This window comes from Macaca nemestrina, chromosome 6 (genome assembly GCF_043159975.1).
Source record: "Macaca nemestrina isolate mMacNem1 chromosome 6, mMacNem.hap1, whole genome shotgun sequence".
Classification (NCBI taxonomy): Eukaryota; Metazoa; Chordata; class Mammalia; order Primates; family Cercopithecidae; genus Macaca; species Macaca nemestrina.
This window is the reverse complement of record NC_092130.1, coordinates 121,863,166-122,007,344: the sequence shown is the minus strand read 5'-3', so window position 1 is coordinate 122,007,344 and position 144,179 is coordinate 121,863,166. Positions and strand designations below refer to the sequence as shown.

The window sequence follows — 144,179 nt, the reverse complement described above, 5'->3', positions numbered from 1 at the left end:
AAACAGCTCAGAGAAGGGCTTTCCTAAAGCCTTGCAGTAGTCCTGACATGCTGTTTAAAATCAAATGTTATGAAGCTCCTGTACCCCAAAAATCCCAGTTCTCAATTATCACAATTTGTTTGTAACAGCTAGTGTTGTGTAGTCTTGACTTTAGGTTACAAGCATTTGGAGGATTCAAGCAATACTGACTTAGCTTCAGGCAACTATGCCTAAATACAGTGGAAGGCACAGTGACATACTTAATATGCTTAATAATTGCTAGGTTTCCTCTCAGTAAAAAAACAAGTTTTCAAATTTTATGATGAGGGTTAAAGTGTACTGTTTTATTCAAATGTGCAAGAATTACATATTTCTTTATTTTTAGTTATCTCATCTTGTTTTTTTGGCAGGGGACGGAGAGAGAGTTTTGTTTTTGTCCTCCAGGCTGGAGTGCAATGGTGAGATCTCGGCTCACGGCAACCTCCGCCTCCTGGGTTCAAGTGATTCTCCTGCTTCAGCCTCCCAAGTAGCTGGGATTACAGGTGCCCGCCAGCACACCTGGCTAATTTTTTTATTTTTAGTAGAGACGGAGTTTCACCATATTGGACAGGCTGGTCTCAAACTGCTGACCTCAGGTGATCCACCTGCCTCGGCCTCCCAAAGTGCTGGGATTACAGGTGTGTGCCATGGTGCCTGGCCCTCATCTTGTTCTTAAGTCTCCAACTTCCAGTGAAAATTGAAAAAAAAAACAAAAACAAAAACAAAAAAACATAATGTCTATTTGAAAATAACTGATTCCTCTAGCTGAAAGTTATCAATCCATAATTTTAACTCTCCATCAGGTATATTTCTCACTGCTGGAAGATCTCCTCTCCCACTCTCTCTTGCCAACATTGTTTCCGAGTAGAGAAGCTTCTGTGTATTTATGATGATGGGAAGGAGAAGGACCATTGGTCTATTTGCTGTTCTCTTGATCTGCACTGTCCAATACAGTAGACACCAGTGATATCCAGCTACTGAGCACATGAAGTGTGGTTTTTTTGTTCTTTGGGTTTTTAACATTAAGTGTGGCTATTCGACAATTTTAAATCACATGTGTAGTTTGCATTATATTTCCACTGGACAGTGTTGTTCCGGGTCTTCCTCTGTCTCCAACAGAGGGCAGCAAGTCTGTCTGTTTCCTCAGTAGTGGGCGTTGGCATCTGCCAGGAGTGTCTGGTCCTGCATGGTCACCTCTGCTGATGACTACCTCCTCACCATGGCCTCCAGTGTAAGTTTCCCAAAAACTCCAGCTTTCATTTCCCAACTCAAGCCATTTTGATCTGCCAGTCCTTATAGCACCTCTTCTTCCTACCACTAAGTACTATATAAAGGTCATAGGCTTCAGACAATATTCCAGGCCCATCTCTCTAGAATCCCCACTCTGCTTTTGCTGACCTACCATTCTAGAGCCATGGTGATAGGTCAGGAAAGCAGAGTACGAAGCTTGATTGCCTCAGATTCTTCCCAAGCTATCTAGGCTTCCTATCATCTTGCCACATGCTTCCTTTGCCTAAGACCCAGAATGATGGCTCACCAAATCTCTATTCAGGGATCCAGTTAATGCTTGTCTTCTCTCTGCTTGCATTCCTTACTAATTTGCCTCTTCTTCTCCTATTATGCAAAATGTCTCCTTCTTCTTTCTATCTGATGAGTAATTCCCACCCATCATGTTCTGCATGCTCTTTACACTTCCGGTTATAGTAAAACTCTATAATCTGAGTTCATAAGATTTGGCCCATGATATTCAAAGGAGTGCTTTTAGAATATAGAATGTAAAGCCACATAGCTCTACTGGAGAATACCGTATCATCACTAACATCAGTGACAAAATAAATGGGTGATTTCCAATTTTACCTGGACTGTTAGTGTTTCCTGAAATTCTGTAATTCAGTACACAGCAATTGCTTCTAGTCTTCACATAAGCTATTTCATTCCTTACTTCATTATGCATTAAAAATAGTTGTAGCTATATATTTTTGTAAAATTACATGGGTTCATATTAAAAATTAAAACAGTACAGAAAAAGTCAAATAAGAGAAAGCATCCAAAATATGAATATCAACACCTAAGGATAACTGCTGCTGATTTTGTGAATATCTTTCCAGATACTATTATTCCAGAGTACTATACTTAGCAATCAATTTTAAATAAATAGGGTCATTCTATACATGCTTTCTTTTCCACTGATAGAATCTTGTGGAAATATTTTTTCATGAATCAATACAGAATCATATATTAATTTTTAATGGTCACGGAGTATTCCACTACAGGATTGTACCATAATTGTCTTGTATAGCTCTACATTAATGAATTGAGATGGGAAGATGCTAAAATAAACAAAATCAGAATAAATATTTTAATATATATATATCATTTTGCATTTGCACAATTTTTCCTTTGCAATAAGTCCTAGAATTGAGATGATGGGTCGCAGCCTATAGACATTTTACATTTTGATAAACTGTGGCAAACTGTCTTCTAGGAAAATTTTAGTGATTTAAACATCCACAGTGAATGAGAGGGTCTATTTTCCTTCACCTTCTACAACAATGAGTTGTTTTAATCTTTTCAAACTTTATAGATGTAGAAACTGTATTTTATGGTTGGTTTTAGTTACATGTCTCTTATTAATAAAGTTGAATATATTTTTGCATTTATTTGCTAGCTGTGCCTCTTCACATAACATGCAAGTGCTAAAGCCTATCACTGATTTTTTTCTATTGAATTATTTTTACAGGCTTATTCGTTTGTACATTATGGTTATTACTTCTTCAACAAGTGTTGTGATTCACAATTTTTTATCATTCAGCTTGTTTTTGGTATTCATTACCATAAGGAAGTTCTAAGACTTAATACAATTTTCAGTTTCTATTATAATGTCCAAACAATGAAATATAAATATCTACACATATTTTCTTCAAGTTCTTTTACATTTAAATCATTCAAGTTTGTAAAGATCTAAACATAGGAATTTGACTTATCTTTTCTAAATGACTAGCCAAATGCTAAAATGTTATTTTATGAAAAACCCATCTTTTGTTCCACTATTTTGAATGCACCTTTACTGTATAATAAATACCCACATATACTTAGTCCAACATGACATCCTGGGGTTGTGGCCACATCACTGCAATCTCTGTCTTGTCTTCACGTTGCCTCCTCCTCTGTGTGTCTTCAAACGTCCTTTGACTCTCATAAAAATACACAAGATTGCATATATTATTAGGGCCTACCCAAATAATCCAGGATAAATCCCCATCTCAAGACATTTAATTTAATCACACCTTTTGCCATGTAAGGCATTATTCATTATTTTGCCATAGAAGGTAATATTCACAGGTTCTGGGGATTAGGATGTGAACATCTCTTTTTGAACATGGGCCCACCATTTAGCCCACCATACCTATTAAATTAGCAAAGCAAACAAATATTAATGTAGGCAAGACAGTAAAAAACAAAAATAAAACAAAACAAAACAGGCATGCACACTCACAACTGGTAAGGTTATAAATTGGCACAACTGTGTTCAAAGTAATATGATGCCATGAATCAAGACCATTAAAAATATTCATTCTCTTGTCTAGTAATTCCTCGTCTATAATAGGAATCTGTCTTAGACAAATACATTTCAGTAGGAACCAACAGAAGATTCCAATTTAAATATATATAAAAATTTACACACAGGAAAACAACTAGAAAAAATGCATCAAAATGCCTTTAGTGGTTATTTCTGCATTGTAACATTATGGATCACCCTTAAGAATACTTGTCTATGGTATTTAAATATTTTAGGGTAAACGTGCATAATTTTAATACCTATTTAAGTTTACTTTCAAGTTTTAATTATATAAAATGTGGATTGGCATTTGATTGACAATAAAGGAATAACTAGCCATAGAAGATTTGTGAATTGTTTTTCGAAACATTAAACATTCCATTTAGCTGTATTTCCAGAGCCAAAGCAAGACAAAATAAAAATTATTCTGAGAATTGTGACTAAGCCCCTCTGTCTTTAGAGGAGATTAAAAATAAAGTTGGTTGTGGTAGTGCACACCTGTAGTCCCAGCTACTCAGGAGGCTGAAGCAGAAGGATCTCTTGAAGCCAGTAGCTAAAGGTTGCAGTGAACTATGATTGAGTCTGTGAATAGCCATTGTACTACAGCCTGGGCAACATAGCAAGAAACCATTTCTAAAAATAAAAATTAAAAAAAATAAGAGAGAGATAAGTGAAGCTGGTATGACCTCCTAGGACCTCCCTTTTATGACAATAAATGTGACCTTAAGAAATCATCTTGCTCATTTTGTGTCCAGAGTTGGTTCCTTCTGGTGGGTTCATGGTCTCGCTGACTTCAAGAATGTAGCTGCAGACCTTCACGGTGAGTGTTACAGTTCTTAAAGGTGGCACAGACCCAAAGAGAGTGCAGCAGCAAGATTTATTGTGAAGAGCAAAAGAACAAAACTTCCACAGCATGGAAAAGGACCCCAGTAGGCTGCCCTGTTGCTGGCTGGGGTGGCCAGCTTTTATTCCCTTATTTGTTGCCGCCCATGTCTTGCTGATTGGTCCACTTTACAGAGTGCTGATTGGTCCATTTTACAGGGTACTGATTGGTCCATATTACAGGGTGCTGATTGGTCCATTTCACAAACCTCTAGCTAGTTACAGAGCACCGATTGGTACATTTTTACAGAGCACTGATTGGTGCATTTTACAAACCTCTAGCTAGCTACAGAGCGCTGATTGGTGCATTTTACAATCCTAGCTTTAGACTGCTGATTGGTGCATTTTACAATTCTCTTGTAAGACAGAAAGTTCTCCAAGTCCCCACTCTACAGAGGAAGTCCAGCTGGCTTCACCTCTCAATTTTGTTATGTAAAGGGAAGCTGCACTCTAAAGAAATTTAAGTCTCTTTTAAGAGAAGTATTCTAGAAAGAGAAATCCCATACCTCCATTTGGTTTCCACGTTGTTCAATGTATCAGTTATTATTTTTGAAAATTTTCTGCAGGTTAAGTAATTCAAGGATAAATGTGAGTCTATGAATTTTCTTTTGGAAACAATTTAAAAAACAAAGGGCAGACTGTTCCTTTGATTCTATTAAATCTAGCCACATACAGTGCAAAATTAATTTATGATTCTATTTATAACAGACTCCTGTATGAACTCTGGTTTAAAATGTAGATATTGATAACAAAATAATTGTTAAGGAAAAGACTATCTCTAGGTAAAATGTTGTGAACAAAATTAAAACTCCCTCTGGAGTAAGAAATATTTTAATGTGCCAAATCTAGCTAGGAGTAGAATGTTAACCCTTATCATCAACTTTAAAAAAAATCACTTAATTCAACAAGCAAATCCTTTTTCAGTATGAAATGTTATCGTGTATGACCAGATATAACCTGAGGGCACCAATCGACCTTAAAATGTAGTTACATCAAATTTATTTAGCATGTGCTTATTTAGTGATTATGAACTTCACCTATTCAATGCATTACTCAATAAAATCACTGAGAAGCAAATATCTTACAGATCCTGTCTCAGGAAGCCTTAGATGAAATGATGGCTTCCCCATTCATGACACACAAAACATCTTAAGGATTAAGACAATTATAGTCAAAGGACTCTCCTCTTCCATTATGTACAAAGATCCTCAAAGCTTGAACCTCCAGAGATTATGCAGAAAATGTGCATATAATTTCCCCAGAGGAAATTCAGTTTGGCTGACTAACTCCATGAGAAGATGAAGCATAAAGGGATGAGAATAACCAAAGAATACATGCTATAGTTGTGCAATTATACTGAAAATTCAGATCTAGTTAGGTGTATTCATCGTCAAGACAGTGGTTACAGTTCTGAAAGACATCTTTCAACGTAAGTGATTCTGCTATAAGCAGGGGACTTGTGTAAGCTACATTTGCAAATAATGTATTATTCGATGGAGTTCGTAAAGATATTTGGGTCTTCTTATCATAACCTATAGAGGAAATTATAGTAAATGGAGAATGAGATTTTAAAGAAAATACAACAAAAAAATACAGACATATTTCAAACACACATATGTATATATATGGATATATAAACTCATAAATATATACAAGGACTATCTGTTGTATTCTTCAGTTGAAAAATCATGAAATGACAGAAGTACTCATTTTTGGAGGAAACTTGAGAAGGCTTCAGTCTCAATGGATTGATGTAGGGATAAGAAATTAAGAAAGGCTGTAACAACAATGGTTATGTTAAGTAGTCTAGAACTGCATAAGGGAATACTAGACAACTATTGAAAGATGATGTAGACATATATTTGTTGTCTGCGACATATTTTTATTACAGAAAAGCAATTAATAGAACAGCATGTATATGGTATGTTTATATTTATGTAAAATTTTTACATGTGTGCATAGAAAGATGTCTGTTATATGGTAAGCACCCAATAAATAATTCATTGATAATCAGGGTTACTCTCATGGTGGTAAGACCTAAGGTGAATTTTAATCCCGTCTTTTTCTTTTTCTATATGGTTTTATTTATTTTTTCAAATATTGTACAAGTAGGAAAATATTTTACAAGTAGGAAAAAGATTTCAAAACAATAAAAAGCCCAAGAAGAAATAACATCATTACCTCCCTACATGTGGCTCAGTAACACAATAGTCTTGAAATACCATTCATCACTCAATTTGGATTTCATTTGCCTTTATCTTGTTTTGGGTTTTCTCTTTTTCAAAAGTTTAAGTTGCCTGTAGTCCCAGCTACTAACAAGGCTGAGGTGGGAGGATTGCTTAAGCTCAGGGGTTTGAGGTCAGCCTGGGCAAAATAGCAAGACTCTGTCTCTCTCTCTCTCTTTTTTTCTTTTCTAAGCCCAAATTTCAGAGACAAAATAGTTTATAATTTGAGTAAGTAGAACTCATCTAAGATAACAGTGCATATAGGAACTGCCATACAATTAGGAAGGAAAAAAAAAAAGATTTCACATTTCTGTGTTTTAATTCAGGGTTTCTCATGCTTTTCTACTTGGACAGCTTAACAGTTCAGAAGCATGAACTTGAGAAGGTATCAGGAAGGTCTCCACAACTTCAAAATTGTTTCGAACTGTCGTATGTTTGACCTAAAGAAATATGAGATTTTTGCACTGTAATTCATAGTATTATGTATTTTTAATGCAAAATGAGGTTTAAAATTAACTACTCTGGAGTAAAATTGAGTTCCAAGAAAAAGATGATCACATTTTTCTTGTGGTTTTGCGTGCCTGGTAGGCTGAGGGAGTGGGGGTGCTCATCCCAGCTAGAGAAGCAAGTCAGTCTTCAAAGTGCAGTTTGTAATATCAGCATCATTGACAGGCCAGTTGCTCTTGTGCAACAAAGTTTCAGCTCTGCCCAGGGCTTCTCAGCACCTGATGGAAATCACAGAACAGGGAATGGAAACACATGATGAGAATGTCATCCAAGGTGTTCGATTTTACTTTTTGTTACTTTAAAAAATATTGTTTATTTTACTTTTTTTAACTTCCTAAAAATTAAAATAGTATTTAATAAAGTAAAATACGGATTGGTAAGGTAAAAAAACATAGTCACTCAGGACTCATTAAGTGGTTTAATTTTGGTACACAAAAAGAAAATCAGGAATACAATTGAATTTTTTTTATTTCAAAAGACTACGTTTCTGTTGATCTTGCTGGTATTCTGTCAATATTATACCTTTACTACATATTTTTTGTAATTTTTTTACAGATGCTTACTAGCAAATGAACAAGCCCCTAGACGGTCATAAATCACCCACAATATTAACTTGAATTTTTAAATAAGGTATTTTTCTTCCTGTTCCAGGATGATAAAACATGATTTCTAATATGTATCTGTACCCAGATAATAATGTTATTCTTTAAAACATGCACTTTTTCTCTTAAGAAAACTGTTCTCACAATCGTCAAAATTAAAAAAGAAAAACTTATAATAAAGGTTTTAGATAGCTCAAAATCTACCAGTAACCTTTATCACCAGTTTTGTTTTGAAAGGAAAAAAATAATTATCCAGTATACCTCAAGATGAGACAGGAATGGAGTAATAAACATACCAATTGATGAACATTAAATTAAAACCATGTAGAAACTTGGCAATACTATAAGGACAACAAAATTAAAATTTGAAAATTAATCTTTTAAAATTTGTGGTAATTGAGCAATCAAGAAAATAAATTCCATGTTGCTGTAAACCTGTTCTGTTCAAAAACTGTAAAACAATAATTGCTTTTGCAGGAGAGTGAAACTGCAGCTGACAGTCTGGGGAATGTTTTCCGAGCTAAATAAACTTTAAAAGGCTTCTTATTCTTTTGCAATTATTCATTTCTTGGGTTCAGTGAAACGTGTTGAGTCACAAAGAATGATCTTGTTTTATTTTTCTCTTCCCCCCAAAACATAGTGCTATTATAAAATAAAAGTTATACAAAAAAAATTAAGTACTGCTAGCAAAGGGGGCATTTTAAAAAGAATTACAAGTGGTTTTTTTTACATTCAAAAGCGACTCAATGTAGTAAATTACTGTATCTGAATATCTTATTTTTGCACCACGTTTAAATTGTTGGCGCCTGAAAAAGTAAGTGCCAATGCTTGATTCAAAGAGATATTTATCACATTCTCTAAATTGATGGGAAGAATACACAGACACAATAGGGATTACAAGTCTCTTTGATGAAGTCTCCCTGATTTGAACCTGTTTTTTCCTCTTTCATGGAACAAGAGATAATCACCCTGAAATAAATATTTCCCCCTTTGAAAAATGATTCAAACAAAAGATAATTGGGCAAAATAAGGCACTGCATTCATAGTTAAGGTGGGAAATAATAAATAAATAAAAACAGATAAAACACTAAGATTATGTCTCTTCACTCTATTTTCAAAAGGAAAAAGGTAATGAGCAGACACCCACTTGTAATTTACAAGCTGAAGTCTTCCTTTGACAACCCACAGATCAATTAAATCCTCTTCAAATTAGTTTTGATGTGTTAATGTGAGTCCCCCCACCTCCCTAAGTTTCCATGGACCATTACTGGGTTTTTATGCTGGCTTTCTACTCAATTGTTTCTAGTGTTTTGTTGCATGTTAATACAAGGTCATTTAAAACTATGTAAATATGGAGAAAAGCAACTCTAAGCAGATTATACCCTGCTATGCTTTATTTTCTCACACTATATCCTGCCTTCTACTAGCTAATAAAACATATAAAATACTTGAATCTTGATTCATTTTTCTCCTTCCACAGATGTATCTATAATCTTTAGCTATACCTAGATTATCAAAATATAGCAAGTGACCATATTCCAATTTCTACAACCCATTCAAAAACACCTAGATTTTATAAACGGTTAACCTTAATCTGTCACAAATACTTAACTCTAATACAGAGTGACTAACAGGTAAAGAGAATATTTTAAATTTATGACTGGGTAATTCTTTTCACATATGATGGAATCCAAAACAATACCTCGGTTTTATCTGACAGGGAATTACTGTCACGTTTGCCTCCCCAATGCTTCCTGTTGGGGGTGAGTGGTCTATTCTTCAGCATGACAAAGTCTGATTTCTGAATGGCTGGTAGTGTCAAAGGGCCATTAGTATGCTAAGCCTTTTAGTGGCATGGGATAGCTCCATTCTCCTTTCCTCAATTGTTGCAATTGGGCCACGTGATTAACTGATGATTTCAAGGCAAGCTTTGGAGTCTTGATGTCTTCCAGAAATTAATACACCTCCTGGTAATATAATCTATTGACTATTACTGCTCAATGTTTAAGGCCTGAAAGGAGGTACAGTCTTAGTGAAACTCTCAAGGAATGAGAAAAGAGAAGACACAGCAAACAAAATGCTAGCTTCACTCATAATTAGGTTTTAAGACTTTAAAAAGACAAGTCTAATCTGGAGAAACTGTTGACAGCTCTTATCATGCTCTTTATTTTAAAAAATTCTAATAAAAATGATAACAGATTTAGCCATTTTTCAAAATTGATTTGAACTATTAACATTTTGTAGTACCTTTTTTGTATAGTCAATTCTTTATTTTCAGCACTATTTTTTATTTCGTAAAAATATTTTTTCATGCTTATTAACTCCAAGCATCTACAGTAAAATGGAATAAACAAAAAACAATGATTTGAAAATTAGATTTTCAGAAATCAGCTGATTTCTGATTCTATGCTGATTATTTTATCACATCTTATACTTACTTCATGTTTATCTGCAAGCCAATAAGTTTGTTGAAATACCACATTTAGCTCCAATGAAGATTTGAAAGGTGATACACTTTGGATTAGTTTGCAAACGGTTCCAAAGGAGGAGACTAGATGGCAAAACTGAGCAGTTTCCTGGCCTTGCAGGAATGAAATCTGTACAGTGCATGTTATTTGCTTAGAGAGACATTTCAAGAGTATCAGCCACATATATACTCAAATGCAAAGAGAAAATACCCCCTAAAGTTCAATGCACAATGTTTTTTAGATTACTGAAATTTAAATTATCCACAAATTTGCTTTTATTTCTAATGGGTTAATAATTACGAACTGAGCAAATCTTATTACTTCTGTGACCTAGGTTAGCAGAGACTGGCTGGCTTTCAGAAAGCCTGTTTCTTTCTTTTTTGTTTTTTCCCCCTGTGCACACAGCTAGACCACACATCCCTGCCTCTCTTGCAGTTAGGTGTAATTATGTGACTGAGTTTCAGCTAATAGGATGTATTTAGCTAATAGGATGTGGCTTCACTGCCAGGTCTGGTCCATAAAAGTCTCTTATCCTTTATGCCCCTTTTTCACCTTCCAGCCTCGCTCAAAACACGGTGAGTTTGAAAACTTAGGATGAAGAGGACTGAGCTACAAAATAGAAAGAGCCTTGAAACACATTCCAGAAACACTTAAGAGGAGAATCACCAATCAGGAATACTAGATTGGATTTCATGTGAAAGAAAAATATATATATATATATATTTATATATATATAAATGTATATATATCATTTTTGAACCATTACACATTTCATATTGAAAGTGAAGAACTGCTGAATATAAGACATTTTGTGACACTGGTTTTAGTGGCTGTGCATTAAACAATGAGGAAATGGATACGGCAGGCTGAAAAGATAGAGAATCATGATATCCAGAAGCAAAATGCATGGTAAAGCTGCCTCCAAGGAGAACTTGAAAGAACCACAGAACTTGTAGAATCAGTGGAAGTGACTGGAAAAAATAAGACTGACTGCTTTTAGCAAGCTATCACAAGAGACAAATGTGCTTAGGAAAGAATGGACTGGTTTGCAAACAGAAATAAAAGGGATAAAGAAAGGCTAGAAATGTGGTTCCCCAAAGGACTGGAAAAATTGACTGTTTTTAAACTTTAGGGAATAGAATATGACACTGGGGAAAAAAGACAGAGCAACAAAGGGCCATAGGGTGACTGTATGTCCCAGTTTGCCCAGGATAGTCATGGTTTATAACTGTTGCTTCTGCCTAAATATTAATGGTATTAATACAACATACTCTGAGCTAAATAAACAGATTACAAGTGTGGCCTTCCTACCTAAAGTCTAAGTGCCTTTAAGTTAGCTGGCCAGGTAAGAGAAGAGGAAAAGGCATATCATAATAAAGTTATCTACTGCCGTGTCACAAACCACCTGAAGCTTAGTAGTTTAAAACACAACCATTTATCTACTCATGATGTTTGTGCAATTAGGAAGAAGCTTGGTGAAGACGTCTTGTCTCTGCCCCGCAAGGAATCTCTTAGCTGTATTTACCTGGATCACTATTCACCATAAGGGTCAAGGAAGTAAAGAAATAAATGAGGCCTGGCCGGGCACGGTGGCTCACACCTATAATCCCAGCACTTTGGGAGGCCAAGGCAGGCGGATCACGATGTCAGGAGATCGAGATCATCCTGGCTAACATGGTGAAATCCCACCTCTACTAAAAATACAAAAAATTAGCCAAGTGTGGTGGCATGCAGCTGTAGTCCTAGCTACTTAGGAGGCTGAGGCAGGAGAATGGCCTGTACCTGGGAGGCAGAGCTTGCAGTGAGCCAAGATCACACCACCGTACTGAAGCCTGGGTGATAGAGTGAGACTCCGTCTAAAAAAAAAAAAAAAAAAAAATGAGGCCTGAAAGCTATGTCTAAGGACTTTCAGATGTGGTTACTGACACATGGAACTGACAGAAAAGCACATAAATTAGAAATCTACTATGATTCTGAAGGAATTGCATTGTCAATATAAGGGAGGAGACCATCCCCCGTATTGTCTTATGCCCAATTTCTGCCTCCAAAGAAAGAAGTAAAAACTAAAAGGCAGAAATGAAATCCACAGGCAGACAGCCCGGCGCCACACCCTGGGCCTGGTAGTTAAAGACTGACCCCTGACCTAACCGGTTATGTTATCTATAGATTCCAGACATTGTATGGAAAAGCATTGTAAAAATCCCTGTCCTGTTCTGTTCCGTTCTGATTACCGGTGCATGCAGCCCCCAGTCATGCACCCCCTGCTTGCTCAATCAATCACGACCCTCTCACGCAGACCCCCTTAGAGTTGTGAGCCCTTAAAAGGGACAGGAATTGATCACTCAGGGAGCTTGGCTCTTGAGACAGCAGTCTTGCTGATGCTCTTGGCCAAATAAACCCCTTCCTTCTTTAACTCAGTGTCTGAGGGGTTTTGTCTGTGGCTTTTCCTGCTACAAATATAATCACAAGCCCAAACTTGCACACTAGGAGCAAGCAGTAAACATGGGCCACAACCAAGAGGGACACACTTCGGTTGTATCTATGGAGGATATAAGACAAGCACATACTTCCTAGAGGCCAGGATCTAGGAATCATAGAGAACAATGGATAATGGACTTCCTACCAGAGAAGAGAATGAAGGTCTGGTTAAGGTTCAGAACCTTCATAATGCCTGCCCAGCAAAATTCCAAAATTGCAAAGATTGACTGGGCATGGTGGTTCACGCCTGTCACTCCAGGTGGGTGGATCACCGGAGGCCAGGAATTTAAGACCAGCCTGGCCAACATGGTAAAACCCCATCTCTACTAAAAATACAAAAAAAATTAGCTGGGTGTGGTGGCAGGCGCCTGTAGTCCCAGCTACTCGGGAGACTGAGGCAGGAGAATGGCGTGAACCCAGGAGGTGGAGATGGCAGTGAGCCGAGATCACATCACTGCACCCCAGCCTGGGTGACAGAGCGAGACTCCATCTCAAAAAAAAAAAAAAAAATTAAAATAAATAAATAAATATTGCAAAGATCAATGAGAGCTGGATATCTCTAATTCTTTTCGTTCCTAAATAGATACGTGTATTGCAATTCCACCATTGTAATTTGAGTAAATATGTGGATGGCAGTGGGGGTTCATAAAACTTATCCTTTTCTAGATCATGGTAGCCCACAATTTGGCACATCTACATGGACAATGTGTAGATGCAGTGTCTGCTTTAAACTTTGGTTTGCTTGTCTTTGGAAGAGGGTGAGTGTTTTCTGTATGTAAGGAGAAAAGAGTAAAAGGATGTTGGGTGATCAGAAGAGCAGGCTGTGGCAGAGGCTTTTATGTGTTAACTGAAGTCCATTTCCTTTTCCTTCAAGGCACCTAGATATGCTATTTTTCCCAGAATTACCTTGCAGTTATGTGTGACGGTATGGCTGAATTCTGACTAATGGACTATGAGTAGACGTGATATATGCTATGTCCAAGTCTCATCCATAAAAACTTTCCACACTACCTGCATGGCTTTCTCCTTGGCTTATTGAATGGAAAGATCTCCAAGGACCTGGAGAAGGATGGAGCCTAGTTTTCTGGCCTGATAGGGAATACCCTCAACTCTACTGACATGTAAGAAATAATTTTTTTTTTTTTTTTTTTTGAGACAGAGTCTCGCTCTGTCACCCAGGCTGGAGTGCAGTGGAACAATCTCGGCTCACTGCAAACTCTTCCTCTTGGGTTTAAGCGATTCTCAGGCCTCAGCCTCCTGAGTAGCTGGGGCTACAGGCAACTGCCACCACGTCTGGCTAGTTTTTGTATTTTTAGTAGAGAGGGGGTTTCGCCATGTTTGCCAGGCTGGCTGACTTGAACTCCTGGCCTCAAGTGATCCGACTATCTTTGCCTCCCAAAGTGCTGGGATTTCAGGTGAGAGCTATAGTACCTGGCCACCAGAGAAATAAATTTTTATTGTGATGAGTCACTGAGAATTTAGGGTTTATTTGTTAAAGCAATTGTTAACTAATACAAGGAAATCAAATGTACCAGAGACGAATGCTACCTGAGTCACAAATTACTATAGGTGTAACATCAGTCTTACTTATAATAAATTAACCCAATTATGTTCACTGTCAACAAACATTTTAAAGTTTTTTTTTTTCTTTTAGGGGTTCAAGAGCAACATAAAACCTCTTAGGCAAAGGTTGAGGTATTCACTTGGCACATACACTTTCCTTTAGCATTGGTCTCTTCTGAAGGGATGGGCTTCGGCAGCCATATCTAATCAGTGCTACCACCAGTCCTGCTGATTGACAGTGGTGGAAATTTGACCCAAGATGAACCAATTTGATTCTGGTTCCACAGGATTTTGGCATTGGGAAACTACTATGTAGGAATTGAGTCATTTTAATGGCAGGATCCTAGTGTGAATTCCGTACACTTCTGCTGATCAATGGGTAAAATATATGACCAAGATTTGTTTTGAAATACTCCAGGAAAAAAACAAGTTTGAAGAAGATATGCGTATATGTATGTGTGTGTTAATTTTAAAAAAAAGTATAATTAATACCTATATATTCATCAAAAGCTTCAATAATTATCAACATTTGCCACTCTTGTTTCTTATTTGTACACACACACACACACACACACACACACGCTCTTTGTTTTTAAAGAAGTGTATCTCTCATATGGTTAAAAATTCATATACTGGATTCTGATGGACTGGGTTTCATATCTTGTCTTTTTTGCTTTCTGGAAGTATCCAGCTTGGGTGAGTCATTTTATCTTTTGTGCAGTTCAATATTCTCATTTGCAACACAAAGAAAATATTTATACTTACATTTTAGAGATGATTAAAGATTAAATAAAATATGTAAAGCCCTTACTATGTGATTAAAAATTAAAATAGAATAAAATATGTAAATCCCTGAGTATATTATTAAAGATCAAATAAAATATGTAAAGCCCTTATTATGTCCAGGGCATAGTAGGTATATAATACTAGTTTTTTTAAAAAATAGTGCCAGCCGAGTGCAGTGGCTCATGCCTGTAATCCCAGCACTTTGGGGGGCCGAGGTGGGCAGATCACTTGAGGTCATGAATTTGAGACCAACCTCGCCAGCATGTGAAACCCTGTCTCTACCAAAAACACAAAAATTAGCTGGGCATGGTGGCACATGCCTGTAATCCCAGTTACTCGGGACGCTGAGGCAGGAGAATCGCTTGAACCTGGGAGGCAGAGATTTCAGTGAACCAAGATCATGCCACTACACTCACACCTGGTTGACAGAGCAAGACTCTGTCTCAAAAAAAAGAAAAAAGAAAGAAAAAAATATATATATATATAGTGCCATGGAAGAAATTTATATAATATGTAGTGATGGCAAAAAGAAAAGACTGATGGATACTTCTTGGAGGGTGGGAGTGGAGACATTAAATGAAAGAGCAACTGTTAACTTAAGTCTTCAAGATGGCATTGGAATTTTCTAAAAAAATAAGATTGAATAGAGGATATCCAAGAGAGAAAAGTGATGGCATTTTGGGTACATATAAGGATGCAGTGAACATTTGTAATTTTTTTGACTGCCCTGCATGTAAATCCTATTTGTATGTTTGGGAAAGTACCATCTTATGGATATTGACAAGAGGTGGAGACTGCCTCTTACCAAGAAACCTGAAAATGACCCATCCCCTTTCCCATCTCCTGTGCAGCTAAGATATAAGGATATGACTCAGATTCGGGCATTGAGATATATTTGCCTTGGATTTTGGAGAGGGAGCCACTGGGTGTCCAGGGCAGTGAAGGATCCACTTTGGAGATAGGTGGTAGTAGTGGTGGCAGCAGGCATAGTTTTCATGGACAGCAATGGTCTTGGTTCCAGATATGGGGTCTAGGAAGCTGTGCATCCTGTATTTAACACAATACTAGAGTCCTCACTGAACTACCTTTTGTGGCATAATTTGGCTTTGGTCCTGCTTTCTGCCTAGCTCACTTATTATTGCCCTTTTAAAATTTAGCTCAGTTCTTCAGACCTCTTGTGATTCGATTTCCCACTCAGTATGTTTTCAGTAACTCCCTTTACTGATGCTCCACTGACTGAGCTATTTGGGATCTTCGATAACTTTCTTTTTATAACCACAGTAGGTTTTTGTTGCTTACAACTATGAGTCCTGATAGATAAGAAAGTGGAGCAGAGTAAGGGGTTTGGTAGTAAGTGGTAGGTGTGAAGATTGGGAGCTTACCATTTTGGATAAGGTGGTTTGTTGGATTTCTGCCAGTTTGCTATCGGATTCCTTCCCTGCCTTTCCCTGTTCTGCTATTTATAAGATACAACTTCCCCTGAGTTCTCTTGACTTCTGGCTTCTACTTGCATTAGCTAATGGGAGGCACTGGCAGATTGGAGAGTACATTGGGGTTACTTATCCTTCCTCACCCTGCTTGGGGTGGGGTTATCCTTGGCAGTGGTTGCATTGTTTTCCCCATGATTTTAGTTCCTGTTAGACAGCATCTCCTTCCCTGATCCCAACTCCCGCTAAGCAGCCCTTGCTGTGGTTTCAAATCCCATTGGCTACCCCAGCTTTAGAGCTCTGGTAACACCCGTTTTCCCTGTGGTGTATCAGCTCTTAGGGGTGATAGCAGATGTTGCTGATTCTAATATTTGAGTTGCCTCATGATCTTCCTTGTTTAGTTCCTCAGAAATGCCATCACCTGTTTAAACAATTCCCCTAAATTAGATGTCCTCTGAAATATCTAAAGCAGTTTCTGTTTTCCTTACAAGACACTGACTGATATATACGTCAAGGAAAGCCTCACTGAAAAGGTGACATTTGATCAAAGACTTAAAGAATGGAGGGTGTTAGCCATGTTGATATGGGGGAAATGTATTCTAGGTAGAGGGAACAATCCATGCAAAGGCCCTAACCTGAAAACCTGCCTGGCATGTTTAAGAAAACAACAGAGAGAGGAAGAAAAAAGTAATAGCAGATGTAAGAGATCAACTCTGATGCTAGGACCCACTGGAGGGTATTGAGCAAGGGAGTGAAATGAATTGCCTTATATTTTTAAAAAGACTACTGTGGCAGCTGTATTGAGAATATGCTATAAGTGGGTAAGGATGAATGTAGGGAGACATATTAAAAGACTTGCAGCATTCCAGGCAAGAGATGATAGTAGCATGGACCTGTGTGCTAGCAATAGAGTGAGAAGTGGTCACATTCTAGTTTTACTTTGAAGGTAGAGTAAAATAAATAGTAAGTGTGTAGTGATGTCTCATCATGGTCTTAACTTATATTCATCTAATGGCTAATAATGTTGAAAACCTCTTCATGTGCCTACATGCCATCTGTATATTTCATTCAGTTAAATGTCTTGTATCTTTTGCCCAGTTTCTAAATGGCAATATTTGATTTTTTTTCCTGTTACATTTTGAGAGTTCTTTGTATATTCCAGATACAAGTTTTGTTAATACATAGTTCACAAATATTTTCTTCCATCTGTAGTTTCTCTTTTCATCCTCTTAACAGGATCTGTAGCAGAACAAATGTTTTTAATTTTGATGAAGTCTAGTTTTTATTTATTTATTTATTTAGAGACAGAGTTTCACTCTGTTGCTCAGGCCGGAGTGCAGTGGTGCGATTTTGGTTCTCTGCAACCTCTGTCTCCTGGGTTCAAGTTATTCTCCAGCCTCAGCCTCCCAAGTAGCTAGGATTACAGGTGTGTGCCACAACACCCAGCTAATTTTTGCATTTTTGGTAGAGACCGGGTTTTCACCATGTTGGCCAGACTGGTCTCGAACTCCCCACCTCAGGGGATCCACCCACCTCACCCTCCCAAAGTGTTGGGATTACAGGTGTGAGCCACTGCACCCAGCTATATCCATTTTTTTTTTAAATGCATAGATTTTGCTTTTGGTATGAGGTTGAAGAACTATTCACCAACCCTATGTCCTAAAGATTTTCTCCTACTTTCTTCTACAGGGCAGACTTACTGGAAAGATTTTATATAGGTGGTTCAGGATGGTATAATATCTAGTGCACAAGTGAAGGGACTAGCTTTAAATAGAGGGAGGGATAATTTATATACGATAATAGGAGGGAAGGTAGAATACGTGAGTGCAGCTGCTGGCAAGTGATAATGTAGTGAGTATCTGAAGAAGTCTTCTATTGATTGCTCCACTTTTCTCAGTGACGTAGGAAAGTCATTGCAAGAATTGAGAGCTGGAGGGATTCGAGGAGAGAGAACAAGGTGTGAAAGATCCACATAATAAAGTGAGAAAATTAATGGGATAAGAATGCAAAGAAGTTTAATATAATTGCCAAGTAGCAATATGGCCAACTTGAAGTTTATGGTCAAGTGAGACAAATCAGTATGGTTTGATACTTGCCTCCAGTCCTGTTCACTTGTATGGGTGCAGGTGCAGAATAGAAAGAGAGTTGGATTTAATTTAGGTGGCAGTTTTGCTAAGTCCAAAAAAAAAAAGAGAAACAGACAGGAGAGTCATGAGCAGAAGTATAATAGTTGGCCATAGAATTGAACCTGGGTAAAAGAAGAAGGTCCTCATCAAAGGAGTGGAGAACAGGAAAATGGTGGTAGGATCAAAGGATTGGCATTTCTTATGGAATCAGATGATGGTTAGAGATCCAGGCTTCTTCCACATCATTATTCTTTCATCATTAAGTATAGATATCATCCTCACGATCTGAGTTTTCACACTTACCTCCAGGCAGCAGGATAAAAGAATTAAAGGAGGGGAAAAGAAGTGTGACTCTTATCTGTATTTAAAGGAAGTTTCCCAGAAGTTGTCACATGATACTGCCCCCTTGTATTTCAATGGCCAGAACCTAGTCACCCGGCTACTCCAAGCTATAAAGAGGCTGAAAAATAAAGTCTTTATTCCAGAAACCAGTAAAAATAAAATAAAATAAAATAACAGGTTATATTACCAACAAAAGGGGGAGAAAATATATTGAGGCAGGCAATTACTATATTTCTTTGATTCTAAGATGTGCTTTTTCCCACAGTTTACCTCTCTGAAATCAAGATATATAATTAGTGCTATGTTATGGTTCAATTGCTGTGTTTTTTTCTTTCTTAATAGTACAGAAAATAATGGAGCCTTTTACAGTTGATGACAGGTATTAGAAGAAAGATGATAGTACGTATCTTGCCAAGGCAGAGATACTGAGGGGAAGAACAGATTTTCTTGGGGCAAGAGAAAGGGGAGAAATAGAATGAGTTTGGTTTTGTATATGTTAAGTTTGAGAATGACCTATATACAGTTGAAAATTTAAGGGTGAAACTCAAGCAGGTGATGAAGTATGTTCTGAAATTTATGTGGGAAAATTCCTTGAGTTCTTAAGAATTTGATTATTTGTACCTCTTGTTTTCCAAAAATAATTTCAAGTGACAGATCTTCACTATAGGTAGAAATTCTTTCATTTGTTGCCAAAACCTCAGCTGCACTGCTAGATGTCATGATAATTTTATAAGATGATAAGGTATTAAGTTTTTCAAATAAATTAGCAGTGAAAAATGAGATGTGATTAAAAAAATTAGTTTGTAGCCAATAAAGTGATGGTGGAATTTTGTCGTGTCTATAGTAATCGTATGTGAAACTTTTGATAGAAATGTCTGGTTTTAATTTATTTTTTTCTGAATGCTTTACTAAAGACCCATGTGCAAGCGGAAAAATTAAAAACAGACAACCTCGGATCCACTGTAACTTTCACATGCCATCAAAAAGTCTAAGATAAATGTTTCTTTTGGCCATCATGGATGAAGTGCAAGCAAAAAGTAAAGTCAATTTACATTTTAATACTCCTATTTGAAATAATAAAACAGTATTTGGACATAGGCATTTTACTAGCTTGCTGATAGAAGGTATAGTTTGGTTGAAGTTATGAAAAAAACGCACACAGCAAATTATTTCTGTTCCATTCTCAGGTCTGTATCCTTATTTGAAATGTAAGAAAAAAGGAAATGAAAGAGGTTATTACATTTTTTTAATGCAAGCTCAGTAAAAGGTAAATTTATGTTTTCGGGTATCTTGCCAGCAACATGGAGCTCCTATCCCCAATATCTCACCAAGTTCTTCAGGAAACAGAAACTGATCGAACATGAAATTTTAGAAACTAATAAGATCTGTAGACCCAAGAGATCAATCACATTAATTTGTACTAGCTTTTCCTAAGCAAAAATAGCAAATAGAGATAGCACTGGTTTTTTTTTTTTTTCCATTTTTTGACATTTTAAAAGTTCCAGTTAGTTTCATTCACTTATTCCATATATCCTTTGGAGCCTACTATATGTGAGGGACTAGGCTAGTCCCTCACAGGGAAATTCATGAATGAAATTCATTCATTCAGGTGCTACGAAGAAGGAAGATATGATGCTAGGAGACTCTACAGAAAGAGTTGACATAAAGGAAAGTCAGAGAAGTACTTTTCACATAAGAGCATCGGAAAAGATGTTTCTAGATGCAGAATATCTAACTAATGGAGGTTTAAACAATTAAGTCATTTACTATCTCATGTAACAGGAAGTTTGGAGGTATTTTCATCAGGTTTGGTTTAGAAGTCGGTTCAGGATTGGCTCAATGATGTCAACAAAGCCCTAGACTCTTTTCCTCTCTTTATTCTTCCACCTCTTCTTGCTAGCTAAGTTCTTATGCTTGTCCCCTCAAGTTCAGAAGATGCCACAATTCTAGGCATTATGTTCTCATACAACTGAATTCAGAGGCAGGAAAAGAGGTATTTCTTCTTGTATGTCTTTTTTTTTTTTTTTTTTCCGGAAGTCTTTTTTCTCAAAAGGGATTTCAGATCCCGTTGGCTTTGGACATGTTCATGTGCTACCTGTAGGAGCTCATGGGAAAGCCAACATAGAGCAACTTTAGTGTCTATCATTGGAGTCAGGCTCTGTCAGCAAGGATGGTGGAGGTGAAAAATGCCTGTAAAACGTAATTTCTACTACGGGGAGTGACTCTGAAGGATGTGACTCACAGCTGTGATTTGAAGGGCAAGGAAGATGACTACAGAAGAGGCAAAGAAGTGGACTCCAGTAGTTAATATCTTCTGGGGCAGCACATTGAAATAACAAAAATGGCACTTGGACCTAGACATTCTATTAAGGTTAATGGTACAGCCTGTGGTATAGGTGAGATAGTATAAACAAATAAATGCACATATCAAGTTATTTCTGTTCCATTCTAAGACCTATGTCCTGTATGTAAGGTCAGAAAGGACCTCAGGAATGGGCAGCTGAGGGAATCCAGCAGAAGGTGAAGGGAATCAAAGATTCCACTGGAGTGCTGGCAATGCTGATGTTGGATTATGGACTGCATGAAAGACAAAGAGACTAGAGACTGGGGGCTTTCCTGGGGAATTCAGATCCATGGAAGTTGGGGACTAGAATAGGTAGTAGGTGGAGAGGTTGAGCTTTGGTTGATAGGGCCAGTAACAGGGCTATAGTAAGTTGCTCTTATGAACACTGGGACACAACCCGTTACTTCTTCACATAGAAAATCTTTATTAAAATTCACCCAGACACCAAAGCCACCCTTGGGCTTAAAATTTCTCTCTGAAATAGAGAACCCAGAAATAGCCACACACAAGTATGGCCAACTGATATTTTGACAAAGGTGCAAAAGGTACTCTACGGAAGAAGGCTAAACTTTTCAATAAGTAATGCTAGAGTAATTGGATAGCCACCAGCAAAAACCTGAACCGAAACCTCACACCTATTAATGGAAAACTTAACTCACAAAAATGAACCCAAAATGAGCCATAGACTTAAATGTAAAAGGTAAAACTAAAACAACCTTTGAAAGAAAACAAGACAAAATCTTTAGGATGTAGGATTAGAGAATAGTTCTCGGACATGACACCAAAAGCACAATCCATAAATTTAAAAAATGAATAAACTGGACTTCATCAAGATTAAAAATATTTGTTCTGTGGCAGATCTTGTTAAGAAAATGAAAATACAAACTGCAGATTGAAGAAAATATTTGTGAATCATGCATCTGACAAAAGACACATCTAATATATGAAGAACTCTCAGAATGTTACAGGAAAAAAAACAAATAATACTAATTAGAAAAAGGGCAAAAGACATAAGATATTTAACTGAATGGAATATACAGATGGCAGATAAAAACATGAAAAGATATTCAAGATTATTAGCCACCAGGGGAACAAATGTAAAACTGTGATGAGGTATTACTATACATTTATTATTTACTTTAGCTCAGCTAAAATAAAAATAATAATAGAAAATGCTGGTGAGGATACGAAGAAACTGGATCTCTCATACATTGCTGGAGGGAATGTAAAATGTTACAGTCACTCTGGAAAATAGATTCTAATTTCTTTAAAAAATGAAACATACATGTATCACATGACCCGGCAATTGCACTTTTGGGCATGTATCTCAGAGAAATGAGGATTTCTGTCCACATAAAAACCCGTATTCAATTATTCACAGCAGTTTTATTTGTAATAGCCCCAAATGGGAAATAACCAAAAGGTTCTGCAATAGGTGAATGGTTAAACAAATTGTGGTACATCCATGCTGTGGAGGAATATTACTCAGCAATAAAAAAGGAATGAACTACTGATAAATGCAACAACTTGCATGGGTCTCAAGTGCATTATGCTAAGTGAAAGCAGCCAATCTCAGAAGGTCACATACTGCATAAGTCCATTTATATAACATCTCAAAATATCAAAATTATAAAATCAGAAACAGAGATCACTAGGGTTAGGAGGGCAGGTGTTACTACTAAAAAGGTTAGCACCAGGGAGATCTTTGTGAGGGTGGAATAGTTCTGTATCTTGATCATGGTGGTGGTTACACAAAATATGTAATAGAATGATATAGGACTATACAAATACTTTATATCAATGCCAGTTTCCTGGCTTTGATACTGTACTAGAGTTATATGAGATGTAATCACTGGGGGAAACAGGTACACAAGACATCTCTGTACTATCTTTGCAACTTCATGTGAATCTACAACTATTTCAAAATGAAAAGTTTAAAAGAAAATTTTCTCTGAGGCATCTCTCTCTTGCTTTCTTTCATCCTGTGCATTTCTCTTTACCCGAGTATGACTTTTTTTCTTTCTTTCCCCCTTTCCCTTATGTACTGGGTTTTCCTTTAACCCATAATGCCAAACTAAGTCATTCCCCATCCTCCTGTTGTTCCTATTTATTTAATGAAGGTTACGCTTTCATGTGCTTAATTTTAAAAGCAGGAAAATACTAACTCTTTAAACAAATTTCTTAAAAAACAAAATCCAAAACTAACCTGCTTTTTATTTTATATAATTCAGTTAATCATTGTTCTTTAAGGTCAGAAGTCCACAATACAAACATGTTTCCAACACTTGTATTGGAAGATAATTTTTGTCGTATACGCATGGAGCATTAATATCATTCTTCATGTCTATGGATTATGAACGCACATTTAGGATTTACTGGGGAAACAATGACATAAAATATTATGTTCTATTGATTCTTCATATAAATCTACATGTCAAAAATAATCCTTTGCCAGATCATGTATCTAGATTTTTCGTTTGGAAAATATGAACATTACAACTACAGAACATCAAACTGAATGCAGCCCTGTCCTGAGGGTTTGCAAAGTGAATCTGGCAATACTTTGGAAAAGTACTACTTTAGATTCTAAAGGACCCAAAGAGCTCTCCGGCTTTTCCAGTGGGCTCAGCCCCAACCATTCTAATTTCTTCAATAAATTACGACTTGCAGGTGTTTAAATATGCAAGTATCTTTTGATCTTTTCATTATCATTGTAAAACACCAGTCCTAACAAGCAGTAAAGATTACACTTTATGGCGGTAATATTTACATTTAATGCACTTCTGCATTTCTTCCCACACATTTTTCGTCTTAATTCTTTCAACTAAACGTTTACCCTCTTTTTTTAAGCCTCAGTATTAAAAAGAAAATAAAATCCCACAGAATTTCGCAACATTGCGATTGCACTAGCTTGAGAACGAAGGAAGTTAGTCCCTTGTGGTGATCCGTCCTTTCATCCTGGTGTTTGCCTGCAGCAAGATGGCGGCGGTCTCAATGTCAGTGGCGCTGAGGCAGGCGTTGTGGCGAAGGGTAGTGGCTGTAGCTGCCCTTTCCGTTAACAGGGTTCCGACCAGGTAACAGAATTGTCACACTTTTCTTCAAGCTTCTTGGGTCCCTCCACTTTTGCGGAGTCTCTGCTGGCTGAATTCCGGAGGAGGCCTCGGGGAAAGCGTCCTCTGCTGACCCTTTTCTCGGGAGAGGTCGGGCGGACTAGGGACTGTCTGCTATCAATGGGCGCTGGCCAAGCGAGTGAGGGCGTGAGTGAGAGGCCGGGGAGGAGGACCTGTGGTTTTCTGGAAGCTTTTGGCTTGTGGCTGAGGGAGAGGGTCCGTGGGGAGGATTTGCCGCCGGAGCTGCAAGCTGAACCTTAGCTTAGAAGGAGAGGTGTCTCACTGATTTCTGTCTTCACTTTCTGCATCCCTTCCATTTGTCACCTGTTTGCCCACGCAGCACTCCAGTCCTTACAGAAGGGTTAAATCACGTATTCCTTCCATGGTTTTAAGTGGTTTTAATTTGGTTTCTGCATAGGAAAGTTGTTTATTCATCAGTCTGCTTGGGAGGAAAACTTGTTTGGAATTCAGTGTTAGTAAAAATATCACGGTTAGTGATATTGGAAGGTAATTTTTAAAAGGCTGGTGGTAATGCCCGGAAGTTTTCTAGGGATTTTATTAAAACCTCACAATAATTGAGGGATTGAATTGAGTTGTTGAGAGCTCTTTGCGTCCTTGAGAACCTAAAGTAGTACTCTTCCAAAGTATTGTCAGATTCAGTTGTCAGTTGATTGTTACTGTGTTTCCTTGAAACATTTTTGTGATGATTTTTTTTCGGCCGTATTAACCTTCCATTTTCTGTTTTTCAGAATTTTCCAGAGCTTTATTATAGTACTACTATACATACATACACACACATATTAGAACAAAGATTAGAAAGGCTGGATGGAGAGATTTGAAGGGAGTAGGAGGGGGATGCAAGTGGTTAAAGGTTGAAAAGAAAGTCTAATGGAATGCTAATTGATTTAGTGTTAAATAAATATAAATGGAATGCAGAAAATTAGGATGAGTTAATTCGGAAGAATTTTTAAGGATGAGTTTTATTAAGGTTTAAATAATGGGTGTTGAGTGGGAAAGAAGAGAGTGTCCCAGTAGGGTCCGTGGCTTGTGAAAAGGCTTGAAAGCTTTAGTAAAACGATTACTAAATACATGGAATATAGTCACTCAAAAGTAAGGGTGCTAAGGTTAGGGAAAGGCAAATGATGTTTGTAGTTAAGTGTTCCATATATGGAAAGTATTTTTCTTTTTTCTTTTCTTTTTTTTCTTTTTTGAGATATAGTCTCACTCTGTCGCCCAGGCTGGAGTGCAGTGGCGCGATCTGGATTCACTGCAACCTCCGCCTCCCGAGTTCAAGCATTCTCCTGCCGCAGCCTCCTGAGTAGCTGGGATTACAGGCGCGCACCACCACGCCTGGCTAATTTTTGTATTTTTAGTGGAGACGGGGTCTCACCATGTTGGTCAGCCTGGGTTGAGTATTTTTCTAAGGTAAAATACTGGTTAAGGTAAAACACTGGTTAACTTAGAGTAATATAGCTGTGACCAAGATTAGCCCTTCTCTTCGTACACACTATAGGGATTAATTGTGCATTCCCAGATAATAATGTATTCATGGTAGCCCCAGAACTGAAAACAAGTTTGATGGGACCACTGGTTTATGGCTAATCAAAACATGGCTGTAATTTTAAGTCACAGCCATTTTGTCAGCAATTATAGTAATTGAAGTTAAGATGATATTAGAATTTTGAAACTCTGATGATAATTATTACTGCATATCCAAACTTAAGAGTTTTTGCTTGCAAATGTAAGAGATTTGAAAATAAATCATTTAATCTTGAAAAAAATCTTAGCATAACGCCAAAGAAGACATTTTCTAAATACAAATTAACACATTTATTTGTTTTTTGTGCCACATTTTTACCCCAAGAGCTTGTCATGTTCATCTTAATTTGAGGGAGATTTATAGACCCTCTCCCTTACATATTGTTTGTTCTTCGCCGTTAAGCATTCTTTTTCCATTATGATTTGATAGTAATGAGGATCCAAAAAAGGTGAGTAGAAAGAACCAATTAATGGGAAAATCTACATCTAAAATTCATTTTACTGTAATGCTTAGAAAAACATTTGCAAATCATGTAACATTTCAGATCATTTGAGTAGAATATGGGAAGTGGAATCAGTAAGTTAAGGAGTGGAGTAGGGAACTGAAGAAAAGGATGCTGTTAGCTGCTACTTTAACTTATGAATTCAATTATAGTATATCATCAGTAAAAAGCAAAACAAAGAATGCAACAACATATACACACAAGAGAAAAAATTAAGTAATGTGAGTGATTCACCTGATCTAATGTGGGTGATTCACCTAATCTAGTTACTCACTGAGCTTGTGCCGTAGTGTTGGTCTCGGTTTCCGTGTGCTTCTCATTTCCCTGTACTGAATGTGAGAAGGGAAAAAAACGGGTTAAATTGTCTACATTATTATTATTATTTTTTTGATATGTAGTTTCGCTCTGTCCCAGTTTAGAGTGCAATGGCGCAATCTCAGCTCACTGCAACCTCTGCCTCCCAGGTTCAAGCGATTCTCCCGCCCCAGCCTTCGGAGTAGCTGGGATTACAGGTGCCCGCCACCACGCCCAGCTAATTTTTGTATTTTTAGTAGAGACGGAGTTTCACCGTGTTAGCCAGGCTGGTCTCAAACTCCTAACCTCAGATGATCCACCCGCCCGGGCCTCCCAGAGGGCTGGGATGACGGGTAAGCCACCGCGCCCGTCCCTAAATTGTCTACATTTATCCTTACTTTCCCTGACTTTCCTAAGGGATTTTCCAGGGTAAATTTAACTATTCTGAATGCATTTATCAGGCAGATGAAATGGCACTGTATTTCAAAATAGCAATACTTAAGATATTTGATGCAGTGCTGTTATTATTTATTCACTTATTTAAGTATCTTCATGTATATTTATCTCACCTCAGTATTTACTAGGTCTTGTATTTTCCTCCAACAAGTCTTTAGGGTGTTAAGTCACCAGAGGATTTTAATTAATGACTGGTGGGGACTGAGTGTATGGGACCTGTTTGTGAGGCCTCTTTTATGCCCTGATAAAGCAGGCTTTATTCTGTTGCTGTATTTCGTTCTTCAGCATTATATAAGGTAGCATGAAATTGAGTCTTCAATTCGATGGGGAATTGAATTTGGACCCTCCAATTAGTAAGCAGTCCTTAAGATTGACAAGAATTCTGTGTATGTTAACAGCTTGCTGGGAAATAGGCTAAGCTCAGATTTAGGACAATTCAGACCAATAGGTTCACTTCTACCTCAGATAAACTAAATTCCTCTCCGAGGGGCAGCTATTTTTGCTATCTTTATAACACATTCAAGCCAGAGTTTGAGAGCTTGAAAGGTTTCTAGTATGTTTTCTGATAGGTTTATTTGTTTTGTTTCTTTTCCTCTTTCCAAATGCCCATACTTAGTCAGTTTTCATCAGTAGCAGACATCTTCGTTTAATTTTTGTTAGAAAAATTATTATTAGTTTTTGAGACACAGTCTCATTCTGTTGCTCAGGCTGGAGTGCAGTGGCACAATCTTGGCTAATGCAGTCTCCACCCTCTGGGCTCAGGTGATCCTCCTGCCTTAGCCTTCACAAGTAGCTGGGACTATAGGTGTGCTTGCCACCACGCCCGGCTAATTTTTGCATTTTCAGTACAGACGGAGTTTCACACTGGTCTTGAACACCTGACCACAAGTGATCCGCCCGCCTTGGCCTCCCAAAATGTTGGGATTACAGGCGTGAGCCACCGTACCCAACCGGAAAATTAAATATTTTGATATGTAATGTCTGGCATATAGTAAGCCTTCCCTAGATAAATGGTAATTTTATTATCGGTTTGAATAGTCTGAATATTTTTCATTTCTTTAATCTTGGTCATAAGTATTTTGATAGATTGTGTTATTGTTCAAAGTATTCACTACCATTATGTGTAACAGGATTACATATCCAAAAACCACTGGCCAAATGACTTGCTTTATCCAGTGAAATGTTAGTGGAAATAATATACCATGTCAAACAGGAGCTTTGAGAGCTGTCCTGTGTTTTGTCATATTCCTTTTCCCTCTGATGTGAGGTAGGCATACTCTAGGTGGGGTCTGCTGTTTTAGCCCACATCTTGGATTGTAGACTACATAGCACAAAGCAGAAACTGATTCTTGTTGCAAGATTTTATAGAATATAAATTGAGTGAAAAATAAACCTTTGCTGTAAGCCACAAAAGTGTTTGGTTGTTGGTTACCTCAGCATTGCAACCTATACTGACTCTATTTTATATACACGCATATTTGCAATTGCACAGGTTTTAGCACATGAACTGGTATATCAGCAGTGAGGTTTCAAGCTTTTTGAGGACATGACCACATTTTTATTTATTTTTGTGTACTTCATGGCATCTAGTGTAATGGCTTGCATGTAGCAGGTAAATGCTTATCTTACAGATGAATAAATACATATTTAGAGATGAGTGGTTGTGAGGAAAAGCAGGGAGCATTACACAGTGTTTCTTTTAATAGCCTCATCAGCGATAGCCAGGTAGGCACTAACCTACATAAATATGAATATAAACTATATACAACACGTATTCTTTCTAATTATTTGCAATTGTCTGAGTGTAGGATATTCACCTAGAACTCTCTTAACTTTTGGATTGAAGTTGTCTTAGGAATAGCTTTTGTACTCATACACTTTGACAATGTTCAGACACTTCTTTTGTATTCAAATTTAAAAATGCAAGAGGAAATGAATCTATTTGGGAAGGGGTACCCTTGGAACATGAGAACTTTTTTGGAGTAAGAGTAACTTTGTGAAGTTTTAGAAAGTTAGTAATACGGCCAGGTGCGGTGGCTCACGCCTGTAATCCTAGCACTTTGGGAGGCCGAGGCGGGTGGATCATGAGGTTAGGATTTGGAGACCAGCCTGGTCAACATGGTGAAATGCCGTCTCTACTAAAAAATACAAAAATTAGCTGGGTGCGTTGGCGGGTGCCTGTAATCCCAGCTACTCGGGAGGCTGAGGCAGGAGAATCGCTTGAACCTGGGAGGCAGAGGTTGCAGTGACACGAGATCGCGCCACTGCAGTCTAGCCTGGGTGACAGGGCAAGCCTCCAAAAAAAAAAAAGTTAATACATGGAACTTAATGGAGAAAGATGGAGCAACTTGGTTCCTGTATAATACTTGCTAGAAGAGATCTGTTTGGTATGAGGTATACATAGAATTTAGACAGAATGCATATTGTCTGTACTGAATACAAACAATTTCAAATGGAAGAGCTTCTAAAATAGATCCCTTGATAGAAGCTGAGAATGGTTTATTCTGAGTAAAATTAATTCCAAGTAACATTTACTTTTAATTTACTGTGTATCAGCTACTGAGCCAAGGATTTCACCTGTATTGTCTCATATGTTTCCCACACTAATCCTATCAACTCAGGTGTTGTAATCCTTATTTTTCAGATGAGGAAACAGGTACAGAAGTGAAATTACTTAAGTTTACATTGCCAGGAAATGATTGGTTCCGGGACTCCTCAAGGACACCAAAATCCGTGGATGCTCAAGTCCCTGATTTAAGATGGTGTAGTATTTGCGTATAAGTTCTGCACGTCCTCCTATATACTTTAAATCATCTCTAGATTACTTATGATACCTAATGCAATGTAAGTGCTTTTTAAATAATTGTTATCTTGTATTGTTTAGGAAATAATGACAAGAAAAAAGACTGTACATGATTAAGTACAATATCTGTAAAGATAAGTACAGATGCAGTTATTCCCCCCCGCCGAGTGTTTTATTTATTTATTTTATTATTTTTTTTTGAGATGGAGTCTTGCTTTGTCACCCAGGCTGGAGTGCAGTGGTGCGATCTCGGCTCACTGCGACCTCTGCCTCCCGGGTTCAAGCAATTCTCCTGCCTCAGCCTCCCGAGTAGCTGGTATTACAGGCACGCACCACCACGCCCGGCTAATTTCTTTGTATTTTAATTAGAGATGGGTTTCACTATGTTGGTCAGGCTGGTCTCAAACTCCTGACCTCGTGATCCACCTGCCTTGGCCTCCCAAAGTGCTGGAATTACAGGAGTGAGCCACTGAGCCCAGCCCCCTTTAATATTTTAAATCTGAGGTTGGTTGAATTCATGATGTGGAACCCACGGATGCAGAGGGTTAACTGTAGTCTGATATAGCAGTCTAAATGAATATGTTGACTTTTGCAGTGAGGAGTATTATGTCTAGTAATCAGTTCAAACCCTAATGTCCTCTCTGTTTTTTCTGCCTTTTAGCAAAGTGTTTTCTTTATTTGAGAGACCATGGAATACTCTTATTTTTACTGTTGCTCCATGGTTCCGTTTATACAGTGAGAGTTACCAAATGCACAATTAGTTGTTTATTTTTTTTAAGCTAATGATTTTTTCCCCCTTAATTTTGTAATTATTTTTGGTGAGGGACTTTCCATAGGTGACTTATACTTTTTTACCCTCTTAAAAAATATATAGTGCATGTATTAAACAAGATATACTGGACATGTTTTTTTTTCTGTTTTCTTACTGATTCCATTGATCATTAGGAAAAGCAGTTGTATTCTGTGGCCTTTAGGAAGGATTAAGTGTCTGCTGTGCTTTCTGAGTTCTCATGTCTGCTTTTTAATAGTGTTACATTCTTCCTTAACTGGTCTGCTTCCCTTTAGCAGTTTTAGCACCCCTTTTTCATTTATTATGGATTTGAATGTCAACCAACTAAACCTATTAGAATTTTGTGTAAAACCAAGTATGCTTAATAAAATTCTGATGATGACAGAAGTTTACTGTTTGTGGTTAAAGACTTGAGCTCTTTTAAGGTTAACAAGTAATTGTATTTAATATATGAGCTCTTGTGACTTTTCTAGCTTGTAGAAGTCCAAAGATCCTGATGGAACCCTGTTGAACCTGCATTATGCAGTGACCACGTTCTTCACAACAACTTTCATCTAAATATTTGAATAGTTTAATAAACTATTTTAATTTTTTTCTTTTAATTCAGCAATTCTGAATTCTTGTTTCAAGTTCTATTTTGTTGTCTGTTACTGAGTATTTTGGTAGTTAAATATGACTTTAGGTTCTTTAGAACTAGTTAATTGCTCAAAGGTGACCTTTTCTTCTTGTCTGTACTCACTAGACTTAATTTTTCTTTTATGGGCTCATTCTCCAGGTCACTGGTTTTTAAACCCTTGTGCATCAAAATTATCTGTTGTGTGCCTAAAAAATTCAGATGCCTTGTCCCCAGTCTATATTGGTTCAGTAAGTTTAGGTTGAGGCTTAGCTCTATGGTGATTCTAATGGGAAGCTAGGGCTGAAAACTGATTAAAAAAAAAAGAAGTTTCCATATTATATCCTGTAAGACTTAAGAAATACATTTTTCCTTGGAAGAAAGTTCAGGGAGATTTCCAGAAACAAAAATTCTTCCATTTTTGCATATTTTTCTATTCTAAATTAAGTTTTATGCTTTTCACCCATGCACATAAGAGGTATTTTCTTGGAGAAAGTTTCCTTAGAGGGAAAAAAGGCATTTTGATAATTTTGGAGAAAGCAGGCCATATTACTGTCTCTCCAGAGACTCTTGTTCTTCCTTTTGGAAGGGCTCAGATTTAATATAGCACAGCTGTTGAACTCTGCCCTTCAAAATTTTAAGAAAGTGTTTTATCCTTTAAAATGGAAAGGGCTTTTTTAGGGGGGTGGTCTTTGGCTGGTTGTAGTTCTCTAAGAAAGTTTCATGCTTCTCTATTCTTTTGTGTTTGAATTGTTTCAAATGTTGAGAGAACTGTCTCTGGGAGTAAAATCTGGCTGCTTTTGCAATATGTTTTCTGTATTCTTAAAGCTAGATGAAGAGTTTTTTTTTGTGTTTTCTAGGACTCAAAAATATGTTTTTCCCTTTATTCAGCCACTTCATACATAAGTAAATGGTCCTTGAATAGGGCTTACTAGACAAAAGATTCTGTTCTAGATGACTGTTCAGCAAGCCATATGCTTCTCCTAAAAATGTCAGTCTGTCTTGATGAGCTTTAAAGTGAATACAGATGTTTTGGCTCTTTTGAGGACTACCACTCTTTGTATGGAAAGAGTACTTCTTTTTCAAATGATCTCTTCAATATACTTACAGAAATTTGCATGAAATTTATGACTTTTGCCTTTTAAGCCTAACAAGATTAGACTTAGACATTTGTAATTTGAATTTAATTTTAATATTCATAGTACAAATGAGATTTGGGGAAATAAAATACATTTCATAATATGGCTTTTTGTTCAGATCTTGTATTCAACCTTTTAAAAAATGTGAAACTTAAAGTGCTTTGTAATATTTACTTTTGTGCAATAAAAAGTGATATTTTGGCAGGAAAGGTTGCCTTTTTAGATGTTCAGTGTCTTCTATCTTTGTAGGTTAACTCTAGAGTTATAGTTCATAGATTTATGTAATATTTAAGTTGGAAGAAAACTCTAGAATCATTAAGTCCAATCCTTTGTTTAATGCAAGAATCTTTAGAACTTCCTGCTTCTTGATTATCTAGTTGTTGAGGAAGTTTGGTGACTTTCTGATAACCCCAGAAAACACACTGTACGTTTAGACTTACTGGTAAGTGATATTTTTCTTTGAAACTATGTAGCACAAGTTTAACCCCGTATACACTTGTCATCCCTTCAGATAATTGAAGACATTTGTCGTCACTCATTCTCCCTGCAAGTCTGTGCTCCAGGCTTAGCATGTCCAGTTTGTTTACTCTTTATTAATGATCAAATTTCCTGATGCTTTACTACCTCTTGGTACCCTTTAGGATGTTTTCCATTTTGTCAGTGTTGATCTTTGAACTATATACTGTACTTTTGTTTAAATGAGATTATCAGAGATGATAGTTTCATGAGCTGTGATTGAATTAAGGAAAAAAGTTGACTCTAGGTTGGATTTATTTTATTTTTAAAATTATAAAGAAAAATTAACTGTTTCCCTTTTGGTGTATACTTCTTAGAGTTTTAACACATGTATGTGTTATGTGTAATCACCACCATAATCGTAGTACAGAATACAGTAATATTATGCAAATAACTGTTTTACTGTATTGTTTCAGGGTACAGAATACCAAAAGACTTCATTACCCCAAGACTCCCTCATGTTATCCTTCCCTGAATGCTGTAATCCCTGTTCACAGTTATCTGTTTTCATCTTTATAGTTTTACAGTTTTGAGACTGTAATATAAATGTAGTCATATAGTATATAACCTTTTGAGATTGTCTTTATTCAGCATAAAGCCTTTGAACTTCATATAAGTTTCATGTATCAATGGTTTGTTCTTCTTTACTGCTAAGTAGTATTCCATTGTGTGGAGGTACCACAGTTTATCCGTTTATCTATTGAAGGACATATGAATTATTTCTGGCTTTTGGCAGTGTAAATAGAGCTGCTGTAAATACTTGCATACAGGATTTTATGTGAATTATGATTTTGTTTTTCTACAGTAAATGCCTAGGTAGGAGATTCCTGGGTCATAGCTAAGTATATGTTTAACTTTATAAGAAACTGTCAGACTGTTTTCCGGAGTGGTTGTACCATTTTGCTTTCCACCAGCACCACATGAAACTTTTAGTTGTTTTGCATCCTTGTTAACATTTGTATTGTCAGTTTTTTTTTTTTTTTCCTTGAGACGGAGTCTTGCTCTGTCACCCAGGCTGAAGTGCAGTGGCAACATCTTGGCTCACTGCAAGCTTCGACTCCCGATTTCAAGCGATTGTCCTGCCTCAGCCTCCTGAGTAGCTGGGATTACAGGTGCATGCCACCATGCTTGGCTAATTTTTGTATTTTTAGTAGAGACGGAGTTTCACCATGTTGGTCAGGCTGGTCTCGAACTCCTGACCTCGTAATCTGCCTGCCTCGGCCTCCCCAAGTGCTGGGATTATAGGCATGAGCCACCGCGCCTGGCTGTATTTTTTATTTTAGCCATTCTAGTAGGTGTTTAATGGTATTTCATTATGGATTTTTATTTTGGAATGGCTTTATTGAGCTATAATTTATATATTATAAAATTTACTCATATAAAGTATACAATTTGATGGGTTTTAGTATATTCACAGAATTGTACAACCAAAACTACAATTTTAGAACATTTCCATCACTCAAAAGGAAACTCTGTACCCATTAGCAGTCACTTCTCCCCGAGTCCTAGATAATGACTAACCTTCTTTTTGTCTCTGTAGATTTGCTTATTCTGGACATTTTATACAAATGCAGTCATATAATATATCATCTTTTGTGACAGGCTTCTTTCACTTAGCATAATGTTTTCAAAGTTTATCCAAGTTGTAGCATGTACCAGTACTTTATTCCTTTTTATTGAAGAATAGTTTTCTATTGTATGGACAAACCACATTTTATTTTTAAGGGACATCTGGATTGTTTCTACCTTTTGGCTATATGAATAGTGTTCTGTGGACATTCAGGTACAAGTTTTTATGTCAACATATGTTTTTATTGTTTTGGGTGTATACCTCAGAGTAGAATTGCAGGATAATGTAATAACTCTATATTTAGCCTTTTGAGTAACTGTCGGACTGTTTTCCAAAGTGGCTGTACTGTTTTACATTCCCACCAGCAGTGAATGAGGGTTTCACTGTCTTTGCATCCTCTCCAACTTTGTTATTATCTATCTTTTTGAAATTAAAACTATCCTAGTGAGTGTAAGATGGTGTCTCATTCTGGTTTTGATATGTACTTATACGATGGCTAACTCATTGTGGTTTTAATGTGCATTTCTCTAATGGCAGATGATGTTGAACTTTGGTGAAGTATCTGTTTATGTCTTTTGCCCATTTTTAATCATGTTATTTTCTTATTGTTCAGCTTTTATAGTTGCTAAAATATTCTGGATACAAATTCTTTGTCATGTATGGGAAAAAATATATCTCTCTAGGTTCATGGTTGAGCCCCCTACAACAAAAGACAGTTGAAGAAGAGAAAAGCATACAAATGTATTTAGTATAAGTTTTATGTAACATGGGAGCTTTCATAAGGAGATAAAGATCCAAAGAAACAGTTAAACTTGTGTATTTTTATGCTTAGGTTAGGTGAAGAGTACATAGTCAGGGAGAAATATGATAGAACAAAGGGGATTTGATATATGGTAATAAGCTGGGGGAAACAGCAAAGCCAGTTTGTTCTGGTTCATCTCTGTGGTGGACCATTTGTCTTCAGAGATAACAGTGTTCCTTTCTTTCGGATATAGGGAAGACACCTCTCACATTAGAGTTTTATAGGGAAGGTTAGATAATCCTAGATTTCATAACCTACTTCAGAAAAGAAGGGATGGGGGAAGAAGGTCAAAGGTACCTTCCTACTTTGGGCGTTTTTCAGTATTACAAGGTGGCACATTTTGGGGTAGCATGTCCTGAACTCTACCAATCAGATGTGTAATTTTCAAATATTTTCTCCTAATGTGTAGTTTTCCTTTTTCATTCTTTAACATTAGTTTTCACAAAGTAAAAGTTTTAAATTTTGATGAAGTTAGTTTACTAGTATTTTTCCTTTTAATGATTGTGCTTTTGCTGTTGAGCTCTTTGCCTGACCCCAGGCTGTGAAGATTTTTTTCTGTATTTTCTTCTTGAAGTTTTTGTTTTGTTTTGTTTTGTTTTTGTTTTTTTAGGCAGTGTCTCACCCTGTTGCCCAGGCTGGAGTGCAATGGCACAATCTTGGCTCACGTCAACCTCCACCTCCCGGATTCAAGTGGATTCTCCTGCCTTAGCCTCCCAAGTAGCTGGGATTATAGGCGCATGCCACCACACCTGCCTAATTTTTTGTATCTTTAGTAGAGACGGGGTTTCACCATGCTGGCCAGGCTGGTCTTGAACTACCGACCTCGTGATCCACCTGCCTTGGCCTCCCAAAGTCCTGGGATTAGAGGCGTGAGCTACCGTGCCTGGCCTTTTTTTTTTTTTTTTTTTTTTTTAAGAGACAGAGTCTTGCTCTGTTACTCAGGCTGTAGGGTAGTGGTATGATAATGGCTCACCGCAGCCTCGACCTCCTGGACTCTAGCGATTCTCTCCCACCTCAGCCTCCTGAGTAGCCAGGACTACAGGTGCACACCACCATGCCAGGCTAATTTTTATATTTTTTTTTGTAGAGATGGATGCCTCCCTATGTTGCCCAGACTGGTCTTGAATCCTGGGTTGAAGCAGTCCGCCTGCCTAGGCTCCCCAAAGTACTGGGATTACAGTTGTGAGCCACTGCACCTGGCCCATCTTTCTTTTTTCAAAATTGTAGCTATTTTAGCTCCCTTCCATCGTTTAGATTCAGCTCTTTTATATCTATGAAATCCTACTATGATTTTGATTGTATTGTATTAAATCTATAGATTAATTTGGGAAAAGTTGACATTTCTGCTGTGTTGAATCTTTCAATCCATAAACATGGTATGTCTCTATTTATTTCATCAGTGTTGTAGTTTTGAACGTGCAGATCCTGTATATGTTTCGTTAGATTTATGCCTAAGTATCTCAATTTGGGGGAGCTATGGTAAAGAGCATTGCTTTTAAAATTTTCTTTTCTTTATTTTTTAGAGACAGGGCCTTGCTCTGTCATCCAGGTTGGAGTGCAGTGATGCAGTCATAGCTCACTACATCCTTGAGCTCCTGGGCTTAAGCAGTCCTCCCACCTCAGCCTCCCAGGTAGCTGCTACTATAGGCATGTACCACTAAGCTTGACTAATTTTCTTATTTTATTTATTTTATTTTATTTTATTTTATTTTATTTTTTTGTAGAGACAGGTTGCTATACTGCCCATGCTGGTCTCAAACTCCTGACCTCAGGTGATCCTCCTTCTTCAGCCTCCCAGAATACTAGGATTATAGATACGAGCCATTGCATCCAGCCTAAATTTTATTCTCAAATTGCTGTAGATAGAAGTGTGATCGATTTTTGTGGTTGACTTTGTATCCTGCTGCCTTGCCACATTTATTTGTTACATCAAGTTATATAAATTTTTTGTAGATTCTTTGGGCTTTCTAAGAAAATAATCATGCAGTCTGTGAAGATAGAAATTTTGTTTCTTCCTTTCTAATCACTAGGTCTTTTGTTTCTTTTTTATTTCCAGGAGGATGCTAAGAATGGTAACAGCAGACATTCTTTTCATTTACCAATATTAAGGGAAAGCATTCAGTTTTTCACCTTTAAGTATAATGTTAGCTAAAGGTTTTTTGTAGAAATACCCTTTATTAGATCGAGGAGGTTCCCTTCTGCTTCTGCTTTGCTAACAGTTTTCATCATGAATGGATGTGTCTAATGCCTTTTATGCATCAGTTGGTGTAGTCTTGTTTTTCTTCTTTAGACTGTTAATATGGTAGATTGATTTTCAAATATTGCATCAGCTTGCATTCTCAATAAACCCCACTTAGTTGTGGTGTTGAATTCTTTTCATATACTGGCATATTTGGTTTGCTAGTGCTTTGTTGAAGATTTTTACATCTGTGTTTATGAAGGATACTGATCTGTAGTTTGTTGCTTTTTTATTTTGGTACTGTGTTTAGATTTGGTATCAGGGTAATGCTGGACTCATAAAATGAGCTAGGAAATTTTTCTTCATCTTTTCTTTTGAAGTGCTTAGTTTCATGTTACAAATTTAGATATGTTGTATTTTCATTTGGTTCAAAATATTTTATTTCCTTTGAGACTTCCTTTTTGATCTGTAGATTATTTAGAGGTGTTTTGTTTAATTTCCATGTATTTGGAGACTTTCTTTTTTGTTGTTGTTGTTATTTATTTTTTGTTTATATTTATGTTCTGAGAACCCAGTTCCCTGAAGTTTCCTTTATCAGTGTCCATCCAGAAAATTGTGGCTGTCATTACCTTACACTATAGTTGTACCTAAATCAGGGGCTAAGGGACTAAAGGACAGAGAGAGAAAAAACAGAAAAGCAATGGGTGTTGGCCCCACCTTTTCAGAACCACAGCTCCAACGGACATAGAGGAAGAACCCTCCTTCAGATTTTTGGCTCCTGCACGTTCCACACTGCATGTGGCTATAGGATTGCCTATGGCTGATTCATGGTGTATGAGAGAAAAGAGAAGAAAATGGGGATTTTCTGTCATTTCTCTGAGCATTCGTTTCTTTTCTTGCTCCTTGAGGCAGAGTGCTTCTCCTGGAGAATTGCTCATTTCATGTTTCCAGCCGCATTTAAGTTCAGGCTGGGGACATTCAAGGGAAAAGCTGTTTCAGACTCACTGCTGGTTCAGTGGTCCTTCGAAGTCTGATGATCTTCCCTGATTTGCCTGCTATTTCCTTTTCAGAGCCTTCAAACAGCTGCTCCATGCATCCTTTCCAGATTTTATGGTTGCATTCAGTGGGAAATACAGGGTAGAGTGTGTTTGCTGCATTTTACTCAGGACAAGCCCATCCTAGGATGGATTATTTTTAAAGCTAAACTCTAACATTTCTTGCATCTTAGCACATCTGAATGGATTAAAGGATCTAAAATGACTCAAAATATTATTTATATGATCAGATTCTTTTTTTTTTTTTTTTTTTTTTGGAGACAGAGTCTTGCTCTGTCGCCCAGGCTGGAGCACAGTGACATGATCTTGGTTCACTGCAACCTCTGCCTCCCGGGTTCAATTGATTCATGTACCTCAGCCTCCTGAGTAGCTGGAATTGCAGGTGTGCACCACCATGCCTGGCTAATTTTTTTTTATTTTTGATAGAGATGGGGATTTCGCCATGATGGCCAGGCTGGTTTCAAACTCCTGGCCTCAAGTGGTCTGCCTGCCTCTCTCTCCCAAAGTGCTGGGACTACAGGCGTTAGCCACCGTGCCTAGCTTATACAATCAGATTCTTAACCAGTTGATTCTCAACTGTGGTGGGAGAAAGGGAGGAATTCACATATCATAATCTTGGAAATGGCATAGAGAAAGGGTTTCACAATACATGTACTTGTGGTTGAAAATCATGACTTTAAATAAAAGATATTGCCCATGTAAGTGATGCAGAGGCAGAAAAATACATTGAATCACTGGTTTTGACCATCAAACAATAAATCTTCTTTGAGAGGGTGTAGAGGTCAGAGATCTGTTTGGAGTAATTGATGGAAGTTTCGGTGACTTTTTTCTAGAAATAGATACAGTCATATATATAAAATCAGAGTGGGGGATTAATGGATCCCAGGCTTTGTAGCCCTTCCATAGATAGTATTAGGTCTCATACAGTGTTTTGTTTATACTTGTGTTTAAGTTCTTCTGTTAAGCCTTTCTCACAAGTGACAGAAACCTAAAATCTCAGATGGCTGGCTTAGGCAAGAAGAGAGAATTGGTTTACATTACCAAACAATGGAAAGGGTAAGGGTGCACCTAGCTAGTCTCAGGGACCTGAGCTAGAAAGCCACCAGGCTGTTTTTCTAATTTGTCTCTGTCTCGGAATGACAGCTAGTATTTCAGATTGTTTTTTCCCATGTGGTAGAAACTGTAACTGATATAAATTTTTTCAGGTTTGTATCTCCATAGCTTTATTACCAGGGAGGGACTGAAAGTTCCTTTCTCTGATACCAAGTTTAAAAATCCTGGAGAAATACTTGATTTGAGTCAGATTAAACAGACTAAGGGTTTACAAAAAATACTCAATGTTTGTAGTTCTTTTTATACTGCTGTATCGTATGAATGTAGATCATAGGAACCTTGAGAGTGAGATGTAATAAAAGCTGGGACCTCCTAGTCAAAAATTTCAAAAAGGAATATTTTGTGTAGTGTTATCTTCAGGGAACAAATAAAGTTTGTGTATATTTTATGGGTTAACCTTCTACCTTTTTTCCTAATGAATTCTGAGACTTTGTTTGCTAATGTTTGTTCACCCATTCAACAAATATTTGTATTTCTTTTCTAGCTTCAAAGGCTGCATTTCTACAGACTTGACTAGGGTGTATGCTCTTGGAACATCTGTTTCGAGGATTAGCAGTGTTCAAGCAAAGGCCAAATACTCATTTCTCAGGGTTTGTGTAGGGCTTCATCTTAGTTTGGCTTCTCCTTGAGTAGAGTCTGAGACAAGGATATAAGCCTAGATGGTTTATTTGAGAGCTTACCTGGAAAGTAGTAGTGAAAAGCCTGGGGAGTGAGACGGGGAACAAAAAAATATGATGTTGCAATTGTTGCTGTGAGCAGTAGAGAAACCTGAGTAGTGTGTAGAATACTACCCAGTGTTACCCATTTGAAAGGTGGAAGGCTTGACCATTTATCCATAAGTTCTCATTCCCCTTTGATTAAAGGTGTTAACTCTTCTGTGCTTTAAACTATACTTGTGCTTCTGAAGATGCTGAGGCATAATGGGTTCACTTGAGGTGGGATGCTAGATGATAATGGGAGTATGAGCTCCTATAGCTGTGGGCCAAGGGAGTGTGACATGAGCATCAAAGATGTCTGTTATAGGAACCTCATAACTAAAGAGTCTCTATAACCTGCTTTTTTTTCCTTTTGGCCCTGGTAAGGGGTCTAATAGCTATTGTTTATTGAGCACTTAGGCATTGAGGTAATTACTTTAGGTATATTGTTTCATCTCACTATAGTAAACATCTCATTTTAGATAGTCTCTTGGTGATTATATTATAGTTTGATATTTTCCCAGGTTGTAGAAGAATTCACCCTTACTGGAATTTGTTTTACTCACCTGTTCTGAAGGATATGACAAAGGATTTGGAAATTGAGATCTTCCAACTCACTTAACTATAAATAATAATAGTTCTCATGGAAAGAGATAGCTTCTTCTATATAATGTTATGTTTAAAGAATTCATGATAGCAGAATATTCCTATGCCATGTGCCAGGGTAGTTGACCCAGGATTGTGTATAACATCCCAGCTAACAAAGATCAACCTACAGTTTTCTTTGAATTTGGTAGCCTAGATGATCTGATTCTCTGGATGAGCATATATTTTCTCTTCAATGATACTGTCTAAAAGACTTAGGGTAGTTAAGAGAATTTTCTTCAACAGCTGCCTTTTAGTCTTGCTCCTGTCCCACTTTCATCTCTGACTGATTATCATTGTGGCAGTCTTGTCTTCCATTTTATTAATGTTTCAGCATACCATTTTAGTGCATAGTTTATACTAGAATGGATGCAACATGCATCTGAGTTTATTTTACAATTTTTAGATTCTTCTTTCCTTAGCTGAGACTTTAAACATTGTTATTCTGTTGCTGATGAAGTCCATGGTTTATGTCCATCTTAGTTACTGCTTGTAAGTGGCCCCTTATTAAGGCTCAAGTTTTTAATTTTGGTTCCAGATTTAGTTTTTTGGCTTTAAGTTCAAATTATTGCTGTGGCCAACTCCCTTAATAGTCTCTTACCAGTGTCCTTGACCCTAGCTTTGGGAAAGACTACTTTCTAGAAATTTTCTGTTGGTTCATGATATTAGTCATGCTGTTAGGCTGTTTTCTTAGCCTTCTCATACTTGAGCTACTATATTGGACCCGTCATGTCAGTCTAGCAGACTAGTTAAGAACTCAGGTTTTAGAGTCAGCTCTACCTACATTTAAGTTCCTGGTCTGATAGTTCCTAACTCTGTGCTTTCCTTGTTTCTGTGTCCTGTTCCGTAAAATGGACATAATAATTCCTGTTTTGTAAAGTATATAAAATGCATAGTACAGTGCTTGGCATATGCTATAAGTGCCTGAAAAATCATAAAAAGAACATTATCATCACTGTCCTGCTCCTCCGCAATAGCATCATCATCATTCTTTCTTTTGTAGGTTCTTTCTTTTCCTTTTTGCTTCTTTCTCCCTCCCTACTTTTTTTCTTTCTGTTTTCTTTCCTTTTTTTTTTTTTTTTGGTAAATCTTACCTAGATTCCAATTTCTTGTTTTGGTTTATCAGAACATCCTTGATTTCGTCTTATTTATTTGCAGTATTTTATGCATAAATATATAATAGAATTTTGTGCACCTGGCTTTTTCCAAATTGTGACCTCCCATGCACTCCCCAACCCAAAACAGTCTATCTTTGGCATCTACCATTCCACTGAAATAGCTTTGATCAAGGTAAGCAGTAACCCTGTTGCTAATTGAATGTATTCTTCTCGGTTCTTATTTTCCGTGACCTTTACCATCCAAGGAGATGACTGTCTCATTCTTGAAAGATTCTTCCCTTGACTTCTGTTTTGGCTTTACTCCGTCTCAGTTTTCTTTGATTATACATTATCTTTGCCCATTCATTGAACTATCATTGTTTCTTAAGAGTTTGATTTCTACCTTTTTACTCTTTCTAAGATGTTTCAAATTATATAATATTTTATATACACATGAATATATGTATCATATATATGTTAGGAACCATAATAGCAAAATGAATTCTTGTGAACCCACCATCCAATTTACACACTAGACAATTACCAGTACCTTTATTTTTCTGTATTCTCTGTGGTTGGCTGAATAATGACACATCCACCACCAAATATTTTCATGTCCTCATCCCCAGAAAGGGGAAAAGGCAAAAGGGACTTTGCATGCCTGGGCAACATAGCAAGACCCTGTCTCCAAAAAAGTAAAATCAAATAAAAATTTAGCTTGGTGTTGTGTCATGTGCCTGTAGTCCCAGCTACTTGGAAGGCTGAGACGGGAGGATTGCTTGAGCCTAGAAGTTAGAGGCTTCAGTGAGCTGTGATTGCACCGCTGCACTCCAGCCTGGGTGACAGAGCGAGACCCCATCTCTTTAAAATGAAAAGGAAGGGAGGCTTTGCAGATGTGATTCAGCTGAGGATCTTGAGATGGGAAGATTACCCTGGTGGGCCTGATGTAATCACAGTGGTCCTTATAAGAAGGATGCAGGTGGAGTCAGAGAAACAGACAGTGTAGAGTTGGAAGCAGAGATTGGAGTGATGTGAGTACATGTCAAAGAATGCCAACAGTCTCTAAAAGCTAGAAGGAACAAGAAACAAATTCTCCCCTGGAGCCTCCAGAAGAGTCCATTCTTGCTGACACATTGATATTAGCCCTGTGAGACTGATTTCCAACTTCTGACTTCTAGAACTGTAAGAGAATAAATGTAATAAATGTGTGTTGTTTCAATCCACCAATTTCGTAGTAATTTGTTACTGCAGCTATAGGAAACTAATATACTTTCCCTGTATCTCATTATCCACCATGACTTCATTTACCATCTGTATACATTAAGGCCTAAATGTATATGATTTATTTGTGTCATATGTACTTTTCACTTAAGAAATTCAACACATCTACATGACAATTACAAATGGGTAGAGAATTTTTAAAAAACAGTTAAAAATGCAAGCTACTGTGCCCGGCTACACTTATTTTCCTTTTTAGTAATTGTCACCAACACCCAGCCACTTGTCTAAGCCAACTCTAAGCCATCTCTCCGTCCTCTCTTAGGCTTCATATCACCTAGTCATTAAATTCTAGTGTTCATTTTCCTAACTCTGAATCAATTTCCATCTTTGCTGCAGCTATTGCTGTCATCTTGCCTCCTAACTGATCTCCCTCTCATCAGTCTCAATTTGTTCTCCATGTTGGGTACATGTTGCCAAAGTCTGAACTTCCCAACATGCCACAGAGTTCTTCGTATTCCCTGCTCACTTCATTCTTTGGCATTCATACTTTCATCAGTCCCCTTCTGACCCAATCTCCAGCTGTACATAAACTCTATATTTTAGTATTTCTCAACTGCTTGCAACCCCTAAATGTTTTCTCTCTCTTCTGTAATTAAGGCTCTGTCTGCCTAGACTATGTCTTCTGCTTTCCTATCTGTTCCTTCTCTGCCCCTGCCTTACCCGCAACACCCTTTGCCTATTTAAGTCTTGTTTATCCTTCAGGTGGCAGTTTAACCAGCATTTTCTTTGAGGAGCATTGTCTGAACTCACAAGTTTAGATTAAGTACTTATCTATGAAGTCTTAGAGCGCCCTCTCTTACCTCATCATTATGTTTTTGGAAACTGCTACTTTAAGGGAAACAATGTATAAACAAAACCAATTTAACCATAGGCTAATTGATATAAAACAAGAGTTAAAAAAACATCATCACATTTCTAAATAAAGGCCCAAGCATTTCTAATATTAATCATTAAAATAAATGTGAGCTAGGGCTGGGTGCAGTGACTCACGCCTGTAATCCCAGCACTTTGGGAAGCTGAAGCAGGCGATCACGAGGTCAGGAGATTGAAACCATCCTGGCTGACATGGTGAAACCCCGTCTCTACTGAAAATACAAAAAATTAGCTGGGTGTGGTATTGGGCGCCTGTAGTCTCAGCTACTTGGGAGGCTGAGGCAGGAAGATGGCGTGAACCCAGGAGGCAGGGGTTGCAGTGAGCCGAGATCGTGCCACTGCACTCCAGCCTGGGCAACAGAGTGAGACTCTATCTCAAAATAAAATAAAATAAAAGTGAGCTATATACATGTTTAAGAAAGATGAATAAAAACAAGTAAGATACTTATCCATTTATTTCAGTTCAGGGTCAAGAGTGGCCAGAGCCTGCCCCTATAGCTCAGAGCACAGGACAGGAAACAGCATTGGACAGGATGCCGTCACATTGCAGGGCACATTCATGCATACCCACACTCACTCAGACTGGGGCCATGTATACATGCCAGTTCAGCTCACATGCACATCCTTGGGATGTGGGAGGAAACTGGAGTACCCAGAGAAAACCCATGTGAACATGAGGAGGATGTGCAAACTTCACACACCCTGGCTGGGAATTAATTTCGTTTTTTCTTTTTCATCAACATATAACAAAATGAACTTGAACAAGCTGATATTATTCAAAGACGTGCTGTACTTATATGCTTCATCGTGATGGCCTGTTTACTTGTCTGTGTTTCTCCTTAGACTTAAGTTCTTCAAGATCAGGAACTTGTTTCTTCATCTGTGTGTTTTTATAGGATAACACAGTACTTAGCATGTAATAGATACTTCATATAATAGATACTTGGTAAACATCTATGGACTAATTTGATTATGGAATCATATAGAAATTTAAAACTAATGCATAGCAGCATCTCCATAAGCAGTATAGCATATGTATGTAATATATATAATGCAATTGTTTGCATTTGTTATAAAAATATATTTTTTATATTTGCATTTATATTTTATATTTGCACTTATAATGCAATTGTTTGCGTTTGTATATATAAAAAAAAATATATATATATATTTTGAGACGAAGTCTCACTCTGTTGCCCAGGCTGAATTGCAGTGGCGTGATCTTGGCTCACTGCAAGCTCTGCCTCCAGGGTTCACACTATTCTTCTGCCTCAGCCTCCTGAGTAGCTGGGACTACAGGCGCCTGCAACCATGCCTGGCTAACTTTTTGTATTTTTAGTTGAGGCAGGGTTTCACTGTGTTAGCCAGGATTGTCTTGATCTCCTGACCTCGTGATTGGCCCGTCTCAGCCTCCCAAAGTGCTGAGATTACAGGTGTGAGCCAACGCTCCCGACCTTATATATTTTTTTTCTTATGAGATAACTATTTGGGTTTTAAATGTAGCCATCATGGACAATGTCAGAGATTACCAAAAAATGATGACTTTTATAACTTTATTATGCTTCTTATTTCATACTATTGAATAATACTATTGCAGACTTTATCTTATGGCAATATTTACTAAAATGTATATGTGGAATTCTGTCAGAAAGACAGCTTTCCATGTGATTTGGGTTATTAGAACTCCAAAGTTGTTCATGAAGGAATGGACATGTATTGCAAATCTAAGTAATTGCCAATTGTAATTTTTTCTGTAATAAATAGCTGTATAGCTATTATGTTATAGATTTTAGAATAATGGAGTGCTTGATATGAAGTATAAACCCAGACTTTTGAAATAGAAAATTATACATTCTGTTTATAGTCTGCATTAAATATACCACATGATTTTATTTGGCTAAATTTGTTCAATTCTATGTATCTTGGAAATAAAAGCAGCTCAAAAATAGGAATTAACTAGAGTTTAAGGGATTTTTAAATATTGTAGATATTGTTACATTTTATTATTTCATTTCAATTACTGGGAGTTGATGGGTGGCAAAATAAGAAGCATTGGTGGGAATAAATTTGGGAAGATGAAGAATTCATGGCTTTTCAACCAAAATATAAGCTACTGGTTAGGTGGTACCGTTCCTACATTTAAAAGTTATGACCGTGGTTGTAAGTACAAAATGTGTGAAAGAATTCAAGTCATATGCTAAATGTTTAATTCCCTTTTCAGTCTTGGAGCCTTGGATGATCAATGAAAACAAAAGTATCTGACAGGTACAGGCAACATTGTTAAGAAAGCTTTTCCTTACAGTCCTGCTACATCTCACTATACCTCCCACTCCCCAATGCACAGTTATTTCTCCATGCATAGAAAAGTACCTCATATGTACCTTTTTCATAGAAATTACCATTTGCATTCAAACTATTGGCATTGAAATTATTGTTTATATGTCTGCCTTCTCGCAATAAACTATAAAATCTTGAAAGCAAGTTATTGAGTTTAGCATTGTGTATAAGACATAATAGATATTTCATAGTAGATGTTTGGTGAATTGAGAATAGGAATCAGAATCTTGGTATACATTCTTAAATATGTATGGTTGACAGAGTTCAACTGAGCTTCTTTTCTTTTTTTCTTTTTTTTTTTGTTTTTTGACACGGATTTTTGCCCTTATCGCCCAGGCTGGAGTGCAATGGTGCTATCTCGGCTCACTGAAACCTCTGCGTCCTGGGTTCAAGTGATTCTTCTGCCTCAGCCTCCCGAGTAACTGCCACCATGCCTGGCTAATTTTCGTATTTTTAGTAGAGATGGGGTTACACCATGTTGGCCAGGCTGGTCTCGAGCTCCCAACCTCAGGTGATCCACCTGCCTCTGCCTCCCAAAGTGCTGGGATTACAGGCATGAGCCACTATGCCTGGCCTCAAATGAGTTTTTAAACATAGGTATGCCAATTTGTAATAAGTATTAACTCTTGTTAGATCTTTTAAACTTCTCTTCAGAGTATTTTATTGCATGGATATTTACCAGCATAACTAAAAATGTTTTTTGTTTTTGTTTTTGTTTTGAGACAGTCTCACTCTGTCGCCCAAGCTCGAGTGCCGTGGCGGGATCTCAGCTCACTGCATCCTCTGCCTGCTGGGTGTAAGTGATTCTTGTGCCTCAGCCTCCCAAGTAGCTGGGATTACAGGTGTATGCCACCACACCCGGCTAACTTTTCTATTTTTAGTAGAGACGGGGTTTTACAATGTTGGCCAGGCTGGTCTCAAACTCCTGACCTCAAGTGATATACCCACCTCAGACTCCCAAAGTGTTGAGATTTCAGACGTGAACCATAGTGCCTGGCCACAAATGTTTTAAAGTTAAAAAATCTTAGGTGAATATTTTAAAATTATGGGATATTATGAAAAGTCAGTTGAAGAAGTACTGGTTTTGTGTTTCATTTTCTTGTTGATTAGATTGGTTTTGTGATTAAAAGCAAATTGCCTATATAATTCTGGTAGTATTTATTAAAAAGTCATTGACTTAGGCTTTTAGGTAACTATTAATAATTTATAAGGGAAGCCAGTGGGAGTTTTGATTACTCATTCTGTTCTAGTGGTCTACAGTTTTATCAACTTGATTTGAATCAATCTTATAATAAATAATTGTTGAGTTTTTCCTAAGCAGTATGAAGGCCTGTAAAAGCATAAGTTGAATAACAAGCAGACTATTTTCCTCATTAAGCTAACCACTATAAAAATGTTTGTGCTGGGCGTGGTGGCTCACGCCTGTAACCTCAGCACTTTGTTTGTTTGCTTGTTTGTTTGTTTGTTTATTTATTTATTTATTTAAGACAGAGTCTCACTCTGTTGCCCAGGCTGGAGTGCAGTGGCGTGATCTCGGGTCACTGCAACCTCCACCTCCCAGGTTCAAGCAATTCTCCTGCCTCAGCCTCCTGAGTAGCTGGGATTACAGGCATGTGCCACCAACACCCGGCTAATTTTTGTAGTTTTAGTAGAGACGGGGTTTCACCTTGTTGGTCAGGCTGGCCTTGAACTCCTGACCTTGTGATTGGCCCTCCTCGGTCTCCCAAAGTGCTGGGATTACAGGCGTGAGCCACCACGCCCGGCCTGTTTAGTTATTTTTAATCTGAACCCTTTTTTTAGTTGAATGTAATCTAGCAACTTTAGTTTCTCAGAAGTAATAATAATGATCATTGCTAATAATTTTTCTTGGAATAGGTAAGGAACTATACTTAAATGCTTAACATTTACATCTCATTTAAGTTTCTTAGCAGCTCTACGAGGTGATACCTTGGCTCACTAAAGATGAGGTAGAGAACATATTCTGATTATAGGAATGGTCACCTGTCTAGTCAAGCCATGCTTTGGTGTCCTCTATGAAGAGGTGGTTTATAGGCCCCATGACGAGAATCTTAGTTCACTAAAGCTAAATAACAGTAGTAGTCTGACGGCAGGACTAGTCAGGTCAGGCAACAGTATCTTCCACCAAGTAGTAAATCCTAGGTCCAAATGGAGCTCTAACAGTGTGTGTTACTCTAAAAGTCTGGGCTGCTGAGCCTGCTAAATCATACAGGCTTGTCTAGTGGTGCCCAAGCAGGTTTTCTAGCCAACCATGTATTTCAAATACTACTCATTTCATTAAAGGAAAATAATTTCAGTGTTGATTTATGCCAGTCAGAAAAGCCCTTTGATCTACATTTTGATAATGCTGTTTGAAGTTCATGTTCACAAATAGCCACTTCTAGAGAGTATGGCTGGCCATCTCTATGGTTTGATTAAAATTAACTTGTACTGTTAGTACTGAAGATTATTTTTCTTACTTCAACAGCTGGACTATATTCATTGAACCTTGACCAAGTGCCAAGCACTTACTAAGGTTTTAATGTACATTATCTGATTTAATCCTCACCATAATCATGTCATAAGCAAAAATATAGTCAACATTACTCTTCAGTGTAGTATCTTGAATAATACAGTCACAGAGTTTTTTTTGTGTGTGTTTGTTTCTTCTATTTTTTTGAGACAGAGTTGTACTCCATCACCGAGGCAGGAGTGCAGTGGCACAGTATCGGCTCACTGCAACTTCCACTTCCCGGGTTCAGGTGATTCTTCTGCTTCAGCCTCCCGAGTAACTGGGATTACAGGCATGTGCAGCCATGCCCGGCTAATTTTTATATTTTTAGTAGAGATGGGGTTTCACCATGTTGGCCAGTCTGGTTTCGAACTTCTTACCTCAAGTGATCTGCCTGCCTGGGCCTCCCAAAGTGCTGGGATTACAGGCGTGAGTGATCGCGCCCGGCCGAGTTTTATATATATATAAAATCTGAGGGTCTCCTTCTCTGTCCCATCTGCTCGTTTACCACTGCTTACCCCACTCCCAAAAAATCATTATTAGTTTCTTATGCTTAGAGTCCATTTATGCATATTTAAGAAAATATATTTTTCCACAGAGGAGGCATACTAATCATAATTTTCATTTTGCTTTCAATTTTTTAACTTTCCATTAAAATTTTCACACATGCAGAAGAGTGGAGTACAGTGAATGTATAAACCTACCACCTAGATTTAACATGGTTAGTAGGTTAGTATTTTGCTGATTTTGCATATATATGTATATAAATGAGCAAAATGCATATATATGAGTATCTGTGTATAGCTGAGCAACAGACAAACACATATATTGATCTAAGCCATCTGAAAGTCAATTGTAAATACCATGGTATTCCATCCCTAAATACTTTTTTTTTTTTTTGAGACGGTGTCTCGCTGTGTCTCACAGGCTGGAGCATGTGGTGCGATCATGGCTCACTGCAACTTCTGCCTTCCAGGCTCATGTGATACTCCCAGGTAGCTGGGACCACAGGCATGTGCCACCATGCCCAGCTAATTTTTGTGTTTTTTTGGTAGAGATGGGATTTTGCCATGTTCCCCAGGCTGGTCTTGAACACTTGGGCTCAGGGGATCCACCGGCCTCGGTCTCCCAAAGAACTGGGATTACAGGCGTGACAACATGCCTGGCAATACTTCAATTTTTTAAGGTAAATTACCACTCAGTCAATGAAGGATTTCAACCCAAAGAGTTGCATGATTGAGTATAATTACTTGTTTAGGTTGAAGGTACCTTTGAGGAAGAGAAGACTAGAGGCAGAGAGGCCAATTATTAATAAGTGATTGTTGTACAGGCATACTTTGGAGATACTGCAGGTTTGGTTCCAGACCACCACTATATTGTGCAAATACCATGGTAAAGTGAGTCACACAAATTTTTTGTTTTCCCAGTGATAAAAGTTATTTTTCCACCACACTCTAAGACTGTTAAGTGTGCAGTAGCATTATGTCTAAAAAATATTATACATATCCTTATTTAAAAATCCTTTACCGCTCAAGAATGTTAACAATCATCTGAGCCTTCAGTGGGGTTCTCTTTCCTCTCTTGCCTTCCTATTAATTGGTCCTGCTTGTGACTAGAGGGAAAGAAGTGAGCATTTGTTTCTCCGCACACCAGCTACTTCATGCCAATTACTTAACTAGTTATTTAATTCTACCAGTATTTCTTTGCGGTATTATTATCCTTATTTCTGCAGATGAGGAAATTGAAGTGCAGAGTTGTGAAATAATTTGTTTAAGATCATATTGCTCTTAAGTGGCAGATCTAGAATTTTCTCATGAGTCTAACTCTGAAGTTAGTACATGACTGTTTTCTAGTTTGTTTCATGAAGTGAAAAATATATGAATGCTGATGATTTTTGTTTTCTTCTGCATGTATTCATTAGTCTTAATGATGTGAACAGTCTTTTAAAAAACTGTATGTCAATCTTGTTCGCAAGTATACCACTCTTAGGCACTTAATTTTTGAATTGAAGTATTCAACTTATACCAGCTAGCTTTCCCTTTGATGTAATATTGCCAAACAATGAAATGTCATGCCTTATATTTTCACCATATTTTCTTTTTCAATTCACTTTTTATTTTATTTTTAATATATTTTTTACACAAACGTAATCTCAGTGGTCTTAGGGCTGATACAGAGAAGTTTTAGACCAAAAGAATCCTAAACTGAAGCAAAAAGTGACAAGTTGGAATACATCAAAGTGAAGAGAAAACGCATAGCCATCTTTAAAAAAAAAAAAAAAAATTAGGAGGTGATCTGTCCAAGATGACACAGTAGCATTAGAGCAGTTGTGAAGCAGATCATCTAATGGCTTTTTGACACCTTCTGACCTTCAAAAGCGTAAGGAAATAAATTATTCTGCCCTTAAAGACCAAAATGTAGGTTTTTAAAAGCAACATCTTGATTCATTTGAAAATAGTAAACTCTCAAGCTGTAACACTCCCAACCTCAGTGTAAAACAGACATCGTACAACTTAAATTCTCATGTGGTAGTCCCTAGAGAAGTACTTGAATAGAGAATTGCTTATCAAGCTGTATCAGTCAGGATACTAAACCCCAAAATACCTGTAGCTTAAAATAACAGATACCTATTCCTTGTTCATGCTGCATTTCCCTTGTGAGACAGTCAGGAATGCTACTCCGTGTATCCTCACTTGGGAACTCAGACTAACCACTGTTGGTTACTGGGATGTAGGCAAAGAGGCCAATGCCTACACATTGACTTCTAAAGCTACTGCTGGATAATGTCATTTCCCCTCGTATTTCACTAATTTAAGTAAGTTACTTTCCTATACCTAACCAAGAAGTATCTATGGGAGTGTAGTCTCAAAATATGATTAGAAGGAGAATGTGATTGTTAATACTGAGTGTCAACTTGATTGTATTGAAGGATGCAGCGTATCCTGGGTGTGTCTGTGAGGGTGTTGCCAAAGGAGATTAACATTTGAGTCAGTGGGCTGGGAAAGGCAGACCCATAATCTGGGTATGATCAGCTGCCAGTGTGGCTAGACTATAAAACAGGCTGAAAAACATGGAAAGACTAGACTGGCCTAGCCTCCCAGCCATACATCTTTCTCCAGTGCTGGATGCTTCCTGCCCTTAAACATCGGACTCCAAGTTCTTCAGTTTTGGGACTTGGGCTGGCTTTCCTTGCTCTCAGCTTGCAGATGGCTTATTGTGGGACCTTGTGATAATGTGAGTTAATAATAAACTTCCCTTTACATATATATATGTATATATGTAAAATAAACTCCCCTTTACATATATATATGTGTATATATATGTCCTGTTCTGTCCCTCTAGAGAACCCTGACTAATACAGAGAACAACTGGAATATGGGTGCCCAGCTGGAATGACTAACAAGCCTTTTGAGGAATATACAGAATTACGCATGATTGATTGGTGGAATGATTTTTTTAAAAAAATATGCCAAGTAGCTTTGAAGTAATCCTGTTTTGATTGAATTAAGGATCTTGTTGCTGAAAGGTGAACTAGACAGTTTAGCCAAAAATGTCCAGTAGAGGAGTAAACTGGTTAATTGGAAATCCTTTTCCTTGTGTTTTGTCTGTTACATTTTCATAAGTATATTTAAGATTTGCTCTTATGTGCTTGCTTATAACATAAATCTATTAATAAAGATTCATAATTATCAACTATTTTTATGTAAAACGTGTTGAATAATGATACTATGCAAAGTCTAAAAAATCAAGAGGTTAGTAATTGGTAGGACATGTAACAAAAACTCACATATTTTGTATTACATAGACAAGCACTAGTAGTTTTTTAAAAGTATGTAATTTGGGAAAATTTGTTCCATGAGGCAGTACAAATGAATAATCATATTGAAGTTCAACAGCTTTATTCTGGACTTCTGTAATTTTCCAAGGAGATGAGTGATTAATAGATTCAAACGTAGTATTTTTATGTACATATGTGAAGAGGCTGTCTCTAGGCAGTTGTGAATCTTCATCTTTGACAAACTTTTGCGTATGTGTCTTTATTGGTGTTGTAAACCAGGGTTTGTCTGTTTCTTCACAAGGCATGCTCTTTTTAAAATAGTGTGATGGTTTATACATACTATGAAATTTACTATTTTAAATATTTTTGAGTATAATTAATTGGCATTAAGTACATTCACATTGTTGTGCAACCATTACTATCAGATATCTCCAGAACTTTTTCATCTTCTAAAACTAAAGTCCGTACCCAGTAAACAGTAATTCTCTATTCTTCTCTCCCATAAGCCCTTGGCGACCACCATTTTACCTTCTATTTCTGTGAGTTTGACTACTTCACATACCCCATATAAATAGAATCTTATACTATTCTTTTGTGATTGGCTTATTTCACCTATCACAATGTCTTCATGGTTCATCCATGGTGTAGCATATATCATAATCTGCTTCCATTTAAGGCAAAATAATATTCAATCGTATGTATATACCACATTTTGTTTACACATTCATCTGCCAATGGACAGTAGGGTTGCTTCTGTCTTCTGGCTGCTGTGAATAATGCTGCTATAATCATGAGTGTACAGATATCTGTTCTAGTCCCTGCTTTAGTTTGTCTGAATATAAATCCCAAAGTGAAGCTGCTGGTTTATATGATGATTTTATTTTAAATATTTTGAGGAATCACCCTACCATTTTCTATAATGGCATTCCCATCAGCAGTGAGCAAGTATTCCATTTTCTTCACATCCTTGCCAGTACTTGCTACTTTTTATTTGCTTGGTTTTTTGTTTTTTGGGGAGTGATAATAGCTATCTTAATGAACATGAAGTGGTATCTTATGATTTTCTTTTTCATTTCCCTTGCATTCTTTTGCATGTTTTCATTTGGACTTGTGATTTCAGCTCTTTTGGGTAAATACCTAGGAGCACAGTTGCTGATCATATGTTAAAACTATGTTTTAGTTTTGTAGAAAACTGCCAGACTGTCTTCCAAATTGGCCGTACCATTTCACATTCTCACCAGCAGTGAATGAGACTTCTGTTCTCTTCATCCTTTCTAGCATTTGGTGTGGTATTTTGGATTTTAGCCGTTCTAATAGGTGTGTAGTGCTGTCTTATTATTTATAATTTCCTAATGATATATGATTTTGAGCACCTTTTCATATGCTTATTTATCATCTGTATATCTTCTTTGGTGAGGTGTGTGTTTAGATCTTTTACCCACTTTTCAGTTGGCAAGGTTGTTTGTTTTCTTATTGATGAGTTTTGTTGTTGTTGTTGTTGTTTTGAGATGGGATCTCGCTCTGTTGCCCAGTGGAGTGCATTGTGGCGCAATCTTGGCTCACTGCAACCTCTGTCTCTCAGGTTCAGGTGATTCTCCTGCCACAGCCTCTCTAGTAGCTGGAATTACAGGCATGTGCCACCATGCCCAGCTAATTTTTTGTATTTTTAGTAGAGAAGAGCAGGGAGGGGCAGGTTTCATCATGTTGGCCAGGCTGGTCTTGAACTCCTGACCTCAAGTGGTCCGTCCGTCTCAGCCTCCCAAAATGCTGGGATTACAGGCGTGAGCCACTGCACCCGGCATTGTTGAGTTTTAAGAGTTCTTTGTTTATTGTAGATACAAGTTCTTTATCAGATATATGTCTTGCGGATATTTTCTCCTAGCATGTGACTTGTCTTTTCATTCTTTTAGTATTAATAGTATCTTTCACAGAGCCAAAGCTGTTAATTTTAATGAAGTCCAACTTACTCATTTATTTTTCATGGATCATGTTTTTGCCTTTGTAATCTAGGGGACCCAAGGTCACCTAGATTTTCTCTTATGTTATCTTTGAGAAGTTGATCGTTTTGCTTCCTACATTTAGGTGCATGAGCCATTTTCAGTTAATTTCTGTGAAAGGTATAATGTCACTGTGTAGATTAAGTTTTTGCATGTGGATGTCTGGTTGTTCCAGCATCATTTATTGAAAAGACTGCCATTATCGGATTGCCCTTGTTTCTTTCTCAGAGATCAGTTGACTATATTCGAATAGTCTGTTTCTGTTCCATTCATCTATTTATTCTATAGCTAATACCACAGTCTTGATTACTATAACTGTGCAGTGTGTAGTAAGCCTTAAAGTCAGGTAATAACAGTTTTCTGACTTCATTCTTCAGTATTGTGTTGGCTATTTTGAGTCTTTTGTCTTTCCATATGAATTTTAGAATCATACCTGGAATAAATCCTGCGTGGTCATAGTATATAAATCTTTTTATGCATTGTTGAATTCCGTGCTAATATCTGTTAAGGATTTTTGCATGTATATTTATAAGAGAATTAGTCTATAGTTTTCCTTTTCTGTAATGCCTTTATCTAGTTTTGATGTTTGGGTAATGCTTGTCCCATAGAATGAGTTACTACATTCTTCTATTTCCTAGAAGAGATTGTAGAGATTTAGTGTCATTTCTTCCTTAAATGTTTGGTAGAATTCACCAGGAAACCGTCTGGATGTTATGCTTTCTTTTTTTGGAAGGTTATTGATTCAATATCTTTAATAGATATAGGCCTGTCCAGATTATTGCTCCTTGTAAGATTTTTAGTAATTCCTGTTTGTCAAATAATTAGCCCATTTCATTTAAGTTATCAAATTTGTGGGTATAGAGTTGTTCATAATATTTCCCTATTTTTTTAATGTCCATGGTCTCAGTAGCGATGACACCTGTTTCATTTTATGTATTAGGGCTTTGTCTCTCTCTCTCTCATCTGTCTCTCTCTTTCTCTTTTTTGTTAGCCTGACTAAAGATTTATCAGTTTTAATGCTCTTTTCAAAGAACAGCTTTTGGTTTTGTTTATTTTTCTTTACCAATTTCCTATTTACAATTTCATTGATGTTTACTGTAATTTTTTTGTCTTCTTCTTGCCTTAGGTTTATATTGCCCTTTTTTTTTTTTTTTTTTTTCTAGTTTCCTATGGTGGAAGCTTAGATTATTTTATTTAGTTAGACCTTTCTTCTTTTCTAATATATGCATTCAGAGCTATAAGTTTTTCTCTAAGCACTGTTTTTGGTGCATCCCACAAATTTTGAACATTGTATTTTCATTTTCATTTAGTTCAAAATATTTTAAAATTTTTCTTGAGACTTTTTTGACCCATGAATTATTTAGAAGTGTATTGTTTGATCTCCAAGTAATTGGAGATTTTCTAGTTTTCTGTTACTGATTTCTAGTTTAATTCCATTGCTGACTGAGAGCTTGCATTGTGTGGTTTCTATTCTTTTAAATTAGTTAAGGTATGTTTTATGTCCCAGAATGTGGCCCATCTTGGCGAAGGTTTCACTTGAGTTTGAGAAGAATGAGTCTTTTGCCATTGTTAGATGAAGCAGTTGACAGATGCCAATTATATCCAGTTAATTGATTGTGCTGTTTAGTTCAACCATATTCTTACTGATACTCTGCCTACTGGCTCTGTCAATTATTATTCGAAGAATGTTGAAGTGTCCAACAATAATAATGCATTTCTCCTTGTAGTTTCATCAGTGTTTGCATAGCATATTTTGACATTTTCTTGTTAGGTACGTACACACTAACTATTGTTATGTCTTGTTGGAGAACTGATCCCTTTATCACTATGTATGCCTTCTTCATCCCTGTTAATTTTTCTTGTTCTGGAGTCCCCTTTGTCTGAGATTAATATAGCTATTGAAGCAAGATTTGACTAGTGTTAAAACATGCTATGTCTTTTTCCATCCCTTTACTTTTAATCTGTGTCTTTATAATTAAAAATGAGTTTCTTTTCAGTAACATGTAGTTGTGTCTTATTTTTTTAAATCTACTCTGATAACTCTCTTTCAATTGGTGTATTTTGACTATTCGCATTTAAAGTGATTATTGATATTAATATTAATATCTATTGTGCTCATATCATCTGCATTCCTTCTCCCTTTTTGGAATGATTTTGCTTTTGCTTTGTAAGCATTTTTTATGTATACTATAGATTGGTCCTTTACTATATGTTTTACTTATTAACTCTGATTTTTCCTTTATATGAATTTGTTGATCAGAAATTATTTTTCATTCCTAGTTTGTGGATATTTTGCCTTAATTTGGAAGACTTTAACCACTCAAAAGTTATTAAAACAAACCTCTTTTATATATTATCCCAGTATTTTTTACACACAGCTACACACACATTGCATTTTATGTGTGTGTGTGTGTGTTTATGTGCGTAGATTTTTAAATCCATCTGGAATTCTTCAGTATATGATGTAATTCTTTTAGAAAGGGATTCAGACATTATGGTTCCATGAAAGGATGGCCAGTTGTCTCAATGTTATTTATTGAATAGTCCACCCTTTCACCACTGATTTAAAATTGTATTTTTATTATGTAATAAATCTATAGATATACATAGTCTGTTTTTGTACTCTGATCTGTACTATTTGTTTGATGTATATATCTGTGCCTGGGCATATACAATGATATTTTAATTACAGTAGTCTGTTATCTGGCGAGGAAATCTTACTTTATTATTTTTCAAATTTCCTTAGTTATTTTTTATGAATTTTTTCTTCCCCATGAGAATCACCTAATTTTATACAGATTCTATTAGGATTTGTGTTACTATTGTATTTAATTTATAAGTTAATAATTGACATATTTGTGGTGAATTGCTTCCAGTTATTAATAAGACATGTCAAAGGACAGCAACACAGTTTCTCCCATTAAGGCATTCCAAGCCAGTAGACATATTCTTTTGTGGCCAAGGTAGCTCAATGATTTGACCTGCTTACATGTGAACATTTCATATGTTCATTGTGTTTTGTAATATAATTACTATCATCACCATGACATGTTTATTTCTTATTCTTCTTACTTTTACCTCATGTATGTTTATTTTGATAACCCGTTGCTATAAATGTAGATACATTTCTTTCTCCTTTACGTTACATTTTCTGTCACACCCTCCAGTTTCTTTGTTATGATCTTCCAGTATCTTGCCCACATTCTCCTACTTATTACTCCTCAATTCCATTTCAGAGTCTGTTATGTGAACATAATTACCCTTATCCCTCTTGCACAAATCTTTCTTTAATCTGTTGGATGACTCTCAAAGGATTAGTTTCAGTTTTGGGCTTGACTGTGTCCAGACACACAACTGCTGTTAGTTCCTACCATAGTTCTACCTGGCGGTTCCGAAGAATAAGAAAAAGGATCCTTACTTTTTCCTCCTCTATGAGCAGGAGATGCTTACTTTTTACTGATTTGATCAGCTGAACATTTTAAGATAATATTCAGTACTGTAGATGAAGATTAGAAATTATTGCAAAAAATTTAAATGAGAATAAAAATTTGTGGTGTTCTAAAGAGATTTTAAATACATTTTCTTCAGTATTGTTTTCTCTAATTTAAACAAAGCATTTGTGGGTTCTTTTCTTTTACTTTTTTTCTTTTCTTTTACTCAGTCTTTCCAGAATGTTAAAAAGGTCCCTTAGGCTGGGCTCAGTGTCTCACATCTGTAATCCTAGCGCTTTGGGAGGCCAAGGCAGGAGGATTGCTTGAGCCCAAGAGTTCAAGACCAGCTTAGGCAACATGGTGAAACCATATCCCTACAAAAAAATCCAAAAAATTAGCCAAGTGGGATGGTGTGTGCCTCTAGTTCCAGCTCCTCAGGAGACTGAGGTGGGAGGATCACTTGAGCCAAGGATGTCGTGGTTGCAGTGAGCCATGGTTTTGCCACTGTACTCCAGTCTAGGTGATAAAGCCGTATCCTGTGTCAAAAAGTAAATAATAAAATAAAGTGGTCCCTTGACCTTTCATCTTTAATTTTCCCATTAACAATTGGTTCTCTCTTTTTTCTATCTAATGAATACAGTATGCTGAAGACAGTTTAAATTTTCTTTATTGATTCAAGGTAATTGAAAAGCTTCAAGATTATTAGCTTGAAAGTTTTCAAAGGTTTAATATCCACACATTTAATTATTGTGCCATGGAGAATATGTATATATTTTATTTCAATTAGAACTCTCAGTAATATTTCCTTATGACTTAGCATGGAAATACTTTATGATATAATGTGAATCAGAGTTAATTTAATTTGTAATAAATTGACAACCAACATAATTAGTTCTAATCAAAAGGCTAAAGATTGACTCCATAATGGTTTTTATAGGATTAGGACTTTTATCTAAAAGTTCAACACATTTTTGGTCTTTTGAAATTACTGGTTCAATTTTAATGTTTATAAAATCATATTCAGTTATTTATAGGGATGTTTTTAAATCTATAGCTGGACACAAACTGTCCCAATCATCAGTTGCTTAAAACAACAATAGTCTTCTGTTTTGCTCGCAAATGTACAATTTGGGCAGGTTTTGGCAGGGAAGTTGGTCTGCTCCATGTGGTGTGTGCTGGGATAGCTCAACTTCCACTAGAGGTTTCATGTCCAACATACCTCACCCACATGGTCGGCAAAGTGCTATTCCTCTTCACATATACCTCTCTGTGGGACAGCTTGGTCTTCCTTACAACTTGGTGGCTGGGTTCCAAAAGCGAAACATCCTAAGAAACGATATTCTAAGAGACAGGGAGTGAAAACTGCTAGTTTCTTAAGGTCTGATGCTGGAAACACACATAACCTCCGTTTAACTTTCTTATATTGATCAAGGAATCACAGAGCTCAGATTCTAGGAGAAGGGGATACAGACTTCAGCTCTTAATGGGAGGGAGGAGTGTCAAAGAAATTTGTAGTCACAGTTTTAAACTGCTACAAGGAATATGGGAATTTTACTGAATTATTCTTAGTTGATAGGTTGTTTCAAAAGGGACATAGTGTTAGTACGTTGGGTCAGTAGTGTTGTTCAGATACTGTTTTTCAGTGTAATTTAAAAAAAATCTTTTCACTGTTTAAGACTTTTTGAAAAGTGTATTTTGAAGTGTTAAAAACAACATTTACAAGATCTATATGAAGAAAATTAGAAAACTCTGACAAAGGATTATCAAAGAAGATCCTAAAAGATACATGGATAGGAAGACACTAAGCATCATCCATGAATGAAAAATGCGTCAGTTAGGCTTCATTAAGATTAAAGGCTTCTGCTCTGTGAAAGATACTCCTCTAAGAGAATGAAAGGACAAGCCACAGACTAGGAGGATATATTTGCAAAACACCTATCTCATGAAGAGCTATGTCTACAGTAACAAATAATTCTTAAAATTCAATAAGAAAACAAACAACCCAATTAAAAAGTGGGCAAAAGATCTAAGCAGACACCTCACCAAAGAAGATATACAGATGACACATAAGCGTATGAAAATGGGTTCAACATCATATGTCATTTGGGAATTACAAATTAAAACAACAATGAAATAGTACTACACACCTGTTAGAATGCCTGCAATCCAAAATACCACACGAAATGCTGGCAAGGATGAAGAGAACAAGTCTCATTTATTGTTGGTGACAGTGCAAAATGGTACAGCACTTTGGAAGACAGTCTGGCAGTTTCCTATAAAGCTAAAACATAGTCTTAACATATGATCAGCAGTTGCGCTCCTGCGTATTTACCCAAACGAGTGGCAAAGTTAATGTCCACACAGAAACTTGCACACGAATGTTTGTAGCAAAATAACCCAAATGTTCATTGATGGATGAATAAAGAAAGAAAATGTGGTGGATGTATGTGATTTTGAAAGATTTTTTAAAGAAAAACAGATTATTATGTGAGTTGGGTGATTCTTGCATAGCATTTCTATAGGGGATTATTAAAACAAAGTAGAACTATTGTCAATTCCACTTACTAGAATCAAATACACTGCCATCACTAGAAGAAACTTTAGAGCAAGAAGTTCCTCATTTTATGTTTTCAAAAAATAAAATATAACAGCAGAGGAGTTGAGATTTTCTCATCTACAGCAAAACATCTTTTGTAAACATTTGAGCTATTTATTATAAACAAATACACTGATAAAAATTTATTTCATATTGTTATCAAGCTGTATGTAAAAGACAACACAATAAAAAAGACAAAAATCTCACCAAATTGTTTTACTTAACCAGAGTTAGAAATAAGATTTATTGATAAAAACCAGGATTAGAAATAAGGGTTATTGATTTTCATTTTCAAGATATCTCTTTTTCAGGAAACTTATTCAGAAAAACAGAATAAATGGCTTGTACGCTTACAATTACCTTGACTAGTAATGGTAATTGATAATCACAATCACAACCCTCAGAGTTTATCCTTTGGGCTGAGAATTAAGAATGATACTTTACAAACCTGGAAATTGAATGGGCAAATTAACAAAACAAATAGATGGACAAAAATAAAGGCAAACCCATGAGGCAAACAATGTTTTTAAGTTTGTCAAAAATGAGTATTAAACAGCAGAGTAAGTAAAATTACCATTTATTTTCTAATGATTACACATTAGTCATTGTTTCTACATGAACACTTACTACTATTTGATACATTGACCAGTAAAATCTGATTATTAATATTTTGGATATTTTTGCTTTTGGCTATTCTGAAAAATGCTGCTATAAACATTGGTGTGCAAATGTTTATTCGAGTCTCCACTTTTAGTTCTTTTAGGTGTATACTCATGGAATTGTTGGATTATAGGATAATTCTGTTTAATTTTTTGAGAAACTGCCATACCATTTTCCATAGTAGTAGTACCATTTTATATTCCCATAAGGGTACCAATTTCTATACATTTCTGTTAATACTTATTTTCTGTTTTTTTATATACTAAAATGTTGTAAAAGGGAGTAAAATGCTATCTCATTGTGTTTTGATTTGCATTTCTCTAATTCTGTTGAGCATCGTTTCATGTGCTTATTAGCCATTTGTATATCTTTTTTGGATAAATGTTTATTTAGGTCTTTTCCCCATTTCTAATTGGGTTGTTTTGTTGCTGTTCGAGTTCATCTTTTAAAATTTAGAAATGACCCCCTACTTATTTCTACTTATTTGTAGTTCTTTTACCTCTTTTAGATGTTGATTCCTTACTATTCTATTTTGTATTATTTTCTTCTTGTCTGTCTTACACTTCACTTACTGTATGTTTAGTTTTGATGTTTTTGGTTTTATGTAATAGCTTCTGTCATGTTTTTCCTTTATACTTTGTAGGCCTTGTATCTTTTTTTCTTAGCAAGGTTTTTGTACTCTTAATATTTTCTTTACATCTACCATTTCACTGATGTGACATTCCTTACAGGCTAATCAACAAACAGATATTTACTATGTAATTCATGCATAGTCTAAAATTTACTATAGATTATACTTTGTAGGCATAATTTTTATCTATTTATTTATTTATTTATTTATTTATTATTTTTTGAGACGGAGTTTCTCTCTTTGTTGCCCAGGCTGGAGTGCAATGGCACGATCTCGGCTCACCGCAACCTCCGCCTCCCGGGTTCAAGTGATTCTCCTATCTCAGCCTCCTGAGTAGCTGGGATTACAGGCATGCACCACCATACCTGGCTAATTTTGTATTTTTAGTGGAGACTGGGTTTCTCCATGTTGGTCAGGTTGGTCTCCAACTCCCGACCTCAGGTGATCCGCCCACCTCGGCCTCCCAAAGTGCTGGGATTACAGGCATGAGCCGCTGCGCCCGGCGTATTTTTATTTTTTATTTATTTATTTATTTTTTGAGACAGAGTCTGACTTTGCTGCCCAGGCTGGAGTGCAGTGGTGCAATCTTGGCTCACTGCAACCTCTGCCTCCCATGTTCAAGTGATTCTCCTGCCTCAGCCTCCTAAGTAGCTGGGACTAACAGGCATGCCCCACCAAGCCCAGCTAATTTTTGTAGTTTTAGTAGAGATGGGATTTTGCCACGTTGGCCAGGTTGGTCTCGAATTCCTGACCTCAGGTGATCAATCCACCCGCCTCAGCCTCCCAAAGTGCTGGGATTACAGGTGTGAGTCACTGTGCCAAGCCCGGTAGGTATAATTTATCAAATGCTGTGTTCATAGTTGACTCTGGACCTTCGTTGCTACCTTAACTGTCCGGAATTGGAGAAAAACTTTTCTCCACATCTGATATTTGAGTCTTTTAATAATTGTTTTCTGCTTAGAGGGCAGTTACTTATCACATGATACAACTTACACAAGCACACATTATATATACATTTTAATTTAGGCAGATTTTTCTGAAATATATACATATATTTTAAATAAAAATTAAAATCCCTCTTTGCAGTCTAACCTATCTTAAAAAAATTTTTTTACCACAGATTTTTATTGTGAGTTTTAACTTTATGGTAGGATTGTTTTACTTAACATTTTTGCCCTTTTTATTGTCTTGTCTTTTACATACAGCTTGATATAAATTTTTATCAGTTCATTTGTTTATAATAATTTCACATGTTTATAAAAGATGTTATATAACTATTATTACAGTAAGTTGGAGGTTAACCTAAAATTATTAAAGTATACCTATCCTTAAAGTAAATTATGTATGTATTTTAATATAAAATTATTAAAGTATACCTATCCTTAAAGTAAAATATGGTTTTATAAATTAAGAACTTTACTTTGGATTACAACTAATATATACTAAGATTTTCTTAAACAATTATGACATAATTGTTGTAAGTTAAATCCCCTTTGCAGTAAAAAATTGCACAAAATGGGCATAGAGTTTTAATCTACCTAATAATTTGTACTGTTTTCATCTAACAAGTAGCTTCATTTGAGAAAATATAGTGTAGCTTTTCACGGTTTTAGTTACCCACGGTCAACTGTGGTCCAAAAATATGCAGTGGAAAATTTCCAAAACAATTCATGAATTTAATATTTGCTCCATTCTGAGTAGTGTGATGAAATCTCATGCCATCCAACTCTGTCTCACCCAGGATGTGAATCGTCCCTTTATCTAGTTTATCCAGGTTGTATAGGATACCTGCCTGTGTTAGTCGAAACTTAGTAGCCATCTTGGTGATAAGACTGACTGTCTCAGTATTGCAGTGCTTGTTTTCACGTAATCTTTATTTTACTTAATTGATCTGTTTTATTATTAGTTATTGTTAATTTCTTATTGCCTGATTTGTAAATTAAGCTTTATCATAGGTGCGTATGTATTTAAAAAACAGTATATGTAGGGTTCAGTTCTATCAACAGTTTTAGGCATCCACTGGGCGTCTTAAAATGTATCCTGCAAGGATGAGGGGGAACTCCTTACTGTATTTAGAAACTGTGATGACATTTTCTGATATTTCAGGTTCTCATGAGTTCTCTTATCATTACCCAGTGTTTTTCTTGTAATATGTGGATTTTAAAGTATTTAAATTTTTTATTGCCATGTTATTGACCTTAATGATTCCCAAAATAAAATAGATATTAAGAGGTGCTTAATTATACTTTAATACAACAACCAGGACATATATTTTAAGTTTGTGTAAATCATCTAAAGTTATTTCCATGTTAATACATTTTGTGTAGGTGTATTTCTGAGTGGGGCATTTACAATGATAAAGAATTACAAAATACCTTAAATTTGGGAAATAATTGACACATTTTAAAGTAGATTCATAAAGCAGTAAAGCCTCTTGTATTATGTTATCTTTAAATTATAACTAAGAAGGTTTTCTATATGACTGTGTACACATTATCAAAAGTTGAACTTATAGCACAAAAAGTTCAACTATTTGTGTCAATTATTTTTGTCAATTATTGGTTATTATGTTGCATTAAAACTATGATAGTGAATATATTGTATTAAAAAAAAGAAAGTACCAAATCCATATATTTGGGTTGGAAATTTGAGCCATAGTTGTATATACTTACTTTTTTGCAAGAGAAATCTATATCAGATAGCCTAATAGTTTGGAAAACTCTTTAAGATGCTAAAATGCCACAGCACAGTCAGGGATAGGTATGACATTCAGTAATATAAACAACAATGTGTACATGAAACGTCCGTTAATGTTAAGTAATTGGAGAGACAGTAGGAAAATGCTAATGTAAAGGGGCTAGATTCTCTGTCCATTTTACTTCTAACCTAATATTTTCATTTTAACCAATTTTATTTCTCCCATTTTGTGAATGGGCTACAGAACTAAACTAATAACATTAGTTAAAATAATTACACAAATCATTCCCATGTAAAGTACTTTTGGTGTGAAATTAGAGTGAAGAAACTTTTTATTATGATTGGGATTTTTTTCTTTTCATTTCTGATGCCATCCATTTAAGAATCAGTGTTCCAGAACAATTGGTATAGCTTTGCATGTTTCTGGCTGGTCGTGACAAATCAGCCACTGTACACTCATAGACAGCAGTACAGTAGTTGTCACTGGTGGCCTTTCTGTGACAGAGAGCCTGAAGACTGACATAAAGCGCAGCCTGTTGTGAACTGTCAAGTGAGTCTGCCAAAAACTCAGCAGACAGAACTAATTGCAGAGAAAAAGGACTTTTGTGCCCTCTTCTCTTTCTTTCCTTTCCTTTTTTTTTTTTTTTTTTTTTAAATAAGACAGATATTGTTAAAGTAGCTTGTTTATGTAAGATTTGTCTGTCTCTCCTCTCATTGCCTGGATCCTTTCTTAACTTAAAGTCTTGCACTGCAGGTCATTGAGCACTTCCACATGGAGATTGGCACAGGACCAGACTCAAGACACACAACTCATAACAGTTGATGAAAAATTGGTAAGAATTTTCTACTACACACTGCTATGGTTCTGCCTTCAGGGTTATTTTTGTACTATAGATATTCAGTATGGTGTTCCAAGTTTTCAGGAAAGTGGTTTGAATTTGAATTTCTAGATTATACCTAAATTTTAAGAAGAAATATTTGTCATCAAAAGATAATTTATATTAAGCATTATATACAAAAATAAAATCATATGCAAATATTAATATATTAAAATTATGAAAGGCTTTCATTTTTGTGGTGTTTATAACTAGCAGTTAGAACATTCACTACTTTTTGTAATGAATGTTTTGCTTTTTATTTTCTCAGTTGCACTCCTATTTAAGTTGTGAGATACTTGCTAGTACTGTCTAAAACTAAGTATATTAGGTTTTCCTGGAAGCATACAATATTTATTGTCACTGTATGTATATATGTGTATATGTATACACACACACACACATTTTATTTCTTCATATGTATGAGAGATTACAACTAGCAAGACTAACAACAAATGAGTAATAATCTTTTGTAAATCAGTAACAAACAGAATTTTGGCAGCCATCACTTATAAAATTTTTTAGAGTGTGGTCTGTTACTTTACATGCAACTTAATATTTATGCTTCAATAGCATACATTTTGTAATGTTTCCAAAACTTCTGATAGAATTGAGTAATTGTATATGTATGCTTTTCATTTTATATCTGTTTTATCATTATCAGATATATAGGTGTGTTTCTTAGCTACCCCCTTTATTATTGTACAGTATTTTATCACTCAACTTTGAGCCTATAAACATAATCTAAGTAATAGGTCACACTTAAATTTCTATTTGTACCATTAAAGATACAGACAAATAAATGTATAAGTAAATAGAGACAGTTTGGAAAATTCACATCTTATGCTGACTGGTTTTATTTTAAAATTATCTCTTAGGTCTACCTATTGACATTGTCATCATCCTGATCTAGGTTACATCATCTTTCACCTAGATTTCTACAGTGGTCTCTTACCTGATCTCCCTAGACTCTTTAATCCTAATCTGATTAATTTTCCTTAGGATGGCCAAAATCGTCTTTGAAATGCTGGTATTGTCACCCTCTTTGCGTCCTTTGGTGCTTTCCATTGCCTTTAGAGTAAACATTAAAATCCTAACATGGCCTTTGACATCTTGCATGATTTAACTCCTGCCTTCCTCTCTAGGTTTATCTTATACTACTGTGTTTTATATTCTGTGGTCTAGCCACATCAAGCCTGGAACTTGCTATTCTTTTTCCTGCTTCAAGGCATTTGGAGTTCTGTTCACTCTACCTGGATGCTTTTTACTAACCCTGAGGTCTTCATCCAGTCACCATCTACCTATTCTTTAAATGTTAATCAAACACCAGTTGCCTAGTCAAGTATAAAAGAAATGAGGGGCCGGGCATGGTGGCTCATGCCTGTAATCCCAGCACTTTGGGAGACTGAGGTGGGCGGATCACCAGGTCAGGAGTTCGTGACCAGCCTGACAAACACGGTGATACCCCGTCTCTACTAAAAATACAAACAGTTAGCTGGGTGTGGTGGCGAGTGCCTGTATCTCAGCTCCTTAGGAGGCCGAGGCAGGAGAATCGCTTAAACCTGGGAGGCAGAGGTTGCAGTGAGCCGAGATTGCGCCATTGCACTCCAGCCTGGGCGACAAGGGAAACTCCCATCTCAAAAACAAAACAAAACAAAAGAAATGAGGCAGTTATGTGTGTATGAGGTGAGGATGATTTTCACATCCTGTGTATTCATTAATGAGAGCACTATTCTTTTAATTTTTCCTACGAGCATCTTTTTTAACTCTCAAGAGGTTGCCTTTTCTATAGTTTTCAAATTTTAGAGTTCACTAATAACCCTTCTAAGTTCTCTTCTTTCTAGTTTGAAGAATGAGTGAGTCAGCCAGTAATACATTGCCCGAAACAGAGTGCTATGAAGTGTATCAGAGAGGTAGACAGACTGGATTGGTTTGGTATTTTTAATTATATGTCATTTGGTTGCATACTGTTGAATTTTCTTGCCCTATATAGATTTTCCCCAGCTTTGTTATATCTTTCTTGAAGTATTAGTTGTCCCTCAGTACCTGTAAGGGGATTGGTTCTAGGACTCCCCTCAAGTACTAAAATCAATGGATACTTAAGTCCTGTGTTAGACTGTTCTCATATTGTTATAAAGAAATACCTGAGGCTGGGCATGGTGGCTCATGCCTGTAATCCCAGCACTTTGGGAGGCCAAGGCGGGCAGATCACGAGGTCAGGAGATCAAGACCATCCTTGCTAACGTGGTGAAACCCCGTCTCTACTAAAAATAAAAAAAAATAAGCCATACATGGTGGTGGGCGCCTGTAGTCCCAGCTACTTGAGAGGCTGAGGCAGGAGAATGGCGTGAACCCGGGAGGCGGAGCTTGCAGTGAGCCGAGATGGCACCACTGCACTCCAGTCTAGGCGACAGAGAGAGACTCTGTCTCAAAAAATTAAAAAAATAAAAAATAAAAGAAAGAAATACCTGAGACTGGGTAATTTATAAAGAAAAGAAGTTTAATTGGTTCATGGTCCTGCAGGCTGTACAAGTATGGCACCAACATTACTTGGCTTCTGAGGCCTTAGGGAGCTTTTACTCATGGTGGAAGGTGAAGCGGGAGCAGGCACATCACATGGCAAAAACATGTGCAAGGGACGGGGTGGTGCCATACACTTTTTTTTCCTCCCTTTTTTTTTTTTTTTTTGAAGCAAAGTCTCACTCTGTCGCCCAGTGCAGCAGTGCAAAGTCGGCTCACTGCCACCTCCGCCTCCAGGTTCAAGTGATTCTTGTGCCTCAGCCTTACCAGTAGCTAGGATTACAGGCACCCGCCACCATGCCCAGCTAATTTTTGTATTTTTAGTAGAGACGTTTTCACCCTGGTGACCAGGCTGGTCTCGAACTCCTGACCTCAGGTAATCCACCTGCCTCAGCTTCCCACAGTGCTGGGATTACAGGCGTGAGTCACTGTGCCCAGCTGCCATGCACTTTTAAATAACCAGATCCCATAAGAACTCACTATATCACTAAGACAGCACTAAGCTATGCATGAGATATCTGCTTCCATAACCTAATCACCTCCCATCCATCCCCACTTTCAACATTGAGGATTACATTTCAACATGAGAGTTGGGCAGGGACAAATATGCAAACTATATCAAGTCTCATATCAAATGGCATAGTATTTGCATATAAACTATGCATATTCTCCCATATACTTTAAATCATCTCTAGAAAACTTATAATGCCTAATACAATGTAACTGTTATACTGTACTGTTTAAAGAATAATGACAAGAAAAATGGAGGTATACGTTCAGTACAAATACAACCATACTTTTCGGTTTTTTAATAAAAAACTGTAGATCAGGCCAGAATGTCACTGTGGTTCTCCAGCTGAAATCAATTGGTTATTATTTTTGGTACATGACAGACATTTTCTTGAAAATGAACCTGTCACTTCAAGGAAGTGTTGCCCATGATACACTTCAAATGCAGTGTTAGTATTTGAACCCTTGTGCTCATCTCTCACTCCCGGAACAGTCTTTACATACTAGAAGGATGTCAAGCTCAATCACATCAATGGCAGAATTAAGTTCTATAAAAATTCTAACATTGTGTACTATGCTCAGTGCTAGGTTGATGGGATTTAGCTGCCACAAATCTCAGCATCACAAAATACACCCAGGTAACAAACATGCACATGTACCTCTTGATTCTAAAATTAAAAATTGAAATTATATAAAAAAAGAAAAAAAAGACTGTTCTAGCGGGATTGGTAACAGATGTGATTTTTGATACTGTGTAACACAATATATTAACATTTGGAATATCTGTATACCTCTGTGAACCAGTATTTTTCATATGGCCAGTGCCTGATATAAAATCATACATATGGGTAAACATTTCCTTTAAAGTACAAAATAGAACAATAGATTTTTAAGGTAATCAAGTATGAAAATATTAGGGCTATCAAAATTTTGCTCCTTCTTCTAACAACATATCTGTATGATAATGAGTTTCCTTTATATATTGCAATAGAAACAATCCACCAAAATGGTTTGAATGCAAGAACAGATGTTAGAATTCAGCTGTCCTCCATTAAGCTAGATATTAAATTTTCAAACGAGTGCCAAAATGCAAATGAGTGCCACTCTTCTCACTTTTTAGTTTTTGAAAATAGCGTTTTTAAAATTAAAATCTTTATATTATTACATAACTGGCTTATTTTAAATTAATTTTTTTCTTCATTTTAATTTATTATGTGATAGATATCTATGGATATACAGGCATACTTTGAAGATATTGCTGGTTTGGTTCCAGACCACCACAGTTAAACAAATACCACATTAAAGTGAGTCATGAAATTTTGTTTTGGCTTCCCAGTGCGTATAAAAGTTACGTTTCTACCACACTGAGGTCTGCTAAGTGTGCAATAGCATTATGTCTAAAAAATAATGTACATACCTTAATTTTAAAACATTTTATTGCTCAAAAATGCTAACGATCAGCCGAGCCTTTAGGGAATTGTAATCGTTTGACTGGTGGAAGGTCTTGCGTCCATGTTGATGGCTACTGACTCTGATCAGGGTGTTGGTTGCTGAAGGTTGGGGTGGCTGTGGTAATTTCTTAAAATAAGACAACAATGAACTCTGACACACTGATTGACTCTTCCTTTCATGAAAAATTTCTCTATAGTGTGTGACACTGTTTGATATCATTTCACTCACAGTAAAACTTCTTTCAAAATTGGAGTCAAGCCTCTTAAACCCCACTGCTGCTTTATCAGCTAAGTTTATGGAATAATCAATCCTTTGTTGTCATTTCAACAACGTTCACAGTCTTTATCAGGAGTAGATTCTATCTCAAGATACGACTTAGCTCATGCATGAGAAGCAGCTTCTCATTTGTTCCAGTTTAATCATGAGATTGTAGCAACTTAATCGTTTCTTTAGGCTCCACCTACCACATCTGCAATGACTTCCTCCACTGAAGTCTTAGACCCTTCAAAGTCATTCATGAGGGTTGGATTCAACTTCTTTCTTTTTTGTTTTTGTTTTTCCATATCAAATCAATATTTATTTCAGGACATGCCATGTCAAAATAAAACAAAGAGTCAACCCTTGCCTTTAACAATTATATTGTATTATAAAAGCACTTTACAACTCCATCCCATCTTTAAGTATAAGTTATTCGCATGTGGGTTAATGATTATCTGTAAGCATTTCTCTGTTCAGATCCATAATCCAAGTGCTCTCTGAATATTACAAGGTGACAATAAGTGAGAAGTGAAGGAGGAAGAGGAAAGAAAGGGAAAGGTTCTCCCAGTTTAAGGTTTTGGACTTAATTTCTTTCAAACGCATGCTAATGTTGCTATTTTCATCTCCTATGAATCATAAATGTTCTTAGTGGCATCTTGAATGGTGAATCCTTTCCAGAATGTTTTCAATTTACTTTGTTCAGATCCATCAGAGGAATCACTCTCTATGGCAGCTATAGCCTTATGAAATGTGTTTCCTAAATAATAAGACTTGAAAGTCAAAATTGCTCCTTAGTCCACGGGCTGCAGAGTGGATGTTGTGTTAGCAAGCATGAAAATGACATCGTTGTACATCTCCATCTTGGGTGACCAGGTGCATGGTCAGTGAGCAGTAATATTTTGAAAATAATCTTTTTTTCTGAGCAGTAGATATCAACACTGGGCATAAAATATTTAGTAAACCATGCTGTAAACAGCTATATTGCCTTCAGACTTTGTTACTCATTTATAGAGCAGAGGCAGAAGAGATTTAGCATAATTCTTAAGGGCCCTAGGGTTTCAGAGTGGTCAGTGAGCACTGGAATTGCATTGGCCTCTAAGAGTCAGCCTGTCTTCTGAAGCTTTGAAGCCAGGCATTGACTTCTTTCTTGCTATGAAAGTCTTAACTGGCATCTTTTTCTGATACAAGGCTGTACATTGAAAATCTGTTGTTTAGTATAGCCACCTTCGTCAGTTATCTTACCTAGATCTTCTGGATCACTTGCTGTGGCTTCTCCCTCAGCACTTGCTGCTTCACCTTGCACTTTTATGTTATATAGATGGCTTCTTTCCTTAAACCTCCTGAGCCAACCTCTGCTTTCCTCCCCTCTCAGCCTTCATAGAATTGAAGAGACTTAGGGCCTTGCTCTGTATTAGACTTTGAATTAAGGGGATGTTGTAGCTGGTTTGATCTTCTATCCAGACCACTGAAACTTTCTCCAGTTAGCAATAAGGCTGTCTAGCTTTCTTATCATTCATGTGTTCACTGGAATAGCATTTGTAACTTTCCTCAATAACTTTTCCTTTGCATTCGCAGCTTGGCTGTTTGGTGCAAGAGGCCTGGCTTTTGGTCTGTCTAGGTTTTTGACATGCCTTCTTCACCTAGCTTAATCATTTCTAAATTTTTACTTAAAGTGAGAGACAGGAGACTCTTCCTTTCACTTGAACTCTTATTGTTGGGTTATTAACTGGCCTAATTTCAGTATTATTGTCTCAGTGAATAGAGAGACCCAAGGAAAGGGTGAGGTATGAGGAAATGACTTGTCAGTGGAGGACACACACAACCTTTATTAATTTAGTTTGCTATCTAATATGGACGCAGTTTGTGGCACCCCAAAACAGTTACAATAGTAACATCAAAGATCACTGATCACAGAGCACCGTAACAGATATAATAATGAAAAAGTTTGAAATATTGGAAGAATTGTCAGAATGTGACACAAAGACTTGAAGTGAGCACACACCAGTAGACTTCTCAACAGAGGGTTGCCAGAGTCCTTAAATTTGGGAAAAAAAAACAAAAAACAAAAAACAAAAAACCCAATAAAGCACCATTAATCTGTGAAGCACAGTAAAGCAAAGTTCATAAAATGAGACATGCCTATATCTTTTAAAAACAAAACCTTGGAGTCCCAGTAGCTTTTAACAGTATAAAGGAATTTCAACATCAAAAAGCTTGCGAATCATTCTCCTAAGTCTTCTCTTTTCTGGGTTAAACATCGCCAGGGCTTTGATTTATTTCAGATGAGTTCCAGTCAGTTAATCATCTTGATTGCCAGTCAGTTTGACTGAATCTCTTTTAAAATGTTTTTACCAGAATTTTTCATACTACAGATGTGGTGGGGATTATTGCCTTATTCCTTTTAATCATAGCAGTTCTAGTAAGGCAACTTTAAATTTAGGTTGTCATACTTTTTATGTGGATTTCATGGAGAGCTAAAACCTCAGATTCTTTCTTATGTGTGCTGTTATCAAGTTGTGTTTCTTTTCATCCATCTTTAGTATGTGATCATCATTTTTAACATATTCACAGAGTCACTGAAAGGACATCTTACCCAATAAAGTTTATTTTATTTTTTTACTGTTACATTTTAGAATTTTCTATACAGTATATAATAAATTACAAGAATTTTCATAGTACTTTGTGGATATCAGTGCTAATATAAATACGAAGAAAAAAATTGTGTTTTTTTTTCCTGAACATCAATTGTATATCAACAACATGTATCCTATCTTTCTTTTAGGCATAAAATGTAGAAAGGAAAAGTCTGCCTAGCATTTTCTAGTGCAAGAATCCATTCTTTCATTTTGGAACTATATACAAAGTTAACATTGTTGAGTACAAATCTTCAGATAATAAAATTGTGGCAAATCCTGGATTATTGTTAATAAAGAATATGGTATCAGAGTACTTTCTGTGCTTCTAATTAGTCAATTTTAGTTTGTTATGTATAAACTGCTAACTAATCTTTTTACTCTTGAAACTAACAAGAATGTAAATATCAAAAGAGTAGATGACAGCATCTGAAAATAATCCTGTAAGCTTATGTTTAGAAGCACAATGCTTAAAAAAAAAAAAAAAAAAAAAAAAAAAAAAAAACTTTTTGTGGGCTGTACCATTATTTCCTAATATATGATACTTCCTACAGATACTAAGGAGATCTTATGAATGGTTGTTTGCTTGGCCCTTGGTTTTTGTTGCAGGAGGAGCTGTGCCATGGAGGTTAGGTGAAGAATGTCTTTGCCTTTGTGCTTTATTATAAGGGTAACTTTTTTTTCTTTATGCCTCCCTCCACCTCAGTCTCCTTTCAGGACATTTGATGAATACCCAAGTCCAATGAACATGTTGTCTTTTTTATATTCACTTCAGCTATAGAAAAGAGAGAAGTTAAATTTGCAAAGCTCTTTAAAGATTTTAAGTAGGTATTCCCCTAAAAAACAACCAAAATATAAATTAGTCCTACATAGGTATACCTTCAATTTGCTTTCTAATCATTTTTTAGCCCGTTTTTTACACCCTGATTCCTTGTTTGTGACAATTGCCTTATATGACTGTTTAGTACAGTTAAAATATTACTAAGAAAATAGAAAAATACCCTCCGAAAATATAGGAGTAGTTTCAATTTCTTATTAAAAATGACACAAAATAAGCTTTAATAGTTTAGACAGTAATATATTGTTTTTATGTAAATCATGTTGGCTGCTATCTTTCCTTCATTCTTCGTTTATTTATTCAATAAATACTTACATGTGCCAGGCACTATGCTTCAGTGTTGTATTGACACTTTACATTGTTTTCATTTATATACTGAGTTATTTTGTTTAAAAACTATTAAGCACCACCTGTTTTAACTTTTACAGAGGTAGTATAGTTAGATATGCATCCTCAATTTAAATGTATGTGAAAAAGGAAACTTTTTATTTAGCAATCTGTAAAACTTAAATCTTTCGGAGGTATGTGGAGTGGGGAAGGACATCTATTATTTCAAAACTTTCTTGAGAAATTATAACACAATGCTATTAATGTAAAATCCTAATACTTTGGACATTTTTAACACTCTAATATCTTTATTTAAGAATCAGATGTGCATGTAAAACAAATGTTGTCAGTATTCTGAATGTTGCCAATTGGTTGTATTTTGCTACTTGAAAATTTCTTCCAAATAGCAATTAAACAGCACTTACACTTTGGTACTTGCTGAGGCTTGTGATAAATAAATTGCTGTTTGATTAATTAGCACGCAGTACTGGTAGCATGCTCAGCCGATGAGGTTTTAATATTGCTGTTTTAGAATGTCTGTAAGCAGCAGCAGGTTATTTAATACAATTTTTTTTGTCAATTTGTAATAGTTAAAATTTTTTTTATTACTTTAACTTACTCTAAGAAGTTTGTAAAATTGAATGGTTTTTGCAAGCCTTCGAAAATAAAACAACTACATTTGCTGTACAAGTATTTATTTATGTTGTTTTTTCTTCCTGACATATTAAAGGTTTATAGATTAAAACTTATATAAGTCTGCTAACTTGAATTAAAAATTGATAATTAAGAGGTGACCTACACAAAAAGATAACCCTAAGTTAAAGGCTTGCTTTTGCTTTGACTATTTACTTTTTTTTCCTCCTCTAAGGGGTCAGTTTTCTTTTGGTGAGATTACTTTCTTTTGGTGTATGGCAGTGGTATCTCTGCTAGATTATTGGAAGGAGTAGTGTCTGCAATTGGGGTTATACAGCTTTCTAGCATCTCAAGTGTCTGTTTTGTCTGGACTTTACTCACGCAGCATTCTTGTGCAAAAATTTCAAGGCTTTAGTCTGGAGCTCTGGGTCAAAGGATATGTCTCTTTGAAGGGTAGACAGGAGGAGTTTTTTATGTTTTATTCACTAAGTAGTATTTCATTTTACATCAAAGAATAGCAGCCTTTGAGAACCTACCATGGTGGCAGTTTAGCGTGTGGGTTTTTTTCTTTAGGACTTTCACTAAATATGTATAGTGTTTCTTCAAGTGTTTCATCCTACAAAATACTTATTTTTATTCTTTTACTTAGATGAAACTTCTAATATAAAAAGAGAAGAATCATGACTAAAGATAAATGTTTGTTGCAGTAAATTTTGTTTTAAAAGCAAATATAGTTTTTTTGTTTTTTGTTTTTTTTTACAATGTATTTCCCTGTGTCAGTTTTTACACTACCCACAAGCTATTGGAAAAAAAAAAAAAAAAAAAAAGGATGAATAGCCTTTAAGATTGCAGCAATACTGTTGCTTAAAATTCTAAGGAAGAAGTAATGACTAGTGATTTTGGAAGTGTAGATTTCATAGTGAAATGGTCATTCCTTAATTGTTCCTTTTTTAGTACTGTCATGTGTGTGTAGGAGAGATTGATTTTGAAAAATACCAGACTCAAGTAATGAAAAACGTTAAGACTTCCTGAAGCTAGAAGGAAAGTTCTTTTTTTTGTACTTTTTGTGTAAGTTAATCAGTAAATAATCATAAAAAAAGTGATTGCTTTACATGTTTGGAAGATTATTACATTGTATTTCATATTTTTAATCTCATGACATATATCTATAAACATGAATTAATATTAAAAGTTTGTTTTTATGTTTATAAATAAAACATGCTCTTAAATAGTTGAAAGTTTATCAAAATAGTTAAACGTTTAAAATGAATGTTTTCTGCTTTCCTTGATACGATTTTAAAACCTGTTATATTTAACTATGATGATCATTAAATCAAATCAGTTACTATTTTTCAAATGTAATTATTTCTAAATTCTTTAGATAAGTAAAATTCTGCAGAACTTTGTTGTTTAAAATATATGCTTATTGAAATGTTTTTATGTAGTATCAAGCTATATAAACTTAGATTTACTAAATATCACAAAGAAAATGAATGTTAAGTATTACAGTTTTTATATACAGACAGGAACCATTAAAACTTAGGTTCTATATTTAAATTGTTTAAGGAACAAAAGATCTTTCCCCTACAGTATTCAGCCATCTCTATTATCTGTGATTCTTCAGCAATTAAAGCAGATTTATTTTCCTCTTTGTTCCTACTTGGAATACTTGAACAATACTGGAGAATTGAACTGACTGAAATGTTGTATCTTTCAAAAGGTTTAAAGTTCTATGTACCAATTAGCAAAATACAGTAAAGGTTTAAACTGTTAATAGCCACAACATCTTTAATGCATAGACCTGTAGTATGCTAGTGCTGTGTAACAGTTCTCCTTTGTATGTCTCTTTTAAGGAGAGTAACTGTGTCAGTTCTTTTCTTGCTTTACTACCTGCTGTGTATGGAAATTGTGTATAGTACTTGGCACTTGCTTTCAAGAATTTAAAATTCTTGCATGTTATTATGTAGGAAACTTTGGCTCTCAAGAAAATAGAATTGATAATATTTTATTTGTTTGGATTTTAAGTTTAGGTTTTTTGTCATATTCTAGAGAGTACTCATTTATATCGGAAAATATATTATTAGTCTGTTACTCATTAGTGAATTTGAAGTACATAAACTGTATATTATCTCCTTGAAAATTACTTATCTAATACTTTTCATTTAACTGCATGTAATTGTAAAGAAACCATCAAATTTATATTAGTGTATGCAGATAGATACCTGATGCTTTATTTTACACTGTATTTGAGTTTGGTTTTGGAGTTTTTTGTTTTGTTTTGGTCTTTTTGGTAGTAAATAGTACTTTGTTTTTAAAGTTATAGCTTTTGAATTAGCTAGCTTGCCAGATAATTTTATAACCCAAGAATTAATCCAAATACTTAAACTTGTTAAAGCCTTATATCTATCATTTTGTAGTAAGTTCTCAATGAAGGTAGGGTGAGAGGAGGTAGAGAAATAGAAGTAGCATCTTTTGGTGACAGTTATGTTTTCTTTTTATATCATGTATCTCAGAATAGAATTAGAGCAAAAGAAAGGAGAATGTAGACTTTAAAATTTGAGACTAGAAAACTTTGATTCTATTTCTGTGTTCAGGCTTTCTAATTTTATATGACCTAGTCTCTGCTTCTATTCTGTTCTTCAAAATACCACCTGCAAGTATGTGAGATATTTATGTTTTACAAGATGGGAAAGTTTGAAAAATAGGGCAGTGATATGGAAGTTTTACTGTATGCAGTATACGATGTCTCCACAAAGCCGCTTCTTTATAAGGCATACTTTTCTAGAAACATGTGAATAGGCTTTTTGTTCAGTTGTTGTTTCATGTTTAATACTTTACTTCTAAAGGCTTTCAGCATATTGCATGTTAGTTGATGAGAGTTTTTAAAATGTTAATGCTTCCAATAAAATAGACATGAAAAATAAACTTAGCTTTCTCTAAACAACATACAGGATACAGAAATATACTAAAATGTTGGACTGAGAATGCTAACTTAAAGAACTGAGGATCTGATTAGTGTACTGATGTACATCTATTCCAGTGACTACTGAGTATGTATTGTGTTAAGATGTATCAATTAAAGATAATTTTTAAACCTAATTAGGTAGTTTAAGATTTGACATCCAAAGAATTAAAACCAGATTTCTGATTTAGTATGCATTATAATATCTTAAACATTCAAATATGGCTGCTATAGCCTGTGCCTAGGTTGTTCTGAGATTAAAACTCCTCTCGGTCTAGTAGTTTTCATCTAGGACAATATATGAAGATCATTCAAGAGATTTTTTGCTTGTCTCTTATTTATAGTGTAAAATATTACTATACTTTCCTTCCTTCATTCAATTTTTTTAAGCATATGGGGATGTAGCTATGAACAAATCACAACATCCATGTCCTTAGAGCTTATATTCTCATGCTTAAGCATATGCTAGCTTTATTCATAAATAATTACGGTATTTTTCATAGATAATATTATGGAAAAAACAAAGCTAGGTGATGAGACAGAATAGCTGAGGTTTGGGTGAAATAGGGGTCATTTCAGTAGGGCAGTCAACGAAACCCACTTTGAGATGGTGTGCTATGTGAATTAAGATCTGAATTGATGAGAAAGAAGCAGCTATGTGAGAATCTAAGGTAAGAGCATTTTGAGTAAAGGGAAAAGCTAATGACCAAAAGTGTAGCTGGTAGTAGTCAAATAACAGATGGAAAGATATGACATAACAAGAAAGGAGAATAAAATGAGATCAGAGGTGTGGGCAGGAGCTGGATCAGGTGAGAAGGCCCTTTAGGCCCATAGTAAGAAATTTGAATATTATTTGAATTATAATTAGAAGCCTTTATATAATTCTGAGTACAAAAGTGGTTTGATCTGATTTAATTCTAAAAGCTAGAAAATTACTAAGCTATTATGATTAAGGGCAACTTTAAAGAAGCTCAAAGGAAATGGTTAGTTTGCTGCCATTTTTATTTGAAGGAACCTAATTTTTGTCTTTGCATAGGTTTTATATATGATATAACAATTTGGTGATTTTTTTTTTTTCTATTAAGGAATCTTCTGAATTTGAAATTGCTTTTTGAGAAAGGCAATATTGGGACCAGGAATAATAAACTTATCTCTCTCATTCTCCATAGCCCTTCTTTCTCTGCCCCGCCCCCTTCTCCACCAAGGGAAAAAATGTTACAGGCTTGTCATAGTGGTAAAGGAAGATAAGAATAAATTGGCTGAGGTGCTGTCCACCAGTTTGGTGCTGATAACTTCAAATACATTTGAGTTCTGCACCTTGCTTTTGCCAGTGGCATGGTTTGATGGTGATAGTTGTCTGTCTTCATCTTAACTTTAACTCCACTTCCTCTTGCCCTGCCTCTCCTCTCCCCTCTTTCTCTCTGCTTCTTGAAATCTCTCTTTGCAGTTTGTATGGCTTTTTCCCTCTGTCTTTTGACTCTCTCTCTGTCTTTTGCTATGTAGCTGTAGGTCATCTCTCTCTCCCTTTCTGGCTACATGTTTTCCTGATACCCCCTTGTTGCCTCCCATTTTTTTCATTTTTTCTGCCTTCTCCTGTCTCTCTTCAGTTTTGGCTTTCTGTGTCATTCTTTGGCTGTCATTTTTTCCCCCATTCCCCTGTCTCTTCTTCTTCCCATTTTCTTCTTCCTTCCATTCTTTTTATTCCATACTTCTGTTCCTTTCATCATTTTCCTTCTTTCTCTCACTTTCCCAAAATTACTAAGGAGCAATATCAGAACTAGTGGGGAGAGACAAAAGGTGGCCCCACCCTCTAAGCACTTGTTTTTAAATTGTCGTATTTCCTCTTTTGTAAATATATAGGACTTTTAGAGACATTTAATAACTGAAAAAGAAATGGGTTATACATTATTACATTATTTGAAATGTTCACTCTAGTGAGATATATGGGATATTGGCAAGATCATGGACTAATTATAAATACAGCCTTAGATCTTTAGTCATCTCTTCTTTTAGCTGTATAACCTGAAGCAAATTATTTAACCTCTGTGAGTGTCCTCATCTTATAAAATGAACATACCTTTTTATATTTGTTTTGAAAGTTAATTGAGAATACCAACACTAAACAAGAGGAGAGGCTGAGTGCAGTGGCTCACAACTGTAACCCCAGCACTTTGGGAGGCCGAGGTGCGAGGATCACTTGGGCCCAGGAGTTTGAGACCAGCCTAGGCAAATGGGGAGACCTCATCTCTACCAAAGAACAAAAATTAGCCAAGGGTAGTGGCGCGTGCCTGTGGTCCTCACTTCCCGGGAGACTGGGCAGGAGCTGAGCTATTAATACTCAGGAGGTTGAGGTTGCAGTGAGACGTGATCATTCCACTGCACTCTGGCCTGGGTGACAGAGCGAGACCCTGTCCCCAAAATAAATAAATAACACATTTATGTTCATTATTCAGTAAAAAGTGTTTTTCTTCCCTTTTTTTGCTACTTGGAGTTGTTAGCATGGAGAGAGAAGCAAACTGGAATTATAATTATTATTATTAATCAATTTTGAATTATTATGGAGACCATTCTTGTGAATCAAATCTGCAGTGCAGGTACTGAGTTCTAGGGTACCTGGGAGCCCAATGTTGACCTCACAGTGGTCCTATGTCAGTCATGTGTGTATATGTATGTACATGTATAGTTGGTAATGATTTTTGTCATGTAACTTGCCTTTTCTAACAGCCTGTGGCACTAATATCATCTATGATATTATCTCTCATTATACAGTTTCTGATAATCAACTATGTAATTCTTTAATTGGTAGATAGATGTATTGCTATATAATTATCCTTCCAGTGAGAAATTTCTTTAGTCATTTATAATTTATTTTTAATGGTGGAAATTTGAAACTGTATTACTTCAAGGAAGTTTCCAAAGTACTTATTCCTATTATTATATTTGGCCATTAAGCCCTGTGTGATTAAAAAATTACTGGTTTTTAGGCTGGGCAGAGTGGCTCACACCTGTAATCCTAGCACTTTGGGAGGCTGAGGTGGGCAGATTGCCTGAGCTCTGGAGTTCAAGACCAGCCTGGGCAAAATGGTGAAACCCCGTCCCTACTAAAACACAAAAAATTAGCCGGTTGTGGGGTCGCGCACCTGCAGTCACAGCTACTCAGGCGTCTGAGAAATGAAAATTGCTTGAACTCGGGAGGCAGAGGTTGCAGTGAGCCAAGATCATGCCACTATACTCCAGCTCGGGCAACTGAATGAGGTATCTCCAATAATAATAATAATAATAATAATAATAATAATTGGTTTTAATAGTAAGGCATAGACATACCAAAAATCACATTAGAGGCTGGGCACAGTGGCTCACACCTGTAATCCCAGTACTTTGGGAGGCTGAGGCGGGTGGATCACGAGGTCAGGAGTTCAAAACCAGCCTGGCCAACATAGTGAAACCCTGTTTCTACTAAAAATACAGGAAAAAAAAAAAAAAAAAAAAGGATGGGCGTGGTGGCGGGTGCCTGTAGTCCTCGTAAATATATCAATTTTTACTACCAATAAAAAAAATTTTTTTAAAGCATAGTTATATATACATATTGTGGAAACATTAATTTGGAAATGAAGAAAGCGTAATGAAGAAAGTTAAGATCACCTTAATCTCAGTCTTGGTGAATTTACTTCTTTTTTATATGAATATTTAAACACACTCATATCTAATGTATTTATATGTAAGACAAACTTATAGTTTTTTATCCTGTTTTTTCACTTTATTATAATGTGACTATATTTCTTTAAAATTATTCAAAAGCATAATTATAAATGAATGTATAATCTGTCATTGGCTGTACCATAATACCTCAGCCATCGTGCAGCTTTTGTACTGCAGGTTGTTTACAGTGTTTTGCAACTTTACGCAATGCTAGAATGAACCTCTTTATACCTAAGTCTAATCTTTGATGACATCTTTATTTTAGAATCAATTCTTTGAAGTGGGATTACTAAATTGAAGGGTTTAGTATCAACATTTTAGGCCAGGCACAGTGGCAAGGTGGGAGGATTGCCTGAGCCCAGGAATTCAAGACCAGCCTGGGCAACATAGCAAGACCCTATCTCAAAAAATGTAAAGAAAACAAAAAAGTATCAACATTTTAAATATTTTTTGGTACCTAGAGATAATTGATACAGAATACTTTAGAGAGGATTTTACCAATTAACTCAATGTAACTTCAGAGATATGGCTTTATTTTTAATATACATGGCCTAGTTCTGTGGATACTTTTCAGACTCTGACACAGGGGGTGTGTAGCAAATTCTACCTAATAGATAAATACCATATATCTAAGAATTAGAGTATAAAAAAAATACTTAACACATTAATGATGTAACATTGATTTAGAAGTACTTCAAGGCTTAGTACATCCTGAGGATCAACTTGTAAATTTATGTATCATTGTACTATAAATTGGTGGGTATTGCTGGTTGATGAGATTTCTATCACAAATCTCTGTAAAATACTAGGCCAATGCATAGCAGTTAGTGCTACATAAGCGTTAACTATTGCTGCTGCTACTACATTAGTACCACTGTTACTATTATTTTATAATGCATTATAGCAGAGTTTGTGGCATAAATAATGTATCTGAGGAAGTTATGAAACTTTCTCCCTATTCTTACATTCAGTCTATGTTTTTGTTTTGTTATAAAGCCTTTCCAGAACAATGCAAGGTAAACATCATCCTCTGAAATATCTACAGTACTTATCTTCATTTATTTGGTGAACTACATTATTACTGATTTCAAATTTAATTTTGTAGTCAGCAACATACTGTATGATTTCAGTTTTCAGATTTCTTGAGACTTTTTTGTCACCTAGTATATAGTCTGTCTTGATTAATGTTTCATGTACATTTTGAAGGAATATGCATTCTTCAGTTTTTGAGTTTGGTGTTCCAAAAATTTCAATTAAGTTTTAAGTTGACTGGTAGTGTCACTCACATTTTGTATATCTTTACCAATATTTTTATCCACGTTTTCTGTTAGTTCTTGAGAGAGAAGAGTTAACATCTCAGACCATAAGTGGTATCTTTCCTGTGTGTGTGGGATCACTTTTTTGCTTCACTTATTTTGAAACTCCACTGTTGGGTGGTGTATCAACATTGAAAATTGTTGTGTGTTCTTGATAAGTTGTTGCTTTATCCTTGCGTGATATCCCTCTTTATTCTGATGCTGTTCCTTTTTCTGAAGTCGAATTTGATAATAATATATAACTGCCTCAGTTTTCTTACTCTTTTTTTTGTATGGTACATCTTATTCTCATTTGTGAGTTTATATTTAAAGTTTGACCTTCGTGCTTACATGTGGACCTTACTTTATTGTTTAATTTGACAATTTCTGTCTTTTAATTTTGTGTTTAAAAAATTATGTGCAAAATATTTATTGATATAATTGGGTTTAAATTTACCATCTTGCTGCTTGTTTTCTATTCATCCTGATTTCCTTTTTCTTTCTTTTCTTTTCTTTTTTTTTACAGTTGCTTTAGGGATTACAATATGCATCCTTAACTTTTCATAGTCTACCATGAACTAATAATATATCACTTTATATGTAATATAAGAACCTTAAAACAATACTTCCACCTGTCACTCCAGTCCTTTGTTAATGTTGACACACATTTTACTTCCGTATTTGTTGTAAACCTCATAGTAAATTATTATTTTTGCATTAAACAGTTGTCTTTTAAATAAATTTAGAAGTGAGAAGAAAAATCTTTTATATTTACTCACAAATTTTTCATTTTTGTTACTCTTAATAATTATACTTCATATAGATAAAATTTCCATCTGGTATCCTTTTCCTTTAGACTAAAGAGCCTTATTTAACATGTCTTACAGTGCTGTTCTGTTGGGCAAAAATCTCTCAGCTTTTGTTTATCTGGAAATTCCTTTATTTTGACTCCGGTTTTGAAAGACGTTGTCTTAGCTCAGGGTGCCACAACAAAATACCATAGACTGCGTGGTTCAAACAGCAGAAATTTATTTTCGAACAGTTTTGAGGGCTAGAATTCCAAGGTTGAGGTGCCAGCAGGGTCGTTTCTGTTGAGGGCTCTGTTCCTAGCTTGTAGAAGGCCACCTCCTTGATGTGTCTGCATGGCCACAGAGAGAGAGAAAAAGCAAGTGAGCTTTGTCATGTCTCTTCTCATAAGGGCGCCTTACTCTCATGATCTCATCTAACCCTAATTACCTCTCAAAGGCCCCATTTCTAAACACCATCACATTTAGAATGAGGGCCTCACTATACAAATTTTGGGAGAATACAAACATTCAGTTCATAGCAGACCTTTTCGTTGGATATAGAATTCTAGGTTGAAGATTGGAATGAGTTAAAAATGTCATTCCAGTTTCCTTAAAAAAAAAAAAAATTGTGGTAAAATATACATTGCACACCAAGTTTACCATTTTTAAGAGCACAATTCAGTGGCATTAACCACATTCATAATGTTGAGCAGTCATCACCACTATCTATTTCCAGGCTTTTTCATCATCCCGAATAGAAACTCTGTACCCATTAAATAGTAACTATCCTTTATGCTCTCCCCTGTTCCTCATAACCTGTATTATACTTTCTGTGTTATAGCATGTGTCAGAATTTCATTCCTTTTAAAGGCTATATATAATAGTTCCATTTTATGTGTATATCACAGTTTATCGATCATGGAACATTTGGATTGTTTCTAGGGCTATTGGAAATAATGCTGCTGTTAATATGGATGTCCAAATATTTGTTCAAATCTCTGCTTTCAAGTTTTTAGGAAGATGCCCCAAAGTAGAATTGTTGGATCATGTGGTTATTATATGTTTAGCATTTTGAGGAACTACATGCTGTTTTCCCTATTGGCTGCACCATTTTACATTCCCACAACAATACACAAAGTTTCCAATTTCTCTACATCCTCACCAACACGTGTTATTTTCCATTTTCATTATAATAGCCATCCTAATGTGTGTGAAGTAGTATCTCAGTGTGGTTTTGATTTGCATGTTCTTAATAAATTAGTGATGTTGAGCATCTTTTTGTGTGTTTATTAGCCATTTATATATCTTTGGAGAAATGTCTATTCAGGTTCTTTGCTCATTTTGAATTGGATTGTTGTTTTTTTGTTGAGTTTTCAGAATTTTCTGTATATTCTGAATATTAATCCTCTATCAGCTAGATGTCCTTTGATGCAAAAAAAAATTTTACTTTTGATGACATGTCTTTTATCTGTAGTTTTTTTATTGCATATGCTTTTATTGTCATATCCAGTAATTCCTTGCCAAATTCACTGTCAAGAAGATTTCCTCCTATGTTTTCTTCTCAAAGTTTTGTAGTTTTAGCTCTTCCATTGAGGTCTTTGATCTGTTTTTTTTTTTTTGTTTTGTTTTGTTTTTTGATGGAATCTCCCTCTGTTGTCCAGGTTGGAGTGCAGTGTTCAATATCTGCTCACTACAACCTCAACTTCCTGAGTAGCTGGGGCTACAGGCGCGTACCACCATGCCCGGCTAATTTTTGTATTCTTAGTAGAGACGGGGTTTTACCATATTGGTCAGGCTGCTCTTGAATTCCTGACCTCGTGGTCTGCCCGCCTCAGCCTCCCAAAGTGCTGGGATTACAGGCGTGAGCCACCGTGCCCGGCCCTTTGATCCATTTTGAGTTAACTGTTGTATATGGTGTAAGACAAGGATTCATTTTCATTCTTTAGAATTGGATATCCAGTTTTCCCTGCACCATTTGTTGGTGCTTTCCACATCGAATGATCTGGGCACTCCTTTAAAAAACCAGTTGGCTGTATATGCAAGGGTTTATTTCTAGGCTCTCTATTTTATTTCATTGGCCCGTATGTCTATTCTCTGTCAGTACCACACTAGTTATTGTAGCTTTGTAGTAAGTTTTGTAATCGGGATTTGTGAGTTCTCCAGCTTTGTTCTTCATTTTCAAGATTGTTTTGAAACAAAGATTTCACATGAATTTTAGGATGGATTTTTCTTTTCCTACCCCAAAATGTCACTTTTTGATAGGGATTGCATTGAATCTGTAGATTGATTTGGGTAGTGTTGTCATCTTAACAATACTGACATTTCCAGTTGACGAATACAGGATGTCTTCCCGCTTCTTTATGTCTTTAATTTCTTTTAACTGTGTTTTGTAGTTTTCAGTATACAGATTTTTTGTTTTCTTAGTTACATTTGTTCCTAAGTGTTACATTGTTTTCTATGCTATTGTAAATGGGGTTGTTTTTGTAATTTACTTTTTAGATTTTTCATTGTGAGTGTATAGAACATAACTGATTTTTGTATATTGATTTTATATTTGCCACCTTGGTGAATTTGTTTATTATCTCTAACAGATTTTTTTGGTGAAATCTTTAGGGTTTTTCACATAAGTCATCTGGGAACAGAGATAATTATACATCTTTACAAGTTTGGATGGCTTTTATTTCTTTTTCTTGTCTAATTGCTCTGGCTAGAACTTCCAATACTACACTGAATTGAATTAGTAAAGGTGGGCATCATTGTCTTTTTTCTCATTTAAAAGAAGAACTGTCAGTCTTTTCTGGGTTTTTTGTTGTTGTTGCTGTTTGGTGTGTTTTTTCTGTTTGTTTGTTTTTGTTTTTTGAGATAGGGTCTCACTGTGTGCAGTGGCACAATCTTGTCTCACTGCAGTCTTGACCTGCTGGGCGCAAGAGATCCTCCCACCTCATCCTCCTGAGTAGCTGGGACTATAGGCACACACCACTATACCCAGATAGTTTTGGCTTTATTTTTTGTAGAAATGGGGTTCACCATGTTACCCAGGCTGGTTTTGAACTCCTGAGCTCATGCAATCTGCCTGCCTCAGCCTCCCAAAGTGCTGGGATTACAGTTGCCTGTTTTCTTTTAGCATCATTACCATGTAGGTAGAGTGTCTTAAGACTACTTTTATGATTATTATCTTTAAACTTTAGAAATTTCGTTATACTATGTTTATGTGTGGTTTTCTTTACATATATCTTGGTTAGGGTTCATTAAGATTCTTGGAATTTTTTATTAGTATTCTTAAAATTTGGAAAATTTGGAAATTTTTCTTCAAAAACCATTTCTGCTTCAGTCTTTCCTCTTCTGTAAGTATAACACTTATATTGTACGGCCTAATATTTTCCAGCCAGTCACTGAGGCCCAGTTTGTTTTACTTCCAGTCTTTTTCCACTATGTAGTGCAATTTGGTTAGTTTCTATTGTCCTGTCTTCAAATTTAATGATCTTTTCTTCTGTTGGTGTCCTGTTTTCTATTAATCCCTTACAGTATTTATCATTTTAGATACTATATTTTTCAGCACTAGAATTTCTATTTAGTTCTTTAATATAGTTTCCATTTTTCTGTAGAAATTTTTGACCTGTTCACTCATTTTGTCCATCTTTTTTCTTTAAATCTTTAAACATATTTATAGTAGTTATTTATAAATCTACATCGTTTCAGGGCCTATTTCTATTGATTATTTTGTTATTGTAGTTGTTTCCCTTTTACATACACATTTAATTTATTATTATTATTATTATACTTTAAGTTCTGGGGTACATGTGCACAACATGCAGGTCTGTTACATAGGTACACATGTGCCATGTTGGTTTGCTGCACCTATCAACTCATCATTTACATTAGGTATTTCTCCTAATGCTATCCCTCCCCTAGCCCCGACCCTCTAACAGGCCCCGGGTTGTGATGTTCCCCACCCTGTATCCATGTATTCTCATTGTTCAACTCTCACTTATGAGTGAGAACATGCGGGTGTTAGGTTTTCTCTTCTTGTGTTCCATTGCTGATAATGATGATTTCCAGTTTCATCCATGTCCCTGCAAAAGACATGAACTCATCCCTTTTTATGGCTGCATAGTATTCCATTGTGTATATGTGCCACATTTTCTTTATCCAGTCTATCGTTGATGGGCATTTGGATTGGTTCCAAGTCTTTGCTGTTGTGAACACTCCTGCAATAAACGTGTGCATGTGTCTTTATAGTAGCATGATTTATAATCATTTGGGTATATACCCAGTAATGGGATGGCTGGGTCAAATGGTATTTCTAGTTCTAGATCCTTGAGGAGTTACCACACTGTTTTCCACAATGGTGGCACTAATTTACACTCCCTGTTGTTTCCTGACATTTTAATGATCACCATTCTAACTGGCATGAGATGGTATCTCATTGTGGTTTTGATTTGCATTTTTCTAATGACCAGTGATGATGAGCATTTTTTCATAAGTTTGTTGGCTGCATTAATGTCTTCTTTTGAGAAGTGTCTGTTCATATCCTTCACCCATTTTTGATGGGGCTGTTTGTTTTTTTCTCATAAATTTGTTTAAGTTCTTCACAGATTCTGGATATTAGCCTTTGTCAGTTGGATACATTGCAAACATTTTCTCCCTTTCTGTAGGTTGCCTGTTCCTGCTGATGACAGTTTCTTTTGCTCTGCAGTAGCTGTTTAGTTTAATTAGATCCCATATGTCTATTTTGGCTTTTGTTGCCATTGCTTTTGGTGTTTTAGTCATGAAGACTTTGTCCACGCCTGTGTCCTGAATGGTATTGCCTAGGTTATCTTCTTGAGTTTTTATAGCGCTAGGTCTTGCATTTAACTCTTTCATTTATCTCGAGTTAACTTTTGTATAAGGTGTAAGGAAGGGATCCAGTTTCAGCTTTCTACATATGGCTAGCCAGTTCCCAGCACCATTTATTAAATAGAGAATCTTTCTCTATTGCTTGTTTTTGTCAGGTTTGTCAAAGATCAGATGGTTGTAGATATGTGGGGTTATTTCTGAGGCCTCTATTCTGTTCCATTGGTCTCTCTGTTTTGGTACCAGTACCATGCTGTTTTGGTTACTGTAGCCTTGTAGTATAGTTTGAAGTCAGGGAGCATGATGCCTCCAGCTTTGTTCTTTTTGCTTAGGATTGTCTAGGCTATGCAGGCTCTTTTGGTTCCGTATGAAATTTAAAGTAGTTTTTTCCAATTCTGTGAACAAAGTCAGTGGTAGCTTAATGGGGATAGCATTGAATCTATAAATTACTTTGGGCAGTATGCTTATTTTCACGATATTGATTCTTCCTATCCATGAGCATGGAATGTTCTTCCATTTGTTTGTATCCTCTTTTATTTTGTTGAGTAGTGGTTTGTAGTTCTCCTTGAAGAGGTCTGTCACATCCCTTGTAAGTTGGATTCCTAGGTATTTTATTCTCTTTGTAGCAATTGTGAATGGGAGTTCACTGATGATTTGGCTCTCTGTTTGTCTGGTATTTGTGTATAGGAATGCTTGTGATTTTTGCACATTGATTTTGTATCCTGAGACTTTGCTGAAGTTGCTTCTCAGCTTAAGGGGATTTTGGGCTGAGACAATGGGGTTTTCATGATATACAGTCATGTCATCTGCAGTCAGAGGCAATTTGACTTCCTCTTTTCCTAAGTGAATACCCTTTATTTCTTTCGCTTGCCTGATTCCCCTGACCAGAAATTCCAATACTGTGTTGAATAGGAGTAGTGAGAGAGGGCATCCTTGTCTTGTGCTGGTTTTTAAAGGGAATGCTTCCAGTTTTTGCCCATCCAATATGATATTGGCTGTGGGTTTGTCACAAATAGCTCTTTTTATTTTGAGATACATTCCATCAATACCTAGTTTATTGAGAGTTTTTAGCATGAAGGGCTGTTGAATTTTGTCGAAGGCCTTTTCTGCATCTATTGAGATAATCATGTGGTTTTTGTCTTTGGTTCTGTTTACGTGATGGATTACATTTATCGATTTGCATATGTTGAACCAGCCTTGCATCCCAGGGATGAAGCCGACTTGATCGTGGTGGATAAGCTTTTTGATGTGCTGCTGGATTTGTTTTCCTAGTATTTTATTGAGGATTTTCTTATTGATGTTCATCGGGGATATTGGCCTAAAATTTTCTTTTCTTTTTTTGGTCTCTGCTGGTTTTTGGTGTCAGGATGATACTGGCCTCATAAAATGAGTTAAGGAGGATTCCCTCTTTTTCTATTGATTGGAATAGTTTCAGAAGGAATGGTACCAGCTCCTCTTTGTACCTCTGGTAGAATTCGGCTGTGAATCCTTCTGGTCCTGGACTTTTTTTGGTTGGTAGGCTATTATAGCCCCATTTTTAGAATCCATTACTGGTCAATTCAGAGATTCAACTTCTTCCTGGTTTAGTCTTGGGAGGGTGTATGTGTCCAGGAATTTATTCATTTCTTCCAGATTTTCTAGTTTATTTGCATAGAGGTGTTTATAGTATTCTCTGATGGTAGTTTGTATTTCTGTGGGTTCAGTGGTGATATCCCCTTTATTATTTTTTATTGCATCTATTTGATTCTTCTCTCTTTTCTTCTTTATTAGTCTTGCTAGCAGTCTATCAATTTTGTTGATCTTTTTAAAAAACCAGCTCCTGGATTCATTGATTTTTTTTTGAAGGGTTTTTAATGCCTCTATCTCCTTCAGTTCTGCTCTGACTTTAGTTATTTCTTGCCTTCTGCTAGCTTTTGAATTTATTTGCTCTTGCTTCTCTAGTTCTTGTAATTGTGATGTTAGGGTGTCAATTTTAGATCTTTCCTGCTTTCTCTTGTGGGCATTTAGTGCTATAAATTTCTCTCTACACATTGCTTTAAATGTGTCCCAGAGATTCTGGTCCATCGTGTCTTTGTTCTCATTGGTTTCAAAGAACATCTGTATTTCTGCCTTCATTTTATTATTTACCCAGTAGTCATTCAGGAGCAGGTTGTTCAGTTTCCATGTAGCTGTGCAGTTTTGAGTGAGTTTCTTAATCCTGAGTTCTATTTTGATTGCACTGTGGTTTGAGAGACGGTTTGTTGTGATTTCTGTTCTTTTACATTTGCTGCGGAGTGTTTTACTTCTAATTATGTGGTCAGTTTTAAAATAAGTACGATGTGGTGCTGAGAAGAATGTATATTCTGTTGATTTGGAGTGGAGAGTTCTGTAGATGTCTATTAGGTCTGCTTGGTCCAGAACTGAGTTCAAGTCCTGGATATCCTTCTTAATTTTCTGTCTCGCTGATGTGTCTAGTATTGACAGTGGGGTGTTAAAGTCTTCCATTATTATTGTGTGGGAGTCTAAGTCTCTTTGTAGGTCTCTAAGAACTTGCTTTGTGAATCTGGGTGCTCCTGTATTGGGTGCATGCACATTTAGGAGAGTTAGCTCTTCTTGTTGAATTGATCTCCCTTTACCATTATGTAATGCCCTTCTTTGTCTTTTTTTGATCTTTGTTGGTTTAAAGTCTGTTTTATCAGAGACTAGGATTGCAACACCTGGTTGTTGTTTTTGTTTGTTTGTTTGTTGCTTTCCATTCGCTTGATATATCTTCTTTTCTCATCCCTTTGTTTTGAGCCGACGCATGTCTTTGCATGTGAGATGGGCCTCCTGAATACAGCACACAAATGGGTCTTGACTCTATCCAATTTACCAGCCTGTGTCTTTTAATTGGCACATTTAGCCCATTTACATTTAAGGTTAATATTGTTATGTGTGAATTTGATCCTATCATTATGATGCTAGCTGGTTATTTTGCCTATTAGTTGATGCAGTTTCTTCATAGCATTGATGGTCTTTACAATCTGGCATGTTTTTGCAGTGGCTGGTACCAGTTGTTCCTTTCCATGTTTAGTGCTTCCTTCAGGAGCTCTTGTAAGGCAGGCCTGGTGGTGACAAAGTCTCTCAGCATTTGCTTGTCTGTAAAGGATTTTATTTCTCCATCACTTACGAAGCTTGTTTTGGCTGGATATGAAATTCTGGGTTGAAAATTGTTTTCTTTAAAAATGTTGAATATTGGTCCCCACTCTCTTCTGGCTTGTAGAGTTTCTGCCGAGAAATCTGCTGTTAGTCTGATGGGCTTCCCTTTGTGGTTAACTCGACCTTTCTCTCTGGCTGCCCTTAACATTTTTTCCTTCATTTCCACCTTGGTGAATCTGACAATTATGTGTCTTGGGGTCGCTCTTCTCGAGGAGTCTCTTTTTGGTGGTCTCTGTATTTCCTCAATTTGAATGTTGGCCTACCTTGCTAGGTTGGGGAACTTCTGGATAATATCCTAAAGAGTGTTTTCCAACTTGGTTCCATTCTCCCTGTCACTTTCAGGTACACCAATTAAATGTATATTTGGTCTTTTCGCATAGTCCCATATTTCTTGGAGGCTTTGTTCGTTTCTTTTCATTCTTTTTTCTCTAATCATGTCTTCTCGCTTTATTTCATTAATTTGATCTTCAGTCACTGATATCCTTTCTTCAGCTTGATAGATTCAGCTACTGAAGCTTGTGTATGCTTCCTGAAGTTCTCCTGCTGCATTTTTCAGTTCCATCACGTCATGTATATTCTTCTCTACACTGGTTATTCTAGTTAGCCATTCATCTAATCTTTTTCCAAGGTTCTTAGCTTCCTTGTGTTGGGTTAGAACATGCTCCTTTAGCTCGGAGGAGTTTGTTACTACCCACCTTCTAAAGCCCACTTCTGTTGTCAAACTCATTCTCTGTCCCGTTTTGTTTTCTTGCTAGTGAGGAGTTGTGAACCTTTGGAGGAGAAGAGGCGTTCTGGTTTTTGAGCCTTTCTGCACTGGTTTCTCCCCATCTTTGTGGTTTTATCTACCTTTAGTCTTTGATGTTGGTGACCTATGGATGGGGTTTTGGTGTGGACGTTGTTTTTGTTGATGTTGATGATATTCCTTTCTGTTTGTTAGTTTTCCTTTTAACAGGCCCCTCAGCAGCAGATCAGTTGGAGTTTGCTGGAGGTCCACTCTAGACCCTGTTTGCCTGGGTATCACCAGCGGATGCTGCAGAGCAGCAAATATTGCCACCTGATCCTTCCTCTAGAAACTTTGTCCCAGTGAGGCACCCACCAGATGCCAGCCGGAGCTCTCCTCCATGAGGTGTCTGTCGGCCCCTACTGGGAGGTGTCTCCCAGTCAGGCTGCATGGCGGTCAGGGACCCACTTGAGGAGGCAGTCTGTCCATTATCAGAACTTGAACACTGTGCTAGGAGAACCACTGCTCTCTTCAGAGCTGTGAGGCAGGGATGTTTAAGTCTGCTGAAGCTGCCCACAGCTGTCCCTTCCCCCAGGTGCTCTGTCCCAGGGGGATTGGGGATTTATCTATAAGTCCCTGACTGGGACTGCTGTCTTTTGTTCAGCGATGCCTTGCCCACAAAGGTGAAATCTAGAGAGGCAGTCTGCCTTGCTGAGCTGTGGTGGGGTCCTCCCAGTTCGAACTTCCCAGTGGCGTTGTTTACACTGTAAGCATAAAACTGCCTATTCAAGCCTCAGCAATGGCGGACTCCACTCCCACCACCAAGCTTCAGCATCCCAGGTTGATCTCAGACTACTATGCTAGCCATGAGAATTTCAAGCCAATGGATCTTAGCTTTGATGGGCTCCGTGGGCATGGGACCCACCAAGCCAGGCACCGAAGGGAATCTCCTGGTCTGCCAGTTGCAAAGACCATGGAAAAAAGCACAGTATGTGGGCTGCAGTGTACTGTTCCTCCAGGTACAGTCTGTCATGGCTTCCCCTAGCTAGGAAAGGGAAATTCCCGACCCCTTGTGCTTCCCTGGTAGGGCAACGCCCCGTCCTGCTTTGGCTCGCCCTCCATGGGCTGCACCCACTGTCCAACCAGTCCCAGTGAGATGAACCAGGTACTTCAGTTAGAACTGCAGAAATCACCTGTCTTCTGCGCCCATCTCACTGGGAGCCCCAGACCAGAGCAGTTCCTATTTGGCCAGCTTGCCAGAAAATACATTTAATGATTTTTTAAGTGTGTAATTGATGTTCTGATTGCTTTGTTACTGGGAGCCTAGATTTTATTGTCTTCCTTTATACAGCGTTTAGTTTTGTTTCAGCAGTCTACTACTGCTGATCAGCTTAATCCTTTTAGTGATTGATATTAAGCATTGCATGGGCGGTCATAGCGTTGCTCTGCTTCTTATGTTTTACCTTTCTTGTGTATCAATTTAATGCCCAGAGTGTTCAGCAAAATCTTCACTCTGACTTGTTAGAACTTCTCATTGCTTGTCCTACTTCACAGACTCTCATTGTAGACAAAGACTGTGCAGATTTCTGAAACTCCTGTTTTGCTTAACTCCTCTTCAGAACTCTGCCTCAGAAATGTCATTTGACTCAGCATGTCTGAATGCCAATCCCTACCTTTTCTGCTCTGTGAGATTGCTTTGTTCTGCTTGGGATTTACTTCTCTGTACCATAGTCTGAAATGTGCCCCCATGCATAAAGCTGAGACAATTATAGTACTACATCTTGAGTTTTCCTTCTTTCAGAGATCACAGTGCTGTGCTTTCTGTCATCAGGTTGTCCAATATCTGAAAATAGTTGCTTAAAATAACTTTCCTAGTTTTTTTTATTTTTTATTTTTTATTTTTTTTTATTTTTTTTTTTTGAGACAGAGTCTCGCTCTGTCGCCCAGGCTGGAGTGCAGTGGCGCTATCTCGGCTCACTGCAAGCTCCGCCTCCCGGGTTCACACCGTTCTCCTGCCTCAGCCTCTCGAGTAGCTGGGACTACAGGCGCCCGCCACCGTGCCCGGCTAATTTTTTATATTTTTAGTAGATATGGGGTTTCACAGTGTTAGCCAGGATGGGATGGTCTCGATCTCCTGACCTCGTGATCCACCTGTCTCGGCCTCCCAAAGTGCTGGGATTACAGGCGTGAACCACCGGCACCCAGCAACTTTCCTAGTTTTATAGTTCGTAAAAGGCAAGAGTGGTAGCCTGATACCATTATGGATTGCAGCAGGATCCATCTACTACACTGTGACAGTTCTTTTGCAACAATGGCTTTGTTAATGAATCTTTACTTTTTAAACCAACCTTTAAAAATGTACTCAGTTATTGATATTCTCAATTCTTTATAAAATATACCTACTAACACCCTTGACATACTACATATATAGCTTAATTAAGGCTTCATTTTAGTATATTGCCAAACTTCAGCTCTGTCATTGAGTCGTATGCTTTCTCAAGACTCAGCGAGCTTACTTCCATACCTGTCTCTGCCAGTTATACTTGACATTGTAATTCATAATGTAATTGAGTGCTACAGTCTACTTATATGAGGACAAGAGAGTCCTTTCTGTTACAGTTCTGTTGAATACTTTGAGAAGACGATAAAGGTGAATTTCTAATGATAGTATTCAAGACTTGCAACCCCACAATATGGCGACGTGGCATATTGAATATTTTATGAAGAAAGCAGAAGCAAAAGGTCATTCTGACCTTCCCTGCTCCCTGTCTCTTATGAGGTAGGTTGTAAAATGAAGGATTTTTTTTAACCTTTCCCTGAAGCAGGTTATACAACCTTTTTGTGAGAGGTGCCTTACCTATATGTTGAGGAAGATAAAGGATCACAGAGAAGAATCTGAACAAAAAGCTTTGCTAAGTTTCTGCAGTATGTTACCATTAGATCACTCCCCCTTTGTCGTATCATATTTCTGACTACTTCTAGCCTACCCATAAAAACACACAGGTTTAACTCTTTTTTGGGTCTTCATTTCCGTATGAAGCCTTACGTGTCACATAAAACTTATATTAAATAAATTTGTAAGCTTTTCTCTTGTTAAACTGTCTTCTGTTTTGGGACTCTCAACCATGAACCTAAGATGGGTAGAAGAAAAGATATTTTGTCTCCCCCATACTAATAATTCCTGTCAAAGTATGTCGAGTAAAAGGATTGTGTGTGGTGTAAAAGGAAATCATTAAATTCTAGACAGATTTTGGACTCAGATTATTTCACAAATATTTTTATATTCTCACTTCACATTTACAAAACCAAAACTATAAATTGTAGATGGCGTATTTTCTTGATGGTTTATGGAAAAAACAACACTTGGGATTCTGATAAATGGACCTATACTCAAAAGGCATGGCCCAAATCAGATTATTAAAAGAATGCACATGTACATTCTTGCATTATAATATAATGTTTAAGGTTTGTGTATATTTGCTTACTTAGTGCTTCCCTGGTTTTAATAGTATATTCAGGCAACTGAGCTAGGACCAGTTCTTAACAACAGAAAGGAAACTTCTGTTGCATAGTTTTTTATTCTTATGCTAAATTGACAAGGAATCCCTTTACACTTTTTTAATATGCCTTCTTGCAATCTAGTTTGACTTGCACATCATTGCCTCATGAATATTTCATTATTAAATCATAAGCATCCAGTTTTCAATCCATTATTTTCTCTTATTTCCAATGTCCTTTTCAGATATAATTAAGTTCCTTTATTGCTTAAACCATTGCTTGATTTTAGGAAATTTATGTTCTGGCCCTTTGTCCTGATGTTTGTTTATTTAAGAATTATTTCATCTTTAGTTGTTTACTGCCATACCTTTTGTTTTCATAATTCTTAATGTATGCTATATGTTCTTTAGTCTTTTTAATTTATTACCAGGAGATGAAGAGTATTATTTAATTAAGAAATAATAGATTGGTTCCGTTCTGTTCTGTTCTTTCTTGGCTTCCCTTTCTTTTCCTTCCATTCCCCCTCCTTCCTGTTGCTCTTACCTTTTTCCTTCCCTGTGGGTCCTGCTTTATTGCCCAGGCTGATCTACAATTTCCTGTGCTCAAACAGTTGATTTGCCTCAGCCTTCCAAGTAGCTGGGATTACAGACATATTCCATCTTATCTGGTTTAGATTGGTTCTTTGCAAAAGGTAATGTTATATAAGCTCCAGGTACCTAATGACCAGACTTCCCCCCTACCCCATCTTTTATTATAGCTTCTGAAAAGCTGCCAGGTATCCTAAAATAGGTACATGACTTGATGATTTAAAAATCTGAAAAATCCGGCCAGGTGTGGTGACTCATGCCTGTAATCCTAGCACTTTGGGAGGCCAAGGCAAGTAGATCACCTTGAGGTCAAGAGTTCGAGACTAGCCCGGCCAACATGGTGAAACCCCATCTCTACTGAAAATACAAAAATTAGCCAGGCGAGGTGGCGGGCGCCTGTAATTGCAGCTACTTGGAAGGCTGAGGTGGGAGAATTGCTTGAACCCAGGAGGCAGAGGTTACAGTGAGCTGAGATCACGCCATTGCACTCCAGACTGGGCAACAGAGCAAAAACTCTGTCAAATAAATAAATAAATAATCAACCAACCAATCAACCAAAAAATCCATCCAGACATGGTGGCTCATGCCTGTAATCCCAGCTACTCAGCAGGAGGTGGATTGCTAGAGTTCAAGACCAGCCTAGCAACATAGTGAAACCCCGTCTCTACAAAAAAAAATACAAAAAATTTGCCAGGCATGGTGGCATGTGGCCTATAGTCTTAGCTACTCAGGAGGCTGAGGTGGTAGGATCACCTGAGCCCAGAAACTCAAGGCTGCAGTAAGCCATGATCATGCCACTGCATCCTAGCCTGGGTGATGGAGTGAGATCCTTTCTCAAAATAAATAAATAAGTAAAAATTAAAAAAAAATTCCTGAAGTATTGGGTTAAAAAGCAAATCCATTTAGCTGCTAAAAAGTTGAAATTATCAAATGTTACATTTTTGTAATTGTATTAAAAAATATATTTAATAATTTTCAAAATGCTTCTGTTAAACATACTGGTTTTCATTGAGGCATTGATCCTTGATTTATTTGTTAAGCATATTTTTCAACAATTTCAGTTGTTCCAAAGTTTGAACTTAGAAAACTAAGATTTTTAAGTTTTCCTTATAAAAATGCAAAAAGGTGTTCCAATAGATTTTTCTTATTTGGGGGAAAAATTGTATTTTTACATCATTTTTCTAAAATTGCATTCATCATAAAATAGTTCCTTAGTAGACTTGATTTGGTTATGTCATATGTCAAATCATATACTACTATTAGGGGGAAAATCTTTTGAATACCCATTGCAAAGTTTATGACTGACACTACTGTAACAAAAGACAAATTAACAAGAAAAAAGCATAACAAATGTTTTACTTACTATTTATTTTTTAAAGAGATGGGGTCTCCCCAGCTGCTTTCAAACTTCTGGCTTCAAGCAGTCCTCCCACTTCAGCCTCCCTAGGAGCTGGTATTACAGACGCATGTCACTGTATCCAGCTAACAGATTTTTTAAAAAAACAAAGTTTTACAGGCAGTGGCAGTCTGATAGATTTTCCTGGTTTGCAGTTTGAATGTCATAAACGTTGTCTACACATGAGTTGTTGTGATTTCTCTGAAGTTTCTATCAATTTATCCAGCCTCAGTTTATAAGACTTCAGGAAAAGGGAACTTTAATTTCAGTAATTCCAAGTCAAAGGTTGAGAGAAAACTAGAAATATTAGTTTGGACAACTGTAGCTAGATATTAGAAGAAACCAGAAGAATTTAGGATTCATTCCAGTTTGTAGGTAAGTAACAAAACTTCAAAAACAATGTGCTAAGATCTAATAGGTGCACTGTAGTTTTCTTCTAAAACATAATTTTTCTTTCTACAGTCATCCTCATTTTTATCAAAGATAATCAAACTAAGACTAATTTGTTTGCAAAATAAGTTTAATCATACTAAACTTAGTGATATGGTTTGGATCTGTGTTCCTACCAAATCTCGTGTGGAGATATAATCCCCGACACTGGAGGTAGAGCCTGTTGGGAGGTAATTGGATCATCGTGGTGGTTCTTCTTGAACAGGTTAGCACCATCCCGTCTGTGCTGTTCTAGTGATAGTAAGTAAATTAGTTATCATGAGATCTGGTTTTTTAAAAGTATGTAGCATCTGCCCTCTTCTCTTTTCCTTCTACTCCAGCCACATGAAGATGCCTGCTCTGGCTTTGCAGTGAAAAGTAAAAGCTCTCTGAGGCCTCCCCAGCCATGCTTCTTGTACAGCTGGCTAAACTGTGAGCCAATTAAACCTCTTTTCTTTATAAAATACCCAGTTTCAGGTATTTCTGTATAGCAATGTGGGAACAGACTAATATACTTAGCCTGATTATTTACATTATGTGCAGCATAGGCTCTTTTTAAGTCTGTTTTGTTGGAACTTTTCATGAGGAGTCTCAAATTGAATTTGTAAAAGCCTCTCGAGACTAGAAGGCCAAGCCAAGGACTCTTCATAAGACTTTGCATTCCTAGAGATTAGGTGAATTCCTCTTTGAGGACCCCAAATATCCTGAGGTTCCTGGGCCTTCCAAGAAGTGGCATTCCTTACTCACCTAGCTGTAAGGCAACCATACAACCATGTATTCTAGTTACCAGGCCAGTTTTTTAACCCATAAAGGGTTTTTATTGGCTCCATAAAGTCAAACTTAGCTTCTTAAAGTTATTTGGTTGTATTTGAAAATAAGACATTCTAGTCAAAGTCTTGGTAATATAAGCAGTAAATACACAATTTCCTGTTACAAGAACAGATTCTTCCTGAACTTGTGCAAGTAACTATGATATAAAAATAAGAATACTTGCTAATAGTTCCCGGATTCTAGAAGGATTATGCAGGGAGAGAATTTTTTCAATTTTGGTTTATAAAAGCATACTTTACTAAATTGCTGTAAGCTATATAGATAGCTTAAAAGAAAAGAAAAACGAATTTCCTTAAATCTGGAAAACAAAACATTAAAGACCCGCAATGTTTCAGACAAACAAACTATTATCCTCATTAGTTCATTCACCTTCATGTAATTAGTTCTTGTTCTGCTTCATCTTGATGAGCAGTTTCACGAACCCGTTAGTTTCTTCATTCGAGTTCTGGAAATTCTTATGCAGTCCAATGGTATAATCTTAAAGTTACCAGAAATCTGTGTTCTAGAGTACTTGTCAGTCTTTTTCATTAATCCTCTTGAAGATGAGGCAATTTAAACTACAGCTCACTGCAAACACTTTCAGAAAAGGATCAAAATATATAGTAACTGTCTTATGAATGACAGAAGACTTAAAATGGCCATGGTTAAAAGTCTGATGACTGTTCATTATCATAATGATGCAGTTGGCAAGGAAGTTTGGCAGTTTTTTGGTATACAAAATGTTAACATACTAGCCAGAATTATGACCGATAGCATTACACCAGAACATACCAGAATTTTTGAAATGTCAAATAATTTATGGAACGCTCATTAATAACATAGATAATAATTTTGAGAAGTCTGAACATCACTTATTATTTAACAGTGCTTCCCATATAATTTAATATATCAAATAAGCCTAATTAATATCTCCAACAGGTTGAGAGACAAATCCTTTGAGACTTTCCAGGGACCCTCTGGAAAGTTCCAAAATTAGAGGTTTAAAAGACATTCTAGTCAAAGCTTTGGTAATATAAGCAGTAAATACACAATTTCCTGTTACAAGAACAGATTCTTCCTGAACTTGTGCAAGTAACTATATTGTATAAAAATAAGAATTTTACTTTAAGAAGTAAAAAAATGTCAAAAAGTTTAAAGCATTTGATTAAATAGGCCCATAGGGCACTGTGAAACATCACCAGTTACAAAAGATTTTAGAGGCAAATACAGAAAACTACATAGTTATAAATATGTGGAGCTAAATAATGAGAACAAATGGACACAAAGAGGGAACAACAGACACTGGGGCCTACTTGAGGTAGGAGGGTGGGAGAAGGTAGAGGACTAGAAAAAAATAACTATTAGGTACTATGCTTAGTACCTGGGTGATGAAATAATTGTCCACCAGACTCCCATGATATGAGTTTACCGATATAACAAACTTGCACTTGTATTCCTGAATCTAAAATAAAAGTTAAAAAAAAATTATCTTGATAAAACACAAAATCTTTGTTTATTTGGCCAGTTACTTAACAGATAAAGAAAATTCTTCACTTTCTTAAACCAGTACTCCAGGAAAATTTGTCATTTTAACAGAGAAAACCTAATTTCTAGTTTTGCATCAGTGTACTATTAATACTATAGCTATAGCTAATTTTAATAAAACTATGTAAATGAATTCATTCAATCTCAGCCATCTTTGACCACATGAGATAAGATTTTTTTTCCCCAAGATTCCTTTTCCATAAGCCTTTTTTAGTCTTGAAACAAATATCCAACTGCTTTTTCTTCCTGCTTTTTTCTCTTATTCTGGCAAACTACTCATTTTACTTTAGCACGGAATTAATTTACTCTCTTTTCCCATAATGGAAAATATATCCTCATGCCTTAGAACTTCTCTTACCAAAAAATACATCCTTTATTGCATATTTTTTTGTATAAAAGTTGTTTCTCTTCACCCTTCTAAATTTGTAACTTAAACTATATATATATTAGAATATTAATACTTAACAATTGTGAACTGTCATGTAGTAATATTCTGTAGATTAATATTATGATTTCTAGAAACATGCTTCCTTATAGTACAATTTCTCATTTTTATTAACAGACCAAATATGTTTAGATACTCTATAGTGTATAAAAGCAATATGCCAAAAGTATATAAATTCAAATTTATGTTCAGCAATTAATGTTTCAGCATTTTATTTTACTAAGAAATGACCTAGACGTTTAATGAATATCTGTTACTTAATCTTACTTAAGTATAACTTTAAGGTTGCAAGTTACCAAAAAGATTTTGGAACCTCTTTTTAAGTTGACGTCTTGTATAAAATGTTATTATTGAAAAGTTCACTTACAAATTTTACTCCAGTTATATTTATTTAACTTACTTGTGCTCAACAATTATACTCAAACTGCTCATGACAACTTCTTGAGACATTAAACAAAGCTAAGCATCATTTTATTTTTCTTGTTGAAAAATCAGGCAATTATCAAAAATATCATAGAAGCAAAGAAACTAAATAGTTAAACGTATGTTTAAACTTGCTTCTTCCTGTCTCTTTTTTTCTTTTGGTAACAGTTGTCTCCCTGAAGTTTGTATTTCTAAAAGATAACTATTGAGTTCAAGAGAAGACAGGTAGGAAATTTACATCTCAAAGGCACAGAAAAAGAGTGTAAGTTTTTTCCAAGGAGGAGTTTTGTAACGTATTTTTGCCTATTATCAAAGATTTTTCTTACGGAGGCTGTGGATGAAATTTTTAGGTGAGTGAGTGACTGAGGAAACATCTAGCAGTTGTCTTTCCCCAAAGTTCATCTAAGTGAACAAAACATCCATTTCTGTTTTCAGATAGTTTTTTTTTTTTCCTCTTCTCAGCCTTACATGGTTGCTTTTGGGATACCTTGAATCCCTGGAGAGTAGGGGTACTTTGAAGTTCAAATTACTGAGGGGCTGGAGTGGAAAGAGAGGGAGTCTGGCAGGGGTAGACAGAAGGATGGCAAAGTAGGAACTTGAAGGGGAAAATATCAAGATTCAAAGTTACTTTATGGAAGATCAGGAGGAGGAAAGGGGAGCAGAAGAAAATGGAAAAAAAGGTCCAGAAGGAAGAGGAAGGAGCCAGTGTGGGCAGTATCTTAGTCTATTTGTGTTGCTCTAAAGGAATACCTGAGACTGGGTAATTTATAAAGAAAAGTATATTTGGTTCATGGTTCTGTAGGCTGTGCAAGAAGCATGGTGCCGGCATCTGCTTCTGATGAAGACTTCAGGCTGATTCTACTCATGGCAGAAGGTGAAGGTGAACCGGCTTGTGCAGAGATCACATGGTGATAGAGGAGGCAAGAGAGAGAGAAGTAATGTGTCAGGCTCTTCTAAACAACCAGCTCTTGGAGGAACTCTTGCAGAAACTAATAGAGCAAGAACTCACCCATTACCACAAGGACAGCACCAGACCATTCATGAGGTATCTGCTCCAATGACCAAAACACCTCCCATTAGGCCACACTTCCAACATTGGGGATCAAATTTTAACATGAAATTGGGAGGAGACAACCCTTTCCAAAGATAAGCAAAAAGAAAGAAAAGACCTTTGTTGTTATAGTGGTTATGGATCTCCAGTTTCCCATGAAACGTGGCATGCCTGTAATCACGCACACATTAACCTGTGACATTAACTAAGTGACTAACCAAGCAGCTAAGGTTGAGACGACAGAATCCCCTTAAAGACCGGGATCTTTATTACAAACTTCCCTGAGAGCTGGTGTGGTTGGACAGAGAATGTCCTTTAAAAAATGTTTAATTGTTATTTTCTTGAGGACAGAGATCCTGTTTTCACTGTTGCTCATTGTGTTCGGTGTCTAATATGTAGTAGGTGCTAAAAATACGTTGAATAAATGAGAAACATTCTTTTTGTTGTTGAAGGTAAGCACTTCACATCTGTTGTTTAGTACTCATTTTAGCATAGCAAACTGATTTTATACGTGATGAAAAAGGAGAGGTCTATTAATTTGCCCAAAGTTGAGAACTGGGATTCCAACCCAGTTTTGACTCAGCCCTTTGCTTTTAGCCAGGGCTTTCCTGCTCAGAAGGATCTAGGAATGGTAAAAATAGTTTGAGATTGAAAAACATGTCTCTAATTATTAGTTTTTTACTCCTTGTATGATCAGTAGCATCATTTGCATGAACTATTTCTATCATATTATCCACAGCATTTCATTTAAACTACACTTTTGGCTCGATGATAATTTTGCCCAGTATGCAAAATATAACAGATGTCACATTCCAACACTTAATTCATTGCCTGGTTGGACTCCAACATCAATTTCTTACTTTAACAAACAAACAAAAGTTGGTTCTACTGGCACAACTCAAATTTATTTTTATATTTTTTATTATATCTGAATCCTTATGGCCCCTAAGTTTTTAGAAGTGTTCAGGTTCTTCCACAGTAAGTAAATAGATATGATAATGCTATCTGCCAACTCTTTATATTTTTTAAACTATAAAATTTATTTTGTAAAATGTCCTTATTTATGAGACCTTTAATGAGTTTCTTGCTTTAAGTATCTGTAGGTTACTTGAAAGAAAGTTTTTATTACAGGCCTAAGACTTGTTTTTCTTTTAACATCTTTCATGGTTGAAATAGAATATAAATTCAGGCATCAAATTTAGGTTAGTTTTAGCTGTAAATGACTAATAGTCTGCAATAGAACAAGTTTCTATAAGCAGTATTTTTAATGTTTCAGTATGTACTCTACTAAAACTTTTCAGCATTAATTCATACTAACATGCAGTTTAATGAACTTACTAGGAAAAGCATGGTAAAAATTTTGGATTTTCTGGGTGTACTGAGAGATCTAGCAAAAATGCATCCCAAAGTGCAAAAACCTTACATTTATTTCTCTTTATGACAAGTGTAAACTGTTAAGGTTAAGTGGGTGGGGCAACCGGAAGTAATTACTAAGGCCAGTGGCATTTTTGTGGTTTAATAAAGGCAGAAGCTAATTATTCAGTTTTTATTTAAGTGAAATGGTGCCAAAAAGGAGGTTCCTGCAGAGCAGCTGCACTCCTTCAGTGTTACCCTAATTTACCAAAGACACAACTGTCACAAACAAAACTTTTAAACTTGATATATAGCCACAAAAGTAAGGAGGCTTTTGTTTGGAGTGCATGCAGAAGAACTCCTTTATACAAATCAACCGGCAGATGACGGACAATGATGAAAATTTGATTCTTTGAAGTCATAATAGTCATTGAAATGTGTGAAATTCTGGTATTGAAAAGAGAGCGGCCAGCAAGACTCTAAATCCTGGGTGGTTGCAAGAAGCTTGCTGGGAGGTTTTTCTGCATTTTGACACCAACTTCCCATTGCTTGTTCCCTGCTTCCTTTGTTAAAGAAAAAAAAAGTTGAATTCACAGAAGATAAATGGAGACAGTTGATAACCGAATCATACAATTTTAATATGGAAAACTAATATTTTATCATGGAAATTGGTATTTGAAAGAATAAAGTTCATATACGTATACTGGTACATTCATAGTGATTTTTTAAATTCCTCTTCATTTATGTAGACTTGTGAAATGGCGGGTCAGCTATCATCTCCTCCAAAATTTAAAATTGTTGAAGATATAGTATTGAAAGAATGAACTTTGGAATTATAACATGCATCTTTCCATTAGCAAATTTTGACTTGAATGCCCTTAATCTGTGAATTATTGACTTATTAGTTATCATTTATTAAAATAGCATATTGTACATAAGGTTGTATTTCTGAAACTTTATTAGGATAATGACATTAATAATGGAAACATAGGTTTCATACTTGACCCAACTATTCAACAATTAAAAGTTTTAAAATTCAATAAATCTGTGTATATTACTTATGGAGTAGCTTGTTTTATTGGAATTTATAGATAATTATTAATTGGTGAGTCTTGAGGTTCTTCAGGTGCCAGCTTGAAGGCTTTTCATACCTATGTGATTTCGTTTTTTGAATTATTATTTATAAATTATTTATCTCTATTTTACCAGTAAAATGAGAAATTTGTAAAAGGCAATAGTGACGTCTTTCTCCAAAGCATTTCTAGCTTTTCTAAATAGGTTTCAAAAACTCACAGGTGATCCATATTGCCATACAAAAGTAGAAATCCATAAAGAATACAGTTAGTTCAATATAATTTAAATAGTTTACAGATTTTAAATTTTTTTTGTGGAAGTTAGATCTCAGGTAGCTCCGTGAGAATTTAGAGGGAACCACACAAAGCATTGAAGACACAAGTAGAGTTCAGCATAGCGCCTCGTAGTTCTTTTCAAGTGTTACATTGTTTTCATGGAATCTTGGAGTGGGAGCTTTAACCCATTGAAATGCACTTAAAGAACAGGTTCTTCTGTCACTAGCCGAAGCTGTGTGGATGAAATGATAACAATAGGGTGTCGTGATGCATTTTTAAAGTGTGAGAAATCAGGTTGTCTAGACTGAGAGTGTGCCTACAGGGACTAGGAATTTTAGAGCCTCTGTGCCCTTTAGGTGTCAAGTATATGAGAGATGCCAAGCCTCTTTATTCTGTCTTTGGCAGCAGCTCAACTGGGCTGTAGTACCTTACATGTCTTCTGCATGCAAAAACAGTGATTCTGTGTCATGACAACTTGGATTCCCAAAATCAGAAACCCACTTGTTCAAATGCCAACTTTAAATTAGGGGAAGATATCAAATAATTGCCGTAATTTGAGGAGACATGGAAGTTTGGTAGTTACGAGTTCAAAATATAAATAGCTTAGCAACATTGTGTAGACACTTTTTAAAAAAGGTTTTCTATCCTAAAATTTATACTGTCCTTTCTACTTTGTAGATCAAATACTGTTTTATAGTATAAATCAAGAAATACTATTTCAATTTTTTTCAAAACTTGAAAAAGTTTAAAATCTTAAGTTCTTTAATCACTTTGACATATATGTATCACAGTATAGAAGTAGGTAAAGTAAAAGTGTTTCCTCTAATCTTCCTGAGGTAACTATGTTAAGAGTTTAATGTGTTTCCTTTCATATAGTTCTAAAAATAGACATAATTTACAGCTCCAGCTTTTATGAACTCAGCTCAGAACAGAGGGAATGCTTTGGAATTTGGAAAAGATGCCCCACGCCATAATTCTATAACATGCTTATAGTGTTCATTTATACCCAGCTTAAGCTGTATATAATATTAAATAATAAACTACTATGGCAGATTGCAAGTATTACAGTGAATTCAAAGGAGGATTTAAACATTGAGGACTTCCCAGGAGTTGAGCCACTTAAGCTCTTAAGTAGAGACGTATATGCTTCAGGAAGTCGTTAAATGTAATAATGCTTAAACTTTTTTTGAAGTTGAACCTGAATATTAGAAATTACCAATTAAAATATTTCACACCTTTAAAAATTATGTGCCAACTTCACTCATTTTGTTTTTACTTTAACCTAGATATAGAGAAACTTTAAAAATAAATAAATGTAGGCACATATTAGAAGTGCACATTTGTGTAAATATTTATATGGATAATTTTGATAGTTTCTCTAAACAGACAAGCTGTGACAAAGTAGCCACACCTAATTATTGATGCAGGTGGAAAGGTATTGTGTTAAATAGAGGATTGGTTGCCAACTAAAATAACTTTAAAGAACTGGTTTTCAATCTTGTGGATAGAGAGACTAGTCAAGTCAGAAATGTGCCTAAGTGTTTTTCCCACTAGTATGTACTGCAGCTAAGTATTCTTGCCAATTATTTGGTTCATAGCATTGATAGATTGAAACTACAAATAAACATTAGTCTTCATTAGGGTGTGTATTATAATGACATAAAAATTCACAGACATTTTCTAGTTTTCACAAGTTTGGTATAATCATTTTTATGTTAACTCTTGTTTTTACCAAGTTATCGAAAATTTACGTTAGTAAGTGAACCATGATTTTAAAATGCTTCATTATTAAGCATATGGTTGACCCCAGTGTGATTTACTTTGATCACATAAAGTATTTTACCATTACTAAATGGAGGTTTAACCCATTTATGTCTGAGGTTGCAATTTTTTGAATGTTTGCAATCAGACTTTGGCAATGGCCTTAAGCAGTAGGATGTAAATAACTCCCACGTGCTTAGAGTTCCAATAATGAAACAGTAGGCATAAATAGGTTTTAAACTCTGAATTACTTTACTAATTTGTGTCCTGACTGCCACTATGTTTGGATAAATGTATCTATTCTGGGGCATCAAAATTCTGTGCATTTTTAAAATGAGCATTTGTTACTGGATAACATTATAGAAAATCAAGTTAAAGTTACCATTGATTTCATCTCACATTTTGGCAAGAATTGTGCCACTGTTTGGGATTACTTTTGCAGAATATGTTTGATCGTATCATTTCTCTAGTAGGTTTCACCAAAGGGAGATACATCAAAATGCTAATTAAAGTTGTTAATTTTAATTGTTTACAAAAAGTTCAGGTTTCCCTCTGAAGGTAATGCCTTGTGGGTAAGCAATTTGACACAGAAACTGTAAATAACAGATTGTCTTCTATTTAAGATTTAAATATTAGCCCTTTGTCAGATGAGTAGATTGCAAAAATTTTCTCCCATTCTGTAGGTTGCCTGTTCACTCTGATGGTAGTTTCTTTTGCTGTGCAGAAGCTCTTTAGTTTAATTAGATCCCATTTGTCAATTTTGGCTTTTGCTGCCGTTGCTTTTGGTGTTTTAGACATGAAGTCTTTGCCCATGCCTATGTCCTGTATGGTACTACCTAGGTTTTCCTCTAGGGTTTTTATGGTATTAGGTCTAACATTTAAGTCTCTAATCCATCTTGAACTAATTTTCGTATAAGGAGTAAGGAAAGGATCCAGTTTCAGCTTTCTACTTATGGCTAGCCAATTTTCCCAGCACCATTTATTAAATAGGGAATCCTTTCCCCATTTCTTGTTTCTCTCAGGTTTGTCAAAGATCAGATGGCTGTAGATGATATAATTATATTAAAATCATTTTCAAAAAAAAAAGATTTAAATAAACATGCAAATAAAGATATACTTTTTATATCCCCTTTTCATATTTCCTTTATATTTTTTCTCCTCTGACTAGTTCACACTTGTTCACAAAGTAAGAGCATTGTTGACTATAGGCTCTTCTCCTAGCAAACAGTCTCTTCAGAAAATGCCAATGCTTTGTTGGACAAAAGGGCGTAAATTTTTTTACAATCCTTTTCCACTGTCTCCTACCACCTCCCCCTAATAAACCATTTACAGGTATCTAAATAGCAATTTATGTTGTAAAGTATCAGAATGGTAGTGAAATAAACCAGAAAGTTTCTCTCAATTTATGAACAAATCTGAATGGAGTTGTATGAATATAGGAAACAACAAAAGTACATTAGTGAGTATATAGGCTGTTTGAAATATTTTTTTTTTTTTTGGCTTGTTTTTCTGTAGGATATCACTACTTTAACTGGCGTTCCAGAAGAGCATATAAAAACTAGAAAAGTCAGGATCTTTGTTCCTGCTCGCAATAACATGCAGTCTGGAGTAAACAACACAAAGAAATGGAAGATGGAGTTTGATACCAGGGAGCGATGGGAAAATCCTTTGATGGGTTGGGCATCAACGTGAGTACTTTAGTTTAATGTGAATATTGTCAGCTCTCTTTTTCTGTGTAGATTTTTATTTTAAATATGATTTCAAACTCCTTTATGTACAGTATACTTAGGACAGTACTTTTTGATGCTGTGCTCTTAGCACAATAAACTGTGACATAGTCTTTTTCAGAGTACTACTTATTAGATAAAAATGACTGAGTTTGAGAGCACTGTTATGGAACTCAAAGCTATGTATACAGTAGTCCCCCCTTATCTGCAGTTTTGCTTTCTACGGTTTCAGTTATCCGACGGACGGTACAATAAGATATTTCGAGAGATGGAGAGAGACTACACTTATATAACTTTTCTTACAGTATATCTTTATAATTGTTCAATTTTATTGTAACTTAATGTCTTACTATGCTTAATTTATAAGTTATACTTTATCATAGGTCTGTGTGTTTAGGAAAATACAGGATTTGGTACTATTCGTGATTTTAAGCATCCACTGGCATTCAATAGGAGTTTTGGAACTTGTCCCCCCTCCTCAGATAAGGGGGAATACTGTTTTATCCAAGATACTGTATGAATAATATTTGTAATATGGTGACACTAACTTGTCTTAAAATTACAATAAACTTCTTTGTAATATTTTATATATATATATATATAAAATATATATATCTTTTTTGTTTGGGGGGGTAAGAACTAGGTGAATTTAGAAATTAGCTAACGAGGGAAACTTGTAAGTTCCTGAGATATTGTGATTAATAAATTACATTTTATTTTTATTTATTTATTATTTTCTTTAGAGATGGGGTCTCGCCCCCTTGCCCAGGCTGGAGTGCAGTGATGTGATCCTAGCTCACTGCAGCCCTGAACTCCTGGGTGATAAAGCAGTCCTCTCACCTTAATCCCCCAAGTAGCTGGGAATATAGGTACATACCACAGCTCCTGGCTAATTTTTTTTATCTTTTTGTAGAAATGGAGCCTCGCTTTGTTGCCCGGGCTGGTCTCCAACTCCCGGCTTCAAGCGATCCACCCACCTCAGCCTCGAAAAGTACTGGGATTACAGGTGTGAGCCACCACGCCTGGCCATTGAATTGCTTTTTAACAGTGTGTTGGAATAAATTCTTGTGGTACTAATGAAGTCAGTGACCTAATTCTCCATAATGGAATAGGGCCCAAATGTTAAATAGAAGGGCTGATTCTAGTTAAATTTAAAAAGCTGACATTAGAGAAAACATTAGGCAGATAAGCTAGAAAATTGTCTTTCATATTGAAACTCTTAGAACATTGTATGTGTCCAGTCTCCAGTTGAAGGTAGTTATAAACTTAAATTAGAAAATGTAGACTGTCTTGTTTTAGAAAAGTATAATATGCAACATCATTTCCTGTTGATTACTTGGGAGACCTTTTTTTTAGAAAACATCATGTTGCAGTTTAAATATAATTATTTTATTAGGCAAATGATATATAGGCACAATATTTTAGTTTTCTTCTTATGTTGCAGTTTAGTTCATTTATTAAAATGAGAAAAAAGTCAAACAATACAAATTCAATTAGAACATCATAAAAATACAAATGTACTTCCACAGATCTACAAATTTGTTATAAGATTAGTTATAATTCAATGTGTTATAAAATTAAGAGAACCAAAATGAAACACTTTGCTAAGAATATTCTGCTTTGTCATACCACCTAAGTAGAGTCTGGAGCACTCACTGGTAATAAAGCTGAGAAACAGATACTTATCCAACTTAGTCTTTGTAGTGAATCTGTATATGTGAGATGAGGCCGCCACGTCATGGTTACAAGGAAGGGATGGAATCAGCTCATCTCCCTCGAAGCCCATAGTTGTCATGTCTCCTGTAGAAGTAGTATAAGACCTGGCCTGGAAATTGTTAGAAAGGGAGCTACCAAATGGAAAACTGAATCTACCCAGTTTCTGGAAAACAACAGATGGAGGAACATTTGGCTTCCAAACTTTTTCATACATGAGATAATTTTCTTAAGTAATCTTGCTCTGGTGGGTTGTATATTCTGAGTGCTTGTCAAGAAAACAGAAGTCTCCCATTAACTCTAACTTCAAAGAATAAATACCAGGTCAGATTTCCCAATGCACCTTACTGTTTCAAGAGATTCCTGGTGGTGCCTGCATCAGTAAGTATGGTCATATATAGACAAAAGCAGTGGTTCTCAACTGAGGGTGCTTTTGTTTCCTTAAGACATTTGCCAGTGTGTGGAGACATTCCTGGTTGTAACAAGTGATGGCTTCTGCTGACATCTAGTTAATAATGGCAGTGCTATGAGACACAGGACTGCCCTCCTTTGCAACCAAGAAAGAATTTTCTGGCCTCCCAAAAGTAGAAGATGCTGAGGATTAAAAGCCCCAGTATCAAGGAGAATACTTTCTGAGACCTTTTTTTTTTTTTCCTTACAAAAACGCAGTATCCCCACCAATGTGAGATGTTAGATCACATTTTTGTACAAGGGTGGTTGTGGTAGGTGGAATTCTAAGATGCCCCAGGATATCTGCTTTTTTGTTGCAACTCTCATCATCCTCTTCCATAAGGTATGGCTACGTCCGTGACTTGTTCTAGATAGTTGATTATGGCATAGGTGAGGGGATGCTCTCTGGGGATTACCTTTCCTTATATCAGAAACAATAGGAATCTATATTTTCTTTCTATCTTGTGTTTGCTTTCATAATAAAGTGATTTAGAATATCCCCCTGTTCATGGAAATTTTGCCCTGTAGTCTAAGGCCTTTCATACGTAATTGAATATTTTTGTTCTTTTTTACATTTTAGATCCAGGGGGTACATGTGCAGGTTTGTTACATGAATGTATTGGGTGATGCTGGGGTTTGGGCTTCTAGTCAACTCATCACCCAAATAGTAAACACAATGCCCAATAGGCAGTTTTTCAACTCTTGCCCCCTCTCCCTCTCCTCTCTATTGGAGTTCCCAGTGTTTATTGTTTCCATCTTTATATCCATGTGTACCCATCGTTCAGCTTTCACAAATGAGAACATGCAGTATTTTGATTTTCTGTTTCTGCATTAATTCACTTAGGATGATGTCCTCCTGCTTCATCCATGTTGCCGCAGAGGACATGATTTGATTCTTCTTTATTGCTGCATAGGATTGCATGATGTTTATGTATCACATTTTCTTTATGTACCACATTTCTGTATCCAATCCATTGTTGATGGACACTTAGGTTGATTCCTTGACTTTGCTATTATGAATGGTTTCTTTCTGATAAAATGAGTTCTTTTCCTTTGGGTAGATACCCAGTAGTGAGACTGCTAGGTCAAATGGTAGTTCTGTTTTTAGTTCTTTGAGAAATCTCCATACTGTATTCCATAGGGGTTGAATTGCTTTACATTCCCACCATTAGAATGTAAGCATTTCCTTTTCTCTGCATCCTTGCCAACAATAGCCATTCTGACTGGTATGAAATGGTATCTCATGGTAGTTTTGATTTGCATTTCTGTGATGATTAGTGCTGTTGAGCATTTTTCATGTTTATTGGCCATTTGTATATTTTCTTTTGAGGAGTAGGTGTTGGTATCCTTTTTATTTTATGTTTCACATAATATATGGAGTCATTTGGTAAACCACAGGCTTCTAGAAGCTGAAGGAATTTATAAGGAAAAACATTTGTCCCTATCCAGTGATTGAAATGTTAATGATTACTGTTTTTCAATCACATGAGATTTTTACATGTTCATCTATTCCCCAGACTCACTGTTGTAATACATTCCCAGCAACATTCAGTAATAAATCATTATTTGAGTACTTGTGCCTTATATACTCTAAATTGTTTATGGGTAAAATATTTATATAAGAATATACATTTGAGTGGTATAGAGGAGAAAAAGTAATATCTTCCTCACATCTATTGCAAAGTTTGTGGCTGAGACATCTGTAACAAAAGATAGTTTAATGAGAGACTCTAGCACACAGTTTCATTTTGTGTAAGTTTTATGTGATACAGGAGCCTTCAGGAATGAAGACCCAAAGAAACAGGGAAATCTGTGTATTTTTGTGCTTAGTTTTGAGGAAGAGTAGACAGTCATACAGAAAGATGGTTGGACAGAGTTTATGATCTAATGATCATAAAGTAGGGAGAACTTAGCCAGACCTGTTTGTTCAGATTCTTGTCTGTGTCTCTGTGTCTTCAGAAATGAGGACATTCCGTTCCTCCTGTTACAGGGTGGACAGTTCTGGAATGAGGGTCTTAGGACTGACTTCAGAAGGTCAGATAATTCTGTTATGTCCTACTTCAGGGGAGAGTGTCAGAGAGACCTTCCTGCTTCTGCTGTTTTCTCAAATGCCAAGCTGCCATATTTTGGGGATACTGTGTCCTGAAGACCATTAGTGGGTTGTTTAAATAAATAAAGTTTTACTTTGCTGTGCTTGTACAAAGGTTCACACAATCATTATTATAGTATTGCTTAGTCTGGAAATAGCATAATTAAATTTTGAAATATGTAGTGATTTAATACTCTGATGCTTTAAGACAAAACTGTAACCTACTGTGCATAAAAATGGAAATGCTGTTTTTATTACATATTGATTGAAAATGAGATATACTACATGTTTGGGAGGTAAAGTTCTTTTCAAAACGTAGTTTTGCCAAAGTAAAACGTTTTTTGAAGCAATAGACCCTGTCTGCAATTGGTTTATCTGAGACGTTATTTTGAATCTTGAATATTTTTAAAAAATATTCATTACTTGTTTTTGTTCTGATGTTAAGAAGCAACCAGTAGCATGAAAAAATGTAAGAAAAAAATTATTATTTAAAATATTTACTTATTTGATTTGATTAGAATAGAGAATTGCTACTCTTTTTTTAGCATTTTTAATGACACAAAAATAGTATATAATTTTACTGCTTGAACATATTGAATTCTGACTTCTTTTGGTGAGATATTTTAAAGCTTTTTATAAAATTGTTGGAATTGTAAGCTGAAGGTTTTTCATGATCATCTAATTAAATTTTATCACTTAATTAAAAAGTAAACCTGTGTCCCAGATAAATTAATGGGTTGACCATAGTTTGGGTTCTCAACCGGCTTATATTTTATTTTACAATTATATATATAATACTAATATGTAGAATATTAAAGATATAAAATACTTTAAACCTGGCTAGATAAGTTCATGTAGACTTGTATTTTTTTTTTAATCAGGAGAATTACTATATTTAATGGAGAAAAGAGAATGTTAATATTTTCATGTGTTTTTTGCTGTGGTCAAGGAATGATTTTAGGATATGCTAAAAGAGAAATGACTATCCATCCTATACCTAGAATATATTTGTTTCCAAAGCCACAAGGTTTCCTAATTTAGGGGATCTTGGGCTTAACTTTATTCATTTCTTCTAACTGATAGATAATTCTATCTAGGTCTATTATATTGATGGAATGGCTTGGAGGATTTAACAAACATCTAACCCTGCTAATGTAAGAGTATTACAGAGGATTAGAAGTATGCAGTATAAGAAATACGACAAATGTAACACCTGCAGAGATTATTTTTATATACCTTTGGAAGGATTTTTTTTTTCTTTTTTTATCTTGCTTTTAAATACACAGGAAAGGACACATTTCATTGAGCAGCAGAGGCAGTGCTAATGGAAAAGGTAATTTTACAAAGTTACAATGGTAATATTGTGACAGAAATTTGAAATCTTAAGTCTTTTCCCATATGTTTTCCTCAGTGGGGATTGAGGAGAAGGATCCTCATTGTGAAAATGGGCTTCGTGACTATAAACATCGTTTTATTTTTTAAAAATATACTGAATACATTTCATTGTTATCTGCTTATCTACAGTATTTTTTTGAAAGGCCACTTTGGTTCACATGTAGGATTTTAAGATAAATGTGTTTGATCTTTGTTTTTAGATTTCTAAACTCATATTTTAAAGTACTGTATTTACATTTCTTCTCTCATCCAAAGTGGAGCTTTTCTTATGCTCTTTTAATTACCTGAGTCTTTAAATGTTAGAACTCAAAGGTAAAAGATTTATCTTTGTGTAAATATGAAAAATATCTTCAGGTGCAAAATTATCCTTTGGGTTTGACCCAAGTGTTTTTACTTTTTAAATCTCCTTGATCCTGTTGCACGGAGAGAACATGACTTATCCTTGTTTAATATTGTAGCGAGTTGCCAAAGATAACTATTGGTTATTAATCTTATTTATTTTTTTACAGTCTTTTATATTTTAGGTTAGTAGATACTTTTCATTTATTTCTGTAAGCAGGACTTTAATTTTGATTAAACCTAAAAATGATTTATTTTTCCTCAGCTGTATTAGTGTACATTGGTCATTGAAACTCAGTGATCATTGGACTCAGTACTTTTTGTGTTAATCACATTCTGAAAATGTGACTTCTGTGTTAAATTTTAAAAATATTTTTTCATTGGAAAATTATGAATCTGTCATTCAGCTTCTGGAAACAAGGATTTGTTCCACATCATAGTGGACATAGAAGGTCAAACAGTTTAAGCAGAGATATGCACTAATGTAGATGTTGCAAATTCTCTCATCACTTGATCCTCAAGCCTTAAGTTATCAAAGTGGACATCTTACTTAAGTTGGCAGATAATTCTTTTGATGATGAGTAAGTAGCAAATGGAAATATTGTCTGTATCATCTTTCCCCTTTATGTTGTAACACATTGCCAAGGCACTTTTAAAATTTGCTTTAATCAGGTCATTCAGGTTTTTTTTTATTAAATTTAAATAAGGATTCTGTCTACTTTTCATCTCATTACTGACTTTTGAACAAGTAAATGACTGTGTTTGCATTTTAGATTTAAACTACAGATACATGTTTCCATATATAACATATAAGCCAGGAATGTTACCAGTTACTCCTCTCCCTCCCCTGCTTACTACCCTCTCACCAGTATACTCCCCTCCCTCCATAGAAGCTCCCACAACAATTTGGTATATATCCTTCCAGACTTTTTACACTGTATGTATATGCATATATTTAAGTTCATATATCTTTTGGTGAAATGTCATGATTTTCTTAGTATAAGTTTTTCACATTTGTTATTAAAATTATGCCTAGATATTTTAGTTTTATCACTATTTCAGATGAGGTTTCTTCATTACATTTTCTAGTTGAGTATTGCTAATATTTAAAGTTGATTTTACATATAAGCCACATTATGTACTGTCTCTTTAGTTCTCATGGTTTTTCAAGGGATTCACTTTGATTTTCTAGTTGTATAATCCAACAATAGTGGCAGTTTGTTTTCTCCTTATAGCCAATTTCTCTTTCTTGCCTTGTTGCATTGGCTAAAATTTGCAAAGTTGAATATTAGTTATGATATTCAACATCCTTATTGCCTTTTCATTTTTTAGCAGAAATGTTTCTGATATACTAAAATGGACAAAGTTCTTTTCTAATCTTGATCTACCAATAATTAAAAAAAAAATCAGGAATGGGTATTGAGTTTTAATGTTTTTGTAATATCTATTGAAGGGCATTTTCTTCTTTAATCTGTTGATGTAGTGAATTTCAGTTATATATTTTCTAATCCAATTATATGCTCTATAATTGGATATGGATTTACTATTTTTAAGTAATATGTGTTTGGTAATATGTATTTAACATTTTTGCATTCACCCAATCAGTGGAATTGGCCTGATGGAGGGTGGAGGGAGTATGCACACATAACTTCTATAGCAGAATATAATTTTTTTTTTGCCCAGCTATTTGGCATTTCTTACATCAGAATATTTTTAAAATAACAAAAGTATTTATTAAAATATTGGTTTTAATATTACATATTTTTTCTCTATGGTCTTCATTATATATGTCTGGTATTTGCAGAAAGATAACCACCTGATATTTCTGAATGGTGCTAATCAAACTAACAGCATTTAGAGCCACTTATAACTGCTATTGATACTTAAACTAAAAAAATAAATAAATAAGCTAAGCTTCCCAAGAAGAAAGTCATTCACTTGCTGTTCTGTGCCATTCAGAGGGCATCTAAGAAAAATTTGCAGTGCCAAAATGTTTCACCAATATATTTTATGCATGAATAGTTCTCTTAGGTAAAGTCAAGAGTCAGTTGATATTTATAATGCTAATTTTTATATTGTATTGATACTTAGATCTGTTTTGAATAATATTAAATAGGCTTTGCTCGTAAGCAGAAAATGATCATTGAAATACACCAATGGTAGATATCGTCACAAAGTTTGTTTTATGGTGTAGAACAAAAAGCAATTCGCCAACCAATGTTGGACATTATAATTATGAAACAATTTTTGGTATCATTTTATTGGTTTACTGATGTTCATTAGTGTGTAGTAAAGTATATGAAATGATATTGGAGGAAAAATAACCTAAAATCAACCTTGGAAATATGAACAGATACAATGTATTATTTTGCCAGGCTTAATATTGCTTTTTAAACTTTATTGAAATATACATTAAGAAAAGTATACAGATCAGAAGCATACAGCTTTGTGAATTTTTACAACCTGAACACATATGCATGTGAGTAGTACCCAAATTGAGAAACAGCATTTCCAGTACCTCAGAAGTTCCCATTTCATCCCATGCTTTTTTTGGATTTCAGCCTTCCAGAGGTAACCACTGTTCTGACTTCTAACAACATAGATTAGTTTTGCCTATTTTTTTTTTTTTTTTCCACTTCAAGAAAATCATCCTTTATGTGCTCTTTCGTGACTGGCTTTTTTGCTTAACTTTGTGAGATTTATCCATTGCACACTGTTTATTGATGGTTATTTGTGTAAATTTGTTTGGGTTATTATGTATGATATAGTACTAAAATGAAGAATCTCACATATATCTTATAGTGGATATGTGGCTTTCTAATATGCTAATTAGTCCCTGAAATATTAGTCACTAGTTAATATTCAAACAATTTATATTAAGAAATAACAATCTATTAATTATCTGATCCCTAATGTTTCTCAAATTAATGACAGTAGCAACTTGATAAGTTTTGTTCCAACAGACAGTGAAATTACTGACAGATCACCTTGAACTTGTGGAGGATTATGCATTGTTGGAGTGGATCTGTTTGTTTTACTCTTAGTCTTGGAACCTAGTGTTAAAAAATAAAAAGGCACGGCCTTTCTGAAGTTTTGATAGAAAGCACAAGGTGTTTACCCACATTCTCCCTTCAGACTCAGTCTCCCCTGTAACAGGCAGCTGCTGAAATCTTTGCTCAGTTCTTTCAGCCTTCCCAGCTATCATTTTGAAGCCTTGCTCAATCATGTACAGTTCAAAAGCTCCCTGCTCTGTGGATTACTCCTTTCCAGCTGCTCTGGCAACCCTGGACTCCATTTCCAGGCACCTTGCACTAAGATTACAGCTTTCTGCTTGAGTTCTCGATGCTCCTAGCTTGTCTAGACTAGAGAATACCTTATGGGAAACACCGTATAAAGTTGGATCTAAATCCATTGTGGTTCCTTTTTTTGAAAGAAAACCCTAGTTTTTTTCCTGCTATTAGTCACTCTCTGGTCTCTGAAAATTATTTTTCTGTTTTGTCCAGAGTTTATAGTTAGATAAATCTGATATAATATTCTGCCATTACTCAAATTGGAACTTCAGTAATTGAGAAATGAGCAAATAAAGTCTAAAAATAAAAGCACAAATTATATTTAGTGGATATTGAAAAAGAGATTATATACAGTTGGAGGAGGGTAGGATGTGAAAGACTTCATGGAATAAGTTAGTATTCAAAGTGAACCATGAGGGATTATTTGAATGGACTTCCATATACAGATAATAGGAGAGTATTCCAAGAGGAAGGAACAAATTGAACTGATGGGAAAGTACAGCCTGCATTTATATAAAAACAATTAGCAACCTGATTTGACTGGTTGGTTACTTCTCAGGGGAGTAATTAAAAAGAAGGCTTGCAAGTAGTTCTGCCCATGTTATAGCAGTGCTTAAATGCCAGGGTAGAAGCCTGAAGTTAATGTGATAGACAGTGAAAACTATTTGAAATTGTTGAACTGGGCAGTGAGTAAGTTTGGGATTTGAACTTTAGGAAGACTAATCTTGGTGAAGGATGGATTGGAGTCAAGGAGGCAGAAAGATTAGTTAGGATGGGGTTATGGGAAGAATGAAAAAGAGCTTAAACTGGTGGTGACAGCATACCTAGAAAAGAACTGCAAAATACAGGAAATGAAGGAGAATGAGAAGGGTAGAAACTGAATGGCTGGAAGAATAGTGGCTTCTTCCAGTGGATGAATGTTGTTACTATTGGATACAATGGATATAAGTTGTTACTATTTGATTTCTATATGTATGTATTCATAAAGTGAGGATAATAATACAGGCTATACCATCTTTGCAGGAAACAGCTCTGGTCTCCTGGCTAAGTTTTCCTGCAATTTTTTCTGTCTTGTTTCTTATTCTCAACTAAGCCAGTGTGCCTATCAACACTTAACAGATTACTGCATCATATTTATGTTGACACTTCTGTTCTCAGTATGTATAGTTTAACTATCAACTGGAAATCGTGTGTGCTTTGAAAAGGAGGAACCAATATAAAATTATGATGTTAGTACTAATATAGCCAGCCATATGAAGCTCTTTTGCTTACAAAGGGTAGGGGGTGGGTTATGATAAAAATATATATAATTATAGAAATCTCAGAGTAGCAACCATGGTCTGTGACCAGAACTTTGGCAGCAGTAATTTGTGGGTCTTCCCGTTAGTGAGAGGTACTCCCCATGTATTCTCTTCTCATATCTTTCCACTATCCAAATTACCTTTTGAATCCTCCTTTATATATTCTTTACTTCCACATTTCTAAACAATGTTTCATAGAATGCTATATTATTCACCTCTGAGAGAGTCACAATAAACATTTGTAGCAAACAGTGTTCTACCTTGTTGTAAGAATAAAAGTGGGGCGGGCACAGTGGCTCACGCCTGTAATCCCAGCACTTTGGGAGGCTGAGGCAGGTAGATCACTTGAGGTCAGGAGTTCGAGACCAGCCTGGCCAACACAGTGAAACCCTGTCTCTACTAAAAATACAAAAATTAGCCAGGTGTGGTGGTGCATACCTCTAATCCCAGCTGCTTAGGAGGCTGAGGCACGAGAATTGCTTGAACCTGGGAGGCAGAGGTTGCAGTGAGCCCACATCACGCCACTGTACTCCAGCCTGGGCGACAGAGTGAGAGTCCGTCTCAAAAAAAAAGAAAAAAAATTAAACAATTAAAAAATTTTAAAAAATAAATAAAAGTGACATTTCTTGAAGTTGGCTTTTCTAAAGAGCCTATGTAGATTTGTAAACATTAACACTGTACTACATTGAAGAATTCAATTGGATGTCAGATCTTGGAGCTTTATTTTTTTGTGCTTTAAAAGAATATTGTTAGTGATGGAAGGTTTGTCAAGAGTGGATAATCTTCAAAAAGGAGACTCAGAAGAAGTTAATTAAAAAAAAACAAGAATGTGTTGTTGCATTTTCTTGGGTAATGATAGTACTAGCAATTTTACACATCAGTAATCTTGATAGTAAAATTTAAGTTCCATTTAAGAATCCTCCTGGGTTTTTTTAATTCATCTCAGATTTTTTTTTAGAGTTGAATAAAATTGTTAAAGACTAACTGAATGCCTTTGCAATTATGAATTTTATTATTTGACAATACATATTAGAAAATCTCCCAAATTTAACACAGAAAAAGGTATTCCAATTAACAGTTTTAAAGAGATTATTACAAATAAAATATTCCATCGGTAATGTACTTATTTGATTTTATAGTAGCTGTTTATTTTATTTTAAATATTGATTTTGTTTCTCAGCCAAAGCTTAATGTTAAACCTTGGAAAAAAATTGTTTCTTACAGGGCTGATCCCTTATCCAACATGGTTCTAACCTTCCGTACTAAAGAAGATGCAGTTTCCTTTGCTGAAAAAAATGGTATGTTTGGTCTGTTTTTGACAGAGTCAAGATACGGTTTTATGTTCTTACCTTAATTAAAATCAATCGGGTATACAGAATTTGAGTTGAAATCCAGTGCTTTCAATGTATCTAATATTTAATGTATCTAATCCAGTGGTTTCAGACTTTTTAATCTGCGTCAGAACACCCACCTCCAAAAAAAAAACCTAAATTGGAATACTCATCTAACATGTAAAAGACAAAGTGCTCTAATTTAAAGTACAGACAGGGAATGAAACTACTGAACACCTACCTTGTTTATGAATTCGTCTGTAAAATTACTAACATTTGGTTAAACTTAATTAAACATATATAGCAGCCTAGTCCAGTTTTGACACCTCCATTTACAATTAAGTTCTTTGAGCCAAAATGCAATGCCAAAATCTAGTCTATTAATCTATTTAATAACGCTTCAATTATTTGAAAATATTGTCATATTGCCTGTAAAATTTCCCTTCAGCCTAAATGCCCACATTTGCTACTTTTCTAGATATGGTGGGCATAATACCAACCCTAATCTCAACTGTATAATAATATTAATGTGGCCTAAGAGTATATTCGCTTTTAGGGCAGCCACCTAACATCATTGGGTTATATTGATCTTGCTATCAACAAAAATGCAAAATGTCTTCCTTTTTCCTTATTTTCTGCTGTTAAGCCAACATAGTATAGTGAAAGGAAGTTTTGTAGTCAGACTAGTGTGGATTCTAATCTTGATTATGCCACTTTGAAGCTATATGATTTTGGATTAGTTTCATAATGGACAATGTTTCTTAGTTGAAATAAGGGTACCTACCTCATGAGGCGGGAGATAGCTGATACATAATAGATACTCTACTTGATAACTATTAGTTCTGACCTTCATCTCCCTCCAGCCAGTATGTCTGCTGTTTGTTTTCCTTAGATTCAAATGCACTACTAAACATTTGTACCTAATGTATCCTGTTATTCTAGTTTGTCAAATTGAATTTGTCTAAGTGCATCGTCACTGTAAGGCAGTATATAAAAATAAGAGATTATTAGTGTTGTCTAACATATCTGACATACAAATGTGAAAGCCCTATAAAGGTTATAATCTAACATATTTGCTTTCTTTTCCACTTGGTATTGTATAGCTTATGATTAAAAGTCTGAAGTTAACCTATCGGCCTTTGAATCTGTGTTGAGTCACTACCTGTATGACTTTATACTTCTGTTTCCCCATATGTGCAATGAGAATTACTATGAGGATTAAATGAGTTAATAAAAGTAAAAGTGCATAGTTAGACTAGGGTCTCACAAATAGTAAGTATATGATAGTATATAAATATATCCTATTATGTTATTAATAGACTTTTAAAAACTTTTTTCAAAAGGTTCTTAAGTGTAATTCCTTATTTATACTTTCTTGGCAAGTTCCAAGTTTCTTAATTACATAATTGTTCTTAAAAGTGGTCTTTTAAAATATTCTTTTGACTTAAAATAACATTGCTCTCTTTTTAAACTGTAACATAGTTATGGAAAACAGTTCCATTAATTTTTTTATCTTTTCAGCTTACCATATTTCATGTCCAACACTTTGAAAATTATTCCTTTGAAGTCTGTGACGTGCGTTTAATAACAGGAAATCTAATTAAATTGTTAAATCCCTGATTAGTCCTTCTCTAAGTGGTCACAAGGACTGCATGACTACAGTTGCCATGTGAATTGCCGGTGTGAGCTCACCACTGTTCCTATTAAAATCAAGTGGCTTTCTCATCTGACTTCTACCTCCCCAGGAAAGAAAATTGAGGAACACTATCAAAGTCTATAGAAAGTGTAACTTTAAAAAGCCTAATGGTTAGTGACATAAAATTGTAGGCTAACAGTGAATCAGGAATTTTAACCTATAAGATAGCAGAACTATGTCCTGTCTTGGTTACTGCTTTGTGCCTAGCACCCAGCACAAAACCGGACATATAATGGACACTCAATATCTGATGGAATAAATGACTTTCTAAAATATATTTCTCTGGCCAGGCACAGTGGCTTATGCCTGTTATCCCAGCACTTTGGGAGGTTGAGGTGGGTGGATCACTTGAGGTCAGGAGTTGTAGACCAGCCTGGCCAACAAAGCAAAACCCTGTCTCTACTAAAAATACAAAAATTAGCTGGACATGGTGGTGCACGCTTGTAGTCCTAGCTACTCAAGAGGCTGAGGCGGGAGAATCACAAGGCGGAGGGTTGCAGTGAGCTGAGATCCTACCACTACACCCCAGCCTGGGTGACAGAGTGAGACTCAGTCTCAAAAAATAATTAATTAATAAATAGAAAGAAACATATTTCTTTACTCAAGAATTTGAAACCATTCTCATCTCCTGGAAACGTCCTCAATGATTATTCCACTCTTGATTTCGCTATAGTACTTACAATCTGCCTTATTTATTTAATGTATAGCATTCTATGTCTTTAAATAGATAAAGCCTGTTTCTTCAGCTACAGTGGAAGCAAGATCTAAATAAACACCATTGAAGCATTACAGAAGTGGAGGTGGGGGATCTTTTCCAAATTCCACAGCATCCCCTTCCTTCTGATTTGCCCCTCTTGGGTAGGTAAATAGTAGTGAAGGACATACAAATGGATCCGCCCTGTCCCCCAGCTAAGTCATCTGTTGTCAGCTAGTGCTATTGAAGGTTGAGTGAACCAATGTTCTGATAAGTTAAGGCATTAAAAAAAAAAAAAAAGTTCAGATGCACTACTATGTAAAGACTACTGGATTAAGAGGCTGGTAACTAAGATTCTCATTCCACAGTGGTCTGCCTCACAGCAGAACTTGAACAAGTCATACTTCAGTACACTTAGCCTTTTAGAAGCATATTTCTTTATCTTTGAAATGAGAAGTGGATTGGGTAATGTTCAAAACCTATAGACTTAAGGATGTTAAAGCCCATGGGCTAGTTCATATATGTCTTTATTTCTTTGCTATCTAGCCCAGTGCCCTAATCATATGCTGTCTAGGGGAAAATGAGTTTTTGTTAATACAGCTGATTCTGTGTTAACAGTAAAATATGACAAAGGTTATACATTTATGGGCGTTAGTGCTTTCCTTTCAGTAGTATCTAGAAATAGGAAGTTAGGGTAAAACTGCCACATTCCTACACAAAAGATGATTTGTATATCATTTATCAAATTATATTTTATATTAATGTAGCCTAAAAGTATATTAGCTTTTGACAGTTATCAAATTGTATTTGATAATTCATATACAAATCAAATATCAATTGTATTTGATATACAGTTGATTATTTGTATATCAATTCAGGGACTATTCTGAAAATAAAAGCCTACCTTTCATCACCTTAGTTTTTTCATTTCCCTTTTAAATGTCAAATAAAAAGAGAAGTCATGAGCATGGTTTCCCTTGACATTAAAGATTGTAGAAAATCAATACAATAAGGGGAGTAAGATTTTCAGATTCAGTTGCTTTCTGGAAAACTTTTTTTTGAGAGGGGGTGGGGAGACAGTCTCACTCTGTCACCCAGGCTAGAGTGCAGTGGCATGATCTCTACTCAATGCAACCTCCACCTCCCAGGTTCAAGCGATTCTCCTGCCTCAGCTTCCTGGACTACAGGCATGCCACCACCATGTCCAACTAATTTTTTTTTTTTTTTTTGAAGAGACAGGAGTTTCACCATGTTGGCCAGGCCAGCCTTGAACTCCTGACCTCAGATGATCCACCCGCCTTGGCCTCCCAAAGTGCTGGGATTACAGGCGTGAGCCACTGCACCCAGCCTTACAAAACATATTTAATGCCCCCTAATTATATTTTGAGACTTGGGTAATAAGTATTATCACCACAGAAAGTAACATAAACACTAAATCATGAGCTAGGCACTATGCTAAGTGCTTTTCATTCTCATTTAGTAACTCTATGAAGCAGGAACAGTTATCTCCATTTAATTGTTCAAGGAAACAGGTTTAGAGACATTAAGTAACAGGGTCACTGACATACTTACAAGAAGGTGAACAAGTTTTACTTGAACAGTGGTGTTTATTCATTTATATATGGTCTATGACTGCTTTTCAGCTACAGTGGTAGAAAAGTAGTTGTAATATAGACTATATGGCCCCAGAGCCTAAAAATAATTACTACTTGGCCCTTTACAGAAAATTTTAGGTGATCTCTAGTCTAAACTGTTATGTATACTGCCTCAATACTCTGACATTTGTGTAAGTCCCAAAATACCTTTTATTCAAACATCTTCAGAAGTCTATGTTTAATAGACAAATTCCTCAACTGATAATTCAAAGTTCTTCACAGTATAGGCACCAACTTATTACCAAAGCACTAACAAGTTTTATCTTACTGTGTTCCAACTCTACTTTCTGCCCTTACATTCCAAACCTGCTATACACCTTACTCCCTCTACAAGCTCATTAATACTGTTCTCATTCTTATCCCTGCCTATGAAACTCCAGCCTAGTCTTCAAAGTCTATTTCATATGCTGTCTCATTTCTTGATCCCTTTTCTTATTCCCCTCCTTCACTCCCACCTCCCGTCTACTACTGGATGAACTCCTCTTTCTTCCTTTTAACTTTCACAGTAATTTGTTCCTTTCTTGCAGCTCTTATAGTATGGTTTTCTCTTTTACCTTTTTTGTACTGCACTCAGTCAGAAGCATGTTGAACACACCCTATTTTATGTCAGCGCTATATGGCTAGGCTCTGGGGATAGTTAAATAAGGCATGGTCTTACACTCAAACTGTAATATTTTATCCTGCCTATTGGATTATAAGAATTTACCAGGGAAAACAAGTCCTATTTATATTTTAATGTGCTCAATAAATATTGGTGAATTTTAACAGCAAATTTAGTAATATTGTAAATGATTCTCCAGATTATGCTTTAAACTTTTCTTTAAATCACCTTAATTTGGTGACTTACTGTTTTTTTTAGAAGAACTGTTAATCTGTTAATTCCCTGTAATTAGAAACCTGAAGAAAGCAAAGTATAGTAGGATGATTAACAATTTATTACATTTTAGTGTGTTTGTAAAATACAACTAATGAATGTTTTCCTGTCAAGTTAATTTGGAGTTTATCCTGAGTTTATTAAGGTTTAGCATCCTGAAGTGTATTGAAACATACATAAAATGATGATTTCATAATGTTTGAATTGCTTCCAAACTGTATGTTATTTATTCTAAACTCTCCCTTTGATAGGATATCAAAACCTAGAGAAGTTAACAAAACAAGCCCCAGATCAATCACATTGCTTCTGACAACGCCTAACCTTCTAGATTCCAAGTCCAATGGTTTTCCTGATACTATGATGCTAGTAGATCTTAACAAATAATAATCTGGATCTACACGAATCCAATATGGTAGCCACTAGCCACATGTGATTTTAGCTCTTGATATGTGTTTAATTCGAATTTAGATGTGCTGTAAGTGTAAATGCACACTGGATTTCAAAGATTTAGTATAAAAAAACAAAATATCTCAATTCTTATTTTATGAAGTGATAATCTAGAAATATTGGACTTAAGTAAATTATTAAAATTAATTTTATATATTTCCTTTTATTTAATGTGGCTACTAGAAACTTATGTATGGCTTACATATTTCTACTGAACAGCACTGATATATTTAGCAATATACAGTTTATACATTATATATATATTCTATGTAAATAGAATATTCTATATAAATAGTTCATTAAATAATTCCTGTAGTAAATGTGAGAAACAGGAAAATCATATCCAACTTGGAAAAGTTCAAATGTAATACTTCTTAAGAAATATAGTTCTGTTCTTCAGGTACTCTTACCTAGAATGAATTAAGGATATGTAGAAACTCTTGTTACTTATAAAATAATATAGAGATACTGTAGGTCTCTACAGAGATACTATAGTGTTCCTATAGTATCTCTAGAGTATAATATAGAGATACTATATATATATTTACTATATAGATATATGGAATAGACTATAGAGTATCTCTAGACTATATATTATATATATTATATATACTATCTAGATCGTATCTATATATAGAGATAATATACTATATATACTCTATATAGTGTACTCTAGAGATGCTATAAGTTTCTATAGTATCTTTATAGTAGAGATAATAGGGAGGGATAATAATGTAGGGATGTACTGTATACCTATAGTATCTCTATAAGTACACAAGTTCCCCCATTAATCATCTGTTTTCAGTTCTTAACCAAATAAGGTATTATGCAGGCTCATCTTTTTATATAAGAATACTCTCATTTTTGAGATGAAAAGAAGTTCTCTTTATCCTGCTATTGATAATTTCTGCAGCTGTCCCCTCAGCTTATATCTTTTTTGCATAGCTCGCTCTTCTTTACCTCACTTCTTATGGAAGGCTGGTGTTCTGAAATTGGGGAGTGGAAAAGAAGAAAAGATTGAATGTTCCCTATGACTTCTTTTTCTCCCTTTTTCCACTACCATGTCCCCAAACATACTGACACACAAAGCAAATATAAATAACCCCTGATTCTTTTAGCCTTAACCTTACGGCCTCATCTTAAACATCTTAAGCTCAGCATCTATTCCAAAGGAACTCTTTAATGATAACGTTTCTTTGTAAAGAGGGAAAAAGAATATCTGGGGTTTCCTCTGAAATGTAGATGAACCTCAGTTCAGTTCTTTGTGTACTAAAAAGACTCACCTTTCTCACCCATGTGGCTTTTGTCTTTCCTTGTGTTATGTAGTAAGTGACGGGGTAGAAGGATCGGGGTGGAGGAAGCTACATCATGGAGAGAGGAGGTGGAAGACAGCTGTGGAAAATTTGGACGGTGGAAGACTAGAATCTACTACCATTTACATGCTAATGAAAACTAGAAATGGCCTTTTTTCCCCCGTTTGATCTGATTTGAAACTTTGTGACTTTTCTCTAGTATGTCATTTTACCCCCTGTGTTTTTCTCATTGTTGTTAGCTATAAAACTCTTTGAAATTCTCAAAATAAAGGAAGGTTTCTTTCAGGAATAGGAGGGCTGAGGACAAGCTGTGAAACTGCATTCTGTTCATAGTGGGTCTATTGAGGTGGAAAACCCGCCTCCGAAGTAATAGAAGGTAGAAGCAGGGAAGGAAACAGGTCTGGCCCTGGATCCAGGAAAATAAAGAAAGAAATAATTGGAGATGTAGCTTAGTACTTAGAATTATCCCAGAAGTGAACATCAGTAAGGTCTGGGCTTCCACCTAACGTAACTTCTTATGAGGGTCTCAACCTCACATCCATGTATCTTAAAAAAACAAAACGAAACAAAACAAAAACTCAAAGGCAAGAATCATGACTTTCATATAGGTATAAAATGCAAGTAAAAGAATTTATTTTACTCATATAAGGGGACAAGGCAGATATCATAACCAGTTTAAAGTAAAAGTCAAAACAGCGCTAATTCGTGTGAAATAAAGAAATGTAGTGGATTGCAAATAGAGACAAAATTGGGTTTTGGTGGGGGAGGTCTATTAAGTAGAACACAGGACAGAAATTACATGTGTATCAATTGTGTACAACCTAAAAAGAATTGCCCGGTAGCTAAAAGATAAGGAACTGATCTAAAATCTGACCTGGAAGGGAAAGGGTGTGCTAGAAACAATGCATAGTTTTCCATTGAAACAAAAATTTTTATTTTTCTATTCCTTCTCCGTTTTGATTAGGAGATAATCTCAGCGAGAGATTATTTGTGATCACAAAATAAGACTGGTATGATAGTTAGCCTTATTATTTACATACGTGTAGCAAGAGTGTTAATTTGTCATATACGCTTTCTTGTTTGCTTTGGTGAAAGTTTTTACAAGGAATCTCTGATTGGACTTTTAAGTCTCTTGAGCTAGGAAACCACGCTGGGAACTTGCCACTAGATTTATTTGGTATTACCTTTTAATTTGGGCAAATTCCTCCTTTCTCAGGATCTCCAAAATATCCTAAGAGTCCTTGCTACCATAAGACTGGGAATCCTATAAGCCAAGTGCGAGGCCACTTTTCCCAGAAGGACGTATTGTTATTGGACATATGCAAATAACTATATTGTCATGAAAATAAGAATACTCAATTAGAGTTTCTGAATTCTGGAGGAGTCATGGAGAATGAGATATTATTTACAAATATTTCAATTTACAAAGTAAACTCTACTAAAGTGTAATGAGTTATAGATACCTTAAGATGAAAGAGAGCTTTCTTACATGTACAAAGAATACATTGAGACAATATCAGCAATATTCCAAACATAAAATTATGATCGATCCTCATCAGTTCTTCAGTCCTATATAATTATTATTTGTTCTACTGGATCATAAATGTATCTGCTTCTTGACTAGCGCTCTGGATATCCTGACTCAGTCTACTTGTATGGTCTTAAAATTAAGTGATGGCATCAAAAGCCTCTACCCTCAAAGCATCTGGCATGGGCCATTTCCGCAGGGTTCTGAGACAGTCCTTGTTTGTTGAAGATAAAGCACTCTGCTCTGTAGCTGATTGCAAGAGTTTGCCAGGAAGCATCAGAGTAAAACAAAAAAAAATAAAAACTATTTGTAGATTATAAAAGACAAAATGGCTGTAGTTAACATTACTGGTAATTTTATTTCCTTCTTTTTTTTTTTTCTTTTTTTTGAGACAGAGTCTCACTCTGTTGCCCAGGCTAGAATGCAATGGCGTGATCTTGGCTCACTGCAACCTCAGCCTCCTGGGTTCAAGCGATTCTCCTGCTTCAGCCTCCCAAGTAGCTGGGACTACAGGCGCCCACCACCATGCTCAGCTAATACAGCTAATATTTTGTATTTTAGTAGAGATGGGGTTTCACCATGTTGGCCAGGCTGTTCTCGAACTCCTGACCTCAGGTGATCCACCCACCTCAGCCTCCCAAAGTGCTGGAATTAGAGGCGTGAGCCACCATGCCTGGCCCATTAATGGTGAGGCAGGAGAATGGCGGAACCCAGGAGGCGGAGCTTGCAGTGAGCTGAGATCACGCCACTGCACTCCAGTCTGGGCAACAGAGCGAGACTCCGTCTCAAAAAAAAAAAAAAATTAAAGTGAAATATATGGTTAAGAGTTCATAGCAAGAATAATGCAACTTAATCCACAAACGTTTTCAGCAAAATATCTGGTAATGTGGTCACTTAAGCCTATTTTCAAAGACAGTGAATATTCATCTGATTTATAAAAATGAACATATTCTTTTATGGAGAAAAAATCTTGAGATACGACATAATAATACTGAAACATAACATGAATATGCTTGGCATATATTTAAAATATATAAATATCAAGTAAAAAGATTTAAGTCTGGAGTATGTCCTAAATATCAGTATATTAATAAAACTCAGAGAAGTGACATTGATTTCCAGTTGACATTTACTGGCCTAGAAGATGCAATATTTAAACTACAGAAGTAAAGATGCAATCAAGTGAATGTTTTTATTAAAAATTACAAATTATGACTGATAAACTATACTGTAATTATTTGTCGGGCAAAGCAGTACAAGGACTCAGGTAAATAGAACACATCTTGAGCAGTGAAGGCATATAATTCCCCAGGAACTTACCATATAGCATAAATTTTGGTTAATAACACTTTTCCCATGAAATATAACCTTGGGATGGCTAAGGATCTTTTCTGAATTGACAACTTTTCTCATAGTTGACAGCTCTTCCCAAGTAGCTCATTAATTATAGCATATAAAATAAACCTAATTCTTTTTAGCACCTCTGTTTTCACAAAATGAAAGAATATATCTTTGTAATTTTCCAGAGGCCCTCTAGGGAATGTCAAAGATAATTCTAGGTGCAATTATATCCTGAAAGTTTTATTTTACATTTAGGATTCAGTTGTGGGAAGGTAAATATCAAAAGTTGTTAGGAGATGTGAACAGTTAGGATAGATATAGAATCACAGGTACCTGAGAAATGATATGTGGCCACTCACTGCAAAGTCACAATAAAACTTAAACATAGAAAGTAATATGATGGTAAAGAACCTTAGCTCTTAGCATTCTCTTTCTCTTTCTGGCACAGTCACTTTACTTGAGGACATAACTATTCTCTTTTTCCTTTAATAAACAAAAACATATCTCATAACCTTGCATGCAGAGTTTTACCTCTCTACCACCATTTCTCCTATTCGAGTTTCATTTATATGTATCTTTTAACCAAAGTGACTGATTCCATAGAGAAACTGGGAGATGGATAATTGAAATGGTTACACATCAGCATTTTAGTAGACTAGCAGATCTCATAAATACACGTAACTTTCTATAGCTATATGCATTCCTTATACTCCAGCTTCTCCAGGTGGCAAAAATGAAAATGTTCACTAACGAACCCAGAGATACAGCCTCTCTGTAGCATATGAAAATAAGTAGCAAGAGTATATACATTTAAAATTTTGCTTAGTAATTATAGTGGAGAAAATATGTCTTTTCTCACCCATCACATAGGTGCATCTCCTATAATAAAGGACAGTTAAAAATAGAAAAGCACATATTTAATGTAAATTTTATGTGATACAGGACCCTTCAGAAATGAAAACCCAAAGAAACAGGAATACTTGTTTTTTTTATGCTAAATTTGAAGAAGAAGTACATTGTGTGTGGAAATATGACTGGATAAAGAAAGTATGATCCAGTAGTAATAAGCTAGAGAGAACTTAGCCAGGCCTGTTTGTTCAGATTCTTCTCTTAAGTCCATCCCTCTGTAATATTCTTTGCCTCTGGGTTATAGGGCACATGAATGTCTTATGATTTCTTCCATGAGAAGGCCAGGGAATTATTTTATGGTCTACTTCAAGGTACAAGGGTGGGAGGAGGTCAGAGTGGCCTTCTCTGTTTCTTCAAATGCCAAGGTGCCATTATTTTAGGGTAGCATGTCCTGAACCCTATCATTATCAATGGATTAGTATTCTGTCTTACTTAGAAGAGATCTAGGGTTCACAACTAATTGATCACAACCGATTACAGATTTCGTTACTCCTTTTCCACTCCCACAGCTTGACTCCACTAGTCTTAAAAAATAATTAAAAAAATAAGTAAAAGATCTGGATATCTAATAAATATCTATTAATTACTTGACGATCTTGGAAATTAATTTTGAAGGTGACATATTACAAAACATAATTATTGTTGAAATAAAGTTGTCAATAATGAATCAATTTGGTTAATCATAGGTTTACATTTTTCATGACTAAACATTAAACAAGTAATTCTGGCTTATTTGATCAGTAAACATATTTGGTAATTAAAAAAATACACAAGTGGAATAAAAGTCTGTTTGTATATTTAACATTGATAAACCAGAGAAAACCTTGCTGTTTTATTAAACCAAAATTATTAGTCTTGTTTGTCAAGATTTACCTACACGATATGAACTTGAAGTCTCAAAATGTTTGTTAGTTGCTCTAAGAGTACTCTTTAAGTACTCTTAAAAATTTCTAGCACACTGAACGTATTAGAAGTTCCATTTTCTTCTTCTCTGAAAATTTTAAGATTCAATTTACATAATCACTTATTTTTCTCTATAATCAGAACAGAGTTCCTTAAAAAGACTTTATAATCTAATTCATCAATGCCACCTAAAGGTAGAAAAGCCTTAAATACATGCACAGTAAGGCTTTTCTCTATACAGACATTGATAGACATATAGTCACACAGAGTTTATAACTTCAGTTCTAAACTTTCAGCCATTAGTTAATAATACAAAATGATGAAATACCAAAGAGCTGTTCTTTTCTGAGTACTAATTCTTAATTGATTTGAGTCCAAAATAGAATAGATTAACAAACTAGATTCTCCATTTTTTTCCTACCCAACAGAGAATAGACCTCTATAAACCATTAATCCATTTACGGGGATCATCAGATGGTCAGATTGCAAAACCAATTCCCCAGATTAGTAGAGAGCAAAAGACCAGAGTCAGCAGAATTCTCTTGCTGCTGGATTCACCTTTTAGAGCCAAGAAAAGACGTATGCAGGCTTAAGCATAAGGTATACCATTTCTTTGATGAAGAAGTTTGCCTGCATTTGGTCGATAAATCTATAAGATGTCTCAAGGGGACCTCCAAAATTGTTAAATTTTCCAGAAAAAGATACATTGACTCTAGCATAGATATACAATAAACATGTATTGAAGGATTTTACTCATCTGATATAAGGGAGCAGGGCAAATGTTATAACCAGTTCAAAGGACAAGTCAAACAGCACAGATTTATGTAGGGTAAAGAAACGTTGAGATGAATTGCAAATTGAGACAAAACTGATTTTTCCAGGACTGGGTTGAGAGGGGAGTCAAAGCTACGAGAAAGGACAGACTTTATGTATCTATCAGTTATAGGTGATTCTCCTTATTTACAGTTAATGTTTTTTGTTTTTTGTTTTTTGAGACGGAGTCTCGCTCTGTCACCCAGGCTGGAGTGCACTGGCACGATCTCAGCTCATTGCAAGCTCCACCTCCCAGATTCACACCATTCTTCTGCCTCAGCCCCCCAAGTAGCTGGGACTACGGGTGCCCGCCACCATGCCTGGCTAATTTTTTGTATTTTTAGTGGAGATGGGGTTTCACCGTGTTAGCCAGGATGGTCTTGATCTCCTGACCTCATGATCTGCCTGCCTCGGCCTCCAAAAGTGCTGGAATTACAGGCGCAAGCCACCGTGCCAGGCCCCACAGTTACGTTCTTTAAAGTCACTATGAAACACTAAATTAGCAAGAATTCTTATTCCTGGGGATATACATGGTTAGGTTCCTGCAGGCCTCTGGTCACATAGTTTGTCATCTGACGAGTACATAACCTTTTTCTATGTGTGTTTTTGTTTAAAGACACCTTATTTAATACAGTTAATTCATCAACATTGAACTCACAACCAACAGCACTATAACTCATGCCTAAACAAAGCTTATCTGAAACACGTATTGGCACATCACAGCTTTCTTGGAACACTAGATAACATTTCAGCACACTGTTTGGGGACCATTTTAAACAGTGAAATTACCAAAAACCAGCACAGAAATGCAAAAAACTGGCACTAAATAGAGCACAGAAAGTATGCTTGTTTACAGTATGAGAGCTGAAACAAGAAGGCAGAGCATTATCCTGCTTCCCTTCATTTAGAAATGTGTGTTACAGGACTCAAATTTTTTGGCATTCTCCACATGTCACAAATGACCACAGAAGCACCATGGGTGTTGATTTAGGAGTCACAAACTTTAGTTAATAGGTGAATTCACGAAAGATTTTTTTTTATATACATAGCTTTTTCCTCCCAGTGTCTAATCCCGTATCCTGTCTGTGGCTGGGAAAATACTGCTAAGGCAAGGGCGACAGCGAGCATGCAAGCGAGAGCGCGCGTGAGAGCTAGAGAGAATTATATATGGTGGCTTAGTGACATTTCTGATATATTGTAGATTAAATAGGATTCTGAGAATTCCTATGAGTAGCTTGCAGATCTCTGGGAGTGGTTTTTGGCTATTTGTGTAGTTTTTTTCTCCAGAAAAATGTGTTCTAAATTTCTAATGACTGATTTTCAGATGTACTTTTGGAACACAACAGCTGGAGTAGTGGATTACTATCTTGGTTTGTTTTGTGGCAAATGCTGAATAATTCCAACTACTCTTTTGAAGATAATAGTAATATTACATAACAAGTATATTATTTGAAAAGATAAAATTTCAAGGAGCCGTTGACTGTCACATCAAAGCAGTTTTGAGAGGTGTCACAGCTACAGCAGGTGTAGGGTACTACTAATCTAACAAATATTTCAGGTGCCTCATGTTTTCACCTTATTTGCTTGTTTAAATCACTTTATATAAACTTATGGGAAGACTTGCTTTGCAGTGTATCCAAAACTGCTGTTATTTCTCCATAGTATTTTCTAAAGATCTAGGATACTTTTACGTTATTCTGAACCATTTACCCCCTACCCTACCCTACCCCCATATTATATATCTAATTGGCAATTTCAAAGTAAAGATACTTTTAAAGTGAAATTCCTAAAAAGCTATTTTTCTTTTCTGCTCCTTAAAATTATATGTTAGGGTTATGCTCTGCTTTCAGCCAGATATAATATGGGTGCATAGCCTGGTGAAGAATCTAGAAACCTGCCAAGTACCAGTGTACTTTGCTTTGGCCTCCCAAAGCTTTGCTCTTCTGATCCCATGCTTCAGTTGGAAGTGACTGTCAGTTATGTCAGTTTGTGCCAAATTATGTGATAGTTCTTGTTCCGTGCACAAATGGAGAGTAGGAAAAAGCATTTAGCTGTTCACTTCCAAACTCATGTCAGGGTTTGAGATTAGGTTATTAGAGAAGAAAGACCTTTAACAGAACGTCAATCAAGGTTGAGGTAAAACATTTCGCAAGCAATAAAAGAACTGATGGATGTTTGTATTTTTATATTACTGAACCATAAATGAAATGATTCTGCATAAAAATGAATTGATTTTATTTTTCTGTCTTATATGTGGAATTTGTAAGTTAATTGTGGCCTGGTTTTGTTCAGAGGTTGGGGATTTTTGGCATTTGAAAATATTATACCATTTATATCATAGGAAATAGAATATTCCAACCACAATGTGGAGATCTACAAAATAAACTGGCATATTTCAGAAAAAAAAATTGGGCATGGGATGTTAAAGATCACATTTTAAGTTTACTACAGCATTTTCCAAAGGGAAGTGATACTAGGGCTTAAAGTTCAAGCTATTTTTGTGAAAGCATTTTAGTGTGTGAAACAGCAAAGGGAGTCAGCTTCTCATCATTTAGGTGCTGGTAGTTGGGTTTGTGGCAAATCTGTGCCATATGGCTACTGTCCTCTAGGAAGTGACGGCAGCACTGGGAGCTTTACCCATCCCTGGGGCAGCTGCCTTGGACTCCATTGCTTTGATCTTCTTCTGTTGCACAGCTGGGAAGAGCAAGGGGCTGGTTTTCAGTACCCTATAGGACAACATATGGGACCATTATGATTGTAGACTATACCTTCATTTTATATAAGCATATAAGCATTCTTCGGAGAGTGCAAGTATTTTCACTTCCATGTTCCCATTCAGAAAAACAAGTTTGGGCTCTTTCTTTAAAAAAAAGAAAAAATATATATATATTTATCTATTTTAGGGTTAAAAAGGACACTGTTATAGAAATTTAAACATTTAATATCTATATTTTATTTCTTGCAAAATATATTCTTTCTTTTTAGCAACAAGTTTCAAATAGGAAGTAGGAAAGATGAGTATAATTTGTGTAACTTACCTATTCTTAAGCACACATGCTTAATGTCCTTTCAAGTGTTGTCCTTTTTAGCTCAACTTCACTGTTTGCTCAGGTAACCTTTATATTCGAGTATAGTGGGACCAGTAAATTTGTTCATCCAGGCACTGTAAGGAGGAGGATGCTTGGAAATGTGATCAGATTCTTAACAGTATCTCAAAAAACAGCAAATGTTTATTATGATGACAGCCCTACATAGTAGAAAAGTTTTCTGAATAATGAATAGAAAATCCAAAGATGTCCGTGGATTCTTTCTTTAGTTTTAGTCTCTATTGTGAATTGTCATTGGACTTCCTCATATACTCCTTTGCATTTAGGGAAGCACAGTTGCATGTGCAACTTTGGAAACAAAGTTGTTTATCACAGAGAAATGGGAAGATAATAAATGTTTTGCCCTACACATCCTAACAATCATGAGTGGTCAGTGGTAATTATATAGAGATGGATCTTATTAACAAATGCAGGCTTCTTCTGTGTGTATTTTTGTTTGTTTTTCACAGGGTGCTTTGCCCATCCACATTCCAATCCCTGTCATGATACTTCTATTTATTGTTGTTATCAACAATAATCTGGCAACTGTAATCTGGCTCACAATTCCCAGGAGCCAGCTCACTCCTTAGTTACCAGGAAAAAACCCAAACCAGTTGTTCTTTTATGTGTATAAAACTTCATTCTTCTCACATTGCAGTGACCCTGACCACATTTTGAAACTCCATAACCAGAATAGATATTAGATCTGTGTCTGAGATCTGATGTAGTACAGAGAATTCTCCCTGGTGGCTGAAAGGATAATTGAGTGAATGAGAAAGTGACTATCAGGTTTGTGTTTGTGTGTATATTACTGGTTCCTAGATATTTGAGTGCTTTCTCATTTCTGCAGTTTCTTTCCTAATGTCTTTATTGACCTGGTGAGTGTGTGTTGGGAGGTAGTAAGAGGAGAGAGATTTAGGTTTCTTACCTATCATTTGGCAAGAAAAGATTATGGAGGTCTTGGGTTAATTTTCCAGCTGTCATTATAACCAAATACAGAATCTACACTAGAAACCATTTCCTTCCTCACAATTGTGGGAGAGCATATGTGGAACATAGATTTCCCAGGGATTCTTAAAAGTCTTTTCAACATATTTTTTCAAATAAAAGGAAATGAATGAAATAGATAAAACTTGTAATTGCAGAATATTTTTAAAGAAATGCAGTTTTAGGCCGAGCGTGGTGGCTCACACCTGTAATCCCAGCACTTTGGGAGGCCGAGGTGGGCAGATCACAAGGTCAGTAGATCAAGACCATCCTGGCTAACATGGTGAAACCCCATCTCTACTAAAAATACAAAAACTTAGCCAGGCGGGTGCCTGTAGTCCCAGCTACTCTGGAGGCTGAGGCAGGAGAATGGCGTGAACCCGGGAGGCGGAGCTTGCAGTGAGCTGAGATCGCGCCACTGCACTCCAGCCTGGGCAACAAAGCGAGACTCCGTCTCAAAAAAAAAAAGAGAAAATAAAAGAAATGTAGTTTTATTAATAAAGTAGTTAGGTGTTAAAGTCCATCTGGGTTAAAATCCTGGTTTTGCCACTTATTAGCCCTGTGACCTTAGGCTGTTTATTTTCTCTATATTTTTTTAAGTTAATGTAAAATTAAGATATATACAATGCCTTCCTTATAGCCATGCAACCTATAAACTCCATACATAAAATTTCAATAAAAATACATTTCAAGCACTCAGCATGGGGACTAGAACATACTACCTAGTGCACCAGGAATGCTCTTGCCTCAGGGCCTTTGCAGTTACTGTTCTCTGCCCACTTCTCAGGGAGGGAGGGCTCCCCTGTATACCCCATCTAAAATGTTTTCTCCTTAGTACTTACTAGGATGTAATACACATTTTTAATTTAGGTATTACTGTATTAGCACCTAATATACTATATACTTACTAACTTTTCTTCCCCTACTAACTTCAAGAAGTTCAGGAAAATTTTGTTTTATTCACTAGTCTGCCTCCACTGTCTAAAAACAGTCTCTGACATGGAGTTGGCAATCAATAATATTTATCAAATGAATGGCAATGCTTGGTAAATATTGTTATACCTCCTTTATTAAATTGAATATTTTTTGTAATTATCAGCATCGTTTGCTGGTTAATATGGGAAGTGCTTAAGAAGTTTATAATTTTAAAGTTGTTATGCTCAGATCACAGTATTAATTTGCTTACCAAAACCCGTTTCTGTAGTTAATAACTAGGTTAGATTATAGCTAGCTATACCCAAAACATCACAAATTCAAATTTAGTGGGCTCTAATGTAATGGAAATTTATATAGAGACATGGTGCTAGGAAGTTGTGAATCAAATTTGAGGACCAGATAATACTTAACATTTATTGAGTGCCTACTATAAACCACAAGAGACAGTGTAGCATAATAGGTAAGGCGTAGCCTCCAAAATCTGGCCAGCTGTGTTTAAATCCTGATTCTGTCCCTTCTTGGCTGAGTGACCTTACGCTAGTTACCTAACCTCTCTGAGCCTCAGTTTACTCAGCTGTACAAGGGGGATAATATTACTTCATATAAAGGTTCTTTCTCATAGAACTCAATAAATGTTAAGTGGGGGTGCTTTCTAAGCACTTTACATGAATTATGACATCCATATGAAGTACAAGACGTGTACTTTAATCCTCATGACAACCTTATGAAATATAAACTTTTCTTATGCCCTTTAGTAAATTTTTTGAAATGGAGATAACTACTTGTTACGTACATACTTTATAAGTCCAGATTCTCTTAAAGTAAGCTATAGCTTTGTAACTTTTTTTTAATGGATAAGAAAGTTCTCAAAACGTATTTTCTACTCTGTGAAAATAAGATTATGTTGAGCAAGTAAATTAATATTTTCTCTCCTGGATTCTGATGTTTCATTTGCTTTCCTGCTTCCCCATTTCCTTATAGTTATTGGACTTTCTTTGGAGATGGAGTTCCAGCAGTTGGGAATGTAATATTCTGTTATGGATAAAGTAGATTAAAAGTTTAAATTAAAATACTCTGTTAAATGTTGTTACTTTCCTTTGTGTACAGTAGCAGTAGTATACTTTGATGAGTTGAGTTTCATAGGCTTAACTTTTGTGGTAAAACTGAGTACTAACTAAGGGACTATTGAAATGTAAGCTTTGTGGCAGAAGGTACTATACTCACCAAGATCAAGAAGCTCACTTAATTAGACCATATAATAATCACATTTTGGACCTTTTATACGTGACTGCATGATACAGCCATGAATTAGAGGTTTCAAGATGAGTTCTTTGAATAAAATCCTAAGAGAAGAATAAATTACAGGTGTGGGAAAATGGATTTTATGAAGAAAAGTGAATGTTACAGGAGTTGCCTAGCTTAGGGAATAAAAATGACTTAATTATATTTTTAAGGAGGAGGATGTTGATTTGTTTCCCATGTTTTAGGAGAACTACAGAATAGAACTTAGTACAGAAAATGTAGACATACATATACCCAGTTTTCAAAATTACAAAATGCTGAAAAGACTTTGGATGGAAAATATAAATACTCAGAAGAGAATAGACAACTTTGATTAGTGGCCCTTACTTTTGTATGCATAAAAATCTCCTGGAATTGATAGAGTGTAGTTTCCTGGGTCCCTACCCGAGATTCTGATCTAGTGGGCCTTTGGTCAGGCCTAACAATTTGCACCGTTTATCGGGTACTCGCATGTGAGTCCAATTAGTGAGATAGCCCTTGAAATAAATGTTGAAAATCTTTTTGAGTTTAATCAGTAGCCTGTCCAAGTCCAGGAGGTTGAACCAAGTAAACTCTCATGGTCCACTTAAACTATGTAGTAAACACACGCACCCACACACACGTACATATTTTTCTATATCCCTTTGGAAGAGTTCTAAACTAACTCTTGTAAAGAAACCAATTTTTGGAAGAATAGTGAGGTTGGTTATGTTGTTCATCGCTCTTCATTGCAACTGTTTTTAAAGTCCTTTGTTAAACCACATAGAGCAATGGAAATTTTAATGTAATACATAGATATCAGTAATTGAACAAGGAGAAACTGAATCATAGTTTACATCTTTAACTTGAGATATGGTAAATAATCTGTAGGCAATCTTTTGGACCCTTTTCTCACAGAGGATTATAAGGGAACAAATAGTAAGTATATCTCAGATGTGTTGACATATACTCTTGATGATAAGTGAACATTAAGTTACAAAAGCTAGCCTCCGCTTGCTGTGCTTTTCAGGTATCCTCTTTAATTCTGTTTCTGTGGATTTGTCTTTGTTTTTTCCTCCTAGGATGGAGCTATGACGTTGAAGAGAGGAAGGTTCCAAAACCCAAGTCCAAGTCTTATGGTGCAAACTTTTCTTGGAACAAAAGAACAAGAGTATCCACAAAATAGGTTGGCACTGACTATATCTGTGCTTGACTGTGAATAAAGTCAGCTGTGCAGTATTTATAGTCCATATACATCGCTTAATCTCCTAATAAATTTGACCTTTAAACTATATAGATACATTTTGTGGTGTCTATTTTAAATGTCTTTTGATGGCTCAAATTGGGCATGTTTCAATTTCCTATATATAGAGAAGATTTGAGGTGATCATACTTCTGGGAAATCTTGGTACTTAGAATCTGTTAACAGGAATGCTTGAAATCAGCTGCAACATTGAAGTTTTATATTTGTTTTTTATAGCCATTCTCAAGTTAATATTGTTTATAAATCACCAGCCAACATTATTAAAATGTTGTCTTAGAAATTGTTTTATCATAGGTAGAGAAGTACACGATAACACTGCAGTCTTACAAACTTAAACCCCTGTCCCATCATTATTAAAGTTCTCTTCTTTTAATTACTACTTTATAATTTACTAAGGTACTTTGAGCCTGAATGAATTGCATTTCATAGTAATCTCTGCCCAGAAATCAACACTTCCTGATTATGAGGAGTTCAGGTGAAGATTTCATATTCTTAGGAATTAAGACTCAGAGAAAATAAAAATCAGTTCATTCACAGGGATTGTAATATTCAGTTGTTTTTTTGAACTATAAGCAGATACATGCTTTTATTGTTAAACATTTAGGTCATACATTATGAGTTAAACAAACACATGCTTTGTTTGGCTATTCAAAAAACACTTTGTATACTAACCCTCATAATAACCCTATTAGCAGGAACTATTATTTTACCCATTTTGCAAAGAAAAGACAAAAATCAAGGCTGAAAATGATTAAATAGTCTGCTCAAGATCACACAGGTCATGCACTGTGGCTCATGCTTATAATCCCAGCTATGCAGAAGACTGAGGTGGGAGAATCACTTGAAGCCAGGAGTTCGAGACCAGCTTGAGCAACATAGCAAGACTCCATCTCTAAAAATATATACATAAATAATTTTAAAAATAAATAAATTAGCCTGGCATAGTGGCATTCATGTGTAGTCAGCTACTCAGAAGGCTGAGACAGGAGGATCACTTCACCTCAGGAGGTCAAGGCTAAAGTGAGCTATCATGCCACTGCACTCCAGCCTGAGCAACAGAGTAAGACCCTATATCTTAAAGTTATGCCAGTCCTAAGTGCCAAATCTGGGGCTTGAACTTATGTCTGTCTGTCTGCAAAACTCATACTCTATTTTTAGTTATGAAAATAATTAAAAATAGCTAATGGAGTTAATGGCAGATGATTTCTTAGGATTTTTTTTTTTTTTTTTTTTTTTTTTGTTGGAGACGGAATCTTGCTCTGTCGCCAAGGCTGGAGTGCAGTGGCACATTCTCCGCTCACTGCAAGCTCTGCCGCCTCCCGGGTTCACCCCATTCTCCTGCCTCAGCCTCTCTAGAAGCTGGGACTACAGGCACCCGCCACCACGCCCAGCTAATTTTTTTGTATTTTTAGTAGAGACGGGGTTTCACCGTGTTAGCCAGGATGGTCTCGATCTCCTGACCTCATGATCCGCCCACCTCGGCCTCCCAAAGCGCTGGGATTACAGGCGTGAGCCACCGCGCCCAGTCGATTTCTTAGGATTTTTAATGTTACTTGATGTTTCCAAAGTTATAAACTAAATATATGTTTTCTTACAACTGCATTTCAGAAAACAATAGCACATTGACAGAGTTTTGGAGAGCATATTGGCAGCCTTTTTCCAAACTGTTAACTTCGTATTCCATTTAATTTGAAAAGGGCACTTATAGGCAAATAGCCTGTGGGATATACAGAGGTAAATGTCCAAAGATGTTTATTGTAAAGTTGTTTCTAGTAGCTAAAATGTCAAAACAATCTAAACATCTATTAAAGGGGGAATAGAGTTCAAGAGTATGATACAGCTATTTAAAACAACAAAAGAAGTATATTAGCTTTTTGGAATGAAGTTCAAGGTATATTGCTAAGTGAAAAACACCAAGAATAGTAGATAACATGTGGGGGTGAGGTGAGGCAGCAGATGCTTACATATATGTACTTGGAATATATTAGAGTAGATATATAAGAAATTCTTAATGGTGACTTTAATGGATACCATTGGTTGTAGGAAAAGGGGAGGTCTTTTACATTTATTTCAGCTTTTAATACACTGGCTAAATTATTACCGTACAGCTGTATGGTAATATATATTTTTATAATTGTATACATACACACACAAAACCCACTACATTTCATATTTTGGCCATCTTAAGCCTTACTTGACTAATATACATTTTAATAATTACTATTTTACAATTTTATTTCAGATGAAAGGTAAACTTTAAGAAATAAGGTAAACCTGTTAAGAAGTTACCCAGTTTTACTGGACCCTTTCCTTACACCATATACAAAAATTAACTCAAAATCAATCAAAGACTTAAACGTAAAACCCAAAACAACCACTCAGGACACAGGCAGGGGCAAAGATTTCATGACAAAAACGCCAAAAACAATTGCGACTAAAGCAAAAATTGACAAATGGGATCCAACAGCTTCTGCACAGCAAAATAAACTATCATCAGAGTAAACAGACACCCTACAGAATGGGAGAAAAATTTTGCAATTTATCCATCTGACCAAAGACTAATATCCAGAGTCTACAAGGAAGTTAAATTTATAAGAAAAACTCCCATTAAAGAGTGGGCAAAGGACACGAAAAGACACTTCTCGAAAGAAGACACACATGCAGCCAACAAACATGAAAAAAAGGTCAGTATCACTGATCATTAGAGAAATGCAAATCAAAATCACAGTGAGATACTATTTCATGCCAGTCAGAATGGCTACTATTAAAACATCAAAAAACAACAGATGCTGGTAAAGTTGTGAAGAAAAATGAATGCTTTCACACTCTTGGTAGGAGTTTAATTAGTTCAACCATTGTGGAAGACAGAGTAATGATTCCTCAAAGACCTAGAGGCAGAAATCCCATTTGACCCAGAAATCCCATTACTGGGCATATACCCAAAGGAATATAAATCATTTTATTATAAAGATACATGCATGTGTGTGTTCATTACAGCACTATTCACAATAGCAAAGACATGGAATCAACCTAAATGTCCATCAATGATAGACTGGATAAAGAAAATGTACATATACACCATGGCATACTATGCAACCATAAGAAAGAATGAGATTATGTCCTTTGCAGAGCCATGGATGGAGTCAGAAGCCATTGTCCTCAGCAAACTAACAAAGGAACAGAAAACCAAACACTGCATGTTCTAACTTGTAAGTGGGAGCTGATAGATGAGAACACATGGACACATGGCAGGGAACAACACACACTGGGTCCTATTGGTGATGGTGGGGGAAGGAGAGCATCAGAAAGAATAGCTAATGGATGCTGGGCAAAATACGTAGGTGATGGGATGATCTGCAGAAACCACCATGGCACACATGTACCTATATAACAAACCTGCACATCCTTCACATGTATCCCTGAACTTAAAAGTTGAAGGAAAAAAAATCATCCCAAAGCCAAAAGTAAATAAAATACTGTCTTCAACTAGTGCTCTTAACTTCTGGCCAGGCACAGTGGCTCATGCCTGTAATCCCAGCACTTTGGAAGGTTGAGGTGGGAGGATCACTTGAGCCCAGAATTCAAGATAAGCCTGGGCAATGTAGTGGGACCCTGTCTCAAAAAAAAAAAAAAA

General features: G+C 35.9%; 1 protein-coding gene across 2 annotated transcripts; it reads left to right on the top strand.

Annotated features, from left to right (window-relative positions):
* Nucleotides 1-24,282: 24,282 nt before the first annotated feature.
* LOC105499367 (NADH:ubiquinone oxidoreductase subunit S4) lies at nucleotides 24,283-140,575 on the top strand. 2 transcript variants are annotated; one of them, XM_011771914.3, is made up of 5 exons: nucleotides 24,283-24,401; nucleotides 65,791-65,869; nucleotides 108,720-108,892; nucleotides 120,733-120,806; nucleotides 140,364-140,575. In XM_011771914.3, exons 1-5 carry the CDS (start codon nucleotides 24,307-24,309, stop codon nucleotides 140,465-140,467), a joined length of 525 nt encoding a protein of 174 aa, XP_011770216.2. In that variant the 5' UTR covers nucleotides 24,283-24,306; the 3' UTR covers nucleotides 140,468-140,575. The 2 variants fall into 2 exon arrangements, with proteins under 2 accessions (XP_011770216.2, XP_070955042.1); XM_071098941.1 differs by lacking the exon at nucleotides 120,733-120,806.
* Nucleotides 140,576-144,179: the final 3,604 nt, after the last annotated feature.

Excerpts from the sequence above, each read along its gene's own strand:
- LOC105499367 (XM_011771914.3), top strand. The coding sequence starts at position 24,307 with ATGGCGGCGGTCTCAATGTCAGTGGCGCTGAGGCAGGCGTTGTGGCGA. Across the intron at positions 24,402-65,790 it reads GTTAACAGGGTTCCGACCAG|GTCATTGAGCACTTCCACAT; the intron begins GTAACAGAATTG and ends CTTGCACTGCAG. Across the intron at positions 120,807-140,363 it reads TTCCTTTGCTGAAAAAAATG|GATGGAGCTATGACGTTGAA; the intron begins GTATGTTTGGTC and ends TTTTCCTCCTAG.